Source organism: Glycine max, chromosome 14 (genome assembly GCF_000004515.6).
Source record: "Glycine max cultivar Williams 82 chromosome 14, Glycine_max_v4.0, whole genome shotgun sequence".
NCBI classification, from domain to species: Eukaryota; Viridiplantae; Streptophyta; class Magnoliopsida; order Fabales; family Fabaceae; genus Glycine; species Glycine max.
The window spans coordinates 7,201,200-7,345,378 of NC_038250.2; the positions used below are offsets into that span (position 1 = coordinate 7,201,200).

General features: G+C 31.0%; 8 protein-coding genes and 2 long non-coding RNA genes across 13 annotated transcripts; 3 read left to right on the plus strand and 7 right to left on the minus strand.

Annotated features, from left to right (window-relative positions):
• Nucleotides 1-2,444: 2,444 nt before the first annotated feature.
• Nucleotides 2,445-4,222, minus strand: LOC100782841 (heat stress transcription factor B-4-like). Its single transcript, NM_001254675.2, is given in 2 exon segments — nucleotides 2,445-3,434; nucleotides 3,882-4,222. Coding segments are annotated over 2 exon segments (1,113 nt in total). The 5' UTR covers nucleotides 4,131-4,222; the 3' UTR covers nucleotides 2,445-2,570.
• A 7,022-nt stretch (nucleotides 4,223-11,244) lies between these two features.
• Nucleotides 11,245-15,284, minus strand: LOC112999385 (uncharacterized). Its single transcript, XR_003264566.2, has 3 exons — nucleotides 14,265-15,284; nucleotides 13,942-14,134; nucleotides 11,245-13,069 (listed from the first exon to the last, which is right to left on the minus strand). It is a non-coding gene; the product is annotated as an uncharacterized lncRNA (long non-coding RNA).
• A 25,091-nt stretch (nucleotides 15,285-40,375) lies between these two features.
• LOC121173484 (uncharacterized) lies at nucleotides 40,376-43,624 on the plus strand. Its single transcript, XR_005888489.1, has 4 exons — nucleotides 40,376-41,137; nucleotides 42,940-42,987; nucleotides 43,068-43,114; nucleotides 43,207-43,624. It is a non-coding gene; the product is annotated as an uncharacterized lncRNA (long non-coding RNA).
• A 12,186-nt stretch (nucleotides 43,625-55,810) lies between these two features.
• LOC100783373 (uncharacterized) lies at nucleotides 55,811-59,185 on the minus strand. Its single transcript, NM_001252768.3, has 4 exons — nucleotides 58,979-59,185; nucleotides 58,703-58,803; nucleotides 58,042-58,364; nucleotides 55,811-56,685 (listed from the first exon to the last, which is right to left on the minus strand). The coding sequence occupies exons 1-4, from the start codon at nucleotides 59,080-59,082 to the stop codon at nucleotides 56,158-56,160; spliced, it is 1,056 nt and encodes a 351-aa protein (NP_001239697.1). The 5' UTR covers nucleotides 59,083-59,185; the 3' UTR covers nucleotides 55,811-56,157.
• Nucleotides 59,186-61,402: 2,217 nt separating this feature from the next.
• LOC100785332 (transcription factor ALC) lies at nucleotides 61,403-64,857 on the minus strand. 2 transcript variants are annotated; one of them, XM_014766552.3, is made up of 6 exons: nucleotides 64,414-64,857; nucleotides 63,877-63,963; nucleotides 63,733-63,798; nucleotides 63,534-63,599; nucleotides 62,036-62,314; nucleotides 61,403-61,734 (listed from the first exon to the last, which is right to left on the minus strand). In XM_014766552.3, the coding sequence occupies exons 1-6, from the start codon at nucleotides 64,726-64,728 to the stop codon at nucleotides 61,657-61,659; spliced, it is 891 nt and encodes a 296-aa protein (XP_014622038.1). In that variant the 5' UTR covers nucleotides 64,729-64,857; the 3' UTR covers nucleotides 61,403-61,656. The 2 variants fall into 2 exon arrangements, with proteins under 2 accessions (XP_014622038.1, XP_006595974.1); XM_006595911.4 differs by having other exon boundaries at nucleotides 63,877-63,966; nucleotides 64,414-64,855.
• A 9,338-nt stretch (nucleotides 64,858-74,195) lies between these two features.
• LOC100785871 (NAC domain-containing protein 71) lies at nucleotides 74,196-77,865 on the minus strand. Of its 2 annotated transcripts, XR_417909.4 has the most exons (4): nucleotides 77,115-77,865; nucleotides 76,546-76,824; nucleotides 75,036-75,363; nucleotides 74,196-74,949 (listed from the first exon to the last, which is right to left on the minus strand). XR_417909.4 is itself a non-coding variant. In XM_003545270.5 (3 exons), exons 1-3 carry the CDS (start codon nucleotides 77,553-77,555, stop codon nucleotides 75,247-75,249), a joined length of 837 nt encoding a protein of 278 aa, XP_003545318.1. In that variant the 5' UTR covers nucleotides 77,556-77,865; the 3' UTR covers nucleotides 74,196-75,246. The 2 variants fall into 2 exon arrangements, 1 of the variants encoding a protein (XP_003545318.1); XM_003545270.5 differs by having other exon boundaries at nucleotides 74,196-75,363.
• A 7,914-nt stretch (nucleotides 77,866-85,779) lies between these two features.
• Nucleotides 85,780-91,254, plus strand: LOC100786384 (uncharacterized). The gene is made up of 7 exons (XM_006595912.4): nucleotides 85,780-87,076; nucleotides 87,208-87,314; nucleotides 87,418-87,494; nucleotides 87,572-87,638; nucleotides 89,789-89,879; nucleotides 89,963-90,022; nucleotides 90,229-91,254. Exons 1-7 carry the CDS (start codon nucleotides 86,258-86,260, stop codon nucleotides 90,883-90,885), a joined length of 1,878 nt encoding a protein of 625 aa, XP_006595975.1. The 5' UTR covers nucleotides 85,780-86,257; the 3' UTR covers nucleotides 90,886-91,254.
• A 3,393-nt stretch (nucleotides 91,255-94,647) lies between these two features.
• On the plus strand, nucleotides 94,648-99,739 carry LOC100784442 (polyadenylate-binding protein 2). The gene is made up of 9 exons (XM_003544418.5): nucleotides 94,648-95,209; nucleotides 95,299-95,417; nucleotides 96,112-96,768; nucleotides 96,865-96,942; nucleotides 97,047-97,136; nucleotides 98,196-98,333; nucleotides 98,670-98,846; nucleotides 98,947-99,147; nucleotides 99,275-99,739. Exons 1-9 carry the CDS (start codon nucleotides 94,951-94,953, stop codon nucleotides 99,512-99,514), a joined length of 1,959 nt encoding a protein of 652 aa, XP_003544466.1. The 5' UTR covers nucleotides 94,648-94,950; the 3' UTR covers nucleotides 99,515-99,739.
• Nucleotides 99,740-110,321: 10,582 nt separating this feature from the next.
• Nucleotides 110,322-112,782, minus strand: LOC100500674 (WUSCHEL-related homeobox 4). Of its 2 annotated transcripts, XM_041009330.1 has the most exons (4): nucleotides 112,453-112,750; nucleotides 111,836-112,147; nucleotides 111,237-111,378; nucleotides 110,322-110,987 (listed from the first exon to the last, which is right to left on the minus strand). In XM_041009330.1, exons 1-3 carry the CDS (start codon nucleotides 112,696-112,698, stop codon nucleotides 111,241-111,243), a joined length of 696 nt encoding a protein of 231 aa, XP_040865264.1. In that variant the 5' UTR covers nucleotides 112,699-112,750; the 3' UTR covers nucleotides 110,322-110,987; nucleotides 111,237-111,240. The 2 variants fall into 2 exon arrangements, with proteins under 2 accessions (XP_040865264.1, XP_003544467.1); XM_003544419.5 differs by lacking the exon at nucleotides 110,322-110,987 and having other exon boundaries at nucleotides 111,016-111,378; nucleotides 112,453-112,782.
• Nucleotides 112,783-139,366: 26,584 nt separating this feature from the next.
• Nucleotides 139,367-140,359, minus strand: DREB1 (dehydration responsive element binding protein). The gene has a single exon (NM_001248850.2). It carries the CDS (start codon nucleotides 140,105-140,107, stop codon nucleotides 139,583-139,585), a length of 525 nt encoding a protein of 174 aa, NP_001235779.1. The 5' UTR covers nucleotides 140,108-140,359; the 3' UTR covers nucleotides 139,367-139,582.
• Between the last annotated feature and the right edge of the window lie 3,820 nt (nucleotides 140,360-144,179).

Here is a 144,179-nt window from a genome sequence, read left to right on the forward strand (position 1 = left end):
TAAAGGTCCAGCTCAAGCTTTTTAAAAAGCTTTTTTAGATAAAAAAGGTCAAGTTCAAACCATAGAAAAAGCTTGTTAAATAGGCTCGTGGGTCAAGCCAGACTTTTATATAAGCCAAGCCGAGCCTTAAAAAAAATCCTATGACAGGTAATGAGTCAAGCTCAAGCCTTACGTGTTCAATTGAGGTCGAGCTCAAGCCTAGTAAAGCTTGACTTGGCTTGACTCATTTCCACCCCTACTTACAAGTCAATACATACTCAATTTATCACATATACTCGGTCTCAATCAGAATGGTATAATCCTAATTTAACATGTTATCACACCTCATGAATCATATACACTTTACCTATGAACTATGCAATATACATAACTACTCAATTGTTTTCAAAATCATTTTAACTCGTCGTACCTCAAAGTGATTCAACTCGTCGGGTTCCCACAGTAGATCACATCATGATACTCGTAGCGCAAAAACTCATCGCCCTTAAAAGGTCTTACAATTGTGTGATTGCACATTTCATAGCTCACAACTCAATACATACAACATCTCAATACATATGTATCTCGTCATTCATCACGGGTTCAATTTGTCATTTACTCACAATTTGAATCATCATTTCATAATCTTAATATAACAATTTATACAAAATGTTTCTCACAACATGGGGAGTAAAACCCCTTAAACAATTTCACACAATCATATTAAAATCAATGAATTAAAATCATAGGTCAAAAACACGAAAACATCAAGAGCACTCAAGTTCATCAACCAATTCGCATTAGAACATCAATTGGTCTGTCAAACACAAAAATATTGTATTTATAATCGTAAAGGAAAATTATAATTCAATAAACATAAAAAAAAACCCCAATTTAATCTCTAAGGATCCTTATACATGTTCATTCTAACCCCAATTGTGATAAACTCATCTCTTACCTCTAAGCGGGCTCACATGTGTATTCCAGCCGCGATAGCGGCATCTCTAGAGGTTTCCTGATATTTATCAAGTTTTTCCTCTTATTGCTCTATTAGGGTTTCCAAACATTAGAGAGAAGGAAAAGAGATTGAAAGTCTTCATTCTACTGTATGCATGAGATGAGTATTTATCCTTCCACATACATTAATTCAAAAATCCCAACGGTGAAGATGTGTGTAAAGGAATTCCAAACCTTGTGTCCCAGTTTCACGATGATTCAACGGTTGATGAGTCCAGGATTATAGCTTTATTGAGATAGGATTTTGGTGTATGTAGGAAAAGAGGAAGCTAGGCGCGAGGGACACTTCTTCCACCACAGATATTCTCTCAAAAATCCCAATGGTAGATGTATGACAATATAATTTTTGTACCAGACACAAAAATTTCACGATGATCCAACGGTTTACGAGTCTGGGATCGTCGTTTTACAGAGATAGGTTTGAGTGTATGCAAGAAAAGAGAGGGTTTTAGGAAAGGAAGAAGGGAAAACGAATTTGAGAGGAAGAGAGAGCACATAGACGTGTCATAAATGTAAAAATTAACATATTACATCTCTATTTATAGGTAGGATACTCTTGACCTTTTATTTACTCATATTTTCATTTATTTATTTATTTTATAAAAGGGAACTCTATTTTATTTCTTATCAAACCATTATTTTAATTAATAAATTTATTTCTCCTTATTTATTTAATTATAAAAATCTCATCATTTTTCTAAAACTTTATTTATTTTTAAATAAAAAATATTTTTTAATTTATTTACGAAAAAGGGGTGCTCACCTCCCCCACTAAAATTTAATTGGATTGGGCTTCTACCAATTCAATTAAATTTATTTCCAACCACACATATCAAATATCCACTTAGTGTATGTGAAATTACAAAACTACCCCTAATACAAAAACTAGTCTAGGTGCCCTAAAATACAAGGGCTGAAAATTCTTATATTTATAGGATACCCTACCTACAATATGGAACGCTAAATACAAGGACCAAATATAATGACATCCTAATCTAATATGTACAAAGATAATTGGACCCAACCTTGGCCCATGGACTCAGAAATTTATCCTAAGGCTCATGAGAACCCTAGGACCTTCTCTTGCATCTTTGACCCAATCTAATTGAAGTCTTCTATCCAATATCCTTGGGGGGTAGGATTGCATCATAAGTACAAATAAAGTTTATGTAGATTCAACACTCAATTTCGATTTTAACTTTACTATTTAGGACAAATTAATACACTTATCAATTTATCGACAATAGAGACATAGTATTCACAATTATACAATAATTTCCCGGATATTTTCTTTGAATTATTTGTTCATTTTTATTATCTATAATTAATAGATTTATAGATAGCGGACATATGGATAGGAAAAACGAAGGATATAACCTCGGCACCAAGTTAAATGTACACAGGATCACGCACGAACACAAGCTTCCATCAACAGCATTTGCCTTCTTCAAAACTCAAATTAAGGGATTAAAGAAGAAAAATATATATATTTATACATATATGAAGCAATTAAAATTAGAAAATAGCAAGGTTCTAAGGTTATGAATTTTGGGAGGACTAACTTAACTAACTAATTAACAAGTTGAAGGGGGCATAAGATTCAAGCCTAATAGTTCATCATTTTCCAAAGCCAAACGCGCCTTATTCGTTTCGGAGCTTTGAAGAACATTGTTAGACCCGTACTCAGGGTGCACCCTTTTCTTGGATTGAAGAGACACCCCAAAAAGCTTGGTCTTGCAACTGTTACTGCTAGCCTCTTCCTCAACAATGGTTATGGAACTGTTAGTGGGAGAGTTCACAGCACGCGCTTGCTTTGTGTTGTTGGAATAGCACCCTACAAACTGCTTCAGTTGCCTTTGCACCGTTGAAACGTTACTCATAGGAGAGGCTTGTGCTTGTGTTTGTGTTTGTGGTGATGTGTTGTTGTTGATATTACTATTATCACTGCAGAGTAGAAAAGAAGGGAAATTGTTGTTGTTGCTAGGAGCCACGGGCTTGACATGGTTCTGAACGAAGTAGATGATGTCGTTGTAAAGCTTCTTCATGTGTGCGAGCTCCGACATGAGCATGTTGTTGCTTCTCCTAAGTCTTTCGTTGTCCTCAGAAAGTGCAGTGACAGTGTTGTAGTTGTTGCTGCTGCTGTTGTTGTTGTTTACACCGGCAACTCCTCTTGGGGGCGAGTCACACCAATTGGGTATTATTACCTCGTCCGAATCATGAGAAGGGGAAACACTGAGTCTGTTATTGTGGAAGGGAAAGATAGAGGAAACGTTGAGTCCAAACTTATGATGGTGGTGATGGTTGTTCATGGCTTGTACTTGTTGATGATGCTGGTGATGGGTTTTTCTTCTGTGAATCTCGCACAACAAGTTCTTCTCTCCTTTCTTGAAGAACTCATTCGCGAACTCCCATCTATCAGGCACAATCTTTCTAAAACCCTATTCAAACAAAATTCAAAGCCAAGTTAGTTAATTGGGAGCATGCAAAAAATGTAACATCTTGAAGGACTAATTACCACAACATGGTAAATCACAATTTGGAGCATGCAAAAATGTAACATCTTGAAAGTGAGATTAAAATGGGAATTAGGTCTAGCATAAGGACTAGTTTGAATTCTTACTAGGAGTTGGAGATGCGCTACCAATACTTGGATAAAAAAAAAAAACTAAAGATATTAATTCCTTAAATGCTTTCTGTTTCGTTTTTTAAAATCGGAATTAAAGTTTCTAAGTTTTGTCTCTCATATATATTGTTTGATAATGTTTCAAAGTTTGTCTCTCATATATATTGATTGATAATGTTTCAAACATGATTGCCTTCGATAAAAGAACTTAAAAAAAAAAAAGAAAAAAAGAAGAGAGATATGATGGGTGTGTGATACATACATAGGTGTTGAGTTGGCGAACGAAGCTGGAGAAGTTGTTGTGTTTGAAATAGTTGGGGAGAAGGTCCCTAGCGAACTCGGGGGGTCTCCAAACGACGAAGGTGGTGTCGTCTTCGCCCCAAGAGACTATGTGGTCGGTGGAAGGGTCGTCTACAAGTTGGTATGTTTTGGTAAGGAAAGGTGCAGGAACTGATTTGTGTGTGTCCAAAGACAGCAAAATGCTTTCACAGTTGTCTAGTAGAAGAGCCATAGCTTTTGCTATTGAGGGAAGTAAAGAGAGAAGAGAGGAAAAGAAAAGAGAAGAGACAGAATGAAAAGATCAGAGAGAAAGAGACGGTGTGAGTGAAAGCATGGGAATGGTGCAAGCTAGATAAAGGAGGCGAGAGAGAAATTAATGCGGGTACAATCTAATGTGGTTTGGCTCTGTCTTTTTCTTATTTTAAATAAATTGTGGATGTTGTTTCTGGAGAGGGGAAGGAAATTGTTTTCCTTTGTTGATGTTATATAAAAATAAAATTTTGTTAATGGTCTTCTTAAGATATTTTAAAAAAAATATTTATCGTAAAAAAATAGAAAAATAAAAAAAAATTATAAATAATATAATTTTTCATATTTCAATAAAATATTTGAAGTTTTATAAAGAGGGTCCTTAGTGTTTGGCTACAAATAAATGTGTTTGTTGAATTGTTTAGGGTGCTTGGTTATGCGGTGAGAGAGAATAAGTGTCTGTCTGTCTGTGTGTCTAGGACTGAAATAAGGGGCTTTTCAAGACAAACCCGTGACTCTCTTTCTACGTGTGTGTTTGTATTGTGCGTGTATGCAGAGGAAGGGTTCTGATCTCTGACAATCATCCCGGGCACACCCAATTAAAATCGAGCACAAGAGGAAGAAGGTGCAGTGCAGAGCAAAGCCATGTTGCCATATTTTGCAAATTGACATTTGGACCCTCCCCCCTCCCAACCCCTTTATACTTGTTTTTTTCTGACTAGTGTTTCTTTACCATCTCCATGGCATATTGTGAATTTGGTGCAAGGGAGGGAGATGGATAAAAACTAAAATGACAAGATATAATAAATACTAATATGATGAAAAGGAAGAAAGGTGATAGTCATAGAAATGATAAACAAAAAAAAAAGACAGAAGAAAAAGATATTACAAGTATACAGCCAAAGAATTCTTACATATAAGATTGACATTCGATTGAACCAACTTCAACATAAATAAATCCATGAATAATTCTTAAGCGTTGAAATATATACATCCAACATTCAAAAGTAAAATAAAAACAAAAAATAAGAATTTCGATCCTTTAGCAAAATCATGTACTTCTATTTCAAAAGTAATTTTTTAACTGATTTTTTAATGTTTTTAAAAATTAAAGTCCTAACTTAAAAGATAATGTTATCTATTATCATATGTGTTTGGAAGCTTATAAAGAAAAACATAATCTTTTAATTTAGATTATAAATATTTTTCATTAGAGACTAATTCATACCAATTGATCTTTTAATGACGGTGAAACATACTTTTAAAATACTACTCCAAAGCAAATTAAGGACTATATCCCTCGGTAATATTAGATAATATTTTCCTTATAATTTCGGTAAAATAAATATAATTACCTTTAGATGATAAGGTGGGTGGGTATTCAATAATTCAATAATTATGCAATCAAGAAAGATCTCTCCCATTCCAAAGCAAAGGACTATATCCCTCGGTAACGGGTAATTCGGTGAAAGAGTTGGGTTTATTGTGTGCATATATTAGTAGTACAGTACATTTTTTGTTCTCGTAATAAAATGAATTTAAATTAACGGAATCTTATGAAAGAACACAAGTCATAGTGAAAAGAGAAAGGTAGGTTTCACTTCACACATTAAACGAGCTGAGTGCTCTTTCCGTTTTGTAGCTTTCCTTTTGTTGTTAAATGTCACCCACCGATCAGTCTCTCTAATTTCGAATCCCTATCATTTTTCAATTGCACACATAGTACTAATAAACAAAACATCGAACTACGAGATGACTAAAAACTGTTTTGGTTGGGTCACAACATCTCTATCCTTCAGTTCTTCCATAGCTTCTCTTCTAGTTGTTATATCTCTCTTTTTCTCAATCAATATAGTTTGGCTGATAATATATGTTGAATTTATGAGAGAAAAATAGATTTTTTTAATATATTTTTATTATTAGTTAAATTTTTTTTATATAAGTATTACTTTTTATCTAATTATATTCTTTTTTAATTTTATAATTTTTAATATAGTTTTTAAATAATAAGAGAATGCATGTTAAAAGAATGGGTTGTTGGCAAATTTCTTCCTTCGAAATAAATTTTTGAAAAGATTTAGAAAGTTTCACGCAGGACAAAATTCTAGATTAAACATGGGTCTCATCATCAATCTAAAATAATGAAATTTGTGAAGCTACTTAGTGTGTGTTAGGTTAAATTTTTGAATTGTGCATGTGGCTAAGTTTAAGCCACGTTAAAGACAAAATTACTCTTTGTAATTTCCAAAAGATCAAAACAAGGCAAATGAGTATTTAGATGTCTGAACGTGTATATAGTAATAATTTAGTCTTTAAAATAAATAAAAGAAATCTGATTTAGTCATTAAATATGTAGCAAATATAATAATTACTTTTTTCATATAACTTAATAATAAATTAATCTCTTAATTTTATATAACCAAATGTTAAATTAGTTATAAAAATATAATTTAATGTAAAATCCATTTTTAAATAATATAATTTAATAATAATATGATCTTACAAATTTAATAATATAATAAAATGGTCACATTTTATGTATATTCATGGATTAAAATAAAAAATTTGTTTTTTTATGAACTAAATTATCACTTATTTATGATTTATACGTCTAAAGATGAAAACCATAGTTTACCTAAAATATAGGAGCATGAGAGGAAAGATTTGGAATCTAACAAGGTCTTCCAAATTCTAGCAGAGCCAAAAGTTCTATTTTTATAGTTAAAGTGATTAAAAAAACATTCTCTTTCTCTCCCCATTGTTGCCCTTTTCTTGATAAACTCATAAACACACTATTCAAATTTCAACATCATGTGACAGTGTGATAAGAATGGTAGTATTGTATATGCTATATGTGCCTAGTGCCTTTTACCCGTAAGCATGAGCTTAGCTCTATAGCTGCTCCTGTTTTGCTTTCCCTTACTTTTACGTTGAGATTCCAGCTTTTGGCTTTGGCTCTTCCACAATTAGGCCTCATTCTGCTGACGTGTCCAGGTGATTGAATTATTGACCCCCAAAAGTTCGCAGTAATTTTTTTACAGCTTTTCCACCTCCCTTTGTGTTCCCCGGGAAAGCAATAATATTCTCTTTACTTATTTCCCCCCCCCCCCCCCCCCCCCCCCCCCCTTTCCCGGCCTCAAGCATGCATGAGCTACTTGTGTATTAAACTTTGTAGGTAAATGCAATTCTACGCAAAACATAGTTACATATACTTAAATGGTACTCAGTATAACTCAAAAAATGATTGACATTGTTAAGATTTCACTTCATTAGTACGCCAGAGAATGATTTATTTAATATAATAATTTGTGTTTAATTTTTTATATGCAAAATTTCTCTTGATTATTGACGCATGTATTGTGAGCAAAAATATAATCACTAAGCCAGTAAATTTGAAAATCAAGACACCCGTAGTTGCGGACTCAAGATAAAAAAAATGATACACAATAATGTTCTATAACATGAATATTTGTCCAATATACGATATAAAGTTACTACCTATTAAATAATAATTAATGGCATGTGTAAGGATTTCCTAGAAAATTTAGAAACATTCTAGTTGTACTTTATTTTGTACAATATTTTATATGAAAAGGAACAAACATAAAAAAATCAGAGAGAAAAATGTGATAAGAATAATGTAGTAAAAAATTATTATAAAAAATATACGATTAATTTCAATTAAAATATAAGATACCTTGCCCCATTATTTTAAATTTTGAGCAATATTGTAACACTTCCAAATTCATACACGGTTAGAGGAAGGAAAATAACAGGCTATTAGTAATTGATGAGAAATACTAACAATATACTAGCTCTCTTTTTTTAATCAATATACTAGCTCTATAATACACTATTTTCTATAATATACTATTTGATTTGAGTCTCTATTATTAACTATAATTTATTGCAAATTGTAAAACTATTGAAGTTTCGCTCCTTATATATTGAACCTCAGCTCATGCATGTGCATGCTTTAAAAGTTTGTAATAAATTTTAATCAATAAAAAATATGTTAAAGAGTATTTTGAGCACTTTACATTATTCAATATGTTATTTGAGTAATATTGTTTTACTTAAAATTTAAAGGTAAAGCATATTGGTTTTTCTTGTCTAATTTAATCTAATGTACTTTTTTCTTTCGTAAATCTGTGAGGTTTTTGGCTGTTGACGTTTAAGAATATTTAATTTGATCTTGATCCTTCGTCAGTTAATTACTATACTTGGAGTACACCTTGTATTAAGATATTAATTTTTTTGTTTATCGGAAAATATTTTTTTCAACTATGTGTTAATCCATTATTATTATTTTTTAAAACGTTCAAATTTTAATGTTTCTACTTTTTTTAATCACAGTTTCCTTATTTCTAATCTGTAAAGCCTAACTTTTAGAGGAGTAAATTGACCAAGGCCGCTTCAATTTTTTCTTTAATGATACGTACGTACTCTTGATGTTTTTCATGACGAACTGCGAAGAATTAATACAGAAAGCTTTGCATTTCAGAATGCACGAACTAGTTCACAAGGGAAGAGACTAAATTTGGTAACAATGAACATTGTCCACGGAAAAAAAAAACAATAACAAGGCAAAGGTAGTTAATGTTCATGAAATACATTTATTCCACAAATTAAATAATTGTTTTTCACCAATAGCCAATAATACTAGGAAACTTAAAACAACTTATAAGAGCGGCAATTTTTATTCCAGAAATGTTAAATAGTAGAAACAAAATAAGTATATGAAATTTTGTACGAAACATTAACACTGTTCATTTGAGTTTAATTACATTTTCAGAGATAACAATAATGTCACCATTCACACTAATATAAATAAAACTTTAGTATCTACATAATGTTTTTATAATATTATTTTTAGGTTTGATTGTTCTCTATCATATTACTGATTTTGCCTCACATGTCTCTATTTTGTTATCAACAATCTTTCTTTTGTTGTATAAAAAAGGTTTTTCAAATACTATTTTCCATACAAATATATGTCCTCTTTTTTACTTTTATTTTCCTAAATAATTGAATTGTCATTTTTTATGGATTTGAATATTTCCATTGACTACAGTTGTATTATTTCTTTTGATAATTGGGTGGGTACAGATATCATAATTTGAAAGAAAAAACTAAAGTTAAGAAGAAGAAAAAATGAAAAGTTGCTTGAAAATCATAGTGGGCAATAAGTGGTCAGTGAAGATCTAAATCTAAATAATAATTAAAAAAAATGCTATGGATTTATATTGGTGAAAGTGAAAGAGTAGGGACGCAAAAGGAGGTAGAGGGCCAATCCAAAACAATAGGAAAATGATGAGTAATTATTTCAGATTGATACCACAGCTGATTATTTTGTTAATGTCTATGATTCTTTATCGGGAAAAAACATAGTTTTCTTTATTTTTGAAGATTGAAAAACAAAGTTAAACTGTCAGAGTTTTCCCACCCTTATAATTAGTTCGCTTTCCTCATATTCGACATGAATATAATTAACTATTATAAAGAGCTAAGCATAATCTAAAAGCTATCTCAATCTCCAAGAATTCAACTGATAAAAATCCAAGAAATTCATAGAATCTATGGAGTGAGAGCTATACTTTATATATATATATATATATATATATATATATATATATATATATATATATATATATATATGACTCACAATAGTTATTCAACTGATTTTCTCTCCATCCATCATTATATAAGAAATTTTATACCTACAAGTAATATAAGTTAATATTATTACTTTCTTCTTATATTCTTTGACTTTGACATAGAGTTTTCTGTAAGTGTATACAAATCTTGTTGCTAACCGGAAATCACCATGAGCTTTTGCTGGTCGGAGCCACCTAAATCGTTCGCCATGTTCGGATCTTTCCTAACTTATGTTATTTTTCCCATATTATTAATCAATAGAAATTTTTAAACATATTAAATTTTAGGTCTAACAATAAAAAAAAATTATTTATTTTTATAAAACAAAAAATGTTACATATATTAACAAAAACATCACACATTTTGATAAAAAGACCTAATATATAACTCTTATTTTTTAAAACTTATTTTAGATCTCATTGTTGGACCACTCATGAGGATATTACATTTTAAGTGGTTTAATATCAATTTAATATTTTTAAGTGGTTCAATAACAATCCAATAATAATTAACTTAGTAGGCCTAATAAAAATTACTATGATATTCTGATACTATTTGTTTTTACAGTATTTTGATACTATTTTAAAATTAAAGTTTTGGGCTTAACACAACTAATTAAAAAAACTAACTCATAGTAAGAGAATTACCCTCATTTACAGTTATATATAGTACTATTTGATCACATATTCTTTCATAAAAAATATATTCAATATGAGATCTCTAATAAAAGCCATATTTTTTTCTTTTCTCATTATTTTTGTTTTTTTATCTATATATTTACCAAGTAAAAGGGAAATGGAAACAAATTACGGAAACGGATTTACGATTGAAGAACATCATAAAGAGAGAGTTGAAAGGAATTCATATGTTAAGACATGAGAGGAAGGTGGTGTATATCAATAGTCACTCATGCCTAGTTATAATACAAATTAAACCAGCATAGTGTAGCACTGTACTACAGGGTTATTTAATTTGTATCCCATCGATTGTTGGGGTTTTCTTAAGTTTGATTTTTCTATCCTAATGTAGCAAGTGCATATGTACGTTAAGGAGTCATAAAAACCTAATTTTAATTTTTTTTGAAGGAATCCTAATTTAATTTCTATACCATGCATTTTGTAAAAAAAATTAAAAAAAAATCTATACCATGCATCGGCAGGTTTATATTATTCACCAACAACACATAAGGATACTATTATACGATAATAAAAAATAAAGAATTCAAAACATTACTAGTAGAAAAAAAAATTATAAGCAAAATATATTACACTATAAAAAAAAATGACATATACCTACGGACAAAAACTGTTACTATAAATAAAAATAAATATTTGTCTTAAGGACGTTTCTTTCGTCAACCTTGAAGGAATATTTAATAACGGTTAATTATCTATCACTATAAGTTTTACTTACTATATATAGTGTGTAGGTAAAAGTCATTAACTTTACTTACATCTCCTAACTGTAAGTAAAAATCGTATAATAATAATAATAAATCTTCTAGTTATGTTCACTGCTACTTACCTGTTCATATGTTTTTCTTAATTATCACGTGGAAAATGACAATTAAATTGGAAGAATATATAAGTTATAAAAATAAAAATAAAACAAGGAAAAAGAAAAAACAATAGTATCAAGATAAAAAAAATGACAAATAAAAAATAGTGGTTTTAATTATCTCAATAATAATCACATTATAAAAATAAAAAATTTGAAATTCTTGCAATTACCCCTACCAAGTATTTGTACAGGCCTATAGCCATAAATTGCACCATATAACATTACTATGATTTTTAACAAGAAAAAAAAAATAATAGGCTAAAAGAAAACAAAAAACTTGCTAATTAAACTACAATGAGATTAAAAAATTGAGATTATGAATTATTATAAATTGAGATTAAAAAATAAAAGCAATATATGGTTGATATAAGACTTACGTACAACATTACTTTTGACAAAGCTTCTAGAATGGCTCATTTGTTGGACTCTAGCCTGTGTATTCTATTTCCTTCTTGTCAAGGTCACTTCATAGATAAACCTTTCCTATAATGATTTTTGTTTCTCTGTGAACTTTCTCTTTCTACTATTTTCTCTTATTTCCATGCCTAAATTAATTTCTATTATTTTCTTTCTCCTAACTTTCTATACAACTAAAAGAGGTACCATTGTACAAACATTTTACACATAAAATTACAACCATGGCAATCTTAACCTATTCATAAGACTTCAAACATAAAGCTAATTCAAACATAAAATTACCTCCAAAATGATTTAATTGCATAAACATGCCATTTAACTGGGATCAATCAAAAACTTATGTAAAATTCAAAAAGGAAAATAAACAGTTATAAACAACGTAACAAAAAAGAAATAAAAATAAAACAGAGGTGAAATAGCAAGTTAGAAGGGTGCATATACTAACACTTATATGTTATAGCCCCATATAACACCTAATAAGTGAGTTGGAAAATTCCATAAAAAAAAATATTAAATTTTATTAAAAAATGAGAGAGTAATCCAAATATCATACAACAAATATGTTTAACATGAATACCTCTAATAAAAAGACAATTCTAGAGTGACTATGACCTGTTTGGTAACTAGGGATGCACCTTGGCATTGCAATCTGCCCTCCTCAACCTTGCCTTGCTATAACTTGGCTGAACTATAAACAATGTAACAAAAAGAAATAAAAATAAAACAGAGGTGAAATAACAAGTTAGAAGGGTGCGTATACTAACACTTATATGCTATAGCCCCATATAGCACCTAATAAGTGAGTTGGAAAACTCCATAAAAAAAATATTAAATTTTATTAAAAAATGAGAGAGTAATCCAAATATCATACAACAAATATGTTTAACATGAACACCTCTAATAAGAAGACAATTCTAGAAAGGCTATGACCTGTTTGGTAACTAGGGATGCACCTTGGCATTGCAATCTGCCCTCCTCAACCTTGCCTTGCTATAACTTGGCTGAACTATAAATGCCACATTACAATCTTCAATTGCTTTCTTGAATTGACCTAGCTTAGAACAACATGTTGCTCTATTGCATAGCAGAATTGAGTTGTATGGATCATGCTATAGTCCTTCATTGTATACAACATATGCTTCTGTGAATTTTGATGCCTTGAAGAGTAAGTTACCACTCATTTTGGCTGATGCCACTGCTCTGGCCCTCCTTACCACTGCATTCACCTCAGAGCTACTTGGATCTAACTTAGATGCTTGCTGAGATGTTGTCACTGCATCCTCAAACCTGTCAGCACACAAAAAAGCAGAGCAAACTTAGGCTCATTCATTTATTACTAATTAGACTCAGGTAATATATCACCTACCATCATTGAATATAAACCAACAATAGCAGGGGAAGATATAATTTACTTTACTTGTTTGGTGAACAATATATAAAATTTGGTCAAGTGAGACAACAATATAAATACAAAGTACCAACTAATACAATATCTATGCCTCATCGTTATCACCCTTAAGTTTATAAAATGAATTATAAAGTGGGAAACCCAATTCTTGGCACTTCTCATTATTTAGACTGCTTTAAACCCGAAGCAAAAAAATAAAAGAAATAAATAGACTGCTTTAAACATATCTATAGGTCCTTTTTTAACTAAATTGGTGGTCTTCGTTTGCAAATCATGCAAAATAGAGAAACCATGTTTGAATAATTTGTTAAACATCATAAAAAAAAGCATTTTCACCAACATGTCGGCTGCCAAGTAAATGTGTGTGCCTATCATCAATAGGTAAGCACTACGAACCGGGCCAAATAATTTGTTAGAATAATCAAGGTCAAATTTTGGCATTTTCTCGTAGGTAGCATGTGTCTCTTGATGTCTTAAGAGCTTTAGCAAGGCTTCAGTATGTAAACAATAGACCTAGTATATACATAGTCTTTTTTTAATCAGGGAAAGGCATACCATAGTCGCTTATTCATCAATCAATCACTATGGCACTTATATTATATAAAAACAAAGTGGAATAATAGGATTCCCATTTGGGAGTGTTATTTATTATGGAACATTAGGTGAAATTCAATCCAAAAATGATAAAAAAAATGTTGGAGTACAAAAAGTTTAGGCATAGGAAAGAAACTGTTAAACCAAGGAAACTAACCAGTGGAGCTGAATCAACACCCAAGGATATTGTAGCCTGTGATTCCTTTAATATAACTTTCCAATCTTTGACTTTTCGAGCTTTAGTGCATCTGCTAAGGTGATTTTGAAGAGCCTGAGCTTGGAAAGCAAGTATGGAATCAACACATGGGCTTGTTTCATTGCAATTCAGTGCCTTTTCAGCCTTTCCCAATCTACAATAAAAAATTATCAATTTTGTAATAAATAACAAAACAAACATCACAACATATAATCCCTTTTATTTATACTAGTCCATAGCAAATTGAATGAAGCATACACATGATAATTATTATTTTTGAGTACCTGAAATAAATTGTTGCTAAACGGTTGTGGGGTCTGCCACACGAAGGCTCCAACCTGATAGCTTCCTCACACTCAACAATTGCCTGCAGAAACCTTCCCAAGCTTATCAAAGTCGCATTCTTGTTGCAATGATATGTTGCTTTCTTGGAGTTAACAACAATGGCACGGTCATACAAAGCCAAAGCCTCTTCAAATCTTTCCTACTTGTACGCTTCATTCCCCATGGACTTCAACACCTCAGGGTCCACTCTGTTGTTCCTCTGACTCCAAAATTGCACAAGCTCATCACTGTTCTTCCTCATGATGTTTCATTTCTTTTCGTGTGCACCAATTTTAGCGTGCAGTAGAAAATTGGATTTGATCCTACTTGATCTAATAAAATGTTTGGTGCATTCACTGGATAGTTATGAAACAATGAACTCATACAAATACAAAGTTCAAAGCATTGTAGATTGCAAACTTTCAAGGGAAGAAATTTCAACATGAAGGGATGTTGTCAATGACGCCTGAAAAAGAAGAGATTAAGATGCCAAAAAAAATGACAAACCTCAACTGAGCAGCTGTTAGAGAAAGCATGGCGGAGTGTGAAAACTGTATCGAAGCTATATGTATGTTTTGCAATCTCAGAAAACTTCTTCCCAAACCTTCAATCATAGTTTTGATATCCATATTATCATTTAAATACCTACAACTTAATGCATCTGTTAGCAACTAGAGTTCACACAAAATGAAAGCTCGACAGAATATCAATTTAGAACCTAAAATTTATTCCGAAGAAAAAATTCATCCATAGAAATAGAAGTAAGAAACAAATGAAATGACCTAAAAATCAAAATCAAATTTGTAGAAGATAGGAATGAGAAAACCCTAAGGTAGAGAAAGAAAGAGATGTGAATTGAGAGAGGAGAAGAATAAGTATTTTGGACAACCACTGAATCTGAGTCGAGGAAGATGTCGCCACCACCTTCCATTTCCATAACTCTCTCGGTTCCTTTCTCTCTCCCTCTTTTTGAGAGACTTGTTCCTCTCTGTGTTCCATTCTAAATTATAGAATCAAGATGATACAATAGAATTAGAATGGATAGACTAACTCTATTATTTATTAAATTATAGTTTGAATTAGAATGAGATGAACTAAGTCTATTATTTATTAAATTATAGTTAGAATTAGAACAACCCTGATTTGTGAAAAATTAAAATAAGAGTAAACACCTAATTCAAATTAATTTATTTCATTAATTTATGTACACTATCCATCCATTTGTATGTAAAAATCTTTTTTATTTTACCTACAATTTGGTTGTAGGTATAAGTTTTTATAAGGTTTTACCTACACTACATAGTTGTAGGTAAAAAATCTTTTATATTTTACCAAAATTTACCTATACTAAAAACTGTAAGTACAAGTCTTTGAATTTAACATACACTAAACAATGGTAGGTAATAAAGTATTTTTAAATTTTACTTACACTAATTCATGTATGTAGGTAAAGGTGTTTGTAGGTATAAAACAATTTTCTTGTAGTGTTATATAAAATGTGAAGAGGGTTCTAAACCATATATATAGAAATGGAAACAAAATGGCAAGTGCAACAATGGTCCTATGATGTATATGGGTAGGGGTACCCCTTGTACCCAAATATTATTTTATTTTATTATTGCTGATAAAAAAAAGATATAAATACTGCAACATTTACAACTACAAGTTGGTTCTGTTTCTTATCAATGTTGGAGCAATAAAATTCTCACATACATTCACACTATGCACTCACTCACTTTATGTTAAAGAATAAGAGAAGATGATGAAGGAATTAATTAAGAGAAAATAGAGGGAACTTAGAATTCTGAGTTAAACTTCTGCATTCTCCTTCTCATTCATGATCATTATTATTTTTATACATATTGCATATGTAGCTATAACAACCTTCATAGCTGTCAAACTAACTTCAAAATGAATCACTAACTAACTCCTAACTAACTAACTGAATTACAACATACATCAACATCCCTCCTTAATTTAGATTTGTCAAGGATGTCACTCCTAACTTGTCTCTCAATTCCTTGAACTTGATAGACTTCAATGGCTTAGTTAGTATGTCTGCAACTTGATCTTCAGACCTACAAAACTCCAATTCAAGCTTCTCCTTATTCACTTGATCATGTAGGAAATGAAACTTGGTTTCAATATGTTTACTCCTGTCATGTGCCACAGGATGCTTAGCTAAATCAATTGCTGATTTGTTTATCAATCAACAACCTCATAGGACTGTAATCCCTCAAGTTCAATTCTTCCATTAAAGCTTACATCCATAGAGCTTGACAAGCTGTCATAGCAGCAACAATATATTCTTCTCCACATGTTGACAAAGCAACTACACTCTGCTTCTTTATGCACCAAGAGATTGGTGTTGTTCCAAATTTGAAAACATACCCCACAATGTTTTTCCTATCATCCTTATCACCACGCCAATCTGAATCACTATAATCAAACACTTCTCCTTCTATATTTTTCTGACTGTCAGGATATAAAATGCCAAGATCCAATGTTCCTTTCACATAACACAATAGACAATGTCAGGTCTGGTGTTACATAGGTATCTCAATGAGCCTACAATTTACTTGTACAAGGTAGGATCAACTTCTTTCTCATCCCCATCTATTTGCAGCTTAATTCTAGTTTCAATTAGTGTGATAACAGAATTGCACTTTATCATATTGAACCTCTTCAGAATGTCTTCTGCATACTTCTTTTGATGCATGAAAATCCCTTTATTGGTAGAAACAAATTCAATACCCAAGAAGTATGATAGTTCACCAAGACCAGACATCTCAAATTCTTCCATTATTCTTCCTTTGAACACTCTCATATCTTCTTCACTACTGCTAGTCACTAGCAAATCATCTACATAAAGACATATTATAAAAAACTCACTAGAATTTGTGTTTCTGATATAAACTCCATGCTCACTAGTGCACTTGATGAAATTCTGCTGAACTAGGAAGCTATCAATTTTCATATTCCAAGCTCTAGGAGCTTGCTTGAGGCCATATATTGCCTTATTCAACTTGTAGACTTTATCCTCTTGTCCTGCCACTACATAACCAGGTGGTTGAGTTATGTAAACTTCTTCTTCAAGTGGCCCATTCAAAAATGCTGACTTCACATCAAGTTGATATAGAGACCAGTTTCTGTTGCTAGCAACTGCCATAATGAGCCTAACAGTTTCAAGTCTTGCAATTGGAGCGAAAACCTCCTTGTAATCCAAGCCATGTTTTTGTAGAAATCCCCTTGCTACTAATCTTGCCTTATACTTGGATACATCTCCATTAGGCTTTACTTTAGTCTTATAGACCCACTTCACATCAATTGGTCTTTTTCCTTGAGGTAAGTGGACTAACTCCCAAGTCTAGTTCTTCTCAATTGATCTCAATTCTTCTTCCATAGCTGCTCTGCAATGTGAACTTTGTGAAGCTTCATCATAAGTCATTGGTTCTGATTCAACAAGTAGAGAAAAGTGCACAAAATCCCCTTCTGCATTGATTACTGTATCAGGATATAATTCATACTCTCTGAGTGTTTGTGGTACTTGTCTCTCTCTTTGTGACCTTTTGAGTTGCTCTCCACATGATGGTACATCATCTTCACTTTGTTTGTCTTCAAGGTTCACAATCACCTTTCTTTCACCACTGTCAGCAACATTTATTTCCCAATTCTAACCCTTTGTTTCATCTATCAAGACATCTTTGCTAATCATAACCTTCCTCATTCTAGGATCATACAACTTTTAGGTACCAGTTGGATGATATCCAATGAGTATCATTGGTTCAGCCTTGTCATCAAGTTTCTTTCTGATCTGCTCAGGCACATGCTTAAAACATAGTGAACCAAATATTCTGAAATGACTCACACTAGGCTTCTTTTCTGACCATGCTGCTTCAGGTGTGTATCCCTGCAATCTCTTAGTGGGACATCTATTCAGAATATACACAGTAGTAGAAGTTGTCTCTCCCCATAAGTAATGAGGCATTCCCTTCCCTTTCATCATGCTCTTGGCCATGTTCAGAATGGTTCTGTTTCTTCTCTCAGCAACACCATTATGTTGAGGTTTATAGGGAGATGTCACTTTATGAATTATTCCCTCTTCATCACAAAATACTTGAAATTCATGTGAGTCATACTCACCACCTCCATATGTTCTAAGCACTTTGATTACCTTATCACTCTATTTTTCACTCAATAGCTTAAACTTCTTAAAGATGTTAAACACTTCACCTTTCTGTTTAATGAGATAGATCCACATTTTTCTAGTAAATTCATCAATGAATGACACAAAGTAATTGTTACCTCCTAGGGATTTCACTTCAAAAGGACCACACACATCAGAATAGATCACTTCAAGTTTTCTTTTGAATCTGATTGGAATTTCTGACTTGAAAGAAATTCCTTGGTTGCTTTGACACACAACACTCAACACACAACTGTTTTGGTATCTCAATTTGGGGGATACCATGAACCATTTTCTTACTTTTCAATTCACTTAAACTCTTGAAATTTAGATGACCAAACCTGTGATGCCATATCCAACTTTCATCACTTATAGAAGCAGCCAAGCATTGAAATTCTGCAATCTGAATTCCAATCTTGAATGTTCTGTTTCTTGACAAAAGGGCCTTTAGAATCAACCTCCTATTGTTATCAAACACCTTCAATTGATTGTCCTCCATCTGCATTGAGTAGCCCTTTTCTAGCAACTGTCCCAAACTCAACAAATTATTCTTCATATTGGGAACATATAGCACATCATTGATAAATGAGTGATGTCCATCCTTCCTTTGAATCATCACCTTTCCAATGCCTTCTGCAGTTACAGAGCTGTTATCTGCAAACTTGATCTTGCTCTTCACCTTATCATCAATGTTTACAAACCATTCTCTATGTCTAGTTATGTGATTGGAACAGCCTGTGTCAAGATACCACAAATTAACATTGTCTTCTTCTGAGTTTGTTATTGCCATTAGTAACACTTTATCAGAGTCGGAATCCTCATCTTGTGACAATTGAGCCTCATCTGCATTTCTTGGAACCCTTTTATTTTTGCATTCATCTGCAAAATGTCCCCATTTCTGACAGTTATAACACTGAATCCTTTTCTTGTTGAATTTCTTCTTGCCCACTTTGTGATTCCCTCCATTTTTCTTGTCAGTTTCTTCATTCTGGTTATGATTTCCAGAACTGATGGAGCCATCACCTGACCCCTTCCACTTATTGTTCTTCCACTTTCCGTTTCCCTTCTTATTCTTGCTATCATCATAGTTGTTCCCTTTGGTTGTTTGGGCTTGCATAGCTTGCTCAGTTGATCTTTGTGAATTTCTTTTATTGAGCATCATCTCTTGAGCTTCAAGTATTACTTGAAGTTCTTCAATCTTCATTTCTTCAAGATTCTGGCCTTGCTCAATTGCCACCACTATATGATCGAATCTTGGTGTCAAGGTTCTTAATACCTTGTCAATGATCCCCAAGTTTGATTACTTGTCACCATAAGCATTCATTTGATTTGTAATTGCCAAGATTCGAGAAAAGAACTCACCAATGCTTTTTTGATCACTCATTTGTAGAAGTTCATACTGCCTTCTCAAGGTCTGCAACTTCACCTTCTTGAGTTTGCTATCCCCTGCATAGGATTTCTCTAGAATATCCCATACCTTCTTTGCAATATCAACAGATCTAATTTTTTGGAAATTATCAGCATCTACACACTGATGAATAATGAACAATGTCTTTGCATCTTTTTTCATCAAATCATGGTGAGCCACCTTCTGTGCATCAGTTGGGTTCTTTTCAGGTTCTTGAACCCCTTCTTGCACCACTTCTGTCACATCTTGAAATCGAAATATTACCTTCATCTGAGCACACCAATCATCATAGTTCTTGCCTATGAGAATAGACATAGATGTTGGAAAATTTCCATTTGAGGAAGTCATCTCAATTTCGATATCCAAGGATATTGAACCTCAACTCTGAATACCAGTTTGTTGGAGCAATAAAATTCTCACACACACTCACACTATGCACTCACTCACTCTATGTTAAAGTATAAGAGAAGATGATGAAAGAATTAATTGAGAGAAAATAGAGGAAACTTAGAATTCTAAGTTAAACTTCTGCATTCTCCTTCTCATTCATGATCACTATTATTTTTATGCACACTGCACATGTAGCTGTAACAACCTTTATAACTGTCAACCTAATCTCAAAATTAATCACTAACTAATTCCTAACTAACTAACTGAATTACAACATACATCAACGATCATGAGTTGTGGAAAAAATTAAACTTTGATAGAGATAATTGGAACAGCAACTACCCATGACAGCTGGTTTGGTTTCTTATCATCATGCGTCCCTTTTTTATCAAATTTCATTTCATAGCCTTATTTACAAGTTCCTCGCCAACAATTGAGAGATTTTGAGATAGCAAAGACAAATAAAGTAAATCATTGATAAGTTTTGGAGTTCCTCTCTTGATTTGGACATTAATTACTCCTTTAATTTGCCTTCTATGTTAACAAAATTACCATCTCCAAATTTCACTTTAACCTTAAAAGTGAAATTTGAAGATAGTAACTTTGTATCATTGGATAATTTATAGTTCCTCAAGCACAAGCATGATAGACATAAAAGTTATAAATTGATTGCAGAGTCCACAAACTGCGCTGTATCGATCGTAAAGTATTTTAATATAATATCCATGTTCGTAGGATCGTATCATATCTCTTAATGTGGTTTGAGTAAAAGTAGTATAAAAGCTTTCGCTCAAACTTTAGTTGATGCTTTCTAAAATACAAACAAACTTATTGATACAGTCATACAGGTAAAACAAAATGCAAAATAAATAAATAAATAAATATATATATATATATATATATATATATATATATATATATATATTAGTTTTGGCCACTTCTTGTGACAATTCAATCTCTTAATCTATAATATTTGTTTTGCTGTGAAAAAAAATAATACAAATAGAAGTATATAGTTTACATTATTATGCTTCAGCATACACGTTGCACCGGTCGTATTCCATTTCTTTTTTAAAAAATTATACATGAACATCCAATATGCGAATAGATATCTAATATGCGAATAGATATCTAATAACAAAAAAATGTCCAAACATAAATTATATTATAGAAAACTCCTAGTTTTTTTTTTTTTATCAAACTTGAATTTATAACATACTTTTGATTCAAACCCATATCTGTAAACTTTAATCCAATTAAGTACCCTACAAGTAATCTGTTTGAAGATGCTCTTATACAAGTGCATGAAAACAAAAGTTGAAAAATGTGGCAGCTGCAATTGGCAGTAACGACGCCAGTAGTTTCAAGTCCCTAGTTATAAATCTAGCTATAGTAGTAGTGTAGGACATGAAGAAGAAGAGGAATTATTAAGAAGGAAGCAAAGAGATAATAAGTAGTATGTGATTGTAGTATGTTCTAAACAATCATGGCAATGCCAAAACCCTTGTTTTCGCAGCTTCTTGTGCGGCCATATGCTTCCCAGTTCACACACACTTCACAGCCCTGACTCTTTTGCTGTATGTATATATATATGTACTGCCTCGTTTCAGCGCCTGACATGGGCACAGTAGTCCTTTCTATTTCGATGGGTCTGAGTATTGCCACTCTCGTGATTCTTGTACTGTTTTGTTTTTTCCCTCACAACATTTACTTCTACATGTTCATCTTAAGTACATGTTTCGGTGAATTGCCCTCATTTTCAAAATTTTACTAATATGGCATGTTTGTTTCTGAGTTGATGATCAACGTTTTGTAACAAATCCACTTTCAAATTTGAAAAATAATGCAAAAGCTAATGTTTGTTGCTTCAGAGTTGACGCACGTCAAGTGGACTGAACATTCAACCAAACACCCATTAGGAATCTATTTCTTTCTAAGTTGAATAAAATTGATTGTGATCCATGAAAAATAATCCGTGATAATATTGGTATCATAGTGAAGATGGAAGAAAGGGAAGAGAGAAATGAGGTGGTATGTTCAAATATATTACTAAGAAAAGCTAATATGTAATATTTGTTAATGAAAAAAATAAAAAATAATTGCAATATACTACTAGGCAACACCAATTATAAAATTATTTTAACTTAATTAGTAGTTATAAGTTTTATTTTAAAGTATGTTATAACATTAAATATTTTTTATGAATTAGATGATAATATATTTGTGATTATTTTGTGCAAAAGTAATTGTGATACAAGTTAGAAACTTATTATTGTTTATGATTAGATGATAATGTTTTTTATGATGTTAATATATGTATTATTTATTGAATTAATTCTTTACAGAAATGCAAATAATAATAAAATAATAAAAAGCGTCAGTTGAATCTGAATGTTTGGAATGGATCTGTGTTGTCCCTTCTTATGCTATCTCTTTAAAATTATACATTTTTAATAATTTTTAAAATTAAATATTAATATGATTGTTATGCAGCATTATTTTTATGGGACATGAGAGGAACAATAAAGAAAGTTTGTTACTGTGTTGTTTTCAAGGTCAATAATATGTCTATCCACATTCCAACTTTTTCACAATTATGCCCGGTTGATTGACTTTACCAGACTAGAATTAGACCTAATTATGTTACTATGAATGGATGATATAAACCTAAGATTAGGTGGGATAATCTATAACTATAACGCGTGGAGGGGGACCCACAGTTGTTTTTTCTAAAGAGTAATTTAAAAGAGAACGTTTTGGCTTTTGACGAGAAAGTAGGTTGGTGAAATTTTAGCCTTGGTCTCGTTCTTATGCAGTAAAGAATTATTACATGATCAACAGGATTGTAAATGTTATAGCTTATACAATGATATTGAATTTACAATTAAGATATGCAACTGCATAAATCCTTAGATAGAATTTTATTCTTCATAATAGTCTTATTAATTTAGAATAAATTTTTTTATATAAATAAAAAAACTCTCATCTATAAAAAAGAAGAAAAGGAATAATGGTTAAAAAATTAAGATTGGATGAAACGAAAGTCAAATAAAATGCATGTTAACCGGATTGTAAACACCATTTTAAATATACCTAGTACTTACACTCTCCCAGTCCTAATATCAATTTCTATATGAGTTTTTTATATTTTAAATTGAGATGAAAATTTTAAATTAAAATAAAATGAGATTCACCTATTTTACTGTTTATTTAATTTTTTTTATTTTCTGTCTGCAAAAAGAACGCACCTTGTAATGAATAAAATAAATAAATTTATCTTATAGATGTTTGTTTGGAAAAAGAAATAAAGAACCGACCCCACAGATAATGAAAATCTAAATCTAGAAAACAAAGGCTGATTTCCCTCACAAGTTGTCAGATACAACCGAACCCAGCAAAATACATGTCAGTACTCACTACCAAAATTTACCCATCAAACAAAACACACCTCTCTCATCTCTCTCTCTCTCTCTCTCTCTCTTGCCACACTTCAGAGGATGAAGAAGAGCCAAGAAGATTCTATTCTAATCTCTAAAACGCAGAGAAAGTGAACCAACCCTACCTCCCCCGATCACATGACCACCGCCGTTACCTTTCAAATAAAACCATTTTTCTTATTATTGGACGAAACACCAACGAGAATTTCAATGACAGACAACATCAAAACACAGAAGATCCTTTATAATTTTTTTTATTTCACATCTAAGAGATTGTTTGGTTGATTTAAAGGAATAAAAGAGATATAAAAGTGATCTAACTATTTTAGCTCTTCCTTATATTACACAACTAAAAAATATTATATAATATGGGATCATAGCATATTTATGATATCGGTTAATCTTTACATTATGTAACCAAATTTTTAACTTACGAAAAATATTAATATAACTTGATTATGTTATAATAAGTGGTAGTCTCAAACTCAAATCATATAATAATTTTTCTTATCCTACACGTCATATTAAGATATAAATATATAAATGACAAATATTAGTAATTAACACACTAACTTTCTGTGATAAAATTATCAAAAATAACTCAGTTTATAATTTTTAATAAATTTTAATTAATAAGAAAAAAGTGTTTTCAAAGAATGTGTTACTAGTTTGTAAAAAAAATAAAGAAGAGAATTTGTTACTGTACTTCTTACATAAAAAATATTTAACAAAAAATTGTATCTTTAAATCTTTATTATCCTTCTATTGCTATGGCATTCAAAATTCCTGCTCCATTCAACGACAAAGCTACCAAGGTTCTTTCTTATACCTCTTTTCGCACTCTTTTTTGTCTGTTTCACTGACCTTTCTTTTCTTTTTATAAAAATAAACCCTTTATATCTATAAAATAACTTAATTTACATAAAAATACATGCATGTTTATTAGATTAGAAAATTAAAGCACAAGGCAGAGGAAGACACAGCCAAACTTTGTCGTTGACGCGAGCTAGGTTATAGGTATGCATACACATGAGATGAGAGGTTTTGGATCAAAAAAATTATATTCAAAGTTCCTTTAAAAGGTTGTGTTTCTATACACTATTACCTAATTGCAGGGTCACGAGGGGATGTCAATAATATAATCCCACGAGCAAATTGGACTCTGATAATAACATAATGGACAAGATGACCATTTGTCTTTATAGTCACTTTTATTGTATATACGCACATGTGCCTCAGCCTAGACTCTTGCTGTCCCCTAATCACATTTTATTGTACTCGTCAAGATTGACATATAAGTAATATATAATAATTTTTTTCCTAGTGATGTAGAGTTTTATTATATAATTTATAATATACATTCTTCGCCTTTTATAAAATACTTTATTTTCAATAAATTTAAATTGTTAATATTAACATCTTATTACCACTTTGACCGGGTCAAAGATTTTTTACCTGTTCACCAATTTAATTCCGATCCATCTACATAACTTAATTTAGAATAGATGAAAAATTAAAAGGCCTAGTTAAGCCATAAGTAAGCTAGAACTCAGCCTTTAAGAGGCTTTAACAATATAAGGATGTGAAATAGTAAAAAGAAGAGTGATTGTCTTCATTATTTAATATCTATTTGTGTTAGAATAAAATTGTTTTTGAAAGAAGATGCTTGTAAGAGGGGAAAAAAAACACTTTTAATTTTTTAGGATATAATATGAGTCAGTTCGGGTTAGATTTAATTCATGGTTAAATCCAAATTGTTAAAGGAACTTGGATCGAGTTGATTTGAGTTAGTTTTGTTAATATGATTTGAATTGAGTTGATTATGTTAAACTCAAACCAGATTGGTACTCGGGTTGCCTAAAAAAAATTGAAAAATAAATAAAATAAGAAAATGGAGCAAAAACTAGGGGAAAATTGGGGTATAAATGTCATTCATTGGCACGGTCCATGCACTAATTCTAGTATGGTCTAGATTAGGTTTAGTTCATTTTTATTCTTACCCAAACCCATAATTTTGATAGGATCATTTGTTCCAACCCTAAACCCTATTTGATCAAGACATCTAATATATGTATATTTAAAACATAGAATAAAAGAAATATAAAATTTGAATTAAAGTATATTTTACAATATATGTTTTAAAATAAATAATGGCAATATAATATCTTGTTATACACAAATATTATCTATTAAATTAAAAGATATATTGTTAATACTTAATTGTTGAAAAAAATTATGCTTTTTAAAAGAAGATATACTTTCCAATATATGTTTTAAAATAAATAATGACAAGATATATTATTAATACTTATTTGACCGAGTTGTGATGACCTGAGGTATAACTTGAGTCGACTTCAAAATACAACAGATCTAATATATATATATATATATATATATATATATATATATATATATATATATATATATATATATATATATATATATATATATATATGAACACCTTAAAATTGATTTGATGTCAAGTTACATTAATAAGGCAAGACGGATCATATGTGCTCCTAATTGCAAGTAATAAATAAATCGATAAGATCGATATCAAGTAAGTGATCATCCAATCTTAAAGAAAGTGTGTTAATCTTTCAATGGTGAGAGTATATCTCAAAGAACTCTTATACTTTAGTCAATATGAATCATGCGTCAAGAGACAAGAAATAAGGTAAATACATATACCTTGAAATGGTTAGCTTTAGGATTTTATAACCTTATTATATCTTCATCAATGTAGATAACCCATATTAAACCCTTGCTAGATGGTGGATCATTTTAGAACAAATTTGAACAAGGTGTGGAGCTTATTAAGATCATGTCATGATCATATGGCTGTCTTCAAAATTTGAAAACCCCCTTTTATATGTATATTAATTCGGTAATTCCTATCTATACAATTATGGATGATTTTAGTTAATTTTTGCTTTTTAGTATTTATTGTGGGTTGAAGTATTTCTTTGAACTCGTGTCTTTATAAATACTTTTTTCCATCGTTTACTGCCGCTACAACAAATAATAATAATAATAATAATTGCAATACAGAGAATTTATTATTTGCATGTTAAGTTGAATTGTCTTGTTAACGTTTGAAAAGCATCTTCCTGGAAGTAGTTTATTTCTCCCTAATCGAAATATTTGATTTTCGATCGAGACATATTCCTTGCATCTTATCACTAAAAAAATGATTTTATTAGAGTTAACTTTAAAAGGAGAGATCGAACAAGAGAGAGCTTTCCTCCTCTATCTTTAATCACCTTTTTTTCTTCTTTTATCTCTCTTTTCCTTTCCTTTTCCTTTTATCTCACACACATGTATATATCTGACTAATCACACACCAAGCATGCACTTACCTTTTCCTGATTTAACTTAAAGAGAAGCGTTAGGTTGTCCATTTGCATGATTTGATATTGGGCTAAGAATTGCACTATTTGATTTAAAGCAAAGCTTAATTTTGATGCATGATTAAGCACATTAATTCTCGCGCATGCATGGCCGACCTCATGTCTAAAAGTGGGACCCTGAATTATGTTTTCAGTACAATTAAGTCTTAACGTTTTTGCTTGACTTTAACATGATTAACCAAAAAGTATACTCACCGAATGTCCATAAAGTTATATATAAAGAGAGAAACGATGACTACCTCTAAAATCAATCCACGGAATTGTTTTAATTTAATCAGGGATTAATGAGTTCCAATCTTTTTTTATGGTATAATTCCTCTAAAATTTAGAAGAGAGACTCATCTATGTTATTATTATTCAAATTAATTTCATGTCATGATATCATAAAAAGTTAGTGGGTAAAACATTATTCGGGTATCTGAAAGTGTATCACATTAGTCGCTGAAAGGGGCAATCTATTAATTTAATTTAAAAATAATAAAAGTGTCACTTAAATGATAATATTAACATATATTTAAAGACTAAAATTACAACAAACAATTATGTTTAAGGACTTATGTTAATATTTTTTAGTTTTAACAATTAACTGGCAACGATTTATACTTTTGGTGATTAAAATGATATTTATTTTAATATAATCATATTATCGTTTAATCATAATACTCAATAAATATAACTCCCTTGTCAATACAACTAATTAGCTTGAGAGAGAGAATATGATTCAACTCCCACAAACACATTTTTAAACAGATGAAAATTTTTTAGTGTGATTAAATCTAGACCAAAATTAATATTGAGATTATTCTCATAGCCGGTAAAAAACTCAACTTATGAAATACCTACGTAGATACCATATATATATATATATATATATATATATAATCGAGAACATAAAGTCTGTTGGATCACATGCATTTCACAATCTTCTCCTTCTCCTTCTCTTCTTTTGATAATGTGGGTGTTGAATGTTCGCAGAGAGAGAGAGAGAGAGAAAACACAATAAAGTTGATTACTAACTAACAAAAATAAAAAGGAAGAATAAGAAGAAAGGAGATGGCTAATTCCACGTACATCCACATATATATTCCACTGTTTCAACTGAAGTGATCATCGATATACTGCAAGCTCCTCCTCAGTTGAAGGGATATTCCGCCCTCCTTTAGGTTCTGGGTCCCTCGTCATCATTTCTTGCGTGTAGTTGAATGACCCACCTCTCTCACCACCATAACTTTGTAAAGCATGCATTTGCTTCAAGTGCATTTTTCTTTCTGATGCAGGCCATCCAATAATGCATGCATGGCTGCATCGATCTGCATGTTTATCTAAATGCATGCAGTATGATCACTCTCATAATCTTCGTATCATCGATTCTCAGTAAAGAAACAAAGAAAAATCTAAATCTCGCAATTATTCGATTGTGTTTTATTATTATGTTTTGATGGGAAAATCATTTACAAGCTATGTAACTGTTTCTTTAAAGTTATATAACTATGATTATGTGATTTTTTTATCTTAACGATGTGTGATTATATGACTGAAATTTATTTATTTTTTCATTTTAAGAATATAAAAACAGCTTCCGCTCTAGATATATCTATATATGCACACTAGCTAAATGTATCAAATGAATTAAAATCCTTAAAAAGAAATTAATAAAAAATAATAATGTTGTAAAAAGTATTTTTAAAAGTATTATATAAATAATATAAATTTTATTAATATTTTTAATCAATTAGGAGAATATAAATACATTTACATTTTTTGGTTACAAAATAAATACATTTATGTGTGGAAATAGAAAAGCTATTTTAATGGAGTGAAATGTTAAAAAAACAAATACTTTTGTGTGTCAGGAAAACTGTTTTGTAAAGTTTTTCATTTTCCATAACATATACATGTGATATTCATGTACAATAAAAATGTCATCGCCACCTAGTTTTCCACTAAACAATAGCCCTTCTGGCTAAGTCAATCATGTCTGATATAAAGTTCTCTTTGACAACTGAGTCAGGTCTCGCTCGTCCGATCCACCTGCGAATTAATTGACTGTTTAATTTGCCTCAATTCCTCTCATACTATGTAACATTTTTTTCTAATTGTAGTGTTTGAGGAACACACGAACTCGATTAAGGTGGGCTTCAGTGTTGAAAAATTGTAATAAATGCAAGGTTTACTTTTTTTTTTTTTAATCTTTATAATTTAATATTTTATTTATTTTTTGTCCTTATAAAATTATTTTTTTTATTTTTAATCAATATAAATTATATTTGTCTTAATTTTTTTATTCTTAAAGCACATTAAATAAAAAAAAATCATTATTTACGGTAATTTAACTAAAAAATTAAAAAACAAACATAATTTATAAAAATTAAAAAAAATACATGAAAAAAACAAAAAACATTAAATTATAATGACTAAAAACATATTTAATTAAGCCTAAATATGATACCTTAATTAGACAAGGACTGCATAACTGTTGCAGAAAGTGGAACCAAACCAACACCTTATTGTGGCCCGGGGCTTGTTTGGAGTTGGCTTTATTTGCAGAACAAAAGATGAAGCTGTTTTCATGCATGTCCCACCCAAACAAAGCATAGTTTAAAAGCATATAAATGGGTACAAAACTACAAGCAGGATATCCGAGAAAACGTAGGTCTAGTTTTAGACGGTGGACACAAGATACAGATATATACACGATGAATATTGGTATCAGTGTTTCAGCTTTAATTTCAAATTTAAAATAAAATATGCGTATAATTAAACAATGTCACGAAAATAACAAAAGAATTTGAAATTATCAGAACTATATATATGTCATATAGATGTGGATATCAAAGAAAACATGTTCGCAGGGTGTGAACTGATGTATACATCCTGCAAAAGAAACAAACGTTCCATTTAGGTTGAGGAAAGCTTTGCATATCAGAGCGCAATATCCATGCATCAAAAGCAGAAACTGTGGGCATAAGTTGCTACATCGTTCAGCTTAAAGAAGGAATAACTTTGACTGCAAAATTAAGAACAGATAAATTCACTGAGCTGGTGCATAATAATATCAGTGCTAAAAGAAAGAAACAAAGTGATACAAAGTGGAAAGAAGCGGGCCTATAGAAGGCTGTGACCACAGACCCCACAAAGAGAAAGAAGCAAAAAAGAAAGTATATGTAAACAGCTTTATATGGGGAATAAGGATGAGATTGCATGATTGAACTTAAGACTCCTCACTCACCAGATCCATTTAAATTTAATTTACACAATCTCTAGGCATGCATACATATATTAAATAGTTGTTTAGATTAAAATTTGTAAATATAATTTTGAATCAAAAGTATGCTATATATTATAAGTTTCATAAAAATAAGTTTATTATAACATAATTTATGTTTGGATATTTTTTGTTCATATTAATTAAATAAAATTTATTTAGATAATATCAATTAAAATTATTTTCAGTTCACGTAAATATACAAATTAAAAGTGCTTTTACTTTTAAAGCAACTCATATGTTACTTTTAATCTAGAATTAATTTTAGAGAATTCAAACATAATACAAAATAATATATTTAAGTTTGAGATATTCCAAAAGTATGTTTAAGGTATTTAAATGGATATCCAAACATACCCAAAGTTAATTTTAGAATAATGACATATACCTATATTTATAAATATCTTATTAATATTTATTATTTTTATTATTATTTTCTCCTTATCATATCATATCATCTTTTATACCTATATTTTCTATTTTTTTTTCTCTTTAGGTGTTTTAGATGTCGATTAGCACCCAAGTGTAAGTCCATAAATTATATTTCTTAGTTTTAATAACTAACACATTATTCTTAATTTTACTAAAAACAGATAATTTTATTCTTACACATTATATTTTATAAACGCGTTTTATATTTTTATTTTATGGGCAAAATGGATAGGGGAGGAGAAATTGTGGCGGTGCTTAATTTATTTTCTATTTTTATTTAATATATATTTTTAATAATAATAACACCACATCCTTTTTATACTATTTTTAAAGTCATGAAATAATATGTATAAAAAAAAGAAGATAATGTGAAACTTTTTATTATTTTCTTTTTACTCGTGAAATTGAAGTGTACAGTAACAATGTAAACAAATATTTTGTTTTAATTATATGTATAAATTAGATCAAATGATTATTTTCCTTTTACGAGAAGAAAAGGCAAAGAGAGGTAGAGAGCTTGCACAAAACAGAAGAGAAAGGGAAAATAAAAAGGCAATGTGGCATGAATATGACAGTAGTAAGATCAGCTGGATTTAGCGGTGTGAAAGTGGAGAAGAAGCGGTGGGAACAATTATAATAACAATAATAGATTGCAAGATAGATTAATAGTTATAATTAATCATGGGCGAAGAATACCACTTTCCTTTGTCATCTCTTTTTAAGGCATGATTAGTAAAAAAGTTCATCAATCTTCTCCTCCTTTAAAGAAAATTAATCGTTGCTTTCTCCGTCCTATACCTTTACCTTCCTCTTAAACTTTTCCACTTTTGTCTATGCTGTCAAACACTATTAGAGCAAAATAAAATAAGAGGAAAAACTTCCAAGATATATATTGCATTAAAGAATGAAAGAAAAAATAATAATATAACAGTGTTAAACAACTAAATAATATATGTCTTGTTTCATATGTAATAGAAATATTATTTATTATTTTTGCAGAATTCACGTGAATATCCAATTGAATATTGATTAAGCAATTTGGAAATCTTACATGATGTTGAACCTAGGATACTGACATGTAGAATCTTGATTAAAGATTGAGGTTTGTCCAACATATTTTATGTAAAAAGAAAATTCACCCAACTTATTATTGTTGCTTAACCATAAGAAACATTGTTGTTGTATTTAAGCCATTTTCCAACATCAATCTCACCTGTTCAGAATAGTACACAAAGAGAAAGTTTAAGAGGGAAAATTTTAAAGCACTTTGGCCATCAAACGTAAATAAAGTTATCGGGAAATTCACTCTTTACGTTTTTTGGCATCGACAATGTCAGCAATGTCTAGTTTCACATGGTGGATATGGGTTCTTACCATTAGTTTAACCCGAGACCCTTTTCAAGCTTGAATTTAATTATCTTAATTGTAGATTTTTTTTATGAGTCTTAATTGTAGATGTTTAAGCTCAAAGTTTTCTTTAAATTCTTAATGTTAACTTTAACTTAATAGTAATTTTCAAGTAAGAAAAAATTAAGCCGAATGAATCCTTAGTCCACTTTAATATTTGTTCATTCATTTATACACTAGGCCCAATACTAATCTAGGCTATTCCATTATGCACTTCTATTATTGCATCTTGTACCTCCCAATGCATTTCAAAAATTTCATTTTAAAATACAAATTTGCATTCTAAAATACAATTGGAGGTGCAGGATGTAATAGAATGTAGGAAACAAATGCATGCCTCCAAACCCTGGTGTGTGATCATAAAATATTTTGAAAATTGTTATTCTCACTCTTATTTTCTATTCTTACACCCCATCATTTAAAATTCCAATTCTATCTCTTTCTTTCACACCCCTTTCCTAGGGATGGAAAAAAAAAATCCACATCCTTGGATAAATGAATATCCACGAATAAACAAATGATACATACTTTAAATAGATATATCTGTTATTAACAAATACAAGTATTTTTTATAACTATTTCTAATTTTCACATCTCAATGAGAAGCCTCTTTGTTCCTCACTTCCTCTCTTCTTTGACTTCAACCAAAGAAACCCATGAAGACTTCTGCAATTTAGACTTGTGGAATTTATTAAATTTTGCTTTTACTTTATTTGGGCTTATGCTTTTCTTTGAACATATGCTTTTGAGAAATTGCAATTTTATTTGTTCTTGTACTTTGGATTTATTTTTATTTATGTTTACTTCATGCTTAATTTTTTTGTGTTGTTTCTTTTTTGCTCTTGGTTTTTAACTTAGTGGCTATTGTTTGATGTTGAAAGTCATTTTTTAATTTAAAGTATCCATGGATATCCATCTGTGGATAATTTTCAAACAGATATCTAACGAGTAAATGGGAGGGTAGCCGGCACGGGTTTTTTCTAGCGGGAGAAAAGCCTCTACCCTTCCCCCTCCCATTCCCTTGTTCCCCACTCCCACACTCTATTCCTATTTTTCTTTTTCGCAAGTCATCAATACAACAAAATATGTTTTAATTATGATCAAATTACACAACAAAAATGTATTTTTGTGTATTTTAACATATCTTGTCCAAATACACACAAAAATGTATTTTCATTTTGTATCTGAATAAGATTTGTTAAGATACACAACGAAAAAAATATTTCATTACTTACCTCAACACATTTTTTCTAGATGCATAAAGGAAACATATTTTTATTATGTTAGTCTCGATAGAAATGTGTTCCGATCAAGAATATTTTATCAACAAAAAAAAATAGAAGTAAACTTAACAAGAGCAAGAGTAGTACATATTGCTTGAAAATTGTTCAAATGTTATAGATTCCATAAATTAAAAGTATTTTATCATTACCAACGAGGGTTGAGTCTAAAGGAAGGGGTTAGTATCTCACAACATGGTGAACCAAGGTTCAAATTCTTGCTAAAAGAGGCACATATATTTAGTATTCAGCTGGGTCTTGAATAAAATTCCTTGCAAAGGAGGAGCCCCGGGAAAAAAAGTATTTTATCACCAACAACAACAACAAAAATTATCTACATATTTCCTATTTTTGCGACATGTGCTTAGCACAAATCATGTTTTTAGTAAATAAATGTCAGCAATACATTATCTAATATCCTCTTTTAAACATTTTTATTATTGACTAAAATTTATTAGAACTTATAATTTATTTGGTCTTATTTTTTATTTAACAAGTTTCTCTCTTGATTTTATAATATTTAATTAATTTTAATTAATAATAAAATATTGAAAATTGCCTGAAGGACTTTAAATTAGTCATACATTATAAAATATATTTTATAATTAAAATTATAAATCTAATTTTAGTTTAATTTGATGTAGAAACAAGAGATTGGAGATGGGCAATTGTTGGTGGAACTCGAAACAAGGACAATGTTGAAGTTAGAGTCTCACTTAAGTGAGTTTTCTAATAGTCTCTCATATTTGTAGATCAAGTCTTGCTTAAACTAGCCCTAGTGGAACAGTGATGTAACGAAGGTTTGCTTAAGCGAACTTCAACTCACATTTAATATACAGATGTTCCTAAGGCAAATCTTTGAAGATTCTTATCTCACTTATGCAAGCAATAAATTGCGCTTAAGTGAGATTCTTGTCTCCATCAAGGTTCATCCTTCCTTCATAATTTTCACTTCTTTTTACTTATGAGTAGCTAAATTTTCCCTTGTTAGGGGTTTAATGTAACTCGCTAACTCTCATGTAACATTCTAAGTTACTTATTAAAGTTTATAGTTAAATATTATTGTCTTTATCTATGCTTAATGCTTTCTTTGGATTAGTCTCCTATTTTTTGTTGTTTTGGTGTTAAAATCATTAAAAAATGATGTTTATTCCTTGAATTTAAAAAAGACAACTAACAGACCTTATATTTTAGAAATGAAGGTATATTAGCTATCTAAGAACCTATTTGATTAAGGCAAGTTGCTTGGCTAAGTTAATTCAAGAAATTGGTAGTCTAAAAGTCTAGTCAAGGAACTTAGATTCTTTCTATATAAGAAATTAGGGATAGAGTAAAATTGTAGGTTGGTGGTAATATTAATGTTATAACTTGAGTTTTTATCACAGTTGACACATGAGAGTATGGTGTGGTGAAGTCAAACCCCAATATTTTTTATTATTTTGCTAAAAAACATTTTCTGCACTCCAAGTGTTTGTGAAAATCCCAAAATAATTTTACCAATTTTAGTTCTTCATTTAGCTGCTAATCTTTATGCACTTTAGTTAGAATCATAAATTAAATTACAATTATTAATTCTTTGTCCTTAGTTAACCAATAGTGCATAATTAGCTTCATACTACACAAGTCTCTTGAGAGACAATTTGGAATACTTATAGTTACTTGCACGATTGAAGGAATGTATCAAGGAAGCAATGTGAAAAATAAAGGTTCGAGACTAATTCAACAATTCGCTTGACTAGATTTAGAAGTCAAATATTTAAAATAAATAGGTGAAATTTTAATATATATATATATATATATATATATATATATATATATATATATATATATATATATCCCTTGATAAGTCTATAATAGTTACAAGTTCAAAGTTTGAAACTCATGGGGTGAACGACCTTCATTCAATCAATCACTTTTACATGTTTCATGTTGTTGGGGGTATCATTATTAAAAAAAGTATCATGAAAATAATTATTAATTAATTTAGGCACAAGACAACAAGTCAAATTGACAAACATGATTATGTACATTGCATTTCAGTAATTTTTTATGGACCAAAATTGTTATATTGACTAAAATTGATGTGGATGGGGCCGAGGCAATAGAGATTTTTTTTTCCATTACAAATAATGTCTTTAAAAAAATTGCCTTGTGCTCAAGGTTGATTGAAGAAAACTTTTTTAGTGATGATTTTTCAAAAAGGGAAAGTCTAACTTCTACTCCAAAGTCATATCCTCATCTGATTGCATGAATTACAACAAAAACAATTAAAAAGCTTAATAGTTATTTTGAAATGTAGAATGAGTAAAAATTGATTGATTTTTTTTTACTAACCAGATATTTTCCCTTGACCTTCTTTGTCACTGAAAAAGAAAAATTACAAATAGTCAAAAAGATTATTAAGAGAAATATGGAAGTTGAGTACTTATTAAGAACAAAGTATCAACTCAAAACCTTCAATTAGTGCAATAAAAAATAATCACTAATGTGTACTATGTTATTAATATATTTAAAACAAAATGTAGTTAAAGACTATTATTTTCTGTTAAACCTAAATCCAACAAGCTAAAAAAAAGTTATTGTTTTCTATTTTATATATTGTAAGACTATGAAGTCAATAACATTTTTTCACAATTCAAATAGCATTATTTCTGAAAATCATATATGCTATTAGAAATATTATAGTTCTTTTTAAGAAATTAACGAGCTTGTAGTTAGAACTTAGAAGTGGTGGTGCCTTACATTAATAATTTTTTATTCAATTAAAAACAAAATAATTAAGCTAATTAATTTCCTCTATTTTAAAATTAAGTAGTTAATTTTTGTTTCTTTTACTTATTATACTTAAATTTTCATTTTTATCTAAATATTCAGGATAGAGGCTTACTGAAATTGGGTGAAACTCCTATCAAAAGGTCCAAAATTTAAAACTCATGAAGTCACCTGTAAGTGCTTTGCATTTTTGGAAAATCATCATTAAAGAAGTTACCTGAAAACAATGATCAATTAACTTAGACACAAGACAACAAGTCAAGTTAGCAAATATGATTATGATTATGTACATACATTGTATTTCATTGATTTTGTCCGTGTCAAAGCATTCTGTCAGGATGTCGAATAGGTCAATATACTCAAAGGAAGTTTTGTTTATTCTCACCTAAATCCATCAAACAAATCCAACAATTTTGTAATATTGCAAAACAATTCCAATAAAAAGAAAACAATAATGAAAGTGGAGAAAATTTAAACATTTAATTTCCATGTTGAATTTTGGGGAACTCAATCTTCATCTACCTGATTTACAAAATTAAAGAAACATTTCATTACATTAAATCGCATAAACATTCATTAAATTAAATCATAATAGCAACAAAAAAATTCACATGTTGTTAAGGACATAATTAATAATTAATACATATGGAATAAGATGGATATTCCTCCATCTCATTAATGTGATATTTTTTAGAAAAAAGTCCAAACTTTATAAAATTTAAGCACGTCAAAATATATAAAAACTACTATAACATATGGCATTCCACGTAATTCAAATCTAATAACTAATAAATAGATGTACTTGAGAATATGAATGACTTAATAATCTTGTCATGTCAAGACAATGAGTTGACAAAAGTCTTTCATGTAATTGATATGAATTTTTTTTTACTAATCTTCGTTAACAAATACCAATGAATGATGCGAGAATTTTTATAAAAAATTGAAAGAAAAAATACACAAAGGAATCTACCTATAAAGAGGATGAGTCAATGGATAGAGTCTTCATGAAAATGAATGATTATTAATGATAAAATAAGTTTGAGGAATACTTAGATGTAGTATTTATTTTTATAATATTTATCACAAAATGAATAATATTTTAAATGTGCTAACAAATTTATTTTTCTTTGACTTGCCATACAAGAATGGTTTCTATTCAAATATCCTGAAAACAATAATCAATCAATTTAGGTACAAGACAACACATCAAGTTGGCAAACAAGACTAAGACTATGATTATGTACTTACATTACACTTCACTAATTTTTTTTGATTCAAAATAGTTATCATTTATCTACCATTTAAGATTTGGGAATGTTATTGATATCATGCAACATTGAACTAAACTAATTTATCCTTAATGCGGTTTTATAAAAAAAAAATAAACAAATGCAAAAAAAATTGTTTTTACATCAACACTTTCTACCTATTAAAGTTATAAATTTAGTTGAATTTGGAAGCATAAACTTGTGTATTGTCATTAATAAGGATATAGGTGTGTATGCAATAGTAGGAAAGGTGCATGTATCTCAACCAAAATTAAGCAAAATTAAATTAGATAGTTATTCACATTTTAATTAAGCATCATTGCACAACGGACAAAATTATATATCAACAAAATTATGTAAATTACACTTAAGACATTATAAGTATAAGAACGAATAACACTATACATAAAATTCATTATTCTTGTTAGCTAAAAGAAGTCTTGGTTATAAATGAAAGCGAACTGACATTGGGTCATCTGAGGCAAAAACAATATTAGTGATATCATTGAGCTCATCTTGAGGACTTAGGATGATATGTAGTTCTATACACTTGTATTATATAATTCAATAACAAAAGATTACTTAGACACACATATATTAAAAAAAATAAAATAAACAATATTTTTCAATGTATTCATTTTGTAGAGACAATTATTTTCTATTGGTTGTTTGAGTTCGTTTCTTTATTTCTTTATACAACAACATATTTAAAATAATGGCAACATGATGCAATATGAAATTAAATTAAATTTAGTGGGACTATGAAGAAAGAAAAATAATAATTGAGAATGAAAACAAAATATACAAATGTTTCTATCTGTGCATGTTGAACATCATAAACGAGTAATCAAGTACCATTGTCTTTAAAAGCACCAGCAACCTGAAATGAAAAACATATTACTAGGTAACCTAGTTTATTTGAAACTTGGTTTTGATCAATAATAAGATAAATAAAATTGAATCATTTGCAATGATTAATGTATTGTTAATTCAATCTTCGAGTAAAAATGTAACTTTTAAGTTTATTTGAAATTTGGTTATGCTAGATAGGATTCTATTTGATAGCACTAAGGTTCTCATTCAGTTAGACATGCAATAAATGATTGTCTTCACCATCAAACAAGTTTGTAAATAATCATTATCCACTTCATGAGAAATTCTTCTCGATCCAAATCAAAAAAATAAATATGAAGTTACTAAAAATTATACAACTCTTAAAAAAGCTAAAATGGGAACTCGTCAAATACTTTCTTCTAATCCTCTTCTATAGACATTATAAAAAAACAAGAGAAAAATCATAATCACAAATTTATCTCCACTTATAAAAAAGAATGGAATAAGAGAAAAATAAATGACAAATTTGAAAGAATTTTTCTCTATTTATTTGAAGCATGTATAATCATATCTATAGTGATATCATATTTCGTTCCATTATTTATAGTGATATCATATGTATTTCTTGAAAATTGGTCACTCCGGCCCACTTGTTTCAGGTTGTTTGCGAGCATGTTTTTGTTTAGTTGTGTACCATATTTTTTAAACTTGTGTGCTAACTTTAAGGTGATTTCATGTTCTAATAGTCATAAAATCTCAAAAGAAAGAGGGGGGAGTGCACTTTTTTTCTTCTTACAATTGATAATTGATTTGCTTTTTAAGAACGGATGAGATGCATATATGGACAACCCTTTCTTCTATTAAAGTCCCTTTTTTTTCTTGCTTGGATGTTAATGTCATTATGCACATGTTGTTATCATGTCACCATTTGAGTCGTGAAGTTCTACTTAGATCTATGTATGTTATGTTTTGTCACTGATTGAATTTTCTTGAGGATTTTCCTTGGCTTTTAGGTAATATCATAGTTATTAGACTCGTTGGCTCGAGACCTGTGAGTTTCACTAATTTGAGGCGCGTGTTGAAACGAGCGTGGACATGACCCGGTGCGACTTGGCTTTGAATCAGTCACAATAACCTGATTAACTCATCGAATCATGCATTTTTTAGATTTTTTTTAAATTAAACAATATCATTCATATGAAAAAAAAAATTAATTTATACCACACACTTGTTATTTATATATTTGCTTACTTTTTTTTTGTCACTTTCAACTTTTTCTTAACTAATTTGTCTGTGCATATATTATATATAATTATGTTTGACAATGTACAAAAATAATAATTTTAATAAATAAATAATGATAATATATTTTAAATTCTAACTTAAAGTTGTGTATATTAAATTTTAAAAAAAATATGTTATGTGTTCAAAATTTTAAAAAATTCATAATTAAGCTTCTAAATGTGTTAATTTTATTGAAGTTTAAATATTAATTGTATAAATTTATAGATTATGAAATATTTATATATTTTTTAATATAAATTGAATCATACAAGTTAACTAATAATTTATTGGATCGATTTGGGATCCAATAATCCAATATTTCATCCGAGTTGATGACTAGTTTGATATCAATAATATAACCTTTTGGATTGTGATGCAGATGGCAGGTATATTCATCTTTACCCAAAGTTCATCTATACAAGAAGTAGATGTAAACCTTTGCTTGAAGATTCTGTAGTATTCAGTTCGATCGGGGGTTGAACTTATTGAATTTAGAAATTTTATTTAAGGCAATGATATAACGTACTTATTTATTTGTGTTACAATTTTCCCCGTCAGTTGGCCTACAGAGAGCATCATTGCTTAATATTTGATGATGTCGGTGATATTTAACATCGATTTTAATAAAAAAAATGATATGATAACATTTTTGTAAATAAAGCGTCTACAGGTTATGGTAAAATCAATGCTGTGTATTTTTGCCTCAACATCGGTTAGTTTTAAAACCGATGCAGGCTACCTTATATTTTTTTCTCATCAATTTTCACACTAATATCGCGCCATTCCTTTTCCTCCATTGATGGCTCCTTCTCTCTATCGCCCAAAACCCTCCAAGGCCATGCCGGTGAACATTGCATCACTATCCATCCACCAGAGAAACTCCACTTCAGGGTGAGACAGCAAGAGCTTCCGAATCAACGGAAGCTTGGCCCAAAACCCTGCCATCTCAGCGTCCAGAAGAGCCATGTTGTAGAAAATCTCAATCCTGTGGACCTTGCAGTAGTCAATCTTGTTCTTGATCGATTTGACAAGGTAGTGGTCTCCAACCGGGTTTTCACACGGTTTCGGGAACGAACCGGTTACAAGGAGGACGCGGGGTTTGTTGGGTCTGATGAAGTTGTTGTTGAAATTGGAAATGGATTCGGATTATTATTCAGGTTTGGTTTCTTTGAGGACGCGGCGAGCGCGGGCAGCAGAGAGGTGGTGGCGGATCTCGTTGAAGTCCTGCTCCGGCGTGCGAACTTGCCGACGCCGATGGTGCCGCGGAGGACAACCAACGTGAGGAAGAGGCAGAGGAACGTCACCGTGCTGTGGCGGCACGCGCGCTGCATCTGCCGGACGCGCCGAGGTCCCAGACACCGCTCCAGCATTGCTGTTCACTGAGTTGACTCAGTTGAATCTGACGAGTTTATTGCCTTTTCTGTTCCGCATCCCTCTCCTCTTAATTATCTATACAGGTAAACTATTCCACCTAATTATCTATACAAATTATTTTTAGCATTTTCTCACCAATCTAAGCTGAAATCAATTATCTATATCCAAAATAAGTTCTCAGATGAGGAAGACAGAATAATTTGCAGCCTTTATGTTAATATTGGAAGCAGGTATAATACTTACTAACATTTAATGCAAAAACACTATCAATATAGTGCCGAGCAAAATATTTTTAGCTTTTTCTGACCAATCTAAGCTGAGATCAATTATCTAAATGTCATTTTTTTCTTGTATTTTTTCTTTATTAGAGTCCAGAGTACCAGCAAAGCTATGGGTTACTAGACTGTTTTTATGTCCTATTTTTTTTGTGAAATTGTATGTGTCAAACATAGCAAAAAATTTCAGAATAAATATAAATGTGATGCCAATCTCCAGAGACCAAACTTAGAATTTGCTGAAAAGTGAATAGACTTTTCTAGTTGAGGCAAAAGGGATTAGTTATCCAATCTCTCTTCAGAATATATATATATATATATATATATATCATCAAAAAGTGAAACAATTACTAGCCTTATCACTTTGGATCATTTTGCCTGTCTACCTATGTGTAATAATGTATGCTTTCCCCAATTCCCTATTGCTAATTTGCAACTTTATCATTTAGCTGTCCAATACAATAATACATGCAATTAAGGTTATCAAATTCGAGAGTTTATGTAAACTCATAAGAGTTTCATAGACTTAATTCGTGGACTTGACTCGTAAGTTCATAAGAGTCCACTTTATATAAAATTAATAACAAACTATCTATGAACAACATATCAATTAAACATTTCAATAATATAATAAAACAAAATAATAAATCATAAATTTCACAATACTTAAATAAACAGTCTAATAATGTATTACTACTAGATAATAACTTGTAAATGTTATAATAGTGGTAGATCATTCCCATCAAGGTGTGATATTAGTAGAGAACAAGAGTTTGATGTTATTAAAGGTGAGAATTTTTTTATTCGAGAATAGTACATTAAATGAAGGTATGTTGAACACTAAAAAGATAGAAAAAACTCAAAATGACTTACATTTTGGTCTAATTTTTTTAACTTGCTGACTCGATAATAAACTCGAGAGTCTACCGAGTTTACTTAGAACTTATAAAATCTACTCAGAGTCTACTAAAAAAAGAATTTACTCACGAATCAACTCATAGAGAATATGTGGACTCGTAAACTCGTAAGAGTTAACAAGTTAACTCGAGAGTTTTATAACAATGCATGTAACATGTTATAGTTATTCAAAAAAATATAAATATATAATAAACTTTTGGTAGGTATTTTGATACGAGCTCAATTTTAGAGTGTAGAAAATTTAGGGAGATAAACTCCTTACTAGCATAGGTAGCCCTCTTAGAGACTGAAATTGCAGAAAAAATGAAAGAAGATTACAAAGGATTTCAGCATTGTAAATGCACTGAATCCTCATTTATCCTTACTCCTAGTCAAACCTTTCCTGTTGGATTATGCTGAAAGTGACGAGGTTGTGTCTCCTATTGTTGGTTTTGTTGTGATTTGAACAAGTGAATTTGGCCTTTAGAGAATGTCTGATTAAAAAATAAGGGTGAAAAAAAGGAATTATTAGCCTGTTTTAGTACATATGTGGCTTAAAAAGAAAGCCTACAGCTAGTGTCATATAATATTTGTCTTTGACATGTAGTCTATTTTTTAGAGATTGTGATAGTCATGTCACTTCACTTTCTAACCTAATGCAGTACTTTGGATTAACTTGATGTCTTGATGATAATTTATATTTTATGCTACAGGATGATTCGTACATCGAAAGCTACATAAGCACCATTGGAGTTGATTTTGTGAGTACAACTCTACAAAATTTTATCTGAAACTGTTTGAAGCAATGTCTAAACTCACCATTTCATGTCAATTTGTGTAGAAAATACGTACCGTTGTGCAGATCAGCCATTATTTAAGAATTCTAAGGTTAGCATATTAGAGGTCCATAAATGTCTTTATTTGCGTCATTGATGGGTTGTTGCATACTTAAACATCAGGCATTAATTTTCTTAATGCAGGAGACAAAATTTCATCTCTTCCTGATGAGACGTTGCCATATTTCTTCAGAAGATTAGCATGGTCTCCTGATGGTTCATTTCTACTTGTGCCCGCAGGTATTTGGTTTGAGCAGTAGTAGATCATGATTCAATTAATCTTACTTTTTGCACTAGTTCCATGGATGAGCTTTTGTCACTGCATGCAGAGATTCTTTTAGAATCTGGCCAGCACTTGAATATTTCATAGTTTATCATCTTTTATCTTACAAGGAAGTGGACGAGTCTGGTCAAAGGAGATTGAATTGTTGATTTTTGTATTGTTGGTTGCATTCTGATGTCTGGACTGTTTTTAAAATCAATAGATATTTTCAACTTATTGGTTGAATCATATCTATTGATTTCTTCTTTTGAGGCCTGAATTCCTGCATAGCATTTACCATATGCTCAGTTTCTTACTGATAAGTTTATGTCTCACTTTACCTATTCCAAGCTCTTACAAAATTAGTACTGCATCTAAATCTGTGAATGCGGCTTACATATTTTCTAGAAAAGATCTTTCTAGGTAAAATTTCAGTTGTATAAATTCAAAAAGCTTATATAAATTCAGCTGTATAAATTTGAAGAGTGACCAACAAAGTATAAATTTGTCATCCTTAATTTAATTGATAGTTGATCATAATTATATTCCAATCACAATTGTGTCAAAAGGATTATTATATTTTTTTGTCTGTCCTGTTTGAATATTTACATTAAATTAATTTACAGTACAATTGTGATTGAAAAATAATTGTGATCCTTAATATATGACACATGAATATCATATGAATCTCCAATGTGACATCAAACCTTCTGCCATTTTTTGAAGGGTTGAAGATTGCAAGAACAAGAATAGTTTTAAGAAAACTCGTGTAACTGCTTTCAATATTGTCGTTTTGAGCCAACTGACTTTGAGTACATTACAAGAACACAAGCTTATCATCAAATATACAGCACACACAGTAACACACTCTTACATCCAACAATAACACAAACACCGAAACACACATCAGTTAAAAATATTTTGGATAGAGCATGCCGAGCAACAGCTCTACTCGGCATTGCCTTGTCAGTTTCCCAAAATAGAGGGAAAAATGACATCCACTCACTGTAGGAACATCAGCCTTCTAAGGGAGGTAGAAGAAATAAAAGAATATGCATGGGGTGCTGCTAGTTTTGGTGAACATAGGGAACAAACTGTACTTTGCTGTAGTTACTGTTTTTATAGCCATAGTCTTTGGTTCGAAAGCGAGATTGAGATCTATATTTTACATAAACCTCTGACGGAACGGAATATTGCTACTTATTCTTATTGATCCAATTTACATTGACTTAGTTGGTTGACCTTTGTGTTTAGTTTTCTAAATAATATGTATAAATTGTTTATTTTAATATTTTTTGTACAAAATAATATAACAAAATATAAATAGCAAATTTTGATCTTACTAGGTCTGGTAAAATATATACCGCATGTGACAATATTCAACGGCATGCGGCAATCATGGCTTAATAATATTCAACGGTTTAAAACCTAAGTAAAATGACCCTTCAATTGACGTATTAAACAACTAAAAAAAACAAAGCAAATGTGCTTCAAATGAGTATCAATCTTATAATTAATTGCGTGTGAAACAAATAACAGTGCTGAGGTAAAGATGAAAAAAAGTGTTTCTTGATTTATCTTAAGACCCCGCATGCGGTACCTTCCCTCTGATAATGTTAATCTTAATGATATTAATTTTACGAATTTAAATAAACAAAAAATACTATTTGAATTTTGGTAAATAAGGCAAATTCATTGTTGCCACATAACTCCTGTTAGTTGAGTAGATGAAATACTTAGGTTTTTTTTTTTTTTTCGCTAACTATACCTTCTCTTTTCTATCTTTTCTCAAACTACACGTTTTTGAAAAAAAAAATTAATATATACCATTTTCATGCTACACTGTAAACTCCGACCATACACTTTTTTTTAATTAATTTGTATATTTAAATTTTTATTTTAATTTAAATTATTAAAATAATACAAATATTATATTATATAAATATATTTTTATTGATTTTAAAAATACTTTTGTAATAAAAAAATAATATTATTAAATATAATTATTTATCTTGTATTATTTAATTTATATAAGACATTTTGTAGGTGAATATTTTTTTTAATCTGAATTTTGTCTAATAATATATTTGTTTTAGTAAAAAGATTAAAACTTTTAATATTATTAAAATAATATTTTTTTATTAAAAAAATTTAATATTATTAAAATAATATTTTGTTAATAAAAATTAACAGGAAAATAGAAAAAAATATAGAATTTACTAGAAACATGATCATGACAAAAACAATTATTTCAACATGTCTTCATCTTAAATTTTTTCTCATCCAAATGTAATTGTTTAAGTATTTTATTTATAATGTTCTTCTATAAATAAATTGTTAAACAAAAAATATTATCATTTTTAAAAAATATAATGACATAAACAAAAATTATATTTAGTAACATAATAATATTAAAAGTTTTAATTTTTTTACCAAAATAAATATATTATTAGAAAAAATTCAGATTTTAAAAAAATGTTTACCTAAAAAATGTTTTATATAAATTAAAAATACAATATAAGTAATTATATTTAATAATATTATTTTTTTATTAAAAAATTATTTTTAAAATCAATTAAAAATACATTTAAATAATATAATATTTGTATCATTTTAATAATTTAAATTAAAATAAAAATTTAAACATATAAATTAATTATATAAAAAAGTTTGTATGGAAGTTAGGTGACCAAACCCGACTTTTCAATGCAACTTGAAAATGGTGTATATTAAAAAAAAATTCAAAACCATATGTAATTTGGAAAAAGATAAAAGAGAGAAGGTGTAGTTTGAAAAAAATATATCAATTAAAGCATAAATGGTGATTTTTCTATGTGAATCTGATTAGGCTTCTTTATGATGTAAAAACCGGTAAGGTCAATTGATCATTTATTAAAAATTAAATATTTGTGATTACAAAAAATTAAAATGAAAGTTAAGTTATTTTTCTTTTTCAAAGAAATTACGCACACCACCCTCTATCTCTCTCTCACTTAGCTTTTCTAAACCAGCGTCACCATCTCTCATCAAAGGTAATATTGAACCCTAATATAGACATTTGTGCAGAGCCTCTTCGATCGCAAAGGAGAAATGCCAGATAGCGGAGCCTCTTCGACTGCAACATCAAGGCATCTAAATTAGGGTTTATGATTCAAGGTTTAGAGTTAGGGTTACTTTTTAAGGGGCTATGGTTTAGGGTTAGGGTTTAATGTTTTAGTGTCAGGGTTTAAGATTGGAGTTGCATGAATTAGGGTTACTTTGTTACTTAGGAGATTCGAATGGATTGATAAATATATGTTAGCTGTGTTATTAATTTTATTAGTTAATATATTTTGGATCAAATCAGATTAATTTTTTTGTGTGGGTTTTTGAATAGAATTTAACGGATAAGGTATCCAGTGTGATAAGTTCTGGAGGTCGATATCCCTTGCATAAGAAAAAAATGAAATTATCATGATAATATTTTTAAATTTGAAGACTTTTTATTGTTATAAAGTTTGTTATTTAAGAGATTCGTATAAATTTATGTTAGCTGTATTATTAATTTTATTTATTAATATATTCTGGGTCAAATCTGGTCAATTTTTTTGTGAAGCTTTCGGATTAGAATTTATTTACCAGAGGGTGAGGTAAGTTGTCAAGCTCCATATCTCATACATAATTAAATATTGAAATTATCATGAGAATGTTTTTAAATTTGAAGATTTTTATGATCCGAATACAAATAGGACTAATTATGGTCTCTAAATTTTTTAATTTTCACTTTAGTCCTTAAACAAAAAATTCACAAATCATGGTGTTTTTGTCCGTTAGCATTTCTTGTTCTTTCCATTTAGTGTTCCATTAACTGGTGATATGTCAATGGGAGTGTCATGTGTTAATATGTTGTGGCAATTCATTTGTTGACAGATAGAATCCTCATAAAATGTTTCAAGGAGGATTTGACAATAACAGAATCAACCTAACAATATCTCTTGTTTGAGAAAGTAAAGGAACTCAGTTTTCAAATGCAACAAATTCTAAAATAAGTTTTCAACAACTAATTCAGGAATACACAACCTCAATATCTACATTCTAAGCATGTATTAAAACAATTTATGTATATAATATTTATTTAAAAACAAATAGTGCGTCAGAATAATATAGGAAATATCTATTTGTATAATGAAAATTTGGAAAATTCTTGTAGAATCTATTGAATATTTTATAAAAAAAATTACAACTTATTATTGTAAGAATATTGGTTAAAAACTTACATTTTATATATACAGTTTTTACAGTATTTTCTTAAAAAATATACATACAAATTACATTTCGCGTTCGTGTTCTTGATTTTTCTTCAATATCTTGTAAGATTTAGATGTTTTAAGCGCAAACTATCATTAATAATTAGCATAGAATTGGTTATTTGAATAATTCTTTCCGCCAGAGTTTTTTATTATGAAAAGATAATTATTATAAATCATACTTTTGCAAATCCAACGAATAAAAAGAAATTAAAAGTAAAAACAAAGATAATACGTTTACTTCAAAGGTTCGTTTAGAATCTTCTACCCAAACACAGACTAAGTATTCTAGTTGGAGAGCCTCAGTTCACTACAATCTGAAGCCTGCAGGGGCACGGGTACCCAAGTTAGCAACAAAGTACACAATACACTCCATCTCTTCTTAACTTGCGGCTCCAACTTAGCACTACTTATTCTTCATCTGCTAAAAGAGATCATGGGATAAAAGTCAATTCAAATCAAACCATTCATATATCCTAAACCAGCCCAAAAAATTGTGTTTATATTATGAAAAGAAAGATTCTCTCATTGCCTCTTGTAAATTGACCATAATCATTTTCGGATGAAAATGACCGCTTCTGCTTCTTTAAAGATGAAGATGGCAACATATACTGAGGACTAGTGCTTTCATGGACATATACTTTTTCTGAGTTTAGTTGCCTTGTTGTATTTGAGGCGCAGAGATTTATAAATCCTCTTCAGGTATTTAAAATTCTCAAGCACGTGCTTGTTTAAATGAAGATAGTTGTTAACTAAAATCTACAAATTTATGACAAATTTAAGAATAACAATATAAATATAGAAACTATCTATTTGGTTTTATTTTCAACAACTAACCGGATTTGGAGGAAATTTACTCGATCTCTTAATAGAAATCACTCATGTGTTGTAATTAAATCTCAGCCCCTTGCTCATGTCTAAACAAAGATCTTTAAATTGAAAATACATCATATCCAATATCCACTGAACCTGACAAGCATAAAAATAATTTATAGTATTGAAGTAAAAGATATATATTTTAAAACAATAATTTCGTGTGTGTTTGTGTGCAGTAAAAGATATCTATATTTTAGAACAATAATTTCATGTATGTGTACATTGCTCCGCTTCATTGTTACCCCATACTTATGTTGGAAAAATAAAATAAAAATGAAGGAAAATAATATACGAAAAAGATGCACAGTCTTAAATTAAATAACAAAATAACAGTAGCAAAATAAATTTAATTGACAACACATGAATAATGCATTATAACATACAACACAAGAAAAAAAATAAGGGAAGAAAGATGTAGCCTGGGTTGAAGCGCGTAAACGCCATCCTTAGAGAGAAAACGCCCCCACTGCACGGGTAAGAAATTCTGATTGCGCTCCTCTCCCAAGATACGACAACCTGTTGGTTTCGATCGTGTGCAGCGAAAGGATCCCCAAACCTTATGAGCACCAATGCTCTTACTCTCAAGAAATAAATTATTTTATAAGAGAAGACATAGAAAATTTTGGGAGAAAAAGATGAGGCTATAGTTCTGTCATCTTTTTAGAAATGAGAAAAGAGAATATATAGGCACAGGTCACCTTAAGCAACAAATAAAAAGCAACAGATGAGATATGACCGTTGAAAACTAACCTACAGTTGTCAAAACTTATCTAACAAACTAGTTTGACTCAGTTAAACTAAATCTTAAGAAAATCTAAAATAAATATTTTTATTTTATAAGATAGAATTAATATATGTTTATAAATTTTAAATTAAAACACAAATATTTACCAACATTTCCCCACATAATTAAAAATTTTAAAATATATTTTCTGAAAGATAATTTGTATAAAAACATAAGAGAAAGAGCATGTGATATTGTATTTCGGTATAAGGAACCTTCCGGGTTTGAGCCTTATACCTAGTGTTTATGAACTTCCATCCGAGAAATCTACAAATTTTTAACCGGACTTTAGTACACAGCCCCTACAATATTGGTGTTCAATTAGGTTCTAATCAGTGGTAGCGCGTTACACGGCCTTGCGCTTGTATCTTGTTTCGTGAGTGTCCCTTAGAGATTAGCCTATATCTCACAGTGGCGGCCCCACCACCACACTCACTAGGTGAATCCTCAAAGAGTGAGTTGTGACCCTCACCCCTACAATAATTGTCATCGGATTCATTAAGAGGTATTTTGTTTTTTTACCAAAAATACATATATAAATACCTCAACCTTAATATTGCCACAATTTATAATACACCTCGTCATAGGTATGAGAAACGGAACAGCTCCGTCAAATTTTATTTTGGTGTACTTTAGTCAACAAACAATTTCGTTGTTAACCGTTGAACTCCATTCATGGGATCACCAATCACACGGAGACGGGTGTCCATTGTTGTAACTAAATAATGGGCTTTAATCTCATTCCCCTCGACGACTCAAGTACTTGTTGACGCGTCAACCCTTTTGTAAGGGGATCCGCAATATTATTTTATGACCTGACAAAGTCAAGAGAAATGACACCATGAGAAATCAAATTTCTTATAGACTTATGTCTCACTTTTAAGTGTCTTTTTTTTTCATTAAAATTTTGCTAGTCACTTTAGATATAGCAATTTGACTATCACAATGCATTGGAATTGGAGGTATACACTTATTTAACAATGACAAATCACATAATACATTTTTAAGAAATTCAGCCTCACTAGTAGCAGTGTTTAAAGCAATAATTTTTTTTCCATGTGAAATAATAATTTGTCTAGTAAATTTTCATGATACTACACAATCATCTAAAGCAAAGACATAATCACTCGTCAATTTTATTTCATCAAAATCAGAACTTCAATTTTGTATCACTAAATCCCTCAATTACTTTCCAATTTACCAACTGCATGTGCAATATTAGACAGGCCTAGAGAAGTTTGTCAAATGCAACAAAGAAACGATACTTTGAGAATATTTATGTGAAGAAAATCCTTTACTTAAATTTTTCTTTAACTTGATGGATGAGTCATAAGGAGTAGAAACATGTTTCACATCAAAATAATTAAACTTCTTCAACAGCTTTTCAACATAGTGTGATTGGGTTAAAATCATGCCATCATTTTTCTTTATAAGCTTAATACCCAAAATCACATCTACAAGACCAAAGTCCTTCATATCAAAATTTCTAGACAAGAAAGACTTCACATCATTTATGAATTTCATATTACTACCAAATATCAATATGTCATCCACATACAAACATAAAATGACACATCCATTATCATCAAATTATTTCACATACACACATTTATCAGTATTATTGATTTGAAAACCATATGAAAGAACAACTTGATCAAACTTGTGTGTCAATGCTTTAGAGCTTGTTTTAAACCATACAAAGATTTAACAATTTATTTTTTAAGGAAAAATATTTTCAAAGAAAGTGACATCTCTAGATTGCATAATAGTAACATTAGAAATTTCAGTCACTTCTGAATTAACAACTAAGAATCTATAAGTAATATTATGTAAACAATATCCAACAAAATATAATTAATATTTTTTTTTCAATTTTCCTTTTCTTATTAATAGGGATATTAACCTTTACTAGACACCCCCACACTTTAAGATATTTCAGATTTGGTTCTCTTTTTCTTCATAGCTCATAAAGATTTTTTTATAAGGTACTCTATTAAGAATACGACATGCAGAATATAAAGTTTCACCAAAATGTTTATTTTATTGTTTTTGTGTGTTATATTTTCACATGTTTATTATTATTATAGTAAAAAGCTACATATATAGAGGCAACCAGTCACTAACGTGTAACAACAAAATATTTACAAAAAATAACGTTAAAAAACAGAAAATAAAAATCAAACAAACTTTCTAACATTAAATATTTGTAACGTTCAGAAAGAAAATTGACCGAGTAAAACATTGGTTCCTAACATATAGGAATGAAAATTAGTAGGATGCTTTTAGTTTTTCACATAAACTAATTCTAAAAGCATTTTATCTTTAAAACCATCATTAATAAAGAAAATATATTTTAATAATAAATTTCAAATTATAAGAAAATATTTTTCAACATTCTCACACTAATTTATAAATTTTTTTAAAAATGAAATAATATAAAAAAGCATTTTTAATGGAGCATAAAGACTCAATGTATCCATTATACACATTTTGATAAAATAGGATGCTACCGCAGAAAAGACTATGCAAGAAGAAAGTATAAAGTTTTTCTCTCTAAGACGGTTGGAAAAATAAAATAAAAATGAAGGAAAATAATATACGAAGAAGATGCACAGTCTTGAATTAAATAACAAAATAACAGTAGCAAAATAAATTTAATTGACAACATATGAATAATGCATTATAACATACAATAAGCACAAGAAAAAAAATAAGGGAAGAAAGATGTAGCCTGGGTTGAAGCGCGTTTAGAGAGAAAACGCCTCCACTGCACGGGTAAGAAATTCTGATTGCGCTCCTCTCCCAAGATACGACAACCTGTTGGTTCCGATCGTGTGCAGCGAAAGAATCCTCAAACCTTATGAACACCAATGCTCTTACTCTCAAGAAATAAATTATTTTATAAGAGAAGACATAGAAAATTTTGGGAGAAAAAGATGAGGCTATAGTTCTGTCATCTTTTTAGAAATGAGAAAAGAGAATATATAGACACAGGTCACCTTAAGCAGCAAACAAAATATGACCGTTGGAAATATGACCGTTGGAAACTAACCTACAGTTGTAAAAACAAATCTAACAAACTAGTTTGACTCATTAAAACAAAATCTTAAGAAAATCTAAAATAAATATTTTTATTTTATAAGATAGAATTAATATATGTTTATAAATTTTAAATTAAAACACAAATATTTACCAACAACTTAACTTATTCAGTATTATCTATTCAATATGGTCAAACTCACGGCCGAAAAATTTCTGGTTCTCCTCGCATCTTGGATATGTTTTTGCATATTCAACAGCAGCCAAGATAACTTTCTTGGCACTGTCATCATCAAAGTTTATTTCTTGCAATTTCATTTGACTCTAACAGAAAATACAAAAAAAAATGGACTAGAAGACAATTATCACAGCCATAAATATATATTAGAATAAGATATATAATTAATTACTCTATAAATTATACTTTTGTTTTTGCCCAGTAGACAGTAGCAGACTCTTGTGGATGAATGTTAGCAGGTCTAAAAGTGGAAATACAGGGATCAGAACCAGTATTCTGACATGAAGAAATTTGATTATAAACACCCAGATCATGAGTAAGAGGAGTAGAAGTATCTGTAGATTCATTAGAAGAGCCAGACTCATGACTTGGAACTTCAACTGAGGAAGCAGTGGGAAAATTCTGATATATATTCTGTAAAGTAGAGGATCTTATTCTGGTTATCTCATATTTTCCTTAATGTATTATGATGTGAATGAGAATTCTCTGAGTTCGAGAACAAAGAAACCTCCAAGGAAAATAACAGAGAAGGGGAAAATTAGACTTCATTCAGCATTCTCATTCATATAGCAATTGCTGAAAGAATTCATAACAATTGGGAGAAGTTCCAAATCTTTGTTTGCTATTGATAAAAAAAAATAGAGAGATCAGTAACACAGCTGTTTGTTAACAGAAAACTAATTAAAACGGTTGTTATCCAACTGTAGTAACTAATTGAAAATAGTGTACCTACAATTATTAAATAACTAATTTATTTTAACGAAAACATTAAAATTCTTTGTAGAAGTAATATATAGTACCTATCTGAGTAGAAAGAAGATACAACACATGCAATTCTAGCATTCACCATTGTCTTTCGAGTTCCTTGAGGAGCGATGAGTCATGAGAGAAGTGAGGTTGCATGCCAGCTTCGTCAATGGCAACATGAGAATAAGAGGGAGAAGAGAACCAGATCTCTCAACGACTCAAATGTGTTACATTTTCATTTATATGTTATTGTTATTTTGGAATATTAAAGTATGTTTTGACGGAAATTTTAAAATTATAAGAAATTTTAAATTTTAAGAATTTTAAATACTTTAATTGAAATTTTTTTATTTTAAAAATTTTATGTTTGGATGGAGAAATTTAAAATTTAAAATTTTAAAAATTCTAAATATTTTAATTGAAATTCTTTTATTTTTAAAATTTTATGTTTGGATAAAAAAAATTAAAATTATGAGGGTGAAAAAAAAATATATGATTATTGTATTAGTTATAAGTGTATTCTTTTATGCTTACACCTAATGTATGTTTTACAAGCTCATAGTGTTCCTAGAAGAAAAATATAATAAAAGAATTTCAATTTTTTACCTTTTGAACAAAAATCAAAATTTCAAACTTTTAGTTATTTAAAATTTTATTTTAAAATTTCAAAATTTTAAATTTTTTAAAAATAACATTCAAACAATAAATTTTAGACTAAAAAATTTAAATTTTTAATAAATTATTTTCTTCAATTAAAATTCTCTAATCAAACACCCCCTTAATTTTAAAAAAATACACAATGTTCAATTAAAAAAATACACAATGTAATATAAAATAAGATGCACTGCTCGATGCTACCTCAATAGTTGCTATGAGAGGCAACACGCAACAATAAGATGCACTGATAAAGTCTGAACATGATTTGAACGGTCAGAAAATTAGGAAGCAGAAGAATCTTTGAGAAGTCTTAGGTTCGATGCAAAAGCTCTGTTATAGTCAGTTTTTTAACTTTGAGACGTCTGAACACTGTAATATAAAATATATATAAAAATAAAAGCTCTCCCTGAAGAAAAAAAAATGTGGGTTGGGATTAAAAATTATCCACACACCAACGAATTAGAATTAGAAATTAAGGATGTTGAAATAAGTGTTTATTTTAATAAAAAAAAGTAAATATTTTTTTATTTTTTAAGTATGTGTATCTAAATTATTTCAATTTAAAAGTATTTTTTTTTACTTATTTTAATAAATAAATCATATCTACTTCTTTAAAAATTGATTAATTTAAAGTTATTTTTAAAAAATTAGTTAAATTACTCATTTGGTCCTTATAGCTTCATGATTCTTATCTTTTTAGTCTTTATAATTTATATTTTAATTCTCTTTTAGTCTCTGTAGTTTAAAAATCTTCTTTTTAGTCCCTATAGTTTACATTTTAATTCTCTTCCCTGTAACTTGAAAATTATATAGTGACTAAAAAAATAAGAATCATGAAACTATAGGGACTAAAAAAATCATTTTCAAAACGACTAAAAAAGAATTAAAATATAAATTATAGGGACTAAAAAGACCACTTTCAAATTAAATTATAGAGACTAAGAAAATAAGAATAATGAAACTGTTGGATTTATATGGGTAATTTAACCTAAAAAATTTAAACAAACACCTTAAGAAATGTGTTGAGTGGAATGACTCGTGGGCTTTAGTTCATATGAGTAGCTCTAAATAGATTTTGCATTAGTCCATCCTAAAGCCCAAAAGAAGTGCAGAAAGTAATAGCCCACAACATCTCCACAAAAAGCAATTTACAGCAGCATAGTAGATTAACTAGTAAAAGATTAACTCTTCTAAGTAGACCCCCCTCCCCCGCCCCCGCCTCCCAAAAAACAAAACAAAGAGTAGCCCTTCTATCAAATTCTTTTTCAGACACGAAGTTCTGATACAAAATATTTTTTCGAACAAACTTAATTAAATATATTCCAGTTAAACTAAACATACATTCGTTACATTTAAGAAACTTTAACTCGAATTCAACAAATTTAAAATATTATGGAGAGTAATGATCATATTTAAAATTTGGTTTAATGACATGTATGATTAAATTGCTCAAGTATGAGCAAAATATGATTAAATTTGGTTTTAAATTAATTAATTAAAATATAATATGGGCAAAATAGATAAAAAAAAAAAAAAAAAAAAAAAAAAAAAAAAAACTCCTCTTATACTCAGTCGCACAGATTGTAAAAACTAAGAACGCATCGTAAAAGCAAATAGTCCCTACATTAATGGAATGACAAATTGGACCCTAAATGACCCTCAATCCAACAATGAAGTTGGGCCTTTCGAGCCTTGCTGGTGCTCGTATGCAGGTTGAATGAGTAAAATGTTTGGTTTGAATTATGTAACAGTTACCCGCATCAAATGGAAAAAATTCTTCCTAACTTACACATAAATTTATAATATTTGGAATAGCTTCAGAAAAAACAAATAATTTTTCATGGTAAAGATGAAACAACATATAGTTTCTACCTTTTCTTGATATTACCATGATTTTGTAAGGTAGAATCAATTTTGTATTGTCCAAATACACTATTAGAATGAACGCTAAAAAAATTGACGAATGTCAGTAGTAAATGTTCAAGCAAACATGCATGGTGTCACAACCGCGTGCTTCGATGCATGATGGTTTTAATAGACATGCTTTCAAAATTCACTCTCTTCTCAAGCAAGTGAAATTCATTATGGTCAAATACATCTTAAAAACTAGTTACAAGGTGTCACGGTCCTTGAGACACAAGCTACAAGAAAAAACACACATAATAATACCATGAAATTATTTCACGTGTAGAAGTATACTTTGCAGTTACATGTAGACCTCCATGCCGATAAATTTGGAGGATTGACATAGAGGACAGAAACTAAGCTTGCTTTCACAATCTTTACAGAGGCAAAGATGCTTACAAGGTAACAAAACCATGGTCACTTCATTGACTCTGCAAGCCTTGCATGTCATCATCTCTTTCATGTCGGTATTCTCCCTCGAAAGCAGATGAAAATCAAGGGAACGGCCATTGCAGCAAGAAGCTGTATCGTCGACCTCACTGTCACCACATCCTTCTTTACTATCTCTGCTTTGGACATATGCTTGCTGAAGGTTGAACTTGAGAGCAGAAATCATATTTTCATTATATCTTGCTCGCTGTTGCCATGTACCAGCTTCCACAGTCAACTGCTCCATTCGATCTTCGAGTTCCATGTTCCTCTTGTTGATGCTTTCTACCTCAGCTTCTTTCTCACGAAGTTTCTGAAGGACTTTGTCTTCGATGAGTGAGACACTCTGAAGCTGTGTTGCCTGAACCTTCTCCAAGACTGCTTGCCGCAAACGTTCACCCTATTAGAAAGGAGAAGATTAATTAGTGTCGCATCTTCAAAGTAGAGAAAGTTATTTTCTTCTCAGTTATACCGATGCCAAATCAGGCTAAAAAAACACAGTATAAAAAGGCATTTATATTTGAACATTGAAGCAATTACTCAAAAGAAAAACAGTTTATTGATACTGTCAAAGATTCAGTGCAGAATAAGAGAAAATGATGAAGCTTGATAAGATTTCTTTAATAATTCAATCAGTGATGCATATAAATGTTATAAGGAAGAAGTATACTTAATAAGCTTTTCTCACCAGTTGTTGCATTTGACTCACCTAAAGAAACTAAAGTGATCTCATTATTCAATAACAGCAAGAGGCAAGAAAAAGGAGATTACTCTCCAGCACGAATAAAAAATTGAGTATCTCACATATGATACACACCTTTTTGATAGCATGAATCAACCTCACTAATCATAAATATTTTTATAAAATGTTATAGGAGAAGTGTCACCCGAGAGGGAAGCAGTTGGATTTGATGGAGGAAAAATCAAGGAAAGGGGCAAAGAGAAACGGGGGCAGAACGCCGCCGGAAAAAAAATGAAATGCGACTGATTTCTTGAAGGGGTTTATGAGTTGGTTTGGAAAGTAAAATTTGTAGATCTGTAGAAAAGGGGAAAAGAAAAGGAAAAAGGGAGAAGAGAGAAAGAAAGGGGAGGTGGAATGCTGTCGAAACGAAATGACGCTGCCCGCACATGGCAGTCCGCGGCAATGGGTGTATGAAAGAGAAAGATGAGAGGGTAAATAGGGTAAAGGGAGGGAAGAAAGAATAAATAAATAAATCTTAGCCATCAATTTAAAAGACAGAGATCTAGTGGTGTTAATAAACTTGCACATGGTGGGAGACATGTGCAACTTTCCCACCGTAACCAGCATCTTAGAATAGATCTTACTTAAGGTGTATAATGCCTAGAATGGATGCAGGCAGATTCTTCATTTAGTCATGGTAACTCAGCACCATGTAACAAGAATTAAGAATGAGAATTCTCTCAAGCTTCCATTACATAACTTACATCCCACTTCTAATAGGTATCTCCTTTACTCATGTAACGAGAAAACTGAAAGTGCAAGCTTCATACAAATTACACAATATCAGTGAGAGAAGAAATACTTACATTAGCCTAGTGCAATCAAACACTAAAGAGATCCAATTATCAAGTATCAACAATAGAAGACACATCAGGTGTGCATAAATAATGAGGTCTATACTCTAATCATGGAGGAGTCTATCAAGTCTCGCAATAAATGGTTTTAACTTATAATAGTTTACCTTCAACGAGTAACCAATAAAATGGTAAACTAGACATCAAAACCCAAGCTTACCTGCACTTTGAGAAATCTATCTATCTCTACATCCTGCTGCTGCAACTCACACTTGATGTCATCACCGATGAGTGACAACAAAGCTGAGTCTCCGGTGGATGTCAGGTGAGTATTGTCTAGTGACAAGCCCAACCCAGTCGACACTGATCGTGGTTGAAGGAAATCAACAGAAGATATCTGAGAATTGTTCTCCAAAAAATCCTGTTCTTTTAGTCTCTTCCTCTCTGGCTCCAAACCATAATTCCATTGCAATTGCAAATCCACTCCACCATCACTGCCATCAGCAGGAGGAACAGGACCCGGAGCAAACCCAACAACATGAACTAGACAACAACAACAAACAGACAAACAAACAATAAAAAAACATCACACACAAAATCTAGGACTTAACTTACTATGTCAACCCCACAACTACCCCATAAGACATGTTGAGGAAAAACACACAAAAGACTTCAAAAATCTAAACTTTCCAGTGGTTGAATCATCATACAACACAAAAGAAACAACTTTGACTAAAAATAACCAAAAGGGTACCACCAACAAACCTAGCTAGTGTCATTTCCCTAAGAGTTAAGATTTTCCAGAGCATTGAACACATGTAACAAAAAACAAAAGAACCAAAATTGAACAAAGGGAGGATAAAGATGAAGAATTTACATACACGGAGGAATATAGGGTGGATGTTGGGACTGCTCTTGCAAATCAGTGGGGTTGTAAAACGCCACCTGCTGTGACATCTGACCATCGATTGTTTGCAGATTTCTGAAAGCAAAGGAAAACAATAAAGGGGGAAAATATAAAGAAGCAAAGAAGATTAAATTGTAAAAATAAACAAAATATCAAAAAGGGTTGGTAAAATGAAGGGTGGAAAGGAAGGGAAATGGTTTGGGATTTCAATAAATAAATAAAAAATTGAGAGGATAATTAGATTAATTGCCTGAAGTTTTTGGTTTGTGGCTGCTGTTGTTGTTGTTGTTGTTGTTGTTGTTGTTGCTGCTGGCTTTGGTAGTGCCGTTGGAAGTGGTGCTGAGGGAAAGCCATGGATGAAGAACAACAACACCGAGAAATGGAAATGGAAGAGGAAGAAGAAGTGACGAGGTGGTCGATGCAGAAGTTTCTTTTAATTTCCACACTTGCCCCTCATGCCTTTTTTTTTTCATTCATTCATAAAATAAAATGTTTGGACTAACCCCCAACTTTGAGAATCTGGCCCAAAATAAAACCAAACATGTCGTGCTTCTTAGAGACGTTTAGGTAAATAATTTAATTAAGTATTTGTTTAATATTTTTTATTAAATAAGAGCTTAACTTTCCTCAAAAAAAAAATTAAATAAGAGCTTAGCCAAAAGTTAAGTTAAAAATAATTTATTTCGATAAACTTTTTATAAAGCTTAAGAGAATCTCTAAAGGTATGGGGCAACTCATCAACTTTCTTTATAATTTTTTATATGATGACACATCAGTTTTTTTTATAACTTTATTAAACTTAGGCAGTCAATTTTTTAAATGGTGAAATTTAATGAATCTTTTCTTTTTTGGTTATGTAACTGTCCCTTAAATGCAACTATCCCATATACGTAAGTATCACTTCAGTCTTCAGCTAGCTCTAATGGTACAACCCAGTTTGATACCATTGCTCATTTGTTAAAGCAACATGAACAATTTCCATGGAAGAGGTAAAAAAATAAGCTAACCAAAATTCACAAAAAAGTCATATGGTATGTTTGGTTTCACATCTTAAATGTGATTTTTATACTTTTTGAAAAGTTAATAATTATAATTTTCACAATTCAAACGTAATATATTATTTCTCACCGAGTTTTCAAACACGTATATAAGTCATTTTCATAAATTAAAATAAACTTTTTCAAACACCAACTTAATATATATATATTATTTTATCTTCATTACATGTGTTATATATGGAATGTTAATTTTCTGTCACTTTAGGAGTATATGATAGTAAAGAGATTTAGCTCCGTAAGATAGTAAAGAGATTCATTTACATATAAGTTAATTTATTTTGAGTATTGTAAAATAATTAAACAAAAGTAAAAATTGAATAATGTGATGTTTGGATTAAAGTTGAAAGAGTTCAAAACTAGTTTTACTTCAGAAGTAGTGACAAAATTTTCTTTCTAAACTTATTCGTTGGAATGTCCAATTTTACTTCTAACTGTAAACCAAACATAACCAATGCATAGCCACCATGTTTAAGTTTAAGGGAAAGCTCCAGTTTCCAAAAATGTGAACAAATTGATAAACTGGTTAACAACACATCTTACTGTAGGGTGAGAGCCGCGTCTGAACTTATAGGTAGAGAGGTAGTGATGATGGAACATGATTAGTGATCATTAGTGTAAAGTGATTACCATAGAAGGAATTTAACCTCTACCTTCTGTGTCTTTTCATCAACATGCATGCGTGCCTTAAATCTTCATCTCATGCTCCAAATCTTTTTCATTCCCGACACTCCACAAACTCCTTCCTAGCTAGGTAAGAGGGTTACTCATTGCATGTTTTTTTTCTTCAATTATTATTTATTGCTAACAGTTCATGCTTTTCCTGTAAGTGCACATGCTTCTTCTCTTGTTTCTCTGGATGTCTCTGTCTGTATTTTGTTTATGACAATTTTAGACTGGTAGTAATTTCATCCCTTCTCTCCCAACATGCTTATTTTATAATCATTATCCGCAAACTATTTTTGAGATTATACAATTCGGGTGGCGGCACAGTGAAACAAAATCGTGGTCAATCCCACGGTAAATATAAAGCAATACATTGTTGTTTCTCAAAATTCACGGTGACACCACAATTTTTGCCCCCAAAATCGATTTTTTGTGGTATCCAAACACACAGATTATAACAAGCCTAACAACTTAAACGATAACCGAAACTAATAGTGTTTTTACATTCGGCTTTGTTCTAGTTGGATTAGAGAGGCCTTGTGCAGTTGTGTCTGGCGGACCTACAGCCAGCAGAGGGTGCACTTGCATCCCCTAATTTTTTAAAATTCATCAAATTTATGAATAAAATCTTATATTTTTATATTTTATTTCATTTATATTTATATAATTGAACCCACTAATTTTATTTTTTATAATTTACATTCATTGACTTAGGATCTTAGATCTGTCACTTGTTGTGTCCACTTTAAATGGAAATTAGTCACCATGCAAGTTGCAACACGTTAACTGATATTATAAGGTAGGGTCATTCTTGAATCTAGAAGTACTGGCGAAGATCACAATATTGTTTTCTCTGCTCTAGCATTGTGTACATCGATATGCAGTTTATTGAATATATCTAATCATCCAAGAATATAACAGATCTAAAAATATCACAAGTCAGTCACAACATGTTGCAGAATGTTCATTAGCTGCATTTTGCAATTGATGAAGTTATAAAATACTTGTACATTTTTATGCAAGTGTCAACAATGGCACAAAGACTCTGTCAAACTGCTACAAATTAAACTGCACCAGGAACAACCCAATGGAGTGTCATATAGTCAGCAGATTTAAATGTAGATTATAATGCCTGAACAAAGCTACCCTTTTACGAGGCGACTTGCCATCTAAAAAATTCTTTTCTCCCTCAATGAAATCGAGCTGTTTAAGACACGTCTGGAGAGGGTTTTCCAATCTTTGTTGTATCCATAAACGGTTGTGGCATGTTGCCGTAGAGTGCATCCTTCATAATTGCACAAAGAAGAGTCGTTAAGCTCGACATATTAAGAAAAATGAAGTACTCATCATGACAAGAAATTATTGTATAGTCTAAGACCACCATGCATCCATAGTCTCGACAAGTTTTCACGTGATATATAGTTGAGTTTTAAAATTTATGATAAGAGTTAAAAAAAACTCAGCTATGTGTCATATCAAGATTGGTCAAAACTATAGATTCATAATGGTCCTAGATCACATGATAATTTTTCCATCATGACAACTATGTAAGATGATATTGAACGGTTGAAGTATTGAACACAAACCTTAATAGAGGGATGAAAAGTGGATGAGGTATCCGAAGTTGCTATGTTTTTCACGGAGGGTACACCAATAGACTTATTTGAGATGCTGCATTGCTTTGGAAAACTAAAGGCATGCCGCACCAAGCTTTCATCATTTGAAGATGAGGCAATTGCACAGGTAGAATTCTGAAATCCATTACTCCCATCAAGATTCAATCCAGTCTGAGGCATTATCATAGGTCTTAGTCCTCCTGGCAAAGACATTGGATGCAAGCTCAAACCATTTCTCATCATTAACATCTGCAGAATCAATCACAAGTACTAAAATTGACAATTAGTCAATGAAAGAGTAATGAAACCAAATAACCTAAATGTGGCAAGACAACTTCCAAGCCTTTTCTTTTCTTTTTTTCGCCCTCGATTAACTAAAGTGAATCAGTTAATACTGTAGCCGCTTGAGCATGTGTTATAGGTTCAAAATATCCTACCAAGTCTATAATGTGTTAGCGATGTAATATAATAACCATTCACGTGTCTTTGCCTAACAACTTCAACTTTTAGGATGGTTGGTTCATAACATAGTAACAAAACTTCTATTACCAAGGGGCCTAGAGTTTGATCATTGCTTGTATATATTCTTCTAATAAAAAGTTGAATTTCAGTACAAGGTAAATAGACCTATGAATCATTCGTACTTCAAATGCAATGGCTCTTGTTAAAACTGTAATCTAAAAATCATATACGTATCTTCACCTAACAGCTTAAGTTTTTGGAAAAATTGGTTAGTCACAAAATATACCAAAAAGAATTGAAACAACTTCAGAAGGACCATAGTGAGCATTTAGTCTTGTTTCATTGACGCACATGCCATAGTTAAGGACAATGTGTAGCACACAAATATTCAAGAGTTAACTGACCCTCTCAAGTTATGTAGCACTGATGTAAAGTTTATTGGTGACTAACAAAAGAAACCCTCCTCCATGCCAAATCAAGGTTGAACATGCGAACAAACAGTCATAATATTTGTTGTTTATTGATTCTGTAACTCAGCCTAGCAGCATGATATGTAGATTGCACTGCCCGAAACAGGTTTTAAAGTTCTCAACTGTTCATCTCATTGGAAAATCTCCATGAAAAATTCATTCTTTCGTTCATAATAAAAAAGTATGAGAACCGTTAGCAACACACTTTCTAACATAAATCGTTGCATGGTTTAGGACCACCATGTGTCTATAATCTCAACCATAAAATAATTTCTCCTCTCTAATACACTTTGCAATTGATTAAAAATTATTAGAAACTATAAAACTATGAGCAAATTGAGAGGTTATTCAAAAGACTGTGTTAGAGAATGTATTGTTTGCTCAAAAAGTATTCATGAAAAGGAAAATCCTATTGTGAAATAAGTAACTAAATGCAGAGAGGACAAAAGAATACATATGAGTCAAGTAGGGAACAGAAGACATATCCAAGGAGGTGATTAATATAAATATCACAAGTCGAATGAAAGAAAACTCACTTGCACTTGAAGCTGGAGCTGCTTTAAATATTCTATGGCCTCATCTAGCATTGAAGCTTTGTCTGTCTATTGAAAACAAACACAAAGGAATCATCAAGAAAAAAATAATTCTAAAGAAAAGAGAATAGTAGTATTTTGTAAGATTAATCAACTTAATGAAGAGGCAAAATGATTATAAATATATGTAGAGATATTGTACCTTGTTGGAATTTGGAATTAAATTCTGTAAGGCTTTCATTTTCTCGTTAATCCTACTCCTCCTTCTCTGCACACATCAAAATCATCAATCAGAACTAAGAAAAATAGAAAGATTTCTCATAAAATTGAAAGATAAAAACAGAACCTTTTCAGACAAATTATGGAACTCTGCAGCTCTACTCCTCTTTGACGAAGAACGTGGTGGTGGGACAGGTTTCGATGCCTCCACACTCTTCTATCAAAAACCAAAAAAGAAACTTCCACTCACTAACAGAAAAAAGGCCATCCAAAATGCAATTTTTGAATTTCCAAAAGAGATACCCAACTCTGTGTTCTAAGTTTCCTTAAAGCTTTGAAGCCAAAATCATATAAACTATTAGCAAGGTTTTAAAAAATAGTCTACTACTACAATTTTCTCCATAACGTCAAGATTTTTTAAGTCTTCATGACCGCAATTGTAACTACATCGGCCCTATTTTCCTACAATATTAAGGATCGCGACAAAAATGCGACCGTGTGACCGCAATTTAAAACCTTGACTATTAGCAATAGAGAATTTCGATGTTGAGCAAGTTTCAATTTTGACATTAAAATTGAAGAGTGGGGTCTAAAGGGTGTGTGTAAGTGATGACGCTTTTTTGCGGGGAAGCAAAAAAGAATTGGAAGGACTAAGGAGTGGTACCTCAACATGAGAAGAAGTGAAATCAGGGGTGTGATTGTTGTTGTGGTTGATGTTGTGTTGCTTGAAGGTGGTGGCATCAGAGGCAGGGATGTAATGATGGGGGTCAGAGAAATTGAAATTTGAGGGAGAGGAAGGAACAGTGTTGTTGTTGTTGTTGCTGTTGATGTTGATGGTGGTGTTGTGTGGGGTGAAATCAGAAGGTGAATGATTGGGGTCCATTCCTAGTGGGGGAGAATTGTGGAGGAGTTGGTTGAACAAGGTTGAGAATTCTTCTGAATCAGGAGGAGGCAAGGCTCTCCCTATATCTCCAGCCATTGAACTTGAAAGATCAAAGCCAAAACTGAAAGAAAAAAGAGAGAGAATGAGAATGTTGATGTTGGTGTTGGTGTGCTCTGTTATGCTATGCTCTGCGCAGCAGCTTGCAAATAGCAGCAAAAATAGGACAAGAGGATTTTGTGTAAAGCGGGATTAACGTTTTAAATTGTCTTTATTACACTGTTTTGTTTGTTCGAGGTCGTTTACTGTTGTCATTACAATTGATTACTCTCCCGCCTCTATTACTTATCTTACTTCCCTTGCTGCATATTTAGTTTACGTGTGTTTCTCTTTAAATTTAGTTAGAACTCGTAGTAATTTAGAAGGATTGAGCTTTTTCGAACTGAGTAATTCAGTTTGCATAATTATATACTCACCATAAACCATCAAGTTGTTGGTGGGAGTTATATTAAATTTGATTTTCTTAAATAAAATTTCGTATTTAAGTCTAAAAAAATATAATTGAAAGAAATATTAATAACATGGAAACAAACAATATATACTTATCATGTTATACACCAAAATAATTACTCACCATAATATATGGTAAATGATTTAATTATTATTAATAATAAAATTAACAGTTAATTTTTTTTGCAGCTGTGATTATATACTCTATCTTTCTTTAGAGAAATCAAGTCTATTTTTGTAAAAAGAAGGAAAAATCAAGTCTATTTAATGCATATTTGGTAACATAGTGAGATCAAACTCACTATAAATTTCTGAAACAACAAGTGGTTGTTTTTATGTTGATTTCAACATAATTTTATTCTCAGCTTCGATTCCTGTTGCTAATTTAAACACATTTTTATGTTATCATTCATTTATAGTAGATTGTTACTATCTATAACAAGTTTATTGATTTTTATAATTATTATTTAAAAAATTATATTTGATATGATTTCTAATTTATTGGCAACGTATGGAAAAACTAAACTTTTTTATTTTTCTTTTAATTAAAACTAAATAAAAGTTGTGTATGTATATGTTGGTGGTTATAAAAGAGGAGATCAATGTACTCTAAGTGCTAAACAATTTTAATTATGTAACATGAGAGCACAAAGTCAAACTTTTTACGAATAGTCAAATTCTTAGCTCGGTGATTTCTACATAAAAAGGAGTCATTCAGATATCGCGATACATATTTTTCATTTAAAAGATCCTATTGAAATTAATATAAACACATTTCAATCATATTTAAATATTTAAAACTATTTTCTTAATTAAAACTAATTTTATCGACTTGTAAATTAAAGAGACACTTAAACCAAAAATCATAAAGTTTTTTTGGTTTACACAAAAAAACATATTTAGTTGAATCTATTGTATACCTTAGGATCTCACACACACAAAATAAAATGTATGCATGTCGATGCGTACATAAATAATTCGTACTCAAAATGCGCACATTTGTTTTTAACGATTTTCTTTTTATCTCAATACGAAGATGGGCATGAATGATTGAATTCGTGATAAAATAAATTAGAACTTAAATATTTTGAAAAAGAAAATTATCATTTGTAGTCTGCTAAGTTATTTTCTTCTAGAAAAACTAATTATTTATTGCAGTGTCAGAAACAGTTTATAGTTATTGCTATTTTATCTTGCCGTGAGTTTGACCATGGGTTTTCAATGCTTAACGCTTAACCTGCGAGACAGTTCAGAAATTGAAGTGAACTAATAAATAAAAAATATATCAAAAAATAAATTTAAAAGATTGAAACGATGAAAAATGAAAAGAAAAGAAGAAGAAAAAAAAAAAAAAGCAAAAGTCAAAAGACGTCATAGTAATCTTCACCGTCTTATCCAACCAAACGAGACCAATTTATTATGGAGCCAAAATGTGCAATTCCCGAGGCTACTTTTGGTTGCGTGTTCTGCTCACAATTTTTCCTAATACAATACACCTACTACTACCTTCTTTTCCCCCCTATTGCTTGTAAGATTTTTAAAAAAAAAAAAAAATCAAGCTAGGAATTTCGGATTTGGCCTTTGGTTATTTTAGAAATGAAAGATGCTTTAGGACATAAATTAAGAAATTTAAATTTTTTTTATTAAAATGCATAAAATCATGTTATTATAATTAATTTTACGTTTTTTCTATAATTTTTACCATAATTTTTTTTTCATTTTTTAAGTCAATATCTTAAGTGTACTCTTTAGATATTTAATAGCAACAATTAATAAAACAAAACAAAATTTAATGGATGTATCTCACTTGATAAACACACGTTATCATCATTAAATTTGTGGGGTGAGAATCCTTCGGATTGAAGATTAGTTTCGTAATAAACTAAAAAAATTTAAACTTATAAAAATATCTCGAGATTCAATTGGAGAGTCAAATATTTTAATTTTAATGGCTAAATAAAGCAAAATAAATTATGCTATCATGTTATGATTTGAATTTATTATAATTGAATGAAAATATTGTTCATCTCACATTATTTTTTTTTGGATAATATCTCATATGTTTTAAATTAGAGAGAGAATATATTTAGATGAAATAAAGGAAATAATGGGCTGGAATGCCAATGAGCTTACTATGGGCCCTTTGCCATTTCCTTTACGGTGACGGGTCAGTATTTGATTAGCTTCTCCTAACTTCAAGCTTTTTTTGTTTATGGGTATCCGCGGGTAGAGTCATTAAGAAATCCTGAATTGATTTAAATTGATCTAAAAAGTTTGAATTAGATTATTTATGTATTTGGATCAAAACTGAATTAAATTAATTAAAATTGTTTATATATGAATTGTGTCATGAGTTTAGATTTATAGATCCAATAAAAAAATTTAAAATTATTTTGTTTGGTTTTAAATATTGTTAATATTGAGACTCCAAATGTTGGAACTACTAGTATTAGATCGTCTTAAGGTATTACTTTTAGGTATATTGTTGTTATTTATAATATTAATGGATCATATTTTATTCATTTATTCCAACAAATATGATTGCAAAATTTATTGTAAGAAATTAGTTTATAGGAAATAATTGTAATTCAGATTATTATAATAAATCTTTTAAAGAACATTTTATTTTAGTTTATAGTAGTCTATTTTAGAATATTAGGTTGATAGTATTAAATGAATCTATTTTAGAACATTTGATAATATTATATTAATTGTAATAGATATTTGAATGAATTATGATATAAAATAATAATTCTAAAAATAAAATATTAGATTTAAATGATTAATCTGTTAGCTCAAATCGAATCAAATCGTTCATAAATAGATTGGGTTGGATTTCAAAAAAAATGGTAAAAATCAAACAAAATCAAACTAATTAAATTTGATTTGGTTAGGTCCTAAATTTGACCAAAATCGATCCACCAACACCCCTATTCTTGTCTTCGAGGCTCCCAAAAAAATTGACCCCATATCATATACTAATATTGTATTTTAATATAAATATTTATGTATAAATAAAAGAATAGTACTACTTGTAAGATACTTTAAGTGGTAAAATAATTGGTTTGAAAAACTTTCTATAAAAAACAGATTTTGATAAATAAAAAATTACTTACAGTACATGTCTAATTCTTCTTGCAAAGTTGTTACAGTATGCTTGGTTCTATCGAAAGTATGGGGGATGAAATTGAGTAACAATGAAATACAATAAAAGTGAAACTGGGGGTGTTTCTTATTCATGAAAAAGGGTTGAAAGTGGTATAATGAATATGGGCTCCATGCTGGAGAACTTTCATCTCAAATTGAGATCAAATGCGTTGAAAGAGAAGAATCAGAAGATCACGGTTCCACTTTTTTTGCTTTGGCAAAACCGTTCCTCATTTTTTTTTTATTTGTATTGTGGGACTCGTGTTCACTATTAACCTGTGACCTTATGTTGAAAGCCAAACCTTATGTTGCTCGTCCTTCTCCTCACAACACCTTCCAAAGAGGTAACCCAATCTACCAACTAATTTCGAGTTTCTAATATGAATTTCATTGCCATTTGCCAATGAGTGTGTTCTGCACCATTACTTGAACATGGTGGGACTGAAGGATGGATATTAGGTTTTTTGAAGCATTTTTTACGATGATGATTACTCAATTCATGGTGGATTTCATTTCAGCAGGTACGATTAATTTTGTCAAAAACAACAGATTATGCTATAAAGGTATAACCAATTATGCATACCATAGTTGATTGGCATATAAGCATAGCCGTTTATGCTAGACATAATCATATATACTGTGTAGCATAATTGGTTACGGTTGTCTTTTAGAAAATAAAATACTAGCTTCGATATTGTCACGAAAATAAAATACTCATCTTTTTCTATGCTGGGGTAAAATGGAAATTTTGTAAATCATTTAAATTTTTTCTTTCTTGTTTTTCATATTTAATCATAATTCAAATATTTTATTATTTTTATCCTTTCTTTTATCTTTACCAAATAATTTTACTTTATATTCTTTTTCATTCATTTACATCTCTCACACTTTCACATATTTTCATCCCTCGATACCAAACAGAGTCTTAATCAATAACATAAAAACTACCAATTGATGCATGAATAGTTGTCTTTTCTCTTTTAAAAAAATATGAATCAAAAATTAGAAAAATATAAAATTTGTTTACAAAAATATGTATTTATTTTGTTTTGACGAACTTAGTTCAGTACGAATTAACAATTCTCTTTTTATTTAAAATGAGCTTTTTAGATTCAACTCTTGTGCATATAAAAAAAAAAAAAAAAAACTCGCTAGAAAAATTACTCTTACTATATTATATATATTTTCACCTCGAATAAAATTGCATGTAATAAAAAATATTTGCAATCATAAATGAAATAAAATTACCATATTTTTTAAATCAGCAAAATTATACTATATGTTTTTATTACCAAATCAACAAAATAATTAGACATCTTTTTTAAATAAACTAGACATCTTTTGTATTGTAATTAGTTACATTGGTATTGACATATTCATTAGTAATTTAAAAATAAATAATTGGGTTAATGTTCCTTATCCTACCAAACAAAACTTACATGAATTGCCACAAATAGAGATAGGTATATGAGCTTGGGTTTGCATATGATTCATTTAACATGTGGATCAAACGGGATAGAACCAACTAAAATGTCGATCAATTTAATCCACGGGTTACATGAGTTTGGATTTTGAGTTAAAAAGCCAACCCTTCAACTAAATGATTTTTAATGCTATTTATTATTTTATATTTTGTACTATTATTTACGTAAAACTACTTGTTGCGGTTTTGATCATTAAAAATTTAAATAACTAATACTTGTTTAGTATATTTTGATCTCTTTCTTAGCATATCTATATTTATAATTTTTTATATAAAAATATATATATTTGAAAAAACTATATTTTATTTGATGCTTAAGTGTTGCAACTAAAGTTTTCTTTAAAAATTTACTATTTCATTAATTTATGTATATTTTCTTATGTTTTTCATTAATCTTATGTTACATATTTTGTACTTTTAATTTTTAAAAAAATATTTTTCATCATTTTTTATTATGTTTACTTTTAGTTTTCATATTTCTATTATTGAGCCCATGGACCAATCCATTAGCCTTGAGGATTGGAGTGCAGCTAGTGCACCCAGCACTTGTTGTGAAAAGGCCATAATGCCTTTCAGTACTTTTTAAAAAAATAACCCTCGCCTCTCTCTCCTGCGCCATGATTCTGCTTCTTCTTCCTCGGACCTTTCTGCTTCTTCATTCTTCTGCTTCTTCTTCTCATTTCTGCTTCTTCTTCATTTTTCTTCTTCTTCGCGTGATTGTCGTCATTGTCGCCATTGTTGTTGTGATTAGGAGGAAGGTGTCGCGGTGCTTCTTCTTCGCGTTTCTGCTTCTTCTTCGTCGTCCACCGTCGAGGGAGCTTCGTGACTGTCCACAGTCGAGGTAAGCGCCGTGAACCTTTTCTTTTTTCCACCAGTGTTGCCGGCGATGACGTAAACCGCTATCGTAAAGTTGTTGTGCGTTTTACGGATCACCTGATCCGTAAGCAAGTTCTGGATCAAGTTGATCCGGAAGATGCTTACAAATCAAGTGATCCGTAAATTATTTGTTACGTCAGGCTCATCAACACATGAGGTGATCGAAGAATGCATCAGGATGGCCAAAAATGTGACACAGGACCATCTAGTATATGTTAGGTTTAGACGTAGGCGGCGCACGGATCAGGCGTAGTTTATTTACATATTTTATATTGATATTTCATGTATATACAGATATTGTACATGAACCTATTTCATTAGTATTGTTGGTTTTATTTATTTTCATTAGTAATGTTAGTTTTATTTATTTCCATTGATTGTGTATTCCATTTGTGTCTATATACACGCGCGTTATTAAAATGGTCTAGTTAACTTAGTTATAGTATATGTAAATTATTATAAAAGGTCTAGTTAACTTAGTTTACCAACTAATAAAAAGTAATTTTAAATATAACTTTAAATATAATTAAAATAAAGAAGTTGAAAAGGGTGTAGAAAAAAATAAATTAAACAAAAAATGGACATCATGAGTAGAGGTCATAGAAAAAAATAAATTAAACAAAAAATGGACATTATTCGTTATCTAAGATTCTTATTTTATATAACGTACTAATATTTTTAAATTCTCTTATAATTACTATTTTTTCTCCTATACTAATCATCATGTAAAAAAATGTATTATAAAATAGTTAGTATTTTAATTTTTAATATAATACTAATTATTTTTTTATTTATATTCTTTATAATATTAATGATATGATTAATTATAAAAATAAAAAATAAATTAATGATGATAATATTAATTTTATAAAATTATTATTATCTTTTATCTATTTATTGATTTTTATTAATATGTATAAAATAACCTTAAACAATAATTATAATGGGACTGAGTAAGTATTTTAATATCATCTTCTAAAAAAATTTATTCTAAAAAAATATATTATAAAATTAATTATTTATAATAAATCAATATTTATAAATATATTATAATTAATAAAATAAATATCTTTAAATGTATAAATTATATTTTAAATTTTTAATAAACAATTACGGATCAAGTTGATCCGTAAGCTTATTACAGATCAACTTGATCCGAAAGCTGGCGTCTCACTCTTATGGATCAACTTGATCCGAAAGTTATGGATCAACTTGATCTGGAAGTTACGGATCAAGTTGATCCGGAAGTCTCTTACAGATCAAATTGATCCATAAGTCTCTTACCGATCAAGTTGATCCGTAAGTCTCTTACGAATCAATGTACGGATCAACTTGATCTGCAAGAGGAAAAATTAGCAGGGACAATTTTGTCATTTTTAAATAATGTTGGGTGCACTCAGCAACACTCTAACCTTTTTTAATGGGTTTTTTTTGGCTTAAAAAAAGTTTAGATTAAGGAAAGAAGCCCCCTTGTACGCCCTTTTTCAAAAGTATAATAAAACTCATTAAATAGGTTTAAAAACCTATTTTTAAAGAGACTAATAAGACTAAACTTATAGTAAAATCTCCCCTCTCAACCATTCAAACCAACGTTGATAGCAACGTTAAGCGTTTAAATACAACAGATACAAATATCGTACCATTACATTACAAATTTGTTTCTTGTACACCCATAGAATGAATGGACAAATATGTGGTTCCCTTCCCTTCCCTTTCCTCCTCCCAGCCAACATCTTCCACAGCCGCCACCGCTACCTAACCACAGCACCACCAGATCTGCCACCCAATAACCACCCATTGCGTCCAACGTCGGCACCGCCACCCACAAACTACACGGAGTCCAGGAAGTGTAAAACGAGACAACATTTTGAAAAGTCCTTTATGCAATGTTTGATTTTTTTTTACTATTTCAGTAGAATTGCCCAATTCTTGAAAGGAGTTTTCAGAATGTTGTTGCATTTTACACTTCTCATGTTTCGACGCCATGCATGTCTTCTTCCCATGCAGTCTACGGTGTTGGGTGGTGGTTTTTGTGTGTACCAATTGTGTTGGATGGTTGCGTGGAGGTGGAACACGGTGGTGTTGGGTAGCTGGATGGAGGGGTTCTATTGTTCGTTTGATTTTTTTTTTAGGTGCAGGAAGCAATTGTCTGCTATTTGTTGATAATTTTAACATTAAACTACAATGCCTCTAAACAACATTTGAAAGAGGAAACACCAAAATGACATGAGAGGACGATCACAAATAAACAAAAATAAAAAGTTAGGAGGCTAGCTAATATTCTTCACCAAAATTACAGGACGGGTATAAGAACCTGGAAATACGAGGCAACCACCCTGATTTGTTGGCTTTCTTGGGAAACACAACAGACCACATATCAAACTTGAGATATATCGATTACTAAAGCCAGTAAGCCACTACTCAAGCATGAGAGCATTTCTCTTGAATTGAATCTAACTTAAAATTTCTGGCAATCTATAATTATTGTTGTTTTTACTTCTTCATTTTTTGTATGGCAAAAACCTTGTATCCTTACTGTGAATTGGACCCGTGAACAACTTTGGCAGAGTGGTCGTTAAGTAAGAACAATATTATATAGAAGCCACTACAGCCTTGTATTTCTACTTTCGTACACATGTAAATACTAAAAAAACGGTCCAGTGGGATGGCCTGACGGATCAAACTATCATTGGCATAATTCACGAAAATAAGCTTATCAATCTATTCACAACGACGATACTTTTTGGCATAGCATCGACCCACCCAACAAAAAAATTATTTCTGCATAGGTGGTGCCAAACTTAGCAGGCGCACGCAACGCCCAATGCTTTGGATAAAAGAAAGAATAACTGCTGCAAAATTATAAATCGTTGGTCCAAACATCCAAGTATGCCCAAAATTATGACATCTTTACTGAAGAAGCTCAAAGATACTACTATGTTCGAATTTAAATAAATCACATTTAGGGAGAAACGGATCTCAGGAACCATTTCTGAAACCTTTGAATGCGACTTGAAGTTAAAGCATATAGAGCACATCACAAACCAAGTATGAACTTCCAAATGTCAGTATATTAAATTGCACATTTCAAAGCACAACAGATATAAACTACACAGTTTCCATATACACACAAGCTAACAACAGACTCTTTACAATATACGCCATGGATAAAAATTTTGTCAGACCCACTAAAAAGAGTCATAATTTTTAAGTGGGACCAATATTAAATTCACTGAAGGTGTTGCTAGCATTGCTCACACACATAATAATGTCATAGACACAGCAAAAAAAACAGGATTTGATAGATAAATGATCATTGATGCATTGATATCTAGTTTTCAGAACTTATTCATAGCACACGCACTGCCTAAAAAAAAACATAGCACATAAAAAAATAAAAAAGGAATGCAATGGCTTTAAAAAACAGAATAGTTATACCTCACATGTAGCAATAAAATGAAACCAGTTACATAATATACATGTAAAAATGCAGTAAGCAAGTGGAAATCCTCCCCCAAAATACCAATACACAAACATAGTTTGATACAACTAGTCCAAACCCATGCCCAAAGGCATAAGCATCATTGTTATTAACAACAACTACACAAATCCAAATGTCCAAAACCACCATCCATATATATGGCACGGTACCAGATTGCAGAATATATAGTGGACCTTGTTTGGATAAGCTTTTCTATAAGCACTAATAGGAGAAGAAAATTAAAAAGAAAAAGCTTCTCCATAAGCTAATGAGTAGAAGCTTTCTCATATTACTTCTCCAAAAGCTAATTTTTAACCTATGCATAAACTAGTTTTAGTTTATGAACTAGTTTTAGTTTATGGAGAAGCTTATTTCATTTTTTCTTTTATTTTCTTCTCTCATAAGTATTTATGGAGAGATTTATCCAAACAAAAATACCATGAAGAACATAAAATTAGTCAGCTTAACCTCAAAAGTACAAAGAAGGTTAAGTCAATTCATAAACTCTCATTATGTTGTAACACTTACAATTTGGAATTCATCTGATTTGCCTCCTGAACAAGATTGGAAAATGAAAGTAGCACAAACAGTAACGAATAGGTCTTGCTACTATAGTGGAGAGAGGAAATTCTGATGGTCCCACAAATGCTAATAAAATTTAAACATGAATAGGTCGATCAAGGGAACAATGAAAGCATGAAGTACGGTGAAGTTGCTCATAGAATACTAGAGTAAATCGCATATTCCAATTACCAATACCAATATTTAACTCTAACTCTATCCCTCTGGAGCCAATTGCCCTGCAGTAGGCACAGGAGAAAATCTGCATTCCCAAAACAAAGAAGATCTGCTGAATATTTCCTCAAGTAGGGCTCAAGAGAGTAACATACAAAGATCTATAGTAACTACCTTAACATGTGAAGTGACCATTCCATGACATTTGCCTCAACCCCATCCGACAGTATGTTTCTTCATTTGAGTAGAATAATAGCTACTCATTATCATAAATCTTTCTCCCCATTAGCTGGGTCAATAATCCATTCTGAATACAATTGTTTCAGGTGATAAATATTCCTCAGAGCAGTATTAGAATTCACATTATCTCTTAAAGCCAATCAATTCATGCAATATCATTCAATTCTATGAAATCCTCCTCTTGAATGGAAAGCATAAGTTGCTGAGATGTCATAGCTTCTACAAACAATGCACTGCCACTGGGAAGTCCAGAAAGCCTTTCCTGAACATGATTACCACAATAGCAAACAAAACAATTTAATGCTTAAGCAACACTTTCTTTTCTCAACTATAAAATGAAAAAACTGAAAAGGTGCAAGGGTAAAAGAATATGCTAAAACTGAATGAATGAATAAATAAATAGGTTTTAAGCAATGCTGGAATAACAAGTAACAATGTTAACTATTCAATTGCCAGATGTAGAGCTTTCTGCTAACTAGTAAATGAGTTTTCCACCTTCAGAAAAGTAGAATATGACTATAAATATATATAAAATGAAACACATGTACGTGTTTCCAGTTTCCAAGTGCATAGATACACAGCGAAATTTTAGTGACTTACTATGACGGAAGAATTAAAGGCTTAATTAAGATGTTACATCCAACAGAAAAAGTTATATCACTAGTAAAATATGCATGCAAATGCAATCTAAAAACACCATCACATGAATGAGTTCAAAACTTTCCAAATTTAAAAGAAAAAAGTAGTTGCAACAAACATTTTGACTGACTCCCAGTATTGATAACCCAAATTCTGAATAAAATTTTCAGGTTTGCAATTGACAACTGCAAAACAAAAAAAGAATCAAATGAATGCAATGGAACTATCTGGCTTCACACACAAAACACCAACCCACAAAGCCTTCCCAGCAGTATCTCAAAGTGTCAAACATAGATGCAGCACGATAAATGAAATACAAACAAGCAGCAGCAACGGTTTCTTACTGAGGAAGTATTTAACACAGACAAAATCATAGAACACATAATAATATGAAAAGGAATGGTTCAATTCTATTCTCCACAGTCCCACCTCTTTTATAAAAGCCAAAATGTTCCACATACAATATGCCAAACATAAAAATAAAGGACAAAACATAAATGCAGACCCTTAGGTACTTTAGGTGTAGTTCTCTAACCAGAATTAGATTTTCACCTTGCTAATCTGTTTGATAGAAGTTTGCATTAAAAATTAGTAAAGGTCACCAATTGAGATAAAACTCCAATTTTGATTGAAGAACAATACCAACAACACCTAAGAAACCACATCTAAGTTTTGCCTTGAAATAAAACCATATGATATGTTCCTGTGTCTCATTCTAACATTTATCATGTATGATAAGCATCCTAAGTCATGCAACTTGCAGAAACAAAAGACAAACAGATCAAATCAGAGTTAAATATCATACCGGCTGACTTCCAGGAGCAACTGAAACAGGTGCAGCTGGATCACCATGCTCACCACCACACCTAATTGGATTCTCAGCAATCTCATTCTCTCTATTAACAAAGCCATCATCGCACACCTTAGCTTCAACAACATCACTTTCGGCACATCCATCACACTGAACACCAACCTGACGCACCGCCACCCCAACGCTCTCCTCAGCACAACAACTCAGACCAATCTCCGACGGACTATTCTGATGAGGAGGCTTACTCACCACACGGCAAAGCACGAATGAAGCCTGCACACAAAAATAACATTAGTTACACATTAATTAATTAACACCAAGTTTGAAATATCAATTAACTTGATTTTAGGCAAAATGTTTACATATTTAGTTGTAGATTGAGGAATTAATTACAGTTTCAAAATCTGTTTCCGAGTTTGAACAATTTAACTTTTGCGTACTTACTTAACATCCAAACATTAAACTAGTCACATTTCAACCAAATTTCAGCAAACGCTCATCCAAAAACACACACTAATTGTTACACGAATTCGTGTTATTTGAATCAATCGGTGAATCCGTACCAGAACGCGGTCAACTAATGCATATTCGTACAAAATCCAATCGGTTCTGGCAGCGTTTTTCAGGGAATTGCCGACGTAGAAGACGAAACGCGTCATCGTGGCCAAAACGACGTCGTCGCGGTTGTCGCAAATATCCCGAACCCTTCCCTTTCGGAGCCAGAACCCGCTTTTCACCTTTCTTTTTCTGTTTCTGCGTTTCGTCTCTTTAGCGTAACAAAACCAATGCTTCTTCCTCCCTTTGTAACCGTACGAAAAGCACGCAGCGTCCGGTAATTCGAAGGGGTCGTGATCGTAGAGGTCAAGTTCTCTGATCAAATCAGAACCGTAGAAACCCTCCTCCCGGTTCTCGTTCTTCTTGGTTAAGTAATAACCGACGAGAACCTCTTCGGAAGGGTAGAACCGGTAACCGGGAGGAAGTGCAGCATGCGCGCGGTCTTCCATTAATCATAAGAGTGAGAAACTGAGAATGGGAGAGTCTTAGGGTTTTTGGAGGATTTTAGGAGAATGGGAGAAAGAGCGAAAAGAAGGAGAGTGAGTGTGGCTTTGTAGTGAGAAAAATGAGAAATGAAATGAGAGAATCGTGTTTTGCAAGCTTTGTCACTCTCCCGCCGGTGACTGTGAGTGTGGGACATGGCGCGTTTTAATTGGCTGTGACGACGCCATTGTGTTGGTCACGATGGAGAGCTGGGTAATGGAATCATTGGGTGATGAGTGGCGGAAACCATCGTGGGGAATGTCTCTGCAGAGCACGTGGTCAAAGCCTTCTCGGATTTTTTCCTTAGGCCAAATAGTATGATGCAGGGACCAATTGTTTCTCAAAAATATGATAAATTAATTTTTATGTTAAATTTATAAAATTATATTATTTAAGAATTAATTTGATGATAAATTTATTTTTAAATTAGTTTCACATTAAATTATAAATTTTAAAAATTAATTTATTATTAAATTATCTATAAAACTTATTTATTATATTTATATATTTAATAATTAAATTTAAATTTTTCATCTTTAAAAATTAATTTGTCGATACACGAAATTTGGATGTTTTCTTTCTCGTCATTCGGACAGTGGGGACGAATATGGTACGGGCTGGGCGCTTGCAGGTGTAGGGTACTGGCCAATGATGGATGGAATTGTATGGACACGTGTCAGGTGGACGGAGAGTGCCGCTTGTTCTGCGACATAGCTTAGCATTTTGTGCTCGCGTTGCCGCGTTGCGTGCGTGTCTGTTTCTCTTAGTTAAGTCCAACAACTTTACTAATTAATTAATAATTAATAATGTAATATTCCTTTATTAAAAAACAATAATGTAATATTCCTTTGCACCAAAATGGGAAATAACCACTCTGCAAAATGAAATAATTTATTATTTTAATCGAATTAAAAATGAGAAATAAGGTTATAATATGATAGTATAAAAAGTTTTACATCATTATCTAATCACAATTTATTATATATGATAAATTTATTAAATTTTTAAAATAATTATATTAAAGTAATTTAAACAATAATTTATGATTAAATGACAATATAAAATTATTTTTACCATAATATATGGACATTAAACTAATTAAAAATACAAAAATATGAATTTAATTGATAAATATCTAAAATTACATAATAGAAAAATATTTAACATTTTTTCTGTATTTATATGGTTAGAACTTCGAAACTTGTCCGTCACAAAAGAAATAACATGATAAAATTTAATATTTATTGCTTTGAGAAAATATTTTCTATGCTTACTTTTAATAATAAAATTCATGTTAATTATGAATACATATTAATGAATAATAAAATATCGGCTTATTTAATTTACCTGACAAAAATAATTGAATGTGGCTATGTTGGATAAAACTATCTTATAAGCTGATTCAAAGCTTATAAGTTGTAACTTACGAGTTGAAAAATTAAAAACTAATTAATTTAACTAAAAATATTTGATAAAATTAATTGATAAATATCAAAATAACGTAAAATGACATATTTAATATTTTTACATTGAATTTATTTCTAATAACTTATATTTTAAAAAAGTTGGGTGATAATTTTAAAATTTTGTATTATAAGAGAATGGTCAAGATTTGGTGATTTTACTCATTGTTTAAACTCAATTTTTCTTTTCTTAAAAAAAGTTAAATTAAATTAAATTAATTTTATTAGAATTATATTGTTTTAAATCATTTTTTGACATTTAAATGCTTTATTAATATTATTATTTAAAAACAAAAATAAAATTTTTTTTCTTTATAATTCTCTTAAACATTATTTTTTTATTTATGCAAAAATAACTTGGATCTATATATTTCTCACTTGCATAATTATGAAACATGGTATAAATTAGATCTTCTATTTAAAACTAATCATATATATTTGGAATTCTGTTTACATTAGGTTATATAATTATAAAAAAATTGACAAATAATTGTAAAGTTAATATGATTTAAAAAATTTCTAACATTAAGGAACGACGCGATGATAAAAATTAATCAATTGACTGACATGTGTGTAAAAATAATAAATTAGATAAGAGAAGTTATTCAAACAATAAAAAAATATAAAAGGATTTTTAAATTGAATAAAAGTATAAAACAAAATTTTAAATAAAATAATAAGGATAAAATTGAAAACAATAAAAACTAGTAGCTTTTAAGCTAACTTATTTTTCATAAGTTATCTCAAGTAGCTTATTAATAAGTCACTTCAGATAGCTTATGGAAAATAAGCTCGTGTATCAAACAAAATTGTTTTGGATAAAGTAACTTATAACCTCCTCAAAAGCCTTATTAATACCTTTTTATTTATTGATCTATTCATCTATTTAATTATTTATTTAGTTTCAGCATAGTTTTCTTTTGTCTTTGCACCTTTTTCTTTTCATTTTAAAGTGGACAAATGAACATAGTGAGGAAGCATTAAATTCTTTTGTTTGTTATCCTGGTAATCAAGTTTTGGAAAGGCTTTTTGAACTTCATAGTGGAGGTGCATTAGAGGAGGATTTCCAAATTGAATGATATTGCATGAATTTAATTATGTAAGAGCTAAAGTAGATTTCAATCCTGCTCTTAGGTGTATTTATCACTTAAAACAATTATATCTTACAACGAATTTATTCATGTAGTATCATTCAATTATATGAAATTCTCCTTTATAGCATCAAAGACATATGTTGCTAAGATGTCACATATTCAATGAACAATGGCTACAAGTTCAAACACAAAAATATATGTTTTTCATTCTAGAGGAGGATTTGTGAATTGAATGATATTGCATGAATTCAATGGATGCGGGAGAGATCCATTGCATTGCTAACATTCCCATTCTGACCTTTTTCTTTGGTTGTTCATCATCTCCTTCTTCTTCCATAGTCAATCGTCCTCTCTTAAGATTTTGTGCACCATCAGTGTTTATAGGTCTAATGTCTAGATTTAGACCAACAATTCCATCAAAAAGTGATATATACTTTTCATAATTTGGTTCTTCACCAAACTTCAAATTCACAATATACTCCAAAAATTGTCGAAAAGGTGACGAATTGGTTCACTTGCCAATCCATCAACACCCTTTCCTTGCATGGAGACAAGGATATTTATAACATGATATTGGGGAGCTGCTATGCAAGCACCACTTGCCGATAAAGGACAAAGGATAATAGAAAGCATGATAACAGAAACACACTACAAGAATGCACTACTTCTAACGTGCAATACTACCCCTAGCACTAGGTCCCTAACAAAATTGTTCCCTTAACACCATGCTTTAACAGAATACACTAACAAACATAATCCTCTAGGTGAGTTATCATCTTCCTCTTCCTATCATTCCCCGACCCATCAAAAATGTTATGGGGTGATTTTTTTGGGATAGCATTGCACCCATGCCGAACCCTGATGCATCTGTCTCCAGGGTAAATGGTTTAGTGAAATTTGGTAAACATAGCACGGGGGCGGTGCTGACTGCCTCTTGCAAAGCTTGAAAGGCTAACAAGGTCTTTGGTGACCAAACGAGTTGTTCTTTGGTTAAGAGATGAATCAGAGGGGCTACGATGGTACCATAGCCTTTGATGAAGTGTCTATAAAAATCGACGAGGCCCAAGAAACCCTAAATAGCTCTAAGGGAGGTGGGGCGTGACTATTGTTGAATGGCAAGGACCTTATTAGGAAAAGGCTGAACACCGGAAGCGGAGACCACATGGCCCAAGTATTCAATTTGTTGTTGGGCTATACAACATTTAAATAACATTTAGTGCTTTCATTGAGCTCCAATGGCGGACAACGAACCTTCCTCAGACCGCCTCGAGGCCGTTATTGCCAAACTCGCTATAGCTCAACTCCACTCCACTGTGATCCTAGCCTCCATGGTCTCCAAACTCGATGTCATTCTCCTGAAATTGCATATCCTGGTGACCAACCAACCTTCCTCATATTTCCCTTCTACAAAGTCACCATTAATATACAAATCTATGGACTCTGCAACGATAACAACATTGGTGGCACAACCCCGCACAGAAACCATACTGTCAATGTCTCTAGAGAAGCAGTTGTCGACACCACTCGCTCCAATGCCATTGCGACCAGTATTGGCGCCAGAGTTCTTGTCAAAAATGCCTCTTTTGGTGATGAAACCAGTTACAGTGTAAGTATTTTGTTGTTATCTCGACCAACATCGACGTTGGAGTTCTCGTCAAAGATGCCTCCTCTAGTGACGAAACAAGTTGCGACGCGAGCAATTTTGTCAGAGGTATTTTGACACCGTCGTATTTGCCTTGGTAAGCTATCGCCACCTCTATGATGTGCTCTTCGACCCTGTCTTTGGCAGCACCGTTGGCCTTCAAATTGTCGAGGTAGTCAGAGTCGTCTAGGAACCAACACCAAGAACGCACTTAAGCGTTAGGTTCCTTGTGCGAGTGTTATCGAAGAGAAAGAAGTGATGGAAGCCATGAATATTACAAAGGGTATTATTTCGGCCCCATGTTTGTTGTTGTTATTAACACAACTTGAAATTATTTCCAATACTAGCCTGCCACCCATCACTATACCTCTCACCTTTTTGACCAACTATCTTTGTCCTTTGCTTTTCCATTTTTTGTTTTTTTCTCTTTATTCTTCATCTCAATAGTTGCTTTCAATCCTCCACTCACCATTTGACACGTCAATTCCCTTAGCCAATCCCACTTTCATGTTTTTTTTCAATGTAACCCACACTCTTCAATGCCCATCAATTTTCCAAAGTCCTAGCTACATCACTCCATACCCACTTTAATTTGATACCACGTTCCACATGCACTTAGAAGTGTCTTTTCATTCCTCCTACACCTTTTCTATAAAAAAAAGGGATCATTTTTTCATGTCATGCAGTACACCTAAGATGTCTACTAGGTTGGTAGCCCAAACAACAATCAACTTTATCAAGCAATGTCAACTACACGGACCTTGCTATTATTGTAGTATGTCAAAATAATATATATAATATATATATAATATATATATATATATATATATATATATATATATATATATATATAATTCAGTAAAATTAATTTACTTAAAAAAAAGTCCAAGTCTCACACACCTTTACACTAATTCCCAAGCCCAATTCTCAAACTTTATTTTAATTTTTGCAATCCAATTACTTTGATATTTTTGTTATAAATTCATATCCTATTGTCGAAGTCTCTTCAAGCCATGGTTTGAAGTCCCAATACCTTGAGGACAAGGTGTTTTTGATGGATCATGGAATGTTAGGAAGCAAGCCCTTAACCCTCAACGCGCTACTGAAGATACCCATTAGTGTGGACTACATCTAGCCAAATCCGTTAGAAGCGCTTAGCTGACAGGCCTTCATTGGTGGAAGCATATCATGTTGTCTGCTGCTTGTCTCCTTCTTCGCGTGCCATGCATTCTGTTCATACATCCCACTACTTTTTGTTATTCCTTTCATATATTTCCTTTATTTCATCATTGTATGAAGCTTATAAATAATGCTTAGTTTGTATTGAGAAGTAAGCAGAAAATTAATACAAGTTTTTTTCTTCTTAAGAATTGTTGTTACTGGGAATCTGTGGAAAGAAAAATGGAAGGTTGATACAGTGCCAAATGTTGACATCTCATTTGACGGGCATGCCATAATATACTTTTGTCCATTTGAATCTTATTAGACGTGGTATTCAAGTATGAAGGAGGAGGAATCAGTTACTCATGTACTACCTAGTTGTGATGGAGTTCAGAGACTGTGCAAGGTCTGGGTCCAACACAGGTGTTCGACCAAGCCCACAAGCCATAAACTTTGTAGGTTGGATAAGTGACATCATATCTCAAAGAGACGAAGATTTTTCTGCTATAATTTTTGAAATGGTGTGGGTTATCTGGAAAATGAGAAATTTGTGGGTATTCTCAAATAAAGAACAAAATATACATGCTACAAAGTGATGGACATGACATAGGGACTGGGAACATATAAGAGACAGGAAAAACTAAAGAATAGCAGAACACTATTAGTGTTGAAGCCTTATGGTTGGCAAGCTAGCAAACTTAGCTTTTGACTTTCATGATTGTGAATGTATGTGTACAAAGTTTTTGAGTATACAGGTTTTGATGATGCCAAAATATAAGCACACAAGATTGCTTTAAGAATAATTCAAAGTTAAGCTAATACAATTGCTTCAATATGAATTCAAGATCAAGCAAACAAAGATCAATAGAAAGATAATGCTTAGTTTATGTGTTAAAAGAATCTCACATTGGTTGATAAGTTTTGGCCTCATCAATTGCTTTTCAAATACTTTTATCAGTTCAAAAATAAATGTTTTTACACTAGTAATCGATTACCAGGAACTATAATCGATTACCAGAGACAAATTGCAAATGGGCTTTTAAAAAAGGATTTTGAATTTTAAAATCTTGTAATTGATTATCAACTGTTTGTAATCGATTACTAGTAACAAATCTTCAGAAAATAATTTTGAAAAGTCATGACCCTTCAAAAACATAATTGTGTAATCGATTACCAGTGAAAGAATTTTGAAAAATATTTTGAAAAAACACATCTTCAAAATGGTTTTTGAATAGCCACCAAGGGCCTATAAATATGTGTTTGTTCTTAAAAAATATTTAGAGTTTTTCAATCAAAACATTAAGTGACAAATTCTCTCAAAACAAATAATTGGCCAAACACTTACAAATCAATTAAGAATTCTTCTAAGATCTTCTACTTGTATTATCATCTCTAAAAGAGAGAAATCCTTCTGTACAATTTTATAAATTTTGTTATGATCAGGAGACTGATCGTCTCATGACTTGTGAAAATCCTGAGCACAAGGGAGAGTGATCCCAATGTGTGTTTAAAAGTTGTAAAGAGTTTACAAAATTAGTGGAAAATCTTAAGTGGGTTGCTTGAAGATTGGACGTAGGCATGAGGAGTGACCGAATTAGGATAAAATGAGTTTGCATTTCTCTCTTCCCTTATCTTGATTATTTTATTGCACATGTTTTTATCTTGCATACTTAAAGAACATTGTTGAAATAATTTGAATCTTCATTTTCATCTTCAATATTCTGAACCTATCATTTTAAAAAAGGAATTAGAACTTGTTGATTGGAAATTTTTTAAAACTTAATTCATCTCCCCTCTTAAGTTATTGAGGCCACTTGTCCAACAATGATATGTACTTGTTGGATGATGCTACTAACCAAGTCATGGCATTGATGGCATTTCTGTTTCTCAATGGCAATGTTTACCTCAAAAAATTTCATATAAGGTAGCTATAAGAAATGGTATAAGACCCCAAGAAGTGTTCAAGCTAACCAAACTAGTTGAGGAAACCTTTCCAAACCATGATTTCACAAATAAAAGAATTCGTAGTCCTCTTTTAAAACTGGTAGGGAAGAAAAAGTTTTACATAAGTAAATTTTCCTTCTCCCTAGAATTTGTTGTCTTAAATTTTTAATCAATCTAAATTCCCATATATCTTTCCATGCCTACTTGCTTATTCACAAATCTCTTGTCATTTATTTCCTTTCTTCTTTTTCTACTAAGTGATAATTCTAATTTGATTTATCATTTTTAGCTCAGACTCAAGACTTTGATATTTTGGTAACATCTAGAGTGTGTTTGATTTGTTAAAAAATAAATAAAATAAGACTAAATAAGTCACCGAGTCACCTGATAACTTTTTGTATTATATGTTATTTGATGGTCGATGCATATTATAAATAATTTTTATGTTATATCTTGTTTGATGTGTTTATGTACTAGACAAAATAATATAAATTTTATTATAATACTTTTTGTATTGTGTGATGTTTGATTTGTATTAAGAAAAAATATAGAAATTTTTTTGAACTTTTTAAATTATTTTATTATTTAACATATAATTTATTATCATGTAATATTTCGATTAATATTACTTCTTAACTAATCAAATTTTTTCACTTCTTCGATGTCTACTGTCTCTTTTGTTCAGCACCATCGGTCACCGTAATGGAAGTAATTTTTTAACAACTCAAATTCCCATTATAATACTAGAAACATGTTATTATGTTGTTTTTTAATTCTCTAGTGTTCATGCTATTAATGCTGGTTGTCCTTTTTAATTTCTTTATTGTCCTTTATATCCTCATTGTTAAACTTATTAAATAAACCGCCGCGAAGCTGGCCGTGACGTGGATCCTGAGCCCGTGGCGCATCAATCACCGTTTTGATGTTCATCACCCTCGTCACGGGAGTGAAAAGGGTATGCTTGGAAAAGAAATTCAATTTATAAAAATGTTGACAGATGTCATTTTTTAATTGAGTCGGACCCTTTCTTTCGGAGGCTCAAGCATCATTTTCCTTTTCCTTTGCCCTAGAAGTTCATTTTTCATGCGCGGTTCAGTTGAGGAACATAAAAGCAGAGGAAGTTCATTCCAATTTCCAATTGCCGCTCAAGCATTTTGGAGCTTCAAAATCAAATGGGGTTTGCCCAAACATTCGATTTTCTGGGTAAAGTCTCGGTCTTTCGCTTCCTCTGACTGTGTACTTGTTGCTGTGGCCAGGTTAAGAGTTCTAGAATTCTATTACTTACTTACTCTTCACATTCCTAAACTGAGTTTATTTGACACTTTGGAGTATATAGATTTCTTGAGTTTGTTTATGTTCACATCATGTCTAACAATACCAACTCCTCCTCCTCAAAAACTCAACCCACTTTCTTGAATCCTCCTAATCCTAACCCCCAACATTTCTCGAAAAGCAATGGTGTGGGCAATCACCAAGGCCAAAACTTGATGCCCCCTTTTATGCAGCCACCCATGAATGCAGCACCTTTCATGAATGCTGCAAATCACAATCATTTTCCCTTGCATATGCCTCATATGGGTTTGCCTGGTCATCAACAGGGTCAACCACATGTGGGGGGTTTAGGTCCCCAAAACAGTGTTGGCAATGCCAATTACAACAATCCAATGTTTCCTCCTGTTCAGGGACAAGTCATGCAGAATCAAGCTCAATTCAATTTGTCTCCACTCCAGGGACAATTTTTAGCACAAAGTATTCTCAACATGCTTCAGCAGCCCAACATGAATATGAGTATGCCAAATGGCCAGTTTTGTGGCCCTTACCTTATGCAGAATATGAATCCGCAGTTACCTATGCAAATGCCAAACCCTTCTCAGGGGGTTCCGTATGGTATGCATCCTGGTTCCTGCCCCATGTTCGGGTTTCCAAACCAAGTGCCTCAGGCTATGGTCCCTCAGAATTCAATGTTTTCCACAAATCCCCAGTTAGGTTTTGTGCCCGGAAATCAGGTCCGGCCACAGATTGACCCAAACGAGAAAAACCTTAATCCACCAAACGTTAGTGCAAATTCTTTTGTATCATCATCCCCTTTTTCGTCTCAGCAGTTACAAGGGAATACTTCTGGATCACTTAATCCTAATTTGGCTCACACAAATAACTCTCAACCTCCTGCATTTATGAAACAGGTACTTAAAACTGAAGTGTTTCTGTCTTTTCAATGTGTATTAGCAGAGTTTGTTATTCTACTACACGTAGATACTATTATACAAGAAGCCGTGGCTAATATATTTACTGCAAATCACATTAATTGCTGCAGGAAAAACCTAATAGCAATATTAAAACTAATGTTCCAAACTCTAATTGGAAAGGATCACCTAGCAAAAACTTCAAAAATAAACCAAATCGAGGGGGGTTTCAAGCAGGGTATGCTATTTTCTTCTCTTTTGTTACTCTTGGTTATTTGGGTTAACAATTGATCACTTACCTGTTTTTCCTGCGAGTTACAATTGTTGTCCTGTTCCTTTAGATTCCAGAAGTCGAAATTTCATGATGTCAACAATGGAAAGAAGGGAAGTGGGTTTCCTATAGAACATAATGGCAAAGGTTTGAACTTTTCTAACTTGTTACCAAGACAAAAACATTTTTTTCTGTGGTTAGACTAATGCTTGTGGCAAAAACAGGGCCTAACAGTGGGAGGGGAGGACACTATGGTTTAAAACCAAAGGAACATAAGCAGCAACCAGAAAGGTAGCTTCAGCTTGACTTTCTGATCCTTTCTTATCTGGTCCCAGTCTATCACCTGCTAGCAGTCCTTAGACTCAACTTCTTTTAATTGTCTTTGTTTCATAATGATAACATGCAACAAGATGCTGATTAAATAGTCCTTTGTTTATTGGCTGCTTCCTGGAAATGAAGGCTATTTTACATTGCTGTTTCTAGAGTCCTAAATATGATGCTAGTAGACATCATCTGAATTTAATATTTGAAAATGTTATTTGAATAACAATGATTTACATCAGAAAGGTAAAACAATTTTTATTGAAACTTTTGCAACTCTGTTAGAAGTTTAGGCATATGAATATATTATCCTCAATTCTGTGCCCAAATGTTCAGTTTTCTAGATTGTCATTAGTCATTACATATGGGAAATAGAGAATAATTCAACTCTATATTTTACCCTGATTTGTAACCAGCTTTCATAAAATCAGTAATTTACTCAACTATATTTTAGCTAAAGCTAGTGTAGCAATGTAAAAAGATTTGACATTTAAGCTTGTTGAATAGGAAACTATTTGAGTTCATTTGAATTTTGAACTATGAGATCAAGCATGGTGATCAAAAAACATCTGAGACTGAAAATACTGTATGAACATAATGGTGACCATAAAGCCATGTTAGAGATCCAAAATTGTATCCACCAGTTGCCTCCTTGCCATAGAATGAGACTTTATAGGTCATTCTTTGAACACCCTCTGAAAATACAAGTTTATTGGGGATGACCTTCACAACCAATCACTCAGGTGCACACACTTTTTCAGTGTGTGGCATTAAGGGATCCAAAATTGTAACTGTTCTTGGAAAACCTTTGCTTTCTCTTGCTTTTTAAGTGTTATTAATCTTATTGAAATTGATGGGTATTTGATGTTGGAGAAAAGGTCTTCATAGGTGTTCTTTGGGCAGTTAAAGTTAGTCATAGACATTGATCTTATGTTTTTCTTTGAATAGCCATAATAACTAAGGATCTGAGATAATCTTCCACATATGCTTCAAAGACTAAGCCAGGGTTGAGAGCTCATAGTGGATTAATTTCCCCAACTCCCATTTTATGTGAGTTGGTGAAGTAGTTTGAGCTGTTAGTAAGAGGCTTTCTCAAGTTGTTTTAGCTTGTAGCTAAAGAATGGAAGAGGAAGAGAACCACATAAGTGTCACTTCTCTCTTGCTATCACACATATCCTTGAAAGACTAGAAAAAAAGGTGTTTGGTCTAGAACCTGTTGTCATCAATGCTGATATGATTTGGTCATTGAAGGACTCCATTTTTTCATGTCTGATTTAATAATGAGTGCCACTGCACCTGTCACATGTGGGCAAGCCATAGATGTAGCAGATTTTATGCCAAACAAGGATGGTTTTTTCCCAACTGGATCACTTCCTGGTTCATTACTTTTAGGAATCATGGCAGCCAAAATGCCAGTCCTGGCACCATCACATCCAGCTGGACAACAAATTTGCCCTAATGTGAAAGAAAAATTGAGTGCATTGTTCTCAAGATGCTTATGCAATTAAAGTTCATGGATAAATGGATACAGCATGTTGGAACACAGGGCATCAAAATACCTTGAGAATGTTTTCTGTTAGGCTTGGAGGACCTCTATATCTAGTAATTTCTGTTGGAAGAGTTGTTGCAGTTGGGTTCTTGTAATGGAGACATGATAGACTGAGCATACACCTAGCATATTATTTTTCAACTTTTACATTTGTCATGAACATGAATATGTTTTGTGTGTGTGTAATTATTATTTGAGTCAATTTGAATTTTAAACTATGAGATCAACCATGCAGTATTTAAAAAACATCTCTGATTCTATATAATTAAAGCACCTTGCCTCTCTTCGACATATTGACTCAATAAGGTTGTGACCTATCACAATTTTGGTGCAAAAACGTGCAATTTTTTTGTTCAAATAGATATCTTCCAGAATTCAGATAACCATCTAAATGAAAACTTAGATTTCTTTTTGGTGTTATTTTTAGAAATTATATTTGCTTTCTTGTAGATTTTTGTTTCATCTTTTCTCTATTGAATAATTACATTTCTTAATCTTTTAGTTTCACAGCTTATTCTGTTATACTGAAAATATCTTAACTCTAATCCTGATTTTGTGTATGAATGGTTAGATCCTTGTCTGTGACTTACACTGTGCAAGAGATCCAACAGTGGCGTGAAGCACGGAAAAAGAATCATCCTTTCAATAACAACATTCAGAAGGTTTTAAACAAACTGATCTACCTACTGCTTTTGTTTATCAGATGTTATTGTCTAATAATCAATTCCTGAATCACTACCTACAGAAGCACAGTGAACACCCAAAAGACAGGAAGGCCATTAATAGGGAGGTCTTACAAAGAGAGGTATTCTTATTTGAGGGATGTTATTAGCATATAACACCTCCCAATTAATATTTTTATGCTACCAAATTTAATTTTGTTGTTCAATAGAGAGCTAAGCAAATACAATTATTTTAGCATGAAATATAAGTGCTGACAAATAAATGTTTCTTTGACTCAGCTAATAGTATTCCAAATCATTGATGTAGTGTATATAATTGTCTTTGCAGCTCAAGGAGGTGTTAGCGAAGCAAGCTGAATTGGGAGTTGAAGTTGCTGAAATACCATCATACTACTTGAAGAATTCTGACAATCAAGCTCTTCAGAGTGAAGGGAAAAACAAATTTACTGACAAAAGAAAATTCCAAAACAAGTTCAACAAGAAATCAGACAGAAAAGGTAGGTTCGCCAAGAGGCAGAAGTTTGATGACAAAGATTTTTCAGAAAGCCCCTCTTTGAAGAAGAGGAAGCCTACATTATTGCAGAAACTCCTGAGTTCAGATGTAAAGAGGGATAAGAGCCACCTGATTCAGGTTTTCAGGTTCATGGTAATGAATTCTTTCTTCAAACATTGTCTTGATAAGCCGCTGAGATATCCGTTGGTCGTGGTTAAAGAAAAGGGGTCTGAAGTTGATGGTGAAGAAAAATACTTGCACACCGGAAAAGATGTTCTTAAAGGAGGGAATGAGGAAACAGTTCAAAAAATTGTGACCTTCAATAATGATAATAGCCATGATTGTGAAGATGAAGATAGTGATGATGACGAGAATGATTCTATTGTTGATAATAATCTTCATAAAGATCCTTCTTCCTTGGTTAAAAGACAGTGTGATAGTGGCGAAGGAATTGGGAAATTTGATGAAGAGGAGGGAGAAATTATAGAATGAAATTCCAAGGTTGCTCTCTCTATTTTTGCAGCAAAGTTTTTTAATACTGTGATGGTAACATTTTCTGTTAAATCAATTTTTGTTTCTATCGTTGTTTTACTAGTATACATATGATGTTACAGTAAATATTTTTTTCAGCGAAGCTTTTGAATACTAATAGTTATACTTGGGCAGGGCACGTCTTAGATTAGGGACAGTTTAATTATAATATTAATAGATGTTTTGACGCTGTGACATGCCTCAATGTTATATTAGGATTTCTCTCAGAACTTGTATTTGCCACTTATTAAAGAAGCAACAACCATGCCGATGGGTTTTTCCTATTTGCGCATTTGAATGAATTTTTCACATCCATGTTTTTATTGATTATTTGTATGATTTTTCTGTCCATTTTCTCATTCATTTGTATGATTTTTTTTTCTTATTCATTTGAATAATTTCTCTGTTCCCTTATTCCACGTATTTGTATGTTTTTCCCCACTCATTTAAGTGTTTCTTTTTCACTAATTTTTGCCTATTTTTTAGTTTTTTCCCCGCTCATTTGAAGGATTTTTTCTAATTATTTACACAGTATTCCTCCTGCTAATTTGACTACTTTTTTATACTAAATTTTCCACCCATTATTTCCAGCTTATTTTCCTCACCTATTGGCATGATTTTTTTTAGGTTGACAAAATGGATTGATCGGATAAATTTAAATTGGGATCAAAATGTATCATATCAAAATAATCTATTAATCCATTTTAATTCATTAAAAATTTATTTATAAAATCTAATCCATCGATGATTCATTTGATAAAAACTCATCTATTAACATTTTTTTCATGAATATGTATCTAACTCATCCATAAAAATAATGTATTTTAAAAATTAATAATATTTTTAAAATAATAACAATTTTGATTAAGGTCAACTAAAACTAACTCGATTGGTGTGGATAAAAAATTATTCTAGTTGACTTTGATAAAAAAATAGTCTTGATTAATGTTGATCAAAAAATTGCCCTAACGCAATCGATGTTGGCGAAAATTTTGCCTTGTTAACATCGGTAAAAAATTGTACAAGTTGATGTCAGTTGAGAAATAGTTTCAATTGACATTAATTAAAAATGATCCTGGTTGACTTCGACCAAAAAATAATCTTATGTGACATCAATCGTAAAATTGTGTCCAGCAAAATCATCTAAAAATTATTCATGTTGACTTTGATTGAAAAACAACCTTGACTAAAAAATATAATTTTAAAACTTTAAAATAAATTTTTTGAACAAATTTCAAAAAATAAACTTAAGAGCAATTTAAATATGAAAAAAGTGTATTGAATCAATTTTGATCCATTAAGTCAATTGGAAAATTCATTAGATTTTGAGAAATAGTGGATGAATCATTAACCATCTAGAAAATCAATGGATGCATTGGATCCAATCCATTTGATTTTTGTTGTTGTTTGTAACGGATGAATTTCCTTGAGTGAAATGATGGATAAATGGATTGATTTGCCACCTTTACTTGTAATAACTTAATTTTTAGCAATACTTGTATAGTTGCATTATGTAGCAAAATATGCAAAATATTATAGCGCGTCAAACTTTACTCAGTGTTCTTTGTTTTGATGCCATTGGAATAAAGTTTATTTTATTATAACAAAATAAAGAAAATTTCAAATAAAAAACTTGATAATTAACAAGGTTAAATATACAACATTTTTTTTTACTATTTACAAAATAAAAGCAATTTATAAACAAGTGATTGATTCGAATAATAATAAACTATGTCATTTGTGCAAGTAATAAATGGTTTAAATATTTCTCTTATCTTATGTTTATGGAAAACTTGGTTGGATTGGAATACCACCTTTGAGTGAAAATCTTTTGAAGGAATTAGTCTCATTTAATTATTTGAAAATACTCTTTCCAATTATGTGTATAAAAAATAAAAGCAATTTTATTTTGAGTGATGATATTTATCTCAGTCACTCTCATACTATTCATTTTCATGTCATTCTTTTCTTTCTATCTCTCTCTACTTTTTTCCATCACATGGTTTCTAGCCCATTTTCACGAACCATACAAGAGTTTAACTCAAGGGAACTTCTAGTATAACAGGAAAATGTCGATTTTGTCCTTTCGTAAGCCTCATACGGATTGACAATCGGTAAGCCTCTTATAGATTGTCAATCCGTATTAACGTTATTAGCACAACACTCTAACCAATTGAGCTAATAGATCAATTATATTATATAATAATTAATGTCGTTATATATAATACTAAAATTTCTAATATATATTTAATGCATATGTAAATTTATATAATAAATTTTTTGATAATTAATTTGTTTACATATAAAAATTGTAAATAAAAATCATAGGTTTAATAAAAATTTACATATGTAAAAAAATACCAAATTTATTTAATTATGAATTGTTGTAATAAACATCTAAATACATCACTCAATTAAATATCATATTTGTTTAATTTTCAATCACTATAATAAACATCCAAATACATCATTCAATTAAATATAAAATTTATTTAACTATTAATTAGTGTAATAAACATCTAAATACAATATCCAATTAAATATCAATTTTTTTAATTATCAAATTTTGTAAATAAAATAATGTATAAAAAAAATTATAATAAAAAAAATTCAAAACATATGGATTGGCAATCCGTATGGTTTATACGGATCGACAATCCGTATGGTTCATACGGATTGACAATCCGTATGGTTTATACGGATCGACAATCCGTATGATTCATACAATGAAGTTCTGTGGTTTTTCGTTACCGAAGAAGAAGAAATGAGTATTAAAAAAATTCAAAACATACAGATTGTCAATCCGTATATTTTGATTTTTTTAAATTATATTTTTTTTATACATGATTTTATTTACACAATTTGATAATTAAAAAAAATTGATATTTAATTGGATGTTGTATTTAGATGTTTATTACAATAATTAATAGTTAAATAAATTTGATATTTAATTGAATGATGTATTCAGATGTTTAATACAGTGATCGAAAATTAAATAAATATGATATTTAATTGAATGATATATTTAGATGTTTATTACAACAATTCATAATTAAATAAATTTGGTATTTTTTTTTACATATGTAAATTTTTATTAAACCTATGATTTTTATTTACAATTTATATATGTAAACAAATTAATTATTAGATAAAAATTAATTATCACAAAATTTATTATGTAAATTTATATGTGTATTAAATATACATTAGAAATTTTAGTATTATATATAGTAATATTAATTATTTTATAACATAATTGGTCTATTAACTCAGTTGATTAGAGTGTTGTACTAATAACCCGAAAGTTACAGGATCGATTTCTACTTGGACTATTAATTTTAAATTAATTCCAAAATTATAAGTCTCATACGAATTATTAGTCTTTATTGGACTTACGAAAGGGTAAAACTGACATTTTTTTGTTATGCTGGGTGTACCAACAAAACTCCTGGATTCCCCTAGCAGTTCCCTTATGTTGTATTAAGTAATTTCCTTGTTACGTGGGGGAACATTTTTCTTGGAACCCTCATTCTCTTAGCGGGCCATCTCGCACATGAGAGCCCATATCATCCATTTGACCTAGCAAGCACACATACTCACATGGCCCTATTGTTACGCGGGAAAACACACCCTCGTAACGACGTAACCTCTCGCACGTGCGAGCCCACGTCACACATCTGACCTACGGATTAAACTAGGGTTTCCGCTTTCCCACTATATAATCCACACCCTTGCGTGCGTGCCGTGCGGTGCAGCCCCTTCTGCCCTCCCAACCCATATACTTAAAAAAACCCAAAAAACCAAAAATACCATAAAATTTTTCAGCTTCTCCGCCGCCGTACAGCCACCACCTCCGTTCGGATCTCCGGCGGACCTACTATCCCTACTACTCTATTTACACGGAAGAACAAAAAAACTATCCCACAAAAAAAATTCCAAAAGCGGTTCGGTTAGGGTTTAGTTTTTTTTTTATATTATTTCGTGTATCTAATTTTTCATCAGTAATATTATTTTTGAGGCGGCGAGATGGCGCAGATTCAGGTGCAGCATCAGAGTCCGGTGTCGGCTCCTCCTCCGAACGGCGTGGCTAACGCGCCGAACAACCCGAACCAGTTCGTTACGACGTCGTTGTACGTCGGCGATCTTGAGCAGAATGTCAACGACGCACAGCTATACGATCTGTTCAACCAGGTCGTCCAAGTCGTTTCGGTGCGCGTTTGCAGGGACCTTACGACGCGTCGTTCACTCGGTTATGGCTATGTTAATTTCAGTAACCCTCAGGATGGTAAATCATAACAAAAATTTCCTCTTTTTTGTATGAAAATGAAAATTGGGGCTTGATTAATTGGTTTTTTGTGTGTGTTGGATTTTCAGCGGCGAGGGCATTGGATGTGCTGAATTTCACTCCACTCAACAACAGACCTATTAGGATCATGTATTCTCATCGGGATCCTAGTCTTAGGAAGAGTGGTACTGCGAATATTTTTATCAAGGTGCGCACTTTTTGTTGTCTTTTTACGTTGAAAAAAATGAAAATGACTTGATAGTGTGAATCGTGGAAATCGTCCATAAACGCGTTTGTTGTTAACATCTTATTCCTAAATTTACCGAATTTGTAATTTGTATTAAGCTAGAAGGACATAAGTTATAAATTTAGGGATGTTTTGGCTATTTTGATAACATTAGCTCGTATGGCATATAAGTATAACCAACTAAAAGTAGAAAGTATTTGATGGGAAAGGATGATTTCATTGCATTTTTGTATTTTCAACGTAATAAGTGGTCTCTTTTGTATTTCTAATATAAATCTTTTGCTTTTAATTGCTTAAAAGTCAGATGTAAGGATGAGGTTAACAATGAAGAACCTGTATTTTAATTTAGCTTAATTGGAAAGTAATTCTATGACTAAGGGCGGGTCTTTTGTTTTGAGAAAAGTGAAACTATAAAATAGAAAAGAATAAAAAGTTGTCTTTTTTTTTTCTGTATAAAATTTTTAGATCTAGAAACCTTGAAAACAAGGTGGCATTTTTGTAACTAAAAGCGAACAATAACCAATCAATCCTAAAGTTTTCTATTTGCCTAGTTTTTTGTGAGTAGTGGCTGGGCAATGAAGTTCTTTTTTTGTTGCTGTCTGTTGTTTATATTGACATCCTGAATCTCATATTTCTAATGATATTGGTGGTGCAGAATTTGGATAAGGCTATTGACCACAAGGCCTTACATGATACTTTTTCTTCTTTTGGACTCATTCTTTCTTGCAAAATAGCAACTGATGCTTCTGGCCTGTCTAAGGGCTATGGTTTTGTTCAATTCGACAGTGAAGAGTCTGCACAGAATGCTATTGACAAGTTAAATGGCATGTTGATCAATGATAAGCAGGTCTATGTAGGCCATTTTCTGCGAAAGCAAGATAGAGAGAATGCTCTCAGTAAGACAAAATTTAATAATGTCTATGTGAAAAACTTATCAGAGTCAACCACGGATGAAGAGTTGATGAAATTTTTTGGAGAATATGGTACCATTACTAGTGCTGTAATAATGAGGGACGCAGACGGTAAATCAAGGTGTTTTGGCTTTGTCAATTTTGAAAACCCAGATGATGCTGCCAAAGCTGTTGAAGGACTTAATGGGAAGAAAGTTGATGATAAGGAGTGGTATGTTGGAAAAGCCCAGAAAAAATCTGAGCGTGAACAAGAACTGAAAGGACGGTTTGAGCAGAGTATAAAGGAATCTGCTGACAAATATCAAGGTGTGAACCTGTATCTCAAGAACTTGGATGATACTATCAGTGATGAAAAACTTAAGGAAATGTTTGCTGAATATGGTACAATAACTTCATGCAAGGTGTGCAAATGTCATTTCTTTGCTGGTATTTTATGGTCAGGTCTTTTTTATTGGTAGCAGATTTAAGCAATGTGTATTATGTCACCTATTCTGTAGGTTATGCGAGACCCCACTGGAATCGGTAGAGGATCAGGATTTGTTGCATTTTCAACTCCTGAGGAAGCATCTCGTGCTGTAAGTATAGAACTCTGTAAACAAGAAATATATTAATATGCTAATATTATTTTTTTTTGCTAAAGAACCTTAGTTTTCATATGCATATCTGTTGGTACTTGTAGCTCGGTGAGATGAATGGTAAAATGATTGCTGGAAAACCTCTGTACGTTGCCCTTGCACAGAGAAAAGAAGACAGAAGAGCAAGGTTACAGGTAACCCCGTAGTAACAGTGGCCCAGCTTTTTCTGTTGTTTATTTGTACACTGTTAAGTTTTAAGTTTTTGGCACAGAAATTCCTACATTTAGTCCATGAATGGTAGTTATTTGGTATGTTTATATGTCTGTATTCCTCATTTAGTTTAAATAAATTTAATTTTCACAAAAAAATTTACTATGTCTGTTGCTTAGCAAAAGTTGTGTATTGGAAACCTGAAATTTTGTTACTTTGAAGAATAGATACAAAAACAATACTGTATATTATTGATTGGGGTAGGTGATGGTGTTGAGGGCCCTAATCTTAGGTGATAAGGTTAGGTGAGAGATGGATGGATCCAGCAGATCCCTCTTGTTGGTTGAGGAAATGCCCCTTTGGTTGTCTGGTAGTTGTCTTGAGAATGCCCAGCCCATGTTATCATCAGGTTTCATTGTAAATGTCTCAAAATCAGAATCACTGCCAAGACAGGAAATATATTAATTAAGTCACTGCCAAATAAAGCGTCTTTTTAATTTTTTTTAATTCTTCTATTCTTTATCTGTAACAATTAAACACCCTTTTTATTGATTTTATTCTGTTACACAACCTGCATGTCTATTTTCAATGTTGCCTTTTTAAATAGGCTGTATATCCTACCTTATGCCTACTATCGTTTGTGCCTTTAATCTAATTACCTGTTTTGTGGTCATCTATAGAAATTAGTTTTTTATATGCTCTTTTCTGCATGTCCTTTGTGTTTTTATTTTGTTATACATTTGCTGTAATATCATGTTTTATCACTTAAGATTGTATTTTTCTTGTACAAGTTTTGATGCTCCTCATTATTTATTGGTGAGGCATGTGCTTTTTGGTGCTTCTATTGGCATCTCTCTTTGACCTCAATGGATATGAAATCATATGATATGGACATGGATATGAAACTTTTTAACACATACAGAATATAACGTGATGCTTTGCAGCAATTCATAGAAGTTGTATTGCAACTGTAATTAGAATTACTGTAGGTTAGGCAAATGAAAATGTATTTAGAATTCACCATTATTACTGCTTTCTTCCAGGCTCAGTTTTCACAGATGAGGCCTGTTGCAATAACGCCTTCTGTTGCGCCCCGTATGCCTCTCTACCCTCCTGGTGCTCCTGGTCTTGGACAACAATTTTTGTATGGGCAAGGACCCCCAGCCATGATGCCTCCACAAGTAATTATTAGCCAGTTGTTTACATCTTTAACTTCTATTTTTGTTGATATCAAGCACATTATATGTGGAAAAATATTTCAAAAGTCAAGTTTAACTTTTAGCCTTTTAGTTGTTCACATTGCTGTTAGTCTAAACTTGTGCTTAAGGGCCTACATTTTTGTTAATATGATATCTCAGCTATGGTGTTTCTCTTTGTGTTCTACTCTTCCACATATGCTACATGTGCGTTATGCTACTGACCATTATGTCAGGGACATTATATTTTCATGTTAGGCTTATTATGTTCAATTAATCAGTTTAGATTGAGAAATAACTGTAATCATCCTTCAAATGCAGGCTGGATTTGGATACCAGCAGCAACTAGTTCCTGGAATGAGACCTGGTGGTGGTCCCATGCCAAGCTTCTTTGTTCCTATGGTTCAGCAAGGCCAACAAGGGCAGCGCCCAGGGGGCCGCCGAGGAACAGGTCCTGTGCAACAACCCCAACAGCCAATGCCAATGATGCAGCAGCAGGTCTGCTCTTGCACAGAGTTTCCAATTTTTTTGTTTGTCTCTCACGTTACTCATCTGCATGCATGCCTGATGGTGAGATACTTTCTTATTTGTTTGTTAGATGCTTCCAAGGGGGCGTGTCTATCGTTACCCTCCTGGCCGCAACATGCAAGATGTCCCACTTCAAGGTGTAGCTGGTGGAATGATGTCAGTCCCTTATGACATGGGTGGTCTGCCAATCCGCGATGCTGTGGGACAGCCAATGCCCATTCAAGCTTTGGCCACGGCTCTTGCAAATGCTCCCCCTGAACAGCAGAGGACTGTAAGTAACTTTTCCTGCAACTGTTTTTGGCACATTTTGGGTTGAGTAATCCCTGATTTATGTGTTCTATATGTTATATGTTATATAATAATGCTGTACTGATTCTTTATCATGAATGTTTTGCTAGATGCTCGGTGAAGCTTTATACCCGCTTGTGGATCAGCTGGAACACGATGCTGCAGCAAAGGTTACTGGCATGCTTCTGGAGATGGACCAGCCTGAAGTTTTACATCTGATTGAGTCACCAGATGCTCTGAAGGCAAAAGTTGCTGAAGCCATGGATGTGTTAAGAAATGTTGCTCAACAGCAAACTAACCCAGCTGATCAACTAGCTTCACTCTCTCTCAATGACAATCTTGTGTCTTAGATTCCTTTAGTCTTTTGACTGGAATCTGCTTTCCAGTTATTCCTATTCCGTATGCTTCCCCCCAGTTTATTTGCAGGTGTCTTAGATGTTTTGTTTTAGTCAGAGTACTAAGGAAGTTTATGTTCTTGGTACTTTTGGTTTCACTTTTTTTCGTATCTGAATTGCTGTAGGATGGATTAGCATAACTTGTTGGATTTATTAGATATGCATTTGCGGTTTGGATTATTTTCCTCCATTGTTCTACTGGATTGTTTGTGTGGATTTCTTTAATTCGTTTTTTGCTTAAGACCTTTATTTTTCCCTTTAACACGAGCTTGAATATTTGGGTTTGGGATGCTAAATAAATCTTTAAAACAAATCTAGAAAATTATCGATGCAAGTAAAATCATCACCTTTCACTTATCATATTGAGGCTTCGAAAACAAGACTTCAATGAAATTATATGAATTTGAATTATTTAATTTGACTTTTGAAACTTAAAATTATGTTTTTCCTTTTTCTTTTTAATTTGGATAATCACTCTTCAATTGTTTTTTTTCTTCATGTAAATAACTTTTGCTTATTTGAAATTTTGATTTTAGTTCTTCAATGAATTTATGTTTTAATTTTAACTGTGGTATTGCTAAGGCGTTGTTAAGGGTGTCATATCCAAAAATTTAGTCTTTGATTAGGGGAAAAAGATAATCTGGCTACCTTAACACATTGTTGAGTATTACTTAATGTCACGTTAACAATTCATTAAAGTAGACTTAACAGTCCCTTAAAGTTTTAAATTATAGTAGTTTTAAATTGAAGTAGAGGATAAAATTGTGAGACTTACATTAAATTTTCAAACTTTCCTCTCATTTCTCTTTTCCTTTATGCACAATTGAATGCTACATTAGTATCTGGGCATATTTGAATGCTCCATTATATTAAACATTTCCCGTTCTTTAATGGACTTTTATGCAAAAATTAATAAAAGTAAATGTCAGATTAATAATAAAATAAATATTTAAGTGTTCGCATAAAATGTACAAACAAAATGCTAGTCATGGTTTTTTACAAATTATTTTTGGACATTTTTTAGCATAAGAATATTTAAAATTGATTTGCATTTTTTTAAAAAAATATTTAGCTGTCTTAAAAAGATTTTAAGAGTTTTATGTTAATACGTTGTTAATATAATGATTTTTACACTTCCAACTAATTAAAAATTATTTTAGACATAACTTTTAAATAATTATTACAGATATCAATGATCTTATGATATATGGTAACTCATAATTAAGTGACTGAAATTTTACACTCATTTAATTTTAATTAAATTCAATTTTATACATTTTCTAATTTGATAATTTACTTGAGAAAAAAGAAGATAATAGAAACAAAAGGGCATGTTTTCACTTTTCATCTAAAAAAAGTTATTAAAGGATTGTGTGATATTTCATTAATTAATATCACAGTACCTCTAAACATGTATGCAACTACTTTAAATATATTTAGAGAAATTTTTTTTATCACACTTGTGATGATTTTATCTTACTCACATTATTACCTTTAGTGAAGATATGTGGTCTCATACAAAAGTAAAATAACAATATTGTAGGTGGCAAAATATCCGTTTTAGTTTTTAATTTTGAGATAAAAATATTTATATATTAATATTTATTATACATGTATTGTTCTTTAAATAAAAGAGAGATCAAATTACATTGGTGTAACTTTGATAACTATTATACCATTCTATAATTTTTATTTGAATAATATTATCTTAAAGCTCACCATTAAATTAAAACTTTGTTTTACATAAATTACATATGAAAAATTTCATATTATTCTAAAATTATTTGTTACCTTGTTCATATGAATTAAAATCTATGTAATATAAACATTTCAAAATATAGTAAAATATGAATCATTTGATTACATTCTTATTGTTGTTTAATTTTGACATAAACAATGTTGGTAATATGTAGATATCATTCAACGGTTGGATAAATGAAAATTACATTCTATACGAAGTTATAAAAATAGTGTAATAGTTGTCAAAGTTATACCGATGTAATTTGATATCTTATATCTTAAATTATATATATATATATATATATAATTAATTAATTAATTTGGTAAAATATGTTTGATTGAATAGATGAAGAAAAAAGAAAATTAAATATAACTACTTTGATTTTGTTTTGATTTTAAATATTATAAGTTATGAGTAATGACATTTATAAGTAAAGTTTTACTTCTCTTCATATTGAAAGTTCTTGTTAATTTTTTCACCCAGTAAAATTGCTGCACCCAACAATTTTATTGAAGTGGCAAAAATGTCCTTTAGTAAAATTTAAAAAAACATTCTCCCTTAGCCTTCCTCCTTATCGCGCTGCTGCTACTGTTCATCATCTTCGTTGAGGTTCCAGACCCTCCATAACTGTCGCATCGTCAGTGTTGTCGTCTCTGCCGTAAGTGGTCGTGCTCCCTACCCATTTGTTTGTCTGATATTGTTTTATGGATTGGAAAATCTGTAGAACACATACGGATTGCCAATACATATGAGTTATATGGATTGCTAATTCGTATAACTCATATGGATTACTAATTCGTAAACCTTTTTTTAATTTAAAATTTAAAGAAATAATTATTGTTTTATTTTTAAAAAATTATAAATATATTAATATTTTTCTTATAAAAAATAATTTGTAATAAATAAACATTGTTGTATATATTTTTGGTTTTTTTAATTAATTATATTTGTTTTTTTGAAGTTGGTTTTTAATAAAGAAGTTAAGTTGTTTGTTTATTTAAAAAACAATGTATATATATTATTGTGATTTAATATTTTTGTAATCACAAGTAATTTAATTATATTTTGGTATTTTAAAAATTTATTTATAAATTTGTTAGATATCATAAGTTCCAAATTTTTATTAGTATATACTTCACAATTTAGTTTAACAAGAAAATGTAAATTTGTAAATTATAATTTTTTATTGATATAGTCGTATATATATTATTACATTCATAGTATTAAATATTTATATAAATAATGTTTAGAAGTATAAAATTAATTTTTTTTTCATTAGTTATAAAAACTTTAAAGTTATTGTCATAGTAATTTGTTGAAAAATGAAATTGTGATTTGTTAGAAATAAAAACCAAAGATATTTAAAAAATTAGTTATGTGAACTCTATCTATTTGAAAAAATTATTTCTATATGCATTTATGAATATATAAAACTAATTAAAAAGATATTTAAAAAATAAATAATTTTTTATATATGAATTATTAAATAGTAATTGTTTGAAGTATTGTTTGAACGCTTGTTGATGTTGATGAAGTTACACCTGTTGCTGAGGAAGTTCAGCATGTGGATGATGCAGCTGACGAGGTCTATGAACAACCTCAAGAAGCAGCTGCTGATGATGTAGTTCCTAATGCTAAGGGTTTTCCAGGTGGGCCGCACAACACATTAATTTTGATTGACTATGCTCATCATGTTGTAGTGACTGTTTGGAATGAACAAGTATTTATATTTTTAAATAAATAATATTTTTTGTAAGTATTTGTTATTATTGTTGAAATGATTTAAATTTTGATTTTCAAGAACGTCTTGAGTTGAAGTTATCCTCCCATTGAAGGAAGGTTGAGAAATTTGGCAGGTCTACTCCAGAGATTGAAGGCTTAGTGGCTACCACAAGATTAAGTTCTTTGATCGCATGTTCCTTGGACACTGGTGATCAGGGACTTATATCAGCTTTTGCAAAGAGGTGGCATAAGGAAACAAGTAGTTTTCATCTTCTTGTAGGAGAGATAACTATCACCCTCGATGATGTGGCATCATTGTTTCATCTACCCATCACAGGTGCCTTCCATAACTTCTAGGCTCTTCATATGGATGAAGTCATGCCGCTGTTAGTTGAATTGCTTGAAGTTAGTGGAGCTGAAGCAAGAGCCAAAACAGTACAATGCCATGGGGCATATGTTCAACTATCGTGGCTGCGAGACATTTATCATAGCAAATGTGATGCATCATAGTGGACTGTAGCAGCTCGAGCATATTTGTTGCATTTGGTAGGTTGCATTCTCTTTGCTAACAAGAGTTTCACATATGTGCATGTGGTATACTTGGATGCCTCTCATGACCTCACTCAGAGTGGAAGCTACGCATAGGGAGTTGTTGCCCTAGTCTATATGTATGACAATTTGGATGATGCGTCTAAGAGCAACACTAGGCAACTTGCAGGATATATCACACTTTTACGGGTAATTATAATTGAATTTAATTTTTTATTTCCGTTATGTATTTTATGTTGATTATTGTTTTGATTTTTTTTTTGTTTTCAAAATATGTGTAGTGTTGAATCTATGAGCATTTTCCTTCTATTGCTTCGTCTATTGTTGTCGAAGATTATGATGAGGGAAAACCACGTGCCTGCAGTTGAAAGTCTGGAAAGACATTACCAATGTCGACTGGATTCCTTATGGTGACCATCGTGCATTTAGAGAATTCGAGCTGATTTCTTTGTTTTCTGGACATATTCGATAGGGTCCATATGTTGTCATACACCACCAGAGAGGGTTGTGCAACAGTTTGGGTATGTGCAGATCATTCCTCCACATCCTACTGCATCGACATTATGCATAGAAGATATTAATGATAGATGAATTCAGTTTTCTGAATACCTTGCACAGGTGGGTCAGATATGTGTTACGCTTGGACAATGTGCAGCAGACTACATGGAATGGTTCTACATGATTTCTCATCCCTTCATGAGTCCGGCATAACCTAGGGATCCACCTAGACATCCACCTATTGTGCACGATGACATATTTATTAAACCAAATATTACTCAACATCCAATAGCGACAACAACTATGGACGAAGCACCTGTAGATACACCCGCTCATGTAGAGCAGCCTCGACATGCAGTGGTAAAATATATTTTCAACTTACTCTGTTATTCATTTTATTTGAACATGCATTAATTATAAACCTTTTCTGTTGTTGTCAATGTCATAGAAGGCTTGCCAAGAAATAGCTAAAAGGTTGGAACGATTGTTCAACCTAAGGATAATGACAGAAGGTATAGAAGTATACATTGTCATGGAAAACTGCCTAAGGATCGCTAGAGGTGTAACTGCGGAATGCAATGTATATGTGCGATTGCAACGAAGGTGGCGTATGGAAGACGAATGAAGACCTTTAGAATTTATTAGGTTTTATATGATTTTTGTATGCGATATAATTAGACAATGTTTATTATTTAATTTTATTTGAGAACCATTTTAATTATTTTCTTAACTACACAATGATTATTATTCAACAACTCTTAAAACCCTAGACCCTAGGTAGTGAATTAAACCATAAACCCTATATTAGTCACGTAACAATAAACCCTAATTTTTGAATTAACACTAAACCCTAACTTGTGATGTAACACTAAACCCTAGGTATTAAAACATCCTAAAACCCTAATTAGTAACATACCATTCACCATACATAGTGACTTAACACTAAACCCTAATTAGTTACGTACTATTAAACCCCACATATTCAAGTAACAATAAACCCTAATAACACACGTAACACTAAACCCTAGGTATTATAGTAACCTTAAACCATTTGAAAGTTAAGTAAAATAGATAATTATATGAACGTCCAATGAAACACGTGTATATTATTGTATTACATGATAATTAAATAAGTAATTAAATGTTCAATTTTCACTTAAATCAACATAGTCTGTTTTCAATATCAACAAATTTCTATACTATTGCATTCTACTAATATATGGTGTTGGCCACTGCTTTGCTTGAGGATGACAATGTGTAGACCATAACAAAGCTAGTGGCAGTAAGAGACAACGATTTCTTAGAAATACCTGTTACATACAGACATATACATTCAAATTATTATAACATAATTTAATACATAAATTAAAAAAATAGGATGATCATGCATTTACCTAAACAAAATGATTGTTATACACATGACCGATACATATTACGCGATGTACAAAACAATCTGTTGGTGGTTGGCTTCTAAGAGGAAAAAACATCATGTTTTGTTGGAGAGACAGAGAAACAAGGATTACATTATACCTTGATGCAATCACATATTCCATGTCGGTTATATTTATCCACTTATCCATGGAAACCTGTATGTAGCAGTTATAATTACATTTATTTAAACCAAATTTAATCCAACAAAACATAACAAAAATTATATACCATGGATAATCCATCAACAAGTAGGAACCACTTTAATTTCTCAAATATGTCCATGCCACCAAGCAGGTTGATATACTCATCAGATCATTTGGCAAATTCTTAAAACAAATGGCTGCGCACCAAAGACCACAAATATTTACCCATACCTAATAAGACAACAATTGCACGATATCCACAATTATCGTCAGCTTTGACATCAACAATGTTTTCAATGGAATCATGAATGCATGGATGAAATTGATCCAATATTGGCAGAGTCCTTCTTGGAATTGCTTGCTTAGATGATAATGCACTATGTTTGACTAAAGAATTACTATTTTGCACAAAATGTAATGCATCCACATTCTCCCAATAAGACGAATCACGCTTTGTTGATCTTTGATGTTTGGTCATCGGTTTCTTTTGAACACCGTTTGTTTTGACCTTTTCTGGAGGACACATAGAGTTTAGATCAGGGTAGGCAATTCCCGAAGTTTACTATTTAGAGTAACTTTGCCACAAACATCAAGTTCTTCAAACCACTTGGATATGGTTTCCATCTCTTCAGTTATGCTGACTTCGAGCTTAGATAACCCTTGGTTTCAAAAACTTAGCCTTCGCCAAAGCATATGGATTACACCCAAAGGTATGCTACCGAAAACATATCTAGCTAGCTCGCATATACAAGGAAGACCATGAGTAGTTCTCATTACACATCCATAACGAGAACTATCAATACCAGTATAACTCACACACTCATACTCAACAATAGTTTGGTTTAAAACATATCTTGATACCATGCCAAGTAATTTTTTTGTATAAGATAACTTTAAAAACATGTTCAACCACATGTGTACTTGTCTCAAAAGATGCTTTAATTTCAGTGTGTTACAGTGTGATCATGTTGTTCATGACTTCTTAAACACTACATAGGTCTCCAAGGCTATTCTGTAGTAGTCTGTTTAAGGTCCAATGAGCAAACTCAACCCTGCATATGAAATACACAAAAAAATAAACAAAGATAGCTATGTTTATCCATTAAGTCCTAAACTCTAAGCAAAAAAAAGTTTACAATTTTCATGCTTATTAGTTGTTGTTTTTCCTAAGTGCATCATCTTATTCGTTCAGGCTTTAACAAATCTTTCTTTATGGGGAAATTATCCATGTTTGGTTGACATAGTCAACAAACATTGGTCATGGTGAATAAGAAATTTCAAACTTTTTAAGGCATTCATTGAACTCTTCCTCAGAAGAACAATTAACCAAACTCCCCCAGGCTTCCATGGCATAATCCTATGCATTTTTCTTATCAATGTGAAACCGACACAACAAGTTGGTATACTCATGGAATATAGTTTTCACTGCATTCATCAATGCTAGATCTTTGTTGATAACAATAATTCCAGAGAGAGCATCACATTTGAGAAAAATACCTCGAAACCATTCTAGAGTCCAAACAACATTATTTAGACATTCTCCCTCCAAATAGGAAAAACTAGCAGAGAATGTCATTCCTGTTGGTGCGACACCAACAAAGTCAAGTAACAAAAACTTGTACATGTTTGTTTTGTAGGTACTATTTATCTAAAATACCAAATTACAGGCATTACATAGTTTCACTGCATCAGAATGACACCAAAAGATACAACATCTTCATCCTTCAATCTATGTCAATGAATATACTGATCCTATTTAAGAAGCTTCATTAATTGTTGCATTTCAGTATCACTGTCTCTTATGCATGAACGATATGCACTTCTTGCATTGTATATTTGCTTGATTGTTGTATAACTATTAACATTGTTCTCCTTCAATGTTAGCAGAATATTTCTTGATTTCACCATTGACTTTGTCTTATCAGTAATAATTATCTTTTCATCCTTAGTCAATTGGCCAACGTATGAATGTCCAACTAATGAATTGGCCAATTCATGATTATGACTCCCACACATTAACTTCACCATCCATCCTTAGCTTCTAACCACTGATTTCCCATATATCTTAAAGGGACACCCATATTTTCTACTGCCAGTATTTGTTCTTACCAAATCTTTCTTCCTGACCCTATACTGACCACTTCTTTGACAACCAATTAAGACAAACGACGTTCTTCCTCTCATACCTGACAATATTTGTGTTTGACCTCATAATGACTGGCACAAAACCAATTTCATAAGCAAGAGCTCGAACCCAATTCAAAACATCATCATGAGTAGCAAACACCTACCATGCAATCCACACATCTTTATTTTTCAAGACACATTCATTAATTACTTTAACAACAAAAAAACATATTAATACCTGAGAAGTATTGAAGGCATCAAAACAATCAACGTGTTTTGATTTCACACTAATTTCGTCTTCATTTTGTTCATTCATATCAACTTCTTTAGACATTATATTGTCATGCATCGATTGATTTTCGTTCATTTTAACAAAACATTAAAAAATTTCAATGACAAACAAACGAACCCTAACCACACCGTAGATATACTATCACACAAATTTTTTCTTTTTTTTTTACCGCCTTTAATAATATAAACCATTAAAATTGATAACCATATATATTAGAAAACCAATAACATCAAGTTTTTCTGCTTAAAATTCATAACCATATAATACATAAAAATTGATAACATAACCATATATACTAAAATAAATAATATTATTGAACTTAATTGTAATTCATCAAATTATAAGCACTAAAAACAACCAATTTTAAAGAACAACGACTCAAATAACTTATAAGTCTAAATTATTTTGAAATTAACACCAATTTCAAAATATAAAAACAAAGACTTACAAATTAATTATCAAATTATACATATTTAAAAATATTTGAAATAATGATAATAATTACTTTTAAAATAAACAATAAAACAAAGTTTTAAAAAACTAAAAATTAACTTTTGGATTAGCAATCCCTAAGTAATATACATACGGATTGTCAATCTGTATGGTACTTATTGATTGTCAATCCGTATATTACTTATGGATTGTTAATGTGTAAATTATATAAAACTTATAGATTATCAATCCCTAAATATTATATAACTTACGAATTCATAATTCGTATGCAGAAAAAAAAAAACTATCTAAGGCAAGTTGCAGCTTACCTCCACCCTTAACAATTAAATCAATCACTACTTGTCAACGTACCTTCGTAAGATTTTCACCTTGACTAAAGCGGACACAATGGACCTCTCTTCTCATGAGAATGAATGAATGCGACGAAACCAACATAATGAATGAATGAATGAGTCAACAAGGTGAAAGAAAAGGCTAAAAGGAAGAAGAAGAACACACAAGTGTATTTTTAGAATATCATAATATTGCTGGGTGTACAAGCAATATGCCCTAGTGCAGAAAGCAACAAACTAATTTGGGTCACCGTTGGAGGTGCTTCTAACCAACTTTTGTCAAAAACAACTTTTTTTAATTATCCTATATAGTTAGTTTAATTTCCCGTGGCATGCAACGTAGGACTTAACCACTAGGTTTGGCCGTAATGGAAGACACCTATAGGTTATTCATTTTTTTATATGTAAATATTAGTTATTAGAATGTTACTTTTGTTAGAAAGGAAATTGAACCTGTAATCTTTCTTTCCTTTCTTTCTTCCTATAGATTACTCATGACTAAGTCTCTTCTGTTGTCACAGTGATCACACTCGTTTGCTCTACAACTTATCCTATATCAAGCTGAGTTTTGAGATTGTAATAAGTGAAGGAAAACATAGTTTTTTCATTTACATTTTTAGAATTTATTGTGCGCATTTTAGTGTTCATGGCTACAAGTAAAATTTGTGTTTCCTAATTTCATATACTATCATGTTTGGTTTATACTTAATTTTTTTCATACACATTTAAGATAATATATTCTACAAAATGGAAAAAGTTATTAAATAACTTTATATATATATATATATATATATATATATATATATATATATATATATATATATATATATATATATATATAAAGTTATTCTAAGAGTAATTCCTTATTGTTCATCTTCACCATTATTTTTTTAAGTCTAATAGTTAATTACATTTTACTAAATGATGTTTTATTGGTATGTTTAAAATATCGTAACTCTATTAATGTTTTCATATATTATCTAGTAAAACTAGAAAACTCCGCTCTAATCTCAAAATCCACAGGTATAAGCACTTGGAAACTAATATAAGTTTAATATGCTTGTGTGATTACCCTTTATTAACATTTCAAACCTAGAATAACTTACAACAACTTATACACACAAACTGCTGTTCAACCAACTAATTAAGCTAGTTTCCTTAGTAGTGGTTAATCATATTTTACTAAATGACCTTTTATTGGCATGTTTAAAATATCACAACTCTATTGATGTTTTCTTCTATTATCTAGTGAAACTAGAAAACTCGCTCCAAGCCCAAAATCCACAGGTGTAAGCAATTAGAAACAAAGATAAATTTAATATACTTACGTTAGAGTTTACTTTTGATGATTACAATTAATTAAGCTAGTCCCCTTAGTAGTGATTAATCACATTTTACTAAATGACTTTTTGTTGGTATGTTTAAAATATCACAACTCTATCAATATTTTCTTATATTATCTCGTGAAACTAGAAATCCAGAATACTCGTTTCAGACCCAAAATCTGGTGAGAGTACTTCGAAACAAAGATACATTTAATATACTTTTGAGGCCCCTTTTGCTGATTGTATACACTTTATGAACATTTCGAAATGTTGATCTTCCTAATTTCCCTCCCTCCTAATAAGTCAAAATTCTAACGGTGTATTATCCCTTGGTGGTCCTACATGCACTGTGTGATAGAAAGAAAGAAATTTGCATGTCAATGATGGAAAAATAAATGGACGCATGTACCTTCAATACTTTATGAAAGTGGGATCTATGAAGGTGAGTGGAGTATCCAGTGTGAATACTATTATTTAGGGGTGGTTTGGTTGGAAAGAGTAAATATTATTTAAGAAGAAATTTTTAAAAAATAGCATGAGTACTACGTTTTTTTTTTCTATTTTAATTTAAATATTTCTTTTCAATTTTTATTTTTAATTTTTCTCTCTTCTATACAACCAAACATACACTTATGTTTGGCTAAATAGAGGACAATCATATGCTTTTTTCAAATTGAACCAAACTCAAGACGTGAAAAGGGTCGTATATAACTTAGGTTTAAGATTTAAGAAGTAGTAGTAGTAGGTGCGGGGACTTCAGTGTCCGTAGCTCCTCCTTTTAACCTAAAAGCTTCGATTTATTCTCACCCACTGCGCTGAAATCAACAAGGCAAAGAGAGACAATTAAGCAGGTTTGGTTAATTTGGTCTCAAAGAGGGAACAGTACACATTTGTAGACGACTTTGTGTTTTCTTCTTTCCCAACACAACCAAAGAAGAAAGTGATGAAAAACTAAACCAAACTAATTAAAGCACATACATTCCAATCAGCCTGAAGGGTTCAGAAACAATTAATTAAAAGCTAAAAATATTTCTCGTTAAATTGGTCAAACAATTAAAACAAACCCCTTCATCTGCCTTCCGGGTGCAATGGGAAAAGCTCCAGAGTTCTATGTTCCTCCTCTCTTTGGTCTTCCAAGTACTCAAACGCCCAGCTCCTACACTTCTTCAACGGGCTATCTTCCTCCTCTCTTTCTACTACTTCCCCCTGTCCAAGAAAAAAAAACAATCAAAACCATGTCATATATATATATATATATATACACTACAATTTTACACCCATCAACTAATTTTCTTAATAATAATCTCGTCTACAACAACCTCATGCAAATTACTCAATCCTTCGTCTACAAGGTCGAACCTAGTGGTTTATATAATTAAAAAGATAGCTTGAACCCAGGTTATTATATTTTTGTTTTATAGAGATGAACGTACTTTAATAATAGACAATCATGCTAGAGTCAAATAAGATTACGATGAAAAGAAAATTATTTTCTAAATATTCAACACTAGCTAGAAGCTAAACTCGATACGACGGATTAAGTGAGACCAACAGTTTATTATTAGTTGATTCACATGTTCCGTAGTCTAGGATTGACATTACATATTATGACTAGCTACTACTTTGAAGAGCATAGAGAAACTAGACATGTATATATACATACCCGTTTTGTGGTGTCCATAGTGGTAATTACACAACAACTAAAGGGGGGTGAAGTGGTGAGAGTAGTACGAGGACTATGAGCAAGGCCTAGGTTGTTACGCTTCTGCTTCTGTCTCTCGCGTGCTTTGTGGTTTTGGAACCAATAGAACACGTTCTTCCCTTCGATCTTGCCGTACTTGCTAAGCTGTGCTGTGATCTGCTCTATTTGTTGAGCATTCGGAGTTCGCATCCCTCCTCTGTACAGCATCTCCAATATCCCTATTTGTTCTTGAGTCGGATTCCACCGTGTCCCTCCTGGAATATGCGTTTCAGCCTGTATCATGCATATAAAACAACAAAATTATTAATTAAACCATATTTTTGTATCATATATATGTGCACGTGAATTAAGTGTCACTAGTGTATTACTATGGGTGTTTAACTTAATTAGTTGAGTTGGATGCGTGAGTTAACGGGAATTTATAATAATTCACACATACTGCTGCTCAATCAACTTACCTACACTCTCTCGGTATATGTTGCACGAATGTATGGATGATATGCTACGGAACAAATTAAATTAAAGGGAATATCAAATTCTCATTAAGAATTAGAATATAGAAGAGATTGTTAATGGACCTGGCCCTGGGGTGAAGATGGGTCTCTCTTATTAGTATTATCATCGGAGGATCCAATTCCAAGTTTTCTGGAGGCACTTTCAGGTTTGATGAAGCTCTTGAGGTCGAAGGTTGTAACAGGATGATGAGGTGGAGAAATGGTGTCGGTGTTGGAAAGCTTGGGGGCAAGGGGGCGTAAGCGTTTGCACCCGAGTGTGAGGGAGGGTTCGTGCTCCCAGAATCCACGTGCGAACTGATGCACCTTCATGCTTAATTTTAGTTACTTACTATACCATATGGTGGAGAACTTCATGATAGGTTGTTTGGTGATTTTATAGAGGGAATGATGATGATGGTGGAGGGAGTACAAGTAGAACAAACAGTGATTAAAGTGGACAAAGTGGGAAATGAGGTGTTGCCTGCAACAACCAAGACCAAATCATGAGGTGCAGTTGACTTGGGAATTTCCGACTCTATATTAAACTAAAAGGTGATTCAATTCTAATCAAAAGTAGAATTATTTTTTTTAAAAAAATGGAACTCACAGTAAAATCTATATATAATTCATTCACAATGATAAAAAAAAGGATATAATATGTGATGTTATATTTTTTAGGAAGATAATTCTGTTCAGATATCACCATGATGTACAACAGTATACGTATGACTTGAACTCGGAATTACTATCTACTTAAGCTAAATTGAAATAATTCATCAACTTATTCACATTACATATAATTAGAGGGCGGACTGTTTTACAAAATGTATTTCTAAGTAATTATATTTTATATCTATCTATATGAAGAAGAAATTATGTGAGAGTTCTGATACAACATAAATTTGTGGGTTAATAGCTGGTTGATCATGAATTTAAATCTGAAGATACTTTTTTGCATATGTAAGAGTAAAATTGTATACAATAATCCTCTTTTATAGTTTTTTTTTTCTATATACATGTAACTTTAAAATATATTACAAAATTAAAGTAATAACTTTTGTTATCTAGCTTCATTTTGTGTTCAAAAGAGATTTTTCTATTTGATTATGAAAGGAATGTCATATGAGAGAGGGCGTGTGTGTGGGGACATGAAACTGTGGATGGATATCATGGGATGTGTACGTGGTATATATGTGTGTATGGTGTATGTTGGTGTGTGTTGGCCCGTCAAATCGGGTCCTTTTTTTTTTTCCTTTTTTCTTTCTTGCTTTCATGATAATTAGGTGTCCTTGCTTTTCGGTGGCCTCTGTGCCCCTCTCTCTCTTTCAAGGCGTTTGCTCATCAATTAAAGTGAGTGAAGTGAGGAATGCAAAAAGATTCCTCCAATCCCAAAACTTGAAAATCGAAGCACCCTTTGATCTCTGCTTTTCACGATACGGATTTTTTTTTATTATATAAAAATGGACCGGTGAGAGTTCGATTTGGATATGGGCATTTATATGGTGATGAAGTGAAGTGAATGCCGTCTCTGTCTTTTTGAGTGGTAAACTAAATAATGTTCACACTCCAAGAAAATAATCTCACTCAACCAACTGCTTATGAATTTCATTTTTTTTATTGTTTATTTTTTTTCTTTTTTTTTTAATCTATTTATTCAAACTAACGAATCTTTAGAAAAAGGAAAATATTTCTTTAATATAAAAAAGGTTAGATAATAAAAAATATATAAATATATATTTTTTATTACCAAGAAGTATATAGTTTTTTTTTTATTAATTTGACATTCAGTTAATTTATCTTCTACTTAGTTGATTCAATTTGATATATTTTAACTACGAATTCATTTTTAAGATAGAGATACTATTCTAGTTCTTAATTAAGAAACATAAGTCTGAAATTACTTGTGCACTTTTGGCTTTCTTTATATTTTGAAATGATATATATCCGCTCCTTTCCTTTAGCTCCAATTCCCAATTACCACTATTTTATACTCCACATATATTCATGAATATATACCATATATAATATATAGGCCATGCAATGCATCCATGATTCTGCCTTAATATTTTCGCTTTCTTCAACTTTTTATCCTAATGTTGATTCTGTTGGTGTATTATTATATTTTACATATATATATAGACGCCAGTGCAGTCAGTAATGTATGCATGTTGCTGTTATAATAATAGGCAAGCAAAATACGTTGATGTGAGGCATGCATATGAACATTTACGAACATATATCTAAGTTAAATATTTGATGGAGTGGGCAATAATTCTCTTCCCGCGTAGGCTGTAGCTTATGATTGAGTCTTGAGCGCAGCTGGCAATTTGGCTCTCACATAATATTTCTTTAAACCAAACGGAGATCTCGTGCATACGTCAACATTCTTCAAGTAATTCAGGTTACGTTTGAATAGTAATTATTACATTTGAATCCTTTATGATAAGTGTGAACAGAAATGAAGTAAAATGAAAGAGTTTGATTAATAGGTAACTAGGTATATACAGTCCATATATAGAAGTTTTTATACTGTTAATTAATAAAAAATCATTTTTAGTTTTACTTTTAATTATGATAATTATATATTATAAAAGTAAAAAAAAAACTCAGTATATGTCATAATTTTGTGATGGGATGATAGTATAATTTCTTTTTTATTATTACACTGCCACTTTACATATTACTTATTCGAAATGAAAGTATCGTTGAATATATATAATATCAAATATATAGAAGAGAACTTTCATTCAATTATTTAAAAGTTATGGAAAATGAATAGATGACATGAATTATAATTTTTTTTATCATATTATTATCTATTTTATTTTTGAATTTTCCTCCTTATTTTAAAGAATATCAATATATTTAAATTAAATGGTGACACAATGACAAAATAATAGAAATGAATAAACGGCTATGTTTTGAAAAAAAAAAACAAGAGTTAATAATTTCTAAAAGTAGCATATCATATGAACTATATCTAGAATTCACATGCATCTTCGTAAGAAAATTTATTAATGGTCATATATTTAGTCATTTCAATGTGAAGAAACGACGAATATATGACAACCGCAAGTGAAAGAGGAAGTTATTGATTAATAACAATAACAATGAGTAGCGAGAAGAAAGTAAGAACAAGCAAATACACAATTTCATAATATAAAAATAAAAACCCAAGTTGCTTTGTTTCTTTTATCTTCTAAGTTGGAACAGAAGAAAAGTGACGATGTATGATTGAATTTTTTGGTAAAGATGGTAAGTGGGTGGACTAAATTAATGTAATTATTTGTTTTAATCTTCTTCATTATATGATCTTCTTCCACCAGTTCACAAATAAGCTGAAAAATGAATTATAACGAATCACTCAAAAATCAAAATAGGCGCACGAGAGGCACATTCACAGCACACGTGTTTTAGTCAAAATACATTATCACCAATCATCACAATCATGCACCTGCAAGAGAATTATTCCTTTTTTCACTCCAATGGTTATGATTATAAGAATGCCCTTGTGCTACTTGTTTGCCACTTACCAACTCAGTGAGTATTTCACTGACCAAACAGAAACTTTCCACTTCCGGCAAATGCTATCGATCGAGTAGTAAACATAGTAATATATATTACTATTAATATGTATTTTACCTCACATGTTTTAACTTCAAAAACAAAGATTCAAACACCATTCTCACTCCAATGATGACTCAATAAAAACGAAATTTATATCTGCTTTATGAAAGGTGTTATAGCAAAACTATTCCTACGCAAATATATCATTTGAATTTTAAATGAAGAAAATAATTAAATACCACCCATTTGCAAAGACACCATTTGTATAAATGTTTTGGTGATTAGGATTATCTTGATGGTTAAAGTAAAGATAATCGAAATAAGTTTTATCTTTTTTAATAATATTTTTTTTTTCATTTACATGATTAGAATGAAACTCCTAAAAATATGCTTAAAAAATTTAATTATTTAATAATTGTGTTAAACTTTGTTGATTTAATTTTTAAAATCATAAAGATTGACCTTATTTAAAATATCAACTTTTTTTTAATCATACAAGATTGTGTAAGAAACACACGAAATGCTAACAATTTTCTTATAGAACAATTCTTATAACTAAAGAATCTCTAATGTGTTTATTTTGTTTTTTAATCTACAATTTGGGTCCTTTGATTTTTTCCCCATCAAATTAAAAAAATTCCACTTTTATTTTTGAAATTATATTAGACTAAGGTGATCAACATATCAGTTTAACACACTAATTTATTTAATTGTGACACATGATAAACTATAAAAAATTAAAATCGTTAGTATAAAAAATTGCCTGAAAGGCTAATTTGGTCTAATTGAGACATTTTAAGGACAAACTTTAAACTTTTATAGTTTAAAAACTAAATTGAAACAAAAAATATGAAAGATCAAATTTGTATTTTAGTCTACTATTTCTTATATATATATATATATATATATATATAAATCAAAGTTGCCAAAAACATCCTTCAAAAATTTAAATTCTTCATAAAAAAACATCCAAACAATGAATTTTAGATTACAAAAATTTAAATTCTCTCATAAATTATTTTTGTCAAGTTAAAATTTTTTATCCAAATGCAATCTTATTGTATTGTGCTTGGAATTTCCGGAATCTATTCATTTAATATTTTTAAATTCCATACAACCTTAATTTGTTGATGCAATTTTGGCCATCAAGTTAGAGGGAAAAAAAGATTTTAAAAAACAGATAACTTTTCTTATTTATATCGTGTTTTTTTTAAAAGATATATAAGCAAGCATTGAGTTGCTTATTAATTATTTATATCTTGTTCAAAGCTGCATTTTGATAATTTGAGAAGATGTATATAAAGAAATAGTAAAATTAAGGGAGAAACTGACTAAAAATGTAGTCAACTTATCAGTCGAGTACATATGTAGGATCGATGTGTTAGAACGTACATTGAACTTAATTGTAGGATACTTTATGTAGCTTGGCTAGACTGATAAGAGGGTAGAGAAGGTTGGGGTTTATATTTTCACGTTACTAGTTACTAGAAAAAGAGTAAGATGGGGGAAAACTTAACCACCACTAACTTTAATCTTTTTACCTTTATTTCTTTAGAAGGGTATATATGATTAGACAAGAAGTTATCATTGCAGAAGCTGGCTTTGATAAAAAGCTAGATAGTTGGTTCCCTTTCAAATATCAGATCCACGTTAAAACCCAAATTTTGAAGGTGACGAAAAAGGAGATTCCGAAAGCACATGATGCCAATATAATGTGACTTTCATGTGTATCTGATTGTCACAAATTTTAGCGTTGTTCAAGAATATTGCGACTTATTGGAAATAATGTTATGTTGACGTTAAAAAGCTTTTGCTAAGTATATATGATATAGTTTTTTTTTTTATAGTAAAATACGATTAATTTTTTTATATGATCCTACTAATTAAAATAAGTTTGGTAAGGCTTTTTTGCCATTAGTTTGGTAAGGCTGTTATATAACTTACATTGGTTTCTACTAGGATTTACAATACGATAAAATTAATAAAATGCGTATTTATTAAGACAGATTGTTTTAATAGTTTTTTTTTTTAAAAGAAACAAACTTCTATTATCTCAGACATAACAATTGGAAAAATACAATGAGAAATACAACAAAAAACTTAGTTGCTAATAAATAATGTTGATGCTCTAGGTAGTGTATGAACGATCGACATGATTAGTTCGTCTCCTAATAAAATGCTTATTTATTAATTAAGGCGCATTCTTCTAATAGTTAATACGGTGTTATTAATTTGAGAGCATATACACATGTATATTTTTTCTTGAGAATACGATCTTCCCCTTCAGATTTAAATCTGTTGTCCCATCTTGTGCTCCCCCAATCAAAATTTGCCATCTCATTTAAAATGACATGTACGATTTGTGTGTAATTCTCAAATTACCTACTTTATCACTTGGCGCTGGCTCTAACAGAGCACTAGATAATGATTTACTATTTTGATGCACTTTAAAAATATAAAGGATTATATTAAATTTTTAAATCATACAATATCAAGTTAAATATAATTTAAAACATAAAGAACTAAAAAATATATTATAACCTTTTTAATTTGAGACGTTTTTATTAAAAAATTTAAAATTATAAAATATACATGAATATTTTTTTGATATTATAGCTCTGTTAACTCTGATCCTGTTAACTCTGATCTCCTTAATTCTCTCCTAGACTGTAATCCTTGTTAAATTGTGTCCAATCCATTTTCTGCTTACCAGCTCATTTGAACCAAAGTTCTCTACTTCCCCGGTTGGATTTCTTATATACTGTACCGTTTTGTAGTTTTCCAGCTTTTGTTTTTGTTATAGAGTCTACGTTGTTCTTTGTTAGGTTTTCAGTGTCTTCAAGTCGTTTATTTGCACCGAAATATCCGCTGTTATTAATTATTATCTCTATCTCTTTTTTATTATTTAATTTTTTTGTAATGTCTTTCTTTTATTATATATAGTCACTTTTAGAGAGTTTTTTTTTATATCTGTTATTTTAAAAATTTATGGTGATATTATTATTATTATTGACTTTTTTTTTATTTTCTGTTTTTACCTTTGCGCATGATCAATTAATTGGAATTACATGTTCTGATATTTTACTAATTTTTATTTAGGATTTTAAGAAAAAACTATTTCCTTGAAGTAAATAGGAGAATTGTTGAAGTCCAATATATTATTTTAAAAAATTAACTAGGTATCAAACATGTTTGATCAACTTTCGTCATCCATTCAATTCTTGAAAATGGGACTTTAGTGGAATTTTTTTGTCAAACGTAACTTTTTTTGATTATTTATAGAAAATGAAATATTAGAAGAGATGATAATAGTTATTACTTTTTTGTCGTTTTGGTTGCAGTAAAAAAAGTTATTTTTTTGCTATAAAATAATAAGTTAAATTTGGTAAAATATTGGCATTAAGTATAATTAAAAGTATTATACATTTATACTAGACAATGATATAAATTTAAGTTAAACAACATGTAACTTTCCCAAGTTGATTTGATTCTTACTTGGGCCTTGTTACTAAATTATAGGATTAATAAGTGATTAATATACTCAAATTAAGATTGAATTGTTTAAATAATATCTGAGTTTCATTTTTTAGTAAAAATAATTCTTATCAAATTTTACGTTTTTATCAAATTCAGAATTAATCAAGATTTTTTTTTCAATAAATCAAGTTGAGAAAAAAAATGTTACTAAACATTACACAGATATAATAACTTTGGTCTCGCCCCCTTCTTTTTCTCTTATGACAGATGACCCATTTTGAGCGTCAAAAATCGTATCATAATGATATCAAAGTTGACAATTAAGTGGATTATGAGATTGAGGCGATATTTTTTGGCCTCACATATAATACAGATCTGGCTTCTGATTGCACCACAATTTATATCATTTCCCTTCAATCACGACAACACAAGATTTTCTTTCTCCCGTCTACCTATGCCAAAATGTCATACCATTTGACTGAGGTATGTTTTTGGATATGTTCCAATGTCATGCCTATTTATTTGCGTACATATAAAAAAAATAGGCCTTCATGATTCTGTTCCTATTTTCATTGTTTTTATATTATCATTCTCTTATTGTAGGCTGGTGGTGTTTCAATTCTAGGTTGCCCCTCTGACAGCTAACCTGTTGTATACAACTAAACTTGTTAACGCATTATAGTCCATGTCATCGCCTCATTTCTATTCATGATTCAGTTATTATTTTTTCCAAACTAAATAAATAAGAGATAAATGGTGAAGAAACTTGCTTATACCAATCATAGACCATGTCACACCGTAGGCTCTTGACAAGCTAAACTGCTTAACCTTATGTTAATTTATATGCCGAATAATTTACTGTATTTTGTGAAGATGAAACTCTCTGAATTAATAGAGTAAAGAGGAAGAAGACAAATATATCTTCATTTTTTATTTATCAAAATGTTGAGTGTACAACCCTTATATATATATATATATTAATACAAAATAGATTTAAAAGAACAATAGAAAATGAGTAATTATCAGCTAATCTAGATTTTTTATATATAAAAAGTAACTAAGTATCAACTGATGTAACTATAACAAATTTATATTCTACTACTCTCCTTAAGATTGGAAAAATATGTTTAGGATAACCATCTTGTACATTTTGGCACCAACAACTGTGGCTTAAACCGTTTTGGTAAACAAATTTTCTAATTAATTGAACTGTAGATTTTATTGGAATAAGTCAAATATATAAAACTATTTATCATCCTTTTTCTTACAACAATGACAATTAATATCTACGGGCTTGGATATTATAAAATGACAGTTAAAATATATAACTGTCACATCATCATATTTATACTGAGAGGACAAAAAATAATGACAAACAATAGGCAAAAAAAATACTAAGAGATTAAATGTAAATTTTATAAAAGAATGAGAAACTAAAACCATAATTTATTATCAAAAGATTTTACATGTAATCATTATATCAAACTAGAAATTCACATAACAAACTACATAATTATCAACATAGCTCATCACTAATAATAATCCTTGACAATAAAGATTATTTTTTAATGTATATATATATAAAGATCAAGAACAATAATTAAAATTTTGTTTATGAACTGAAATTCATAAAAAATTATTGGAGGAACAACTTTCACATTTAACCCCTAAACAAAAATAACGAAAGGAGGCACATGAAGGACACTTGGTGATGAATATGTAGCCATTTGATTGTGGGCCTGGTTGTCGTTGCGCCGGGACGATTTGTCGTTTAGGAAAATTCTTGAGGTTAGAAATGTTAAGCTTTGGTTTTGAAACTAGGGCATGTTTTTGTCGGTCAAAGATAAAGGTTAAGGAATAGGACATTGTGATTGGTGAAGTTGGGTCGCATGATAGGAGGTGGATCCCACACAGTGGAAGAAGCGGTGGAAAATACCATCATTACTGCAAGACAATGCCATCATTTGCACGTGTCCATGGACCATCCATACATACATACATTTCAATCCCACGAAAACTAATTAACACTGCATCAATGAGATTATATCATGGCTTTAATCATGATATATTTGTGAATAAAGAGATCAAATATAGGAAGATAGCTACGTAGTAATTGACTAACATGATTACATCTGGAAATTGGATGCAATTGCGTTGCGGTTGTTGCTGAACAGGTTACACAAGATATATGTAAAATTTAATTAAAAGTTGATTGGTATATATCTTTTCACAATTATTGAGAACTTCAATGACTTTGTTTAAAGGAATCCGGATCTTCAAGACTTCAGTATTCAAATACTTTGTTTGATAAAAAGTATACAGACTTAATTTAACGATCATAGCTAGAGAATCAGTTTGATGTGTTTAAGGACGTTAGCAGTGTGTTGTACTGTTATTTAATTACCAAAACAATGAGTTATTTAATTATATTTATCTCTGCTCTTAATTTGTTATATAAGGTGTTTTTGCATGAATATTGATGCCGATTTTATCTGAAAAAGAAAGAAAAAGGAATCAAATCACTGGGTATCAGACAATCAGTCGCAGCCTCGCAGGAGCACATGTGCGCACATTCCTTGTTCAAACTATATTTTTTTCAAAATATATTATTATATATAATAATATTATTTATTTTATTATATATATATATATATTTTTTTTTTTTTTTCGTTTCATTTCACTCTTATGTGTAAATTGTTATTAAAATAGTTCGTATAAATAACATTTTTTTCTTTGACAAAAAAATGACATAAAATTAGGTCAAATGTTTTAGACATTTACAAAGAAGACTATCAAAGCTGATACTTAAAAGAATAAATTACATTATTATTAGTCCGAGAAAAAGAATAAGAGAGAGACAAAAAAGGATATGAAAGAAAATCATCAAAAAATATCTCATAATTAATAAAATTTTGAAACTTTAATTGTTAAATGTGTTGAATGATATCATAAGATTCAAGTGGCTGATTTCACCTGCTGAGATAAAGTTTTATTGTTGTTGTACCGTTGCTTCAAACTGTATTAATTAGTTATGGAAAAACTCAAACACTGAAAAATGTTCTTGAATAATTTAATAAAATAATTTAATAACTTATAATCTAATAAAATAATTTAATAACATTTACCATTTAATGCATACCCGAGATTTTTAAAATAAATTTGGAATTGAATATGAATAGATGACAAATAGTGGTCCAAACTTCAAACTTACTTAAATGTCTCGTATTAAATGGTGACTCGAGGCAAAGTCTTTAAGTTTGTGGCTACTATTATTTGTTGGGGAAGTAGCTTTTGATCTCTATAAGCTCCTAGTGTTCATTTTGTTTGGAAGCCTTTTTAGCTTGGAACTTGATGGAAAGTGATTGTCGATATGCTCAAATATCACACTGCTGTTTTTGCTTTAACGTATAATGCCAAATAAAGTGAAATGCGGGCAGCATCATTTTTTGGATTGAAATATATTCCCGAATAGATCTGAATGGGACATCTTTATATACACTTAACTCATGACTTTATGTACTACAGTGCCAATTTCCCTTTTCCTTTTTTCTCGAGAAAGAGAAAGTGAGAGTGAGTTGAGAAGAAGAGGAATTAAGGGCATGATCTCGTGGTGAAATATTTTTTTTTTTTGGATAAATGTTAGTTTATTGGTTTTGTTAAAAATATTAATAGGAAAGATTGAAATCCGTAACTTTTCTTATCATTTCATGTAATGAAAAGTGGACACAAATGTAGGGGAAAGGGATTTTGTTTTTGAGTAAGGTGTACGTGAATGGATGACAGTCCAAAGACACTTATTTGAGGTGATAGCAATGAATGATCCTTCTTCACTGTAAAATCTTTTCTCCTTTCTTACATTCCTTTTCTCCTTTCTTACATTCCTTTGCCTATTCTTCTTCACTTATTATTATTACGTTATTTTAGAGTATGTTTGTATAAAAAAATTTAACTAAGTAATTTATCATAGAATTTGAATTTCTGTAATCTAGAATTTATTGTTTGGATGTTTTTTTTGAAAAATTTAAAATTTTGGAATTTTAAAACAGAATTTTAAACAACTAAAAATCTGGAATTTCAATTTCCTTCTAAAAGGTGAGAAATTGAAATTCTCTTCTTACCGTTTTTTTCAAGAAACATCGTCTGAGATTTGTGGAACATCGATCGGGCCTGAGAACGTAGAGGAACACATATAACTAGCACACCAATCATATCTTTTTTTTTTCACCCTCATAATTTTTACTTTTTTTATCCAAACACAAAATTTTGAAAATAAAAGAATTTCAATTGAAGTATTTGAAATTCTTAAAATTAAAAATTTCTCAAAATTTTAAATTCCTCAATCCAAGCACACTCTTAAGGGTTTCCTCCTAGGGCTGTTTACACAAACTCCGAGAGTTAAACTTCTGACTATTTTTCCTAACCCTAGTTCTTCAACGGCTCATGTTAATTTTCTTTTTCTTTCAGGGTAAAATAAATAATAAAGATTCACTTTTTCTTTTAAAAAATTGAAACGAGTAGTGAGGGTCAACATCATATATTAGATCGAAATAGACTAAATCTAAGCCACTCAACAAAACTGAACCATAAGACGAGTAAAGTTTTTCCTTTACCATATGTTTAGTGTGAGGAAGAAAAGTAGAAAGAAATAAATAAAGAGTAAAGTAATTATGTTATTTGGTAAAATAATGAAAAAGAAAGTGAGCATCATTCAGCTATGTGTTTCCTGTGTTGCGTGATGGCTCAAGTCTTGCACCTATAAATAAGCAATTTTGCAACCATTTGTCCATTTTTGAGGATTTCGTAATTCTTTTGATTGGCTCAGATTTTCTCTGTTTTTGTTAGTTTTTAGTACGAGGAAAAGTTGTGAGTTTGCATTCCTAGGTTCTCTAATTGAGGTGTTCTCTAAGAATGGATGTGGAACTTCATGAATTGCATTCATGGATCTCCCGCATTCTCCTATCTTGTGCAAAGTTCTTAATTTCGTTTTTAAGTCTTTTTGTAATTATTGATACATTGATACTCTGCTCTAAACTTCGTGAATCAGGTTACGAAAATTTTAGCCTAACTTAGCTTTAATGAAAAAATTGGTTGATCTATGTGACCTAACCTACAATGGGCTAGATCAATCTACTACTAACCGACTTTTTATTTTTGTTAACTATTAAGAATCTACTGACAAATAAAAAGAACCTTATTTGTATTGATAAACTATTTATGAGGCTGAATTTCTATATTAAAAATAGGTTTAATTACTCATTTAATCTTTATAGTTTTCAAACTTATTTTTTTTAGTTCTTATATTTTATAAGTAATTTTTTAATCTCTGAAATTTATATTTTAATTCTCAAAAAGTTTTTATCGTTAATTTTTTTTAACTTAAAAAAAATTAACAGTAGTGACCTTTTGAGAATTAAAATATAAAATTCAGAGACTAAAAAATTCACTTATTAATTATAAAACTAAAACGAATAAGTTTGGAAATTATATGGATTAAATGAGTAATTAAATCTTAAAAATAAAAAATATATTTATGCTGAGCTCCATCACTTATAAATATGTTTGAATATTTGATTTATTGAAAATTTATTTATTACCATGAGAAATAGAAAATACTGTAGAAAAAGTAAAAAGGAAAAAAAAGGGGTTACGTGTGTGTTGGGTGGGGTGGGGGAAGGAAAAAGCTTTTGCAGTCACTTTGCCTTCAAAAAGCTAATTTGGATAACAGCCCATTAACCCATTTCTTTTGAAAATACCAAACCAATTCCAATAACCTATGACCCATATACTACCCAACTCATAAAATCCCTAACCTGTATTATATAATAATCGAAGTATGATTCAACCATTGACCCAACCATCAAAATCCAACTCAAGTGAAAATTATCATTTTTTCACAACACGCAACCAAGTCTTGAGGACTAGACATAATGATCATTTAACTAATTTATTTTTCACAACACGCAACCAAGTCTTGACGGTTACAAATTGTTAGAAAGTGTTGCATAGACTGCCTCAATTCTTCAAGTACAACATACTTAATAGCAATTGGTTTTACAATGAAATCTAATATAAATATCATAACTTATAGCTCATCTCCGTTATAACCTATTTTGGTAGACACGCCTCTGGAAGCGTATAAACTTATATGTATACCTTAGTGTTTGTGCGCATATAAAGGAGTCCAAATTCTAAGAATTTAGTTTTAGCAGATTTTAAGGGTTTATATTATTAAGATGATAGAGTTTTTGATTTCCCTCTTTCTTCTGTACATTTCAATATTGTAGATCATATATTCACAAATAAACTCCTTTCTCTATGTCCACGAAAACAATGCCCTTCATTGCAAGCTTTTCCATAGAGAAAGGGTGAGAGACCAATATGCAAGGAGATATTTGAGAAGGAGAGAGATTGGGGAGAGGACGAAAATTACAGAGACAACATATAGAGGGTTCAACAAGATAGAGGAGACAGCAAAGGTTTAATATCTCTGAAAAAAATTCTGTAGCTTTTTTTGGGTTTATGCATGGTTCAGAGAGTGTCTGGTAAAAATTGAGAGGAAAATTTAAATAGCCAAGTGATTTCAAGATTTAGTGAGAACTCAGTTTGCATTTAGATTAACAAGCTTTTGTGTATTGTAAGGTAAACTAATTGATATTTGTCCTATATATATCAAAGAACAATTAATTGAAAAACAATGTATCATGACTATTCATACATACGATGTTCTTAATTTTATTTTCTTCATTTTTCTTCACATTTGTTAGTAATATGGATTGAATAGAGTGTGAGTAGTTTTTGTTTCACTTTGATTTAGAATACTCATTCTAGTTGCCGATCATTTGCTTGGAATAGCATCAGTTCATTCAACAACAAAAAATGGCCATAAGCACACAAATATCTGTAATTAATTATTGTTATAAATAATTAATGAATGGGAGGGGGGGTATTAGCTTCATAACTTTGAAACTTTTCGATTTTGTTGTTGATGTTGTAGGGAGCTATTAGCTTCATAATTTTCATCGTGAGACAAACTAATTGTTCCGTTGATGTTTTTTTTTACCTGAAAGATGCATCCTTTTCATCATGGGTCGATGAGAGTATTGAAACCTTGAAACTCGAAGAAAAGATAGAACCATAGTAACTGTAATATCATTAAACTTAATTGAAATTATTACAATCTAGGTTTTTTTTTAAAAAAAAAACAATTTATATTTATAGTCAAAAGTCATTTGAGGCACATTTATCATTAAAATCAGTTTTATCTTTCTTAACAAAATCTTCTCTATAGAACTAAGAAATCGAATTTGTCACCATGCTTAGGAAACCTAATTATCTATTTGTATTAGATTTATTGGTGATTATAATATAATTCTACTCATTTATACTATGGATATGATGAATTAAGCAACATCCATAACTCATAACTGTCTTAACTTTCTCGTATAACCATCCTAACTAACTTCAGTCTCATCCATGTAACATATTTGTGACAGTAGAAAAAATATTTGCTATTCATTGTTATTGTTTGTGCTTATCTTACTCTTTTCTTTTTTGAAAGAGGCTGGCAACTGCATCAAGGAAGGGAAGACACATCCCAACTATGTTGGCATCCATCCTCCCACCTATCCCATGCAAAAACCAACCTAATATATTAATGCAAAAGATCAAACAAAACACATGGGGAATTAGACTAAGACCCATTTCAAGGAAATGTGAATCTATACTGAGGCAACCCACTAAAATAACGGTGAAAATGATGAGAACAAAAAGAGGGGATATTTCCCCACCAAAAAGACGGTCTACACATTGATTGCCTTCCCGGTAAACATGAGTAACTTTAAATCTTAAGAAAGATGCTTTATGCAAAAGCAATTAGCCCATTTCTGCTCAGCCAGAGGGACTGCCAATGATTTCGATAAGTGATCTCTACCTCCATGATGGCACCTTCTAGCTCAGCTTATGTTACTCTTGCATTTTAGGTTTGGTTCGTTTGTGATAATACTTATTATTATATGTTATATAAAGATTAATCTGGATCATAATACTATTAAACAACCTAATAATTTCTCACTAACACAAGATTAATTACATCTAGAGTATTATAAATACCAAAAACAAAAATATTTGTTTTCAAGCCTATGAAGAATGAATTGGCTGATTCTCTCTCTCAAAGAAAAGGAAACATCAGGAGAGAAACAACCAGCCATGGGTGGATTTTACTATCACTTCACTTGCGGTCGATTCGGTTATAGACAGTTAAAAATGAGAAAAAATAACATTTTTTTTTGAAAGCGAAAACGGAAATTTTAAATTTAACCTCAAGTTTGATCTATCATGTTTCACAGATATTTTATTTTGGTATGTTAAATTTTAAAAAAAAATATTCTAATCCTTTATATTTTTAAAATGTATAATTTTAATCATTTTATCAATTTCCTATTAAAAATATCAGTATTATCTTAACTTTTAAATTTTAAAATAATTAATTTAATAAAGTAAAAACTACCAATATCATTATTTTATTTTAAAAATTAAAAATCACTAAAGAAAATGACAACCTTATCCCTATCTTTTGCCTCCCATCCCACCCCACAATCCAGGATCTTCCACTGAAAACTAGGGATTTTTCTCTTGCAAAGGCAAGTCTGTCCTCGCCGTACAGCCTCCGTTTGAAAGCAAATGCATGTTTGAATAACCTTGTAGACGTGGGACAGCTTAAAAATTCACGTGATTGACCAAGCCTTCAACTCATAAACCACATTTCTTTTTTCTCAGTGAATTTCTATTCCATGTGATTGACCGAGACTTGGAACCAGTGACGTGCATGAAAATTACCTTGCATAGCATACACGGCATCGAACAATTTATCCCAACTCAATTATCAAACCCATTAGGGCCAATCAGAGTTGAACAGTGATGTAAAAAATAACAACTTTCCATTTCATTTCCTTAAAATTTCTATCAAAAAGAGAAGAATTTATCCCAACTCAGAACTGGTGGCTATAAGCTAGCTTCTCTGTTTCTGAACACAAACCCTGCTTGCTTGAGAAAGAACACACTACACAGTGCTCATGCTCATAAAGATCCCAAGTGGGTTACTGCAGCCAAAGTCATGGAGTTTTGTTTCATCTGTTGTTGGGTTGCTTTGTTACGCTCTCAGCTCCTCTTTCAACCATTTATTTGGAAAGTGGACTTAGTGGAAGATAAGATATTACTTTATTCACTTCTGTGTACTCCTTTTTCTTTGACAAAGAAGTGAAAGGAAAACTTGATGCACATAGCCTATTTTCATGTGCTGCATTTGTTATCATTTTAGATGAATATGCTATTTTCCTTTTATAGTTTCATAGAGATAATTATAATCTTTTATCTTTTAGATCAGTCAAAATTTGCTTTTACTGCATGCCTATTGTCACAACACAACATTGTTCTTCTAATTTCCAACAATTTGAAAGTACATTTTTTACTGTCATCACTGTCATCTTGCGGCTAACATAATTCATTCTAGTTTAATAGGTTTTTCAACAATTTGAAAGTATATTTTTTTCTTTTTCATGAAATTCCATTATTTTTTGTTTACATTCTATACTAGATGTACGTCTCGAACTTTCACTGTTCACACTTAATTTTGTTTGTTTGCTGCCAATGCTGATCAGAACGTCAAGTAGGCATCTAAAGAAAGAAAGAAAAAATCTCTAGTATTAACAGGGTTTTTTAACCACAGGTAATTAATGGGGGTTTAAAACTACTATAAACTAGCGTTTATGCATTTAACGGGGTTTAAAGTCTTGGTAAGGCCGAAACTTTATACAATTTCTGATGTAAAAAGATTCTCACTCTATCTACATCGATCCTAGAATCAATGTAAAAAACTTGTTTCAATAAAGTCCAAGCTGCTATAGTGTTTCTTAATAGATGATACTTAGTCTTTCAAAAAGTTCTGCGAATATTGTCTGAAATAAAATTCAACTCCTTCCCTTTTTGTATTTTCCTGTGTTTTAGAATATTATTTAGAATTATTTAGTGTCTTGAGTTACAGTATGTGTATTCACATATATACAAATAAAATGTTTTCTAAAGGCTATTTAAAAGACAAACTAATAATATCTAATAAATTAAATGGCTTTAGTAATAGGAGAGAATATATATATATATATATATATATATATATATATATATATATATATATATATATATTCTATAAATAGCATTGCTCATAATTAGATCCCTCAATTATTTTTCATTTTTAAATAGATCTTTGAACATTTTTTAATTGAGTTCCTGAATTTGTATTTTTCTTTTAACTAGTTTCTCGAATGGACTTAAATAAAAAACAAATACTAGTAGGAACCTAGTTGAAAAAAATAGTTCAAACACCTAATTAATTTTATAAAATAATTTAGAGACCTACAAATTAATTTAACCTAAATAAAAAAATATTTATTAATTTTAACGTAAAATAATTTACATATAAATTTTTATTTTTATTTCTAAGTCAAATTTTAATATTTTCTAAATCATAATATATATTTTTATCAGAAGTCTAAAAATAATTTATTAGTTAATTTTTTTATATATGATATAGTTTATATATTAAAAAATATTTATTTATTATAAATTTTAGATATGTAAAATAAATGTTTATTCTATGTGAAATAAATATTTGCTTATAAATTTTAATATTGGTTAATACCTGACTACTTATAAGCTCGTACAGTACTAAGGGGACTTTGTTTGATGTGATAACCATGAAGATGAAATAATAAATAGCCGACTAGGATAGCTTAAAAAAAAACAGCCTACTTGGATAGCTTACCTTAGCCCCTTTTATTTGTCAAAGAAATAAATTTAGGCTGGTTTGATTTATCGCAAAAGCAAAACGAGACCAATCTATTTTAGGTGGTTGATTTGTGTTTAGATAAGTAATTTCTTCTACTAAACATTAAAGAATGAACTCGATAGTCGATTTTATCTCGGTGTTACTTTAAAATACACATATATATGTTTTTATGTATTGTCTATTTTTTAAACAGAATTATGTTTTAGGTGAAAATAGTGTTCTTCATAACACTTCGTCTGAAAAGTGAAGTGGAGGTATGGTGATCTGACATCATCCAAGTCCCCTATGCAAGGTTGATCATGTGACTGTTACTCATGATCTTCCCTCATTATGGAATGCTGACATCAAGGGATCCAAGTTCATTACCAATGCTAAGATGGTTACGAAGGTTGACCCAGAGATGATGGACTTTGTTGGGGCTGACAACAGTTTGGATTCCACGAGGTTTTCCTCCATGTGTCTGCTGCTACTATTTGCCATTGGAGAACTAGGTATGTCAAGTTAAAGATAAAGTTCAAGGCTAGTTTAGAGGAAAGGATGAAATTGGTTAAGATTCTTAATGAGGAAAACTCGTTAATGATCAATAAAATTGAGATCATCGATGATCTTCAACAAAAAAAATTGTCAATCATGAGAAGATGGTTTCCATGAAAGTTATTGAAAATGAAAAGCTTGTTAAGGTAGCCATTGAAAGTCGTAACAAGAATTTCAACACTGCAATCAAGGACTTGGACCAAGAATATTATTAAGGCATTGAACGATCAACTGACTATTGAACAAGAGGAGAAGAAAGTTATTCAGTTAGAAAAGATAATCTATTAAAAGATAAAGACTTGGTCGATCAGGAAGCTTTCAAATTACAAGTGCAACTTGCAAATCAGAAGAAAGCAACATAAAAGACAAGTGTTGAGCATGTATTGAAATTGCAACAAGCCTTCATGATAAGTCGTGAAGATGGTTTTAAAAAAGCTCTTTGCCAAATTGCTTTATTCGCCCCTGAAATGGATTCAAAGGAATTTAATGTTTTGAAAGATGTAAAGGAAGAGGAGTTGGTAAGAGAATCTGAAATGAGGAGTTATGAAGATGTTCTTGATAGGGAAACAACCTGCAAGGCAGGTGATGTTGAGGCGACTTCAAAGTCTACTCCAACTTCAAATCCTCCAACATCATAGTTTTTCTAAGCTATTTAGGGCCTTTTGTTTTGCTCAAAAAGTTATTGTGCATTAAGATATTAAAGCATGAAGTGTAATGTACTAAGTTTGATATTTAATGAAATCATTGTTTGCAGAAATTCCAAAATTTGTAAGAGTTTAAGTTTTGTTTAATAGTACTTTAAGATATCTATTAATAATAGAGTGATAAAAGTAAACCTGGTCTCATGGGTTTCTAAAGCATGTTATAAATACATTATATAAACAAACCAGGTTGTAAAGCAAATTATAACTCCTTCAATTGTTTTAATTTCTTCAATTTTCCGCATTTTTACTTTTGTGCTGATGTATTAGTTGTACTCGATTTTAAAGATCATTATGCATTTGCACAAAGAGATAAGGTCAATGTACTATTTGTACAAGACAAATAGGTCAATACATAGTTTTGTTTAAGACATAAACAGATCAATGCACAATTTTGTATAAGATATGAATAGGTCAGTACACAGTTTTGTGTCAGACTTCTCCCACCAATTCAAGTAAAGAATAAATAAGCATAAGAAAAGATAAGCAATAAAGATGAAAGAAATAAAATAATTTGTGTCAAAGGATTTCATCAAATGATTATAATGATAGTACATTCCTTTTACAATGTGACCTAAGTGTGTCTCATTAAACCCTCTTCAGCCAAAACTCATTATTTTTAACTTGGGAAAAAAAATACTAAACTAGGAAAAAAAGTACGAGATCTGGTTTTCTAGCTGAAGTATTGCTTCAAATGTGTTGCATTCTAAGTCCTCGAAATGATCTTTCTAGCAAGCTCTTCAAGACTGTGTGCACCATTTTACAATGTTGTAAGATTTTGAAGGGTCATTCCCAATTTGGAGTAAGTTTTCTTTCAACACGATCCTTCCTTTCTTCTCCTCTCATTCTTCGCACAAGATCACCAACTCAGAATTTTCTTTTCTTCATTTTTGACTCAAGCTTCCGAGCTGCTTTCCTCTTACAAGCTTCTTCTTGAATTTGAGTGTGATCTCTCACCTCTTCAATCATATCTAGCTCAAACGCTAGGATTTCATCGTTAAGTTCTTCCTTAAAGTGAGTTCTTCTTACTGAGGGTTGGCTGACCTCAACTAAAATCATGGCTTCAGTACCATAAGTCAATCAAAAAGTAGTTTCCTTTATTGTGGATTGCGGAGTGCAATGGTATGCCTATAGTTTGTCAGGCAACTCTTTAGCCCAAATACCTTTTTCTTTGCCTACTATTTTTTTCATCTATGTTAGGATAACCTTGTTCGATGCTTTTGCTTGCCCATTTGTTTGGGGATGTTCAACAGAAGACACCAAGTGCTTGATGCCGAGTTGTCATAAGAATTATTCATACCCTTTCTCGTGAATTATGTGTCATTATTTGTAACTATGGTAAAAGGGAAACCATGTCTACAGATCAACCATCACCATGTGAATTTTTTAACCTTTTGACAATGATTTTGGAAAGTGGTTCTGTCTCAATCCAGTTGGTGAAGTAATTAATGACCACCAGTAAAAACTTCACTTGGCCTTTTGCAACAAGAAAGAGTAAAGAATGTCCATACCCCAAAATGCAAATGATCATGGTGAATGAATGTTATGTTATTTCTCTAGTGGTGCATGGTGAAGGTTGCTAAACTCTTGGCATTCTTTACACCTTTTTGAATATTTCGCACAGTCAACATGCATTGTTGTCCAATAATAACTAGCTTAGAGAACCTAATCTGCCATATTCCTTCCTCATAAGTGCATGTCACAAATGCCTCTATGAATTTCGTTCATGACATATTGGGCTTCATCGTCATTCAAGCATTTCAACAATGGGGCAAAAATTCCATGTCAAAAAATCTCTCCATCAATGATAAGATAATCGTTGGCTTCAATTTTATCTTTTTTGCCTCGATTTTTTCTTCATGTAACTGATCTTTCACAAGATAATTCCATATTGGGTTGATCCAAGAGTTACTACCAATTTGCTTGCAAAGATATCATACTTATCTATGCTTGGTGTAATGAGTGCCTTTTGTATGAATGTTCTATGTTGCCTCGACTTTTTGGAACTAGCCAATTTTGCTAATACATTTGCTCTGTCATTGTTTTCTCTAAAAATATGCTTAAGCTCATACTCGTCAAAGCAACTAAGCAAACACATCGTTAGATGATAGTACTTATGCATTTGTGTGTCTTTGGCTTGAAAATCTCCATTTACTTGGCCAATGACAAGCTTGGAGTCGCTTCTGCACCTAACTTTTTTCACTCCAACTTCTTTTGTTAATTTTAACCCTGCAATCAGAGCCTTATACTAAGCTTAATTGTTAGAAGTTTAGAAATCAAAGCGTAATGATTGCTCGTGGAAGATATCCCCAAGTCCTCCAAGAGTGATTCATGCTTCATTACCCTTGAGGTTACAAGCTCCCTTGAGGTTACAAGCTCCATCAACATAGATCATCTACCAATTACCTCTGTCACTACTGCTCAATTTAGGGGGAAACTCTACCATGAAGTCATCCAAGCATTGAGTTTTAATAGGTCCTTGTGGCTTGAATTTCAATCCAAACTCAGATAGCTCTATAGACCATGCGACCATCCTTCCGGTGAGCTCTGGCTTTTGAAGAATTTGTCTGATAGGGTGGTCGGTCTTGACTTTGATTTGATGACTTTGGAAGTACGGGCGTAACCTCCTTACCTAATTCACCAACAATAATAATAGTTTTTCAATCATTTGGTACCTTTGTTCAACCCCTTGTAAGACTCTACTAGTAAAGTAGATTGTCTTTTACCACCTTCGTGCGTCAATACTGAACTAATAGTTGTATTAGAAACAGATAAGTAAAGTAAGAGTTCAACACCTGGTGTAGGTCGAGTTAGAATTGGAAGAGTTGCCAAGAAATTCTTGAATTTTGTAAACATTTTCTCACATTTTTCATCCTAAACAAAGTCATTATGTGATTACTTCAATAGCTTGAAGAATGGTCCTGCCATCTTTGGTAAGAATCAAGAGAGAGATCGAGAGAAAGGCTAGTCTCCTTGTTGGTTTTTGGAATTTGTTCACATTTTATAGACTCCTTATTGCTATGACAGCTTCACACTTGTCTACATTTGCTTCTATCCCCTTGTAGGTTAACATAAAAACCAAGAACTTACCTCCTCCAACCCTAAAAGTGCATTTTTTAGGGTTTAACCTCATGTTGTATTTTTTTAGCTCTTAAAAGATCTCAACCAAGTCACGAAAGTGTTGATCATGAGAGAGTGACATCACTATCATATCATCTGCGTAGAAAACTTTATCCATAACCCTATGATGTGTGGCACCTAACTTTTCGAGGCCAAAAGGTATTACGTTGTAACAAAAGTTTGCTCCACTAGTGATTAATGTTGTTTTTTCTTGGTCAGGTGGGTACATCTTGATTTGATTGTAGCCCGAGTAGGTATTTAGAAATTGAGTAATTTGAACCCACATGCCTTGTCAACTAATCTGTTGATGATAAGCAAAAGGATAAGCATCCTTGGGGCAAACTTTCTTGAAGGCAGTGTAATCCACACACATCCACCATTTTCAAGTTAATTTCTTCACCATGACCATATTGGTTAACGAAGTGGTGTAGTATACTTCATGAATGAAGTAGGCCTTCGATAATTGGTTGGTTTCCACTTCTACAACTCTTCTCCCCTTTTCTCTAAGTTTGTGTTTTCTTTGAGCTACATGTTTTGCATCAGGGAAAATTGCAAGCTTGTGGCAAATGAAATTATGATTAATGCCTGGCATATTGGACGCGTTCCAAGAAAACAAGTCGGCATTGCTCAAAACCTCATGTTCTACTTCTTTTCATATTGCATCCTCCATTTGCTTGTCAATTTTGGTGCATTTATATGACTCCCTATCGGTTTGTAAAGGCTCGATGTCTTTAATTGGGGTTGGTCACCGATCTTTAAAATCTAATCAGGAGTCAAGATCCTCCGATGAGGTGATAACAAAATTGATAGTAGAGATTGATGCTTTGTTGTTTTTCTTGTCATTCACCATATTGTACGATTCAATCTTGCAACTCTTTACATTGCACTCATGAGCATCTAACTGCTACAATTGTAACCACCATTGGGTCATCTTGTGTTGGATCATTTCTGATGAAGTCTGCATCTGGGAATGTGATTGTTGGTAGAGATTGGGGTGGAAACTCTTTTGTTCTTACTGCATTGATGTTTTTTTTAGAGTTATGAGATGTTGTTTCCTAGCGGAGTTTGTACAACCTCCACCGGCAAAACCACCAACAATGGTATTAATTACACTTGGACTGCACCTGGGGGATTTTCGTGTTGCCTTTGTTCACCTTCTCTTATAGGTTGTTGGTCATTGTTGCCCCAAACTTTGAAATATTCACCTCTGAAACCGCCTTTGCGACCACCTCTGCCTCTTTCTCTATAACTGCCACAGTTATAGTTGTTTCCTCTGACAAAATCATTTAAACATCCTTTTTGAACCAACTCTTCAATTTTATCCTTCAGAACTATACATTCTTCTGTAGAATTACCATAGTTCCATTGATATCTACATTGTTTGGTATACTTGGCCTGGCTATGGGAATTTACAAGTGGTGGTAGTGCTAGTATTTTTGCATTGAATGCATCCTCCAAAATATGTGCTCAACTTTCCGTAAGGGGGGTATATGTTGCATACGCCGGTTGTCAGAAATTCCTTTTGAAATCTTTCTCTTTGACAAGCTTTAGTTTCTGTTTGTGAGAATTAGGCTTCTTTTGGTATCCTCTAACTTTATCATGGAACTCAAACAACTCCTCCATCTAGATAAAGTCGGTTGCACGACATCTCAAATCACCCATGCTGGTTGGCCTTGTCTTACACAGACTATATGCGAACGCCTTTGGCTTGAGCACTATTATCATGGCATGAAGGGCGACTTCGGGTTTGAGATCTCAACTTCTAACCGCAATTTGTGAAAATCAGCCTATAAAATCATGTAACGACTCATTATCAGTTTGTCGCAAGTTGATTGGTGAGGTCGACATGTGGCATATTAAGCACCGAAACATTCAACAAGTGTGTCAAATGAGTTGATCGTCCAAAGGGGAAGTTGATGCCACCATGTTAGTGTGGGTCCCTTCAAGGAACTTGGAAAGACACTACATAAAATGACATCGTCGTTAGCATATAAACTTCCTTGTAGAATGTACACCTCTAAGTGTTCATCAAGATTTATGGCTCCATTATATCGATCAATGTTTGAATTCCATCAAAGAGGAAGGGGATCATCAAGAATTCTGTTGACAAAGGGATGTCATTGACGTAACTCGACTGGTTGACTTTGAGATCTTTGGTGGAATCATCTGATCGTGTTTTGCATGAGGTTGGTGTCATGTGAAGAGTGCTTTCTTGCTACACTTTGGGTTGGAATTGTCTATTGCGTGTCTGCCTGTGACTGTTGTAATTGGGCTTGGATAGTCTTGTTTTGTTGGCATAAAGTTTGTAGATCTGCTTCTTGTTTTTGTTGTAACGTAGTCATCTCTTTTGAGTTTTTCTTTTGAAGAGCCTCTAATTGTTGTCTGAATCTTGCATCACCAAACTTTCTTCCATGGTAATTGACCTTAATGTTGAACTCCTAGTCGCTACCATATACTCTTGTGACCAAAGGAAATTTCACTTCAGCCCATGGTGGGCACTGAATGTTCTTATTAGACTTTTCGTAATTCGATCTATGAGTAGTCGTGTTCATGTGTTTCCAAGGTCCTTCTTCAATGACGGGATTAGTACTTGAAAAAGGATTCTAATGCTAAAGTCAATGTCTATTTAGAAAGTGTATGATGAATGGAATATAACCTATTCATACATCGCTTAGTGTCTTTTAAGAAATGGTATTGATCGAGGTTATAATTGTCCATGATGTCCACCAAAACATCGTGTGGGGAGTGATAACCGGTTAGTTAATGCCAACTACCCAAAAACCCATAGAGTACATTAATAATATTTATTATTTGTCTAATAAACAGAAAATAATAGGATAAGGTCAGAGGTTTCATAGCTTAATTAAGTCCCATAGCTGGATCATGATTTTCCTATCCTCAACAGGAAAAAATCCTTCCTTTTTTAGTCGGTTATGGAAGAGCAGGGATTCTAACAATTATCCTGTATATTGACCGAGAGTCTCGTCACCGAAATGTGAAATTAAACCGATATATCAATTAATGCTTACTCATTGAAAAGTCAACATTCAGGTATGTGCATACGAAAATTAGCTATCCATTAAACATGACTTCAAATCCACTCTATAAGGCTCTCTTGGTACCAGGTAGGTATAGCCTTTTTCCTTGGTCTCTCCTTTTAAGCTAAACTCCATCTATGTCAATGGACTCTTAATTAAAGGTACCCCTTAACTTAGATACCTCACTGAAATAATATTTATATAATATTGCATATTCCTTCAAAAGTCAGCATCCACCAAATGATTTTCACTTTGGACCTTCCTAATTAATACACTAGCTTTTTTCTTAGCTAACATACATGCATCCTGTAAATCATTTCATTCATGTTGGCCAAACCGACGAAAATATCAAGCCTGCCACCATTCAAGTTTATAGATGAGAATCGATACCAACAAAGACTAACCTATTAGAAGATGAGGAAGGATAAATATGTGGTACCAACAACTGAGAGACGAGAAAAGTGGACGAATTAATGTACTTGGAGTAGTTTATTTAAAAATACATTTTCAACCTTAATACCTATGCTATGCATAATTTCTTTCTTACGAAATAATAATATGGGTGGAAGAAATTAAACCCTCCTAATAAACTAATGATTTCCATGTGCTCAAGAAGTTTTCATGAATTTTCTACTCACCAGTAATTTATGAAAGGCAATATATATATATATATATATACACGTCAGTGGATTATGTTTATGCACACAGAATCCAATTCAAGTGGAAGATAACATTATATATATACGGATCATTCTCATGCTAACTAGAAATATTACATTTAACTCTGAGAACAAATTATATATATTTTACACCAAATTTAAGATTAAATTTATTTATTTATTCTCAAAAAGAAATGAAAGACAGAAGTTATTATTTCAACAACACAAATAACAAATTAAAGAAGCCAATTGCGTTCTTATACCAACGGTGTATATCAATCTCAGATAAACAAGGCCATCTGTAAGCTGAACTTTTCCATGACAATGACAAACGACAATCTCTCACTCTTTCTGTGAGAAGTGAGATATTGAGATACACTAGCCTCCTCCCTCTTGCGAGTAGTCTTGACCATTCTTATTTTAAAAAAATTTATACAATAAATGTTTATATATTATTTATCATAAAATTATTATAGAAGGAAAAAATATTTTTAAAAAATAGTATAAACAATACACCAACTCTTTTATATTCTTTTTGTGTGGTGTCCACCACCTGGTCACAAGAAGCTACTTCTCTTTCTTGTGGTGCTTCTACTCTGCCTTATCACTTTATCCACTTCGGCAAACTGAACATTTGTATTTGCCTGTTTATTTTTAATGTCCCTCGCACGCTGGGCCACCGCTAGCTGCTCCCATCTTTAATATCCACACTCAAGATTTGCGCCTTCACGTATTTAATTAGATCCACCGAATCATCAAGATAACATTTAATAATAAAGCGAATAATCTTTTCACACAAAAACCCAAGCCCATAAATTAAAGAGAAAGAATCTGAACGAACGGAAATTCTTAACTCCTCCTTCCCCTTTTGCACGAAAGAAGAAGAAGAAAAAGATATATTCTCCAGCACCAAACAAAACAGTGAACTCAACGAAGAATAATATTGAATCATGAAACATCTTTCTATCTCACCACGAATACTGGCCACTTAATATGTTAGTAATTGTTACGTTACACCGTATCAAAACCATATGATAATAATATATCAATTAGCAAAAACCCTAGAAAATAATAATACTTCTTTGATTTGATATTATGATTGAAGATACGGAAAAACAAGAAAAGGGATATATCTAAATTAAGGGGAAGGGAAGGGGTTAATTAGTTTCAAGCCCCAACTCCGAGGCATCATCATCTATATATACACACATAAAACTATATATTAATAAAGAACTTAGGAAATTAAATATATTGATTGATATTGATATTTGATTTATATCAATCTTGAAGCTCTTCGAGTTTTGGAAACTCGTTCAAGTCGGGCTTGAGATTGAGAGAGTTGGTACTTGGCGCGTGGTGGTGAAGCGCGGTTTGGAGAGCGTCGACTCTGGCGCCGACTTGCGTGGCTTTTCGGCGAATGGAATCAGCGGACATGTTCCCTGCTGCGCCGTGCTGCACCGAATCACTGCCCTCCTGGTCGTCGTCCTGGAACAAGAGTTCGGGGAAGTTAAGGCGCGCGGTGGGACCCCGGAGGTAAAAGACAGCGGTGTCGTAGGCACGTGCGGCGGCCACGGGTGTCGTGTAAGAACCCAACCATATCCTCGACCTTTTGTTGGGTTCTCTGATCTCCGCCACCCACTTCCCCCACTTCCGCATCCTTATTCCACGGTAAGGTTTCATCGACTGCTTCTCGCGGTGTTGATTCTTGAGCTTATCCGATGTTGGACTTCTTCTACCCGTTCTTTTCTTTGTTGTTGTGATCATCGTTGAATTGTTGGAACAACAGTGATCCCTGTCTTCCATGGTTGAATTAACTTAAACTACTATACCTACCTAACTAGCTAATATGCCTATATATCAGGTGGCATATAACGGATTAAATAAACTATGTGATAGCTGGTACCTATCTTATCTTCCTTTGCAACCATTTACATGTGTCTATGTATATATAGAGGTGCATAAACATATGAAATGAAAATAGTACTATATAACAGCTGCGAAGAGGAAGGAGAACGACTTTTAAGTGGGATTCCGTTCAGACTCAGGAAACACTTGTTTACCCACAGAACGATGTTGTGGGTGTATTCGTTCTATTTATATGAAGATGGAAAATGACCATTGACTACTATGACTTGAGTGGGAGTATATGGGAAATACGAAAAGAAAATTATGTAAGTAAAATAAAAGTTCAAATTAATTTAGATCGAGTTGAAAGGTTTTTTTTTTTTATAGTACTACTATGCTATCTCATGTCACAAATTAATTGATTGACCGTATTTTTTTTATATTTTTAATTTTGTATATTCATAAATTAATTTTATTAATTCATGTGTTTATTAAAACATTTATAGAAAGTAAAAATATAGTATTAATTTTAACTTACAGAAAACTTAATTTAGTTTTTAAAATATTAAATTTTATGTATTATTAATCTATTTTTTTTTCAATTTTTCAACTAATTAAAAATTATTACTCGTATAGTTTTTAAAATAATTATAAAAATTAATAAATTTGTCATAACAATAGCTTTAATTTATTATTAAATGATAATATAGATTCTCGTTATACTGTTTAGTGCATTATTTACTCTATAAATTAAGCTAATATATGTGTTAACAGTGTATAGAATTATTACACTGTTATTTAGAATCGTTAATTCATGGAATTTTATAATAAATAACTTAAAATTCATATTACCTACGAAGAATATGATTGGCTGACAGTTTTATATCGATAATCTGCATCTATTAAACTCTTAATAAAAAAATATACGTAGTGTATTATATTTTTAAAACATAAGAGTATTTAATTTTTATATTAGCAATTAGGGCGAAGAAGAAGCAAAATATTAATTATGTGCAGCGAGAGAATGAGTTTTTCATGTGTCATGGGATAGAGCCGCCACGCGGAGCTTCCATGAAGAGATAAATTCGAAGGTGGCCGACACAACCCCTCACACCCCATCTCTGTCTTTTGAATCAGAAAAGCCATTACACCAATAAAATACACTCTTAAATAAATAAAACAAACTTAATTAAGAACCATATACGTTCCTTATTTGTGTGCCAAGCGTTTTCACTCAAATTAATCATATTCATGTATATATACCGAAATGGAAATATGCTTTTCTTTCCAATGAAAGGTTTGGGTTGGGTTTATTGCTTATCAAACAAGTAATTGTGGTTTGTCAAATAGGGGATTTGTGGTAACAATGTTTGTTAAGTAGTAGATAATAGGGTGAGTTTTGTTGTGGAATGATGATTATGGGCGTGTTGTATGTATGCTATTGGTGGGTTGCACAATGGACACGTGGATGAAATCTAAGGGGGTGAGAAAAGTCGGTGGTAAATGAACGGATGGATCTGAAAAACTGATGGGATGTTAATAGAAGATGACTTTCCGTCCACGCAAATACAAAAGAGCCCACGTGTAGCTATACTACAGTAGTCTGTAATAGACGTAGAAGTTAGAACGTGAGACTTTCTCACGATTCAGAAGCCAAGCGAGAACAATAAGCCGCGTTTGTACTTTCCTCATTTCAGTATTTACGTAAATATACTCATAATTAGATTATAATTATAATTACTTTTTAAAATATCAATCAATTTGTTATATATTCGCTTATGTAATAATTTATACCTAAAATCAAATAAATAAATTATTTAAAGTAATCATTTTTATAAAATTAGTTATATTTTTATATAACTATCTATTTTTAAATAAAAATAAGTTACTTCAAATAACCATAAGTTATAGTTATAATCATTTTTAAAATTAGTTTTTTTAGCAGTTCCAGTTACTATTGGAAATTATTAGATTTTTTCATATTGTACTAAATACGTACCTCTAGTATCGTAACGTTTACAACTATCTTCTTTACTATATGTATTAATGTAATATTTTTAAATAATTAAAATGATTAATACTAAAGGTAAATGTGAGTAGGATTGGAACATAGAATATAAAGTGATATTAGAGGATTTTTTTTTTTACTAATTGCACGTAGTTTTTTTTTTGTTATCCTTATGGTCTGTATTTTTTTCTTTTCTGATAATGAATAAATAATAATAATTCTTTCAAACCTGTTCAAAAGTATCGGTCATTCAATTCGAAGAGTAACATCAATATTTGATATGATTCAATTAATACTAAATAGTTTTGAATAACAAACTTTTGTTGAAATAAAGTCACATCATATTTGTAATGATTTGCATTAGATAACTTGCAAGAATTTGATATGATATTAAATAATTATAAGATTAAACTTTTGTTTGGAAGATGCCACGTTACTTATAGAATGATTTGACATTAATTAAATAATTTGGAAGATTATTTTAATTAGTTTGGTTTGGAAGAACCGAAGAAGGGTTATCAAATGATTTCAAAGACAACCTAAAGAAAGATAATGAGAAGGAAATAAGATAATTCAACAATTACTAAACTTTCAGGCGAAATTTATTTTTTAAGGTATGAAATTTTATTTATGGGAATCATATTTCTGAAAATATTATTTTTATGAACATGTTTATTTAAAAATTATAGTTAAAAAATTATTTAATTAAAAATAAAAGTAAAAAAATAAATGTAGAACAATGAAGTGGGAGTAGGAAGTTATTGTAGAAAATAACTTTTATTCCTATTAAAATCCTATATACTCACCTTTCTCCGTGAGAATAAGCAGCGAGAAAATTTTGTGCATTTTATATTCTTGGTAATATTTTTACAAAACTTGTAGTGAATATGAAAATGTGATATTCTCAAGTTTATATTTTCAGCAATCTTGTTCTTTTTTTTCCTGGAAAAAAAACACCTCCTTACATATATATTAAACATGTGTGATGAAGCTTATAAATTTTTTACAACATTTTTTTAAATTTTTTTGTCATTAGGTTTCGTAATAAAATCTATTAAAATATGAAAAAAGAGTTTATATAATATAAACTGTCATGTGATATTTTTTCTCGAGTAACTTATTAATTAACTAAATTGTTTACTTAAATTTCTCCAAAATATTTGAATACGTATAGGCCGTTGCCTAAAACTTATATTATTAATGTATTATTTCAGGTTTTTAGGTGTAAATTGTAATAAATAAAAATTGAAATACTACTTATATTTACAATATTTGAAATTTTTGGCACTTTTATTAATTTATTTGTTCACATCTTTATTTTATTTTGTTTTTTCTTTCAAAACTTTGATGCTCTGCATAGCTTTTGCTAATTCATCTATTTAACAATCCAAACTTTCTACCACATATACATAATATTTACATATATTTAAATTTAAATATTCGTTCAATTTTTTTTTTATCTTAGCCATACCTAATTTCCTAAATATTGATGGATCAAAATGACATTGTTTTTATTTTTATAAATTTGAAGATGTTATGATAGAAAGTAGCTTTGTCTCATTGTATGCAGAGCATTTTTAAAAAACTATTTTAATATTTTATATTTTTATATGTATAGTCAATAACAATTAAGGCAAAAGCATATTATTATTATTATTATTATTATTATTATTATTATTATTATTATCATTATTATTATTATTATTATTATTAAAGATTAAATGAATTAAATTCAATAGAAATATTTAAAAATTAAGAATATAACTCATTAATGTTAGAGATAATTAATAAAACATATAAATTTAGAAAATAAATAATATTATTAACTAAATTTTCTAATTTTATTAATTCTTATAAATTAATTAATAATTTTATTAAAAAACAACAAAAGGACCAAGTAATTAAAAGCATTAGTAGGTACTAAAATTTATAGAATTATCTATTTTTTATTTTATTCCTCTTATAATTTTTCCTACTTTTTAAAAAATATTGAATAAAAATATATTCAATTTCTTAAAAGTA

Excerpts from the sequence above, each read along its gene's own strand:
- LOC100783373 (NM_001252768.3), bottom strand. The coding sequence starts at position 59,082 with ATGGCTTTCCCTCAGCACCACTTCCAACGGCACTACCAAAGCCAGCAG. Across the intron at positions 58,804-58,978 it reads CCACAAACCAAAAACTTCAG|AAATCTGCAAACAATCGATG; the intron begins GCAATTAATCTA and ends CTTTGCTTTCAG. Across the intron at positions 56,686-58,041 it reads ATAGATTTCTCAAAGTGCAG|GGTGAACGTTTGCGGCAAGC; the intron begins GTAAGCTTGGGT and ends CCTTTCTAATAG.
- LOC100786384 (XM_006595912.4), top strand. The coding sequence starts at position 86,258 with ATGTCTAACAATACCAACTCCTCCTCCTCAAAAACTCAACCCACTTTC. Across the intron at positions 87,077-87,207 it reads CTCCTGCATTTATGAAACAG|GAAAAACCTAATAGCAATAT; the intron begins GTACTTAAAACT and ends TAATTGCTGCAG. Across the intron at positions 90,023-90,228 it reads GGGAGGTCTTACAAAGAGAG|CTCAAGGAGGTGTTAGCGAA; the intron begins GTATTCTTATTT and ends TTGTCTTTGCAG.
- LOC100784442 (XM_003544418.5), top strand. The coding sequence starts at position 94,951 with ATGGCGCAGATTCAGGTGCAGCATCAGAGTCCGGTGTCGGCTCCTCCT. Across the intron at positions 97,137-98,195 it reads ACAGAAGAGCAAGGTTACAG|GCTCAGTTTTCACAGATGAG; the intron begins GTAACCCCGTAG and ends GCTTTCTTCCAG. Across the intron at positions 98,334-98,669 it reads CAGCCATGATGCCTCCACAA|GCTGGATTTGGATACCAGCA; the intron begins GTAATTATTAGC and ends CTTCAAATGCAG.
- LOC100500674 (XM_041009330.1), bottom strand. The coding sequence starts at position 112,698 with ATGAAGGTGCATCAGTTCGCACGTGGATTCTGGGAGCACGAACCCTCC. Across the intron at positions 112,148-112,452 it reads CATCTTCACCCCAGGGCCAG|GCTGAAACGCATATTCCAGG; the intron begins GTCCATTAACAA and ends TGCATGATACAG. Across the intron at positions 111,379-111,835 it reads CTATGGACACCACAAAACGG|GGGGAAGTAGTAGAAAGAGA; the intron begins GTATGTATATAT and ends TTTCTTGGACAG.
- LOC100785332 (XM_006595911.4), bottom strand. The coding sequence starts at position 64,728 with ATGGCTGGAGATATAGGGAGAGCCTTGCCTCCTCCTGATTCAGAAGAA. Across the intron at positions 63,967-64,413 it reads TCACTTCTTCTCATGTTGAG|AAGAGTGTGGAGGCATCGAA; the intron begins GTACCACTCCTT and ends GGTTTTTGATAG. Across the intron at positions 63,600-63,732 it reads TAATTCCAAATTCCAACAAG|ACAGACAAAGCTTCAATGCT; the intron begins GTACAATATCTC and ends TGTTTTCAATAG.
- DREB1 (NM_001248850.2), bottom strand. The coding sequence starts at position 140,107 with ATGGAAGACAGGGATCACTGTTGTTCCAACAATTCAACGATGATCACA.
- LOC100785871 (XM_003545270.5), bottom strand. The coding sequence starts at position 77,555 with ATGGAAGACCGCGCGCATGCTGCACTTCCTCCCGGTTACCGGTTCTAC. Across the intron at positions 76,825-77,114 it reads CATTAGTTGACCGCGTTCTG|GCTTCATTCGTGCTTTGCCG; the intron begins GTACGGATTCAC and ends TTTTGTGTGCAG. Across the intron at positions 75,364-76,545 it reads TTGCTCCTGGAAGTCAGCCG|GAAAGGCTTTCTGGACTTCC; the intron begins GTATGATATTTA and ends AATCATGTTCAG.